At 35.6% G+C, this 144,179-nt stretch overlaps 6 protein-coding genes across 8 annotated transcripts; 2 read left to right on the top strand and 4 right to left on the bottom strand.

Annotated features, from left to right (window-relative positions):
* Positions 1-13,137: 13,137 nt before the first annotated feature.
* Positions 13,138-35,020, bottom strand: LOC128209338 (spastin-like). Of its 2 annotated transcripts, XM_052913333.1 has the most exons (14): positions 34,553-35,019; positions 29,036-29,119; positions 28,226-28,309; positions 25,594-25,935; positions 24,538-24,752; positions 23,653-23,779; positions 22,455-22,519; positions 21,780-21,926; positions 20,202-20,277; positions 18,829-18,920; positions 17,394-17,473; positions 16,991-17,113; positions 16,584-16,654; positions 13,138-15,359 (listed from the first exon to the last, which is right to left on the bottom strand). In XM_052913333.1, exons 1-14 carry the CDS (start codon positions 34,941-34,943, stop codon positions 15,196-15,198), a joined length of 2,061 nt encoding a protein of 686 aa, XP_052769293.1. In that variant the 5' UTR covers positions 34,944-35,019; the 3' UTR covers positions 13,138-15,195. The 2 variants fall into 2 exon arrangements, with proteins under 2 accessions (XP_052769293.1, XP_052769294.1); XM_052913334.1 differs by lacking the exon at positions 25,594-25,935 and having other exon boundaries at positions 34,553-35,020.
* Positions 35,021-42,153: 7,133 nt separating this feature from the next.
* Positions 42,154-121,620, bottom strand: LOC128209839 (autophagy-related protein 2 homolog B-like). Of its 2 annotated transcripts, none has more exons than XM_052914079.1 (41): positions 121,351-121,620; positions 120,550-120,718; positions 120,187-120,342; positions 119,725-119,827; positions 118,399-118,588; positions 117,846-118,055; positions 117,214-117,310; positions 115,742-115,891; positions 115,123-115,248; positions 113,979-114,017; positions 111,589-111,847; positions 110,907-111,057; positions 79,732-79,845; positions 78,767-78,940; positions 77,335-77,438; positions 76,498-76,667; positions 73,717-73,994; positions 72,897-73,039; positions 72,379-72,530; positions 71,843-72,151; positions 71,579-71,664; positions 71,058-71,219; positions 70,364-70,444; positions 69,494-69,600; positions 68,731-68,823; positions 67,685-67,823; positions 65,314-65,490; positions 64,748-64,871; positions 64,062-64,273; positions 63,378-63,607; positions 61,858-62,017; positions 61,200-61,367; positions 60,690-60,791; positions 59,897-60,106; positions 59,158-59,273; positions 58,495-58,561; positions 57,890-57,969; positions 53,193-53,314; positions 51,560-51,714; positions 50,659-50,778; positions 42,154-50,153 (listed from the first exon to the last, which is right to left on the bottom strand). In XM_052914079.1, exons 1-41 carry the CDS (start codon positions 121,528-121,530, stop codon positions 49,923-49,925), a joined length of 6,216 nt encoding a protein of 2,071 aa, XP_052770039.1. In that variant the 5' UTR covers positions 121,531-121,620; the 3' UTR covers positions 42,154-49,922. The 2 variants fall into 2 exon arrangements, with proteins under 2 accessions (XP_052770039.1, XP_052770040.1); XM_052914080.1 differs by having other exon boundaries at positions 78,767-78,910.
* On the top strand, positions 85,316-90,080 carry LOC128209840 (uncharacterized). Its single transcript, XM_052914082.1, has 2 exons — positions 85,316-85,474; positions 86,965-90,080. The coding sequence occupies exons 1-2, from the start codon at positions 85,470-85,472 to the stop codon at positions 89,948-89,950; spliced, it is 2,991 nt and encodes a 996-aa protein (XP_052770042.1). The 5' UTR covers positions 85,316-85,469; the 3' UTR covers positions 89,951-90,080.
* LOC128209841 (uncharacterized) lies at positions 93,774-99,600 on the top strand. Its single transcript, XM_052914083.1, has 2 exons — positions 93,774-94,088; positions 94,921-99,600. Exon 2 carries the CDS (start codon positions 94,922-94,924, stop codon positions 97,589-97,591), a length of 2,670 nt encoding a protein of 889 aa, XP_052770043.1. The 5' UTR covers positions 93,774-94,088; position 94,921; the 3' UTR covers positions 97,592-99,600.
* Positions 121,621-125,056: 3,436 nt separating the features above from the next.
* On the bottom strand, positions 125,057-127,151 carry LOC128207607 (uncharacterized). The gene is made up of 3 exons (XM_052910645.1): positions 126,732-127,151; positions 125,931-126,375; positions 125,057-125,723 (listed from the first exon to the last, which is right to left on the bottom strand). Exons 1-3 carry the CDS (start codon positions 127,049-127,051, stop codon positions 125,241-125,243), a joined length of 1,248 nt encoding a protein of 415 aa, XP_052766605.1. The 5' UTR covers positions 127,052-127,151; the 3' UTR covers positions 125,057-125,240.
* A 7,235-nt stretch (positions 127,152-134,386) lies between these two features.
* Positions 134,387-140,026, bottom strand: LOC128207608 (calmodulin-A-like). The gene is made up of 5 exons (XM_052910646.1): positions 139,911-140,026; positions 138,176-138,206; positions 136,807-136,950; positions 135,920-136,162; positions 134,387-135,322 (listed from the first exon to the last, which is right to left on the bottom strand). The coding sequence occupies exons 1-5, from the start codon at positions 139,911-139,913 to the stop codon at positions 135,294-135,296; spliced, it is 450 nt and encodes a 149-aa protein (XP_052766606.1). The 5' UTR covers positions 139,914-140,026; the 3' UTR covers positions 134,387-135,293.
* Positions 140,027-144,179: the final 4,153 nt, after the last annotated feature.

The raw sequence follows: 144,179 nt of genomic DNA, 5'->3' as shown, positions 1-144,179 counted from the left end.
ATAATGGTGATTCTATTGAAACGTTATCTTCTACATTGTTTCCAAATGAAGTAATCAAATGCATTTTGAAAAAAAAATAATGACCATTTCCAATCGGATCATCTCGTCTATTTTCTATCAAAAACAACCTCGGGTGTGTATATATGATCGTTTTACAATGTCAGAATTGTTCATATTTAACTATGCTTCACGTAGATCGCGTAGTAATTTCAATTAAACAGATAAACCTTAGGAATACTCATTATCTATACAACAATACCATCCTCTGAGAAACAATTTGAACTTAGTAACACAAAGTATACGTTTAAATACTACAATGATTAATTATATCATTATAATTATTAACCATATGAACTATTTCCATCAATGCATCGGTATACATCCGAGGTTGTTTTCGATGGAAAATGGCCGAGGTGCTCCGAATGTGACCGTTTCGAGGCGGAACAACTTATTTTGTGGTTCTTGTTTCTGGCGTCCTTTTGTGTTCATAAAATCCTAATACTGTGTTGATGAATGATTGGTCTAGAGTAAGGCTGGGTGCGCATAAACTTGTTGAAACCCATTATGAATTCTTACATGAATTTCAGTGAACATGCCAAGACAGTTTCAACATACCGTTTGTTGTCTAGTTGCGTTGTGTGTCTTATTCTTAGTATACAATTAGCCTTGATATGTGTGACTGTAACCATAATCAATCTGGGTTTAAGATAAAGTACTGGGCTTTTCCCAGTAGTTTTGATGACTTTGTGTATTTAATCCGGATTTTGGTTGAATATAAGGCTTCGTGGCTTGTTCTAGTAGTTTCCATGGCTTTGTGCGTTTAAGCCGGAGCTTGGTTGGGGATTAGGCTACTAGACTTGACCCGGTAGTTTTCATGACTTTGTGTATTCAATCCGGATTTTTATTGAAGATTAGGCTACTGGGCTTGTTCTAGAAGTATTCATGACTTTGTGCATTTAAGCCGGAGATTGGTTGGGGATAAGGCTACCTAACTTGTCCCGGTATATTTTATGACTTTGCGTATTTAATCCGGATCTTTGTTGAAGATTAGGCTACTGGACTTGTTCCTGTAGTTTTCATGACTGTGTGCATTTTAGCCTGAACTTGGTAGGGGAAAAGGCTAATGGGCTTGTTCCAGTAGTGATAATGACTGTGTGCATTTTAAGCCGGTTCTTGGTAGGAGATTAGGCTAATGGGCTTGTCTCGGTAGTTTCAAGGGTTTTGTGACTCTAGACAAGATCTTGGTTGTTGGTTAGGCTACTGGGCTTGTCCCAGTAGTGCCAATGCTTATATTAAACATTGAGGTGCAAACAATAATTATCTGAACATGTGAAGTCACCTCTGGGCGCTCGTAGATATTGGGTATTACTCAAGTATTTAAAATAAGATCAATACATAAATAATCGTGCTATCCAAGATGCTTTAAACACCAAACACCAATTTGAACGTCGTTGTGAGGCGTTGTGTAGGTATGGCATGTGTGCAAAGTAACAAAAGCACGGAGGCGTACTTTTAAGTGCTTGGCTGTTTCATTTTCTTTTTGTGTTTTAACCTTTCCCCTGTTTTAAATTCTTTGTTGTTTTTTCTTTACTGAAGATTGAGTTCATCAATTGTAATAGATTGCTAAATACTGAGATTTCACTGTTTCATATATTGTGTTTACTGTTGGCAGGTAAACAGCTAGGTGATGTACAAGCGGCTGATGAACTTCCGACCTCACACCTCGTGCTTGATGTTGGAAGAAAACGTAGGGGAAAAGCTAGTGCAACATTTAGGGCTACAAAATCATTGTCATTTATCTGAGGATTTTAGTTTGATAATTTGCGTTTAGTTTGTGCTTCAAAGAAATCCTATCTTCTAGAATTTATGTAGGTTAACAAATTGATATGGTATTTAAATACATTGTTCTTTACAGATTTAGTGTATCATTTATCGTACACTTCAACGTCTATTTTTTCTACACGACCAATAAATGAGTATCCTATATTTAAAAGAGATCACCATAGTTCAATCGACTGTTCTTATACTAAACCAGGTAGCCTCCATTCAGCTGTTGGAACAGAGGAATTAGCTGCCGCCCCCCTGTCAGGTAAACAGCTTGGTTTCATTTCGAACAAAAACTCCATAATGGTGATCCTATTGAAAAGTTATCTTCTACATTGTTTCCAAATGAAGTAATCAAATGCATTTTGAAAAATTTTTAATGACCATTTCCAATCGGATCATCTCGTCTATTTTCTATCAAAAACAACCTCGGGTGTGTATATATGATCGTTTTACAATGTCAGAATTGTTCATATTTAACTATGCTTCACGTAGATCGCGTAGTAATTTCAATTAAACAGATAAACCTTAGGAATACTCATTATCTATACAACAATACCCTCCTCTGAGAAACAATTTGAACTTAGTAACACAAAGTATACGTTTAAATACTACAATGATTAATTATATCATTATAATTATTAACCATATGAACTATTTCCATCAATGCATCGGTATACATCCGAGGTTGTTTTCGATGGAAAATGGCCGAGGTGCTCCGAATGTGACCGTTTCGAGGCGGAACAACTTATTTTGTGGTTCTTGTTTCTGACGTCCTTTTGTGTTCATAAAATCCTAATACTGTGTTGATGAATGTTTGGTCTAGAGTAAGGCTGGGTGCGCATAAACTTGTTGAAACCCATTATGAATTCTTACATGGTTTTCAGTGAACATGCCAAGGCAGTTTCAACATACCGTTTGTTGTCTAGTTGCGTTGTGTGTCTTATTGTTAGTATACAATTAGCCTTGATATGTGTGACTGTAACCATAATCAATCTGGGTTTAAGATAAGGCTACTGGGCTTTTCCCAGTAGTTTTGATGACTTTGTGTATTTAAGCCGGATTTTGGTTGAATATAAGGCTTCGTGGCTTGTTCTAGTAGTTTCCATGGCTTTGTGCGTTTAATCCGGAGCTTGGTTGGGGATAAGGCTACTAGACTTGACCCGGTAGTTTTCATGACTTTGTGTATTCAATCCGGATTTTTATTGAAGATTAGGCTACTGGGCTTGTTCTAGAAGTATTCATGACTTTGTGTATTTAAGCCGGATTTTGGTTGAATATAAGGCTTCGTGGCTTGTTCTAGTAGTTTCCATGGCTTTGTGCGTTTAAGCCGGAGCTTGGTTGGGGATTAGGCTACTAGACTTGACCCGGTAGTTTTCATATCTTTGTGTATTCAATCCGGATTTTTATTGAAGATTAGGCTACTGGGCTTGTTCTAGAAGTATTCATGACTTTGTGCATTTAAGCCGGAGATTGGTGTGGGATAAGGCTACCTAACTTGTCCCGGTATATTTTATGACTTTGCGTATTTAATCCAGATCTTTGTTGAAGATTAGGCTACTGGACTTGTTCCTGTAGTTTTCATGACTGTGTGCATTTTAGCCTGAACTTGGTAGGGGAAAAGACTAATGGGCTTGTTCCAGTAGTGATCATGACTGTGTGCATTTTAAGCCGGTTCTTGGTAGGGGATTAGGCTAATGGGCTTGTCTCGGTAGTTTCAAGGGTTTTGTGACTCTAGACAAGATCTTGGTTGTTGGTTAGGCTACTAGGCTTGTCCCAGTAGTGCCAATGCTTATAGTAAACATTGAGGTGCAAACAATAATTATCTGAACATGTGAAGTCACCTCTGGGCGCTCGTAGATATTGGGTATTACTCAAGTATTTAAAATAAGATCAATACATAAATAATCGTGCTATCCAAGATGCTTTAAACACCAAACACCAATTTGAACGTCGTTGTGAGGCGTTGTGTAGGTATGGCATGTGTGCAAAGTAACAAAAGCACGGAGGCGTACTTTTAAGTGCTTGGCTGTTTCATTTTCTTTTTGTGTTTTAACCTTTCCCCTGTTTTAAATTCTTTGTTGTTTTTTCTTTACTGAAGATTGAGTTCATCAATTGTAATAGATTGCTAAATACTGAGATTTCACTGTTTCATATATTGTGTTTACTGTTGGCAGGTAAACAGCTAGGTGATGTACAAGCGGCTGATGAACTTCCGACCTCACACCTCGTGCTTGATGTTGGAAGAAAACGTAGGGGAAAAGCTAGTGCAACATTTAGGGCTACAAAATCATTGTCATTTATCTGAGGATTTTAGTTTGATAATTTGCGTTTAGTTTGTGCTTCAAAGAAATCCTATCTTCTAGAATTTATGTATGTTAACAAATTGATATGGTATTTAAATACATTGTTCTTTACAAATTTAGTGTATCATTTATCGTACACTTCAACGTCTATTTTTTCTACACGACCAATAAATGAGTATCCTATATTTAAAAGAGATCACCATAGTTCAATCGACTGTTCTTATACTAAACCAGGTAGCCTCCATTCAGCTGTTGGAACAGAGGAATTAGCTGCCGCCCCCCTGTCAGGTAAACAGCTTGGTTTCATTTCGAACAAAAACTCCATAATGGTGATCCTATTGAAAAGTTATCTTCTACATTGTTTCCAAATGAAGTAATCAAATGCATTTTGAAAATATTTTAATGACCATTTCCAATCGGATCATCTCGTCTATTTTCTATCAAAAACAACCTCGGGTGTGTATATATGATCGTTTTACAATGTCAGAATTGTTCATATTTAACTATGCTTCACGTAGATCGCGTAGTAATTTCAATAAAACAGATAAACCTTAGGAATACTCATTATCTATACAACAATACCCTCCTCTGAGAAACAATTTGAACTTAGTAACACAAAGTATACGTTTAAATACTACAATGATTAATTTTATCATTATAATTATTAACCATATGAACTATTTCCATCAATGCACCGGTATACATCCGAGGTTGTTTTCGATGGAAAATGGCCGAGGTGCTCCGAATGTAACCGTTTCGAGGCGGAACAACTTATTTTGTGGTTCTTGTTTCTGGCGTCCTTTTGTGTTCATAAAATCCTAATACTGTGTTGATGAATGTTTGGTCTAGAGTAAGGCTTGGTGCGCATAAACTTGTTGAAACCCATTATGAGTTCTTACATGGTTTTCAGTGAACATGCCAAGGCATTTTCAACATACCGTTTGTTGTCTAGTTGCGTTGTGTGTCTTATTCTAAGTATACAATTAGCCTTGATATGTGTGACTGTAACCATTATCAATCTGGGTTTTAGATAAGGCTACTGGGCTTTCCCCAGTAGTTTTGATGACTTTGTGTTTTTAAGCCGGATTTTGGTTGAATATAAGGCTTGTTCTAGTAGTTTCCATGGCTTTGTGCGTTTAAGCCGGAGCTTGGTTGGGGATTAGGCTACTAGACTTGACCCGGTAGTTTTCATGACTTTGTGTATTTAATCCGGATTTTTATTGAAGATTAGGCTACTGGGCTTGTTCTAGAAGTTTCTAGTTGCGTTGTGTGTCTTATTCTTAGTATACAATTAGCCTTGATATGTGTGACTGTAACCATAATCAATCTGGGTTTTAGATAAGGCTACTGGGCTTTTCCCAGTAGTTTTGATGACTTTGTGTATTTAAGCCGGATTTTGGTTGAATATAAGGCTTGTTCTAGTAGTTTCCATGGCTTTGTGCGTTTAAGCCGGAGCTTGGTTGGGGATTAGGCTACTAGACTTGACCCGGTAGTTTTCATGACTTTGTGTATTTAATCCGGATTTTTATTGAAGATTATGCTACTGGGCTTGTTCTAGAAGTATCATGACTTTGTGCATTTAAGCCGGAGATTGGTTGGGGATAAGGCTACCTAACTTGTCCCGGTATATTTTATGATTTTGCGTATTTAATCCGGATCTTTGTTGAAGATTAGGCTACTGGACTTGTTCCTGTAGTTTTCATGACTGTGTGCATTTTAGCCTGAACTTGGTAGGGAAAAGGCTAATGGGCTTGTTCCAGTAGTGATCATGACTGTGTGCATTTTAAGCCGGTTCTTGGTAGGGGATTAGGCTAATGGGCTTGTCTCGGTAGTTTCAAGGGTTTTGTGACTCTGGACAAGATCTTGGTTGTTGGTTAGGCTACTAGGCTTGTCCCAGTAGTGCCAATGCTTATATTAAACATTGAGGTGCAAACAATAATTATCTGAACATGTGAAGTCACCTCTGGGCGCTCGTAGATATTGGGTATTACTCAAGTATTTAAAATAAGATCAATACATAAATAATAGTGCTATCCAAGATGCTTTAAACACCAAACACCAATTTGAACGTCGTTGTGAGGCGTTGTGTAGGTATGGCATGTGTGCAAAGTAACAAAAGCACGGAGGCGTACTTTTAAGTGCTTGGCTGTTTCATTTTCTTTTTGTGTTTTAACCTTTCCCCTGTTTTAAATTCTTTGTTGTTTTTTTCTTTACTGAAGATTGAGTTCATCAATTGTAATAGATTGCTAAATACTGAGATTTTACTGTTTCATATATTGTGTTTACTGTTGGCAGGTAAACAGCTAGGTGATGTACAAGCGGCTGATGAACTTCCGACCTCACACCTCGTGCTTGATGTTGGAAGAAAACGTAGGGGAAAAGCTAGTGCAACATTTAGGGCTACAAAATCATTGTCATTTATCTGAGGATTTTAGTTTGATAATTTGCGTTTAGTTTGTGCTTCAAAGAAATCCTATCTTCTAGAATTTATGTATGTTAACAAATTGATATGGTATTTAAATACATTGTTCTTTACAAATTTAGTGTATCATTTATCGTACACTTCAACGTCTATTTTTTCTACACGACCAATTAATGAGTATCTTATATTTAAAAGAGATCACCATAGTTCAATCGACTGTTTTTATACTAAACCAGGTAGCCTCCATTCAGCTGTTGGAACAGAGGAATTAGCTGCCGCCCCCCTGTCAGGTAAACAGCTTGGTTTCATTTCGAACAAAAACTCCATAATGGTGATCCTATTGAAACGTTATCTTCTACATTGTTTCCAAATGAAGTAATCAAATGCATTTTGAAAATATTTTAATGACCATTTCCAATCGGATCATCTCGTCTATTTTCTATCAAAAACAACCTCGGGTGTGTATATATGATCGTTTTACAATGTCAGAATTGTTCATATTTAACTATGCTTCACGCAGATCGCGTAATAATTTCAATTAAACAGATAAACCTTAGGAATACTCATTATCTATACAACAATACCCTCCTCTGAGAAACAATTTGAACTTAGTAACACAAAGTATACGTTTAAATATTACAATGATAAATTATATCATTATAATTATTAACCATATGAACTATTTCCATCAATGCACCGGTATACATCCGAGGTTGTTTTCGATGGAAAATGGCCGAGGTGCTCCGAATGTGACCGTTTCGAGGCGGAACAACTTATTTTGTGGTTCTTGTTTCTGGCGTCCTTTTGTGTTCATAAAATCCTAATACTGTGTTGATGAATGTTTGGTCTACAGTAAGGCTGGGTGCGCATAAACTTGTTGAAACCCATTATGAGTTCTTACATGGTTTTCAGTGAACATGCCAAGGCAGTTTCAACATACCGTTTGTTGTCTAGTTGCGTTGTGTGTCTTATTCTTAGTATACAATTAGCCTTGATATGTGTGACTGTAACAATAATCTGGGTTTTAGATAAGGCTACTGGGCTTTTCCCAGTAGTTTTGATGACTTTGTGTATTTAAGCCGGATTTTGGTTGAATATAAGGCTTCTTGGCTTGTTGTAGTAGTTTCCATGGCTTTGTGCGTTTAAGCCGGAGCTTGGTTGGGGATTAGGCTACTAGACTTGACCCGGTAGTTTTCATGACTTTGTGTATTTAATCCGGATTTTTATTGAAGATTAGGCTACTGGGCTTGTTCTAGAAGTATTCATGACTTTGTGTATTTAATCCGGATTTTTGTTGAATATTAGGCTACTGCACTTCTTTCAAAAGTTTTCATGCCTTTATATATATATAATACGTATGTGAAAAACTACAGAAAAAAGCTCAGTAGCAAAAAGTTTAAACAAAAACCCGTTTAGTTGAAGATAACTTTTGTTGAGGATTAGGCTACTGAGCTTCTTTCAGTAGTTTCCCTGACTTTGTGTATTTAATCCGGATTTTGGTTTGAGATTAGGCTACTGGGCTTGTTCTAGTAGATTTTCATGACTTTGTGTATTTAAGCCGGTTTCTGGTAGAAGATAAGGCTACTAGGCTTTTTCTGTTAGCTTTCATGACCTTGTGTATTTAAGCCGGAGCTTGGTTGGGTATAAGGCGATTGCGCTTGTTCTAGTAGTTTAATGACTTTGTGTATATAATCCGGATTTCGGTTGAAGATTAGGCTACTGGGCTTGTTCCAGTAGCTTTTATGACTTTGTGTATTTAAGCCGGAGCTTGGTTGGGTATAAGGCTACTGAGGTTTTTCTAGTAGTGTTCATTACTTTGTGTATTTAATCCGGATTTTTATTGAAGATAAGGATTTAATCCGAATTTTGATTGAAGATAAGGCTACTGGGCTTGTTCTAGTAGGTTTCATGACTGTGTGCATTTTAAGCCGGTTCTTGGTAGGGGATTAGGCTGATGGGCTTGTCTCGGTAGTTTCAAGGGTGATTTCAAGCTTGGTTTCATTTTTAACAAAAACTCAATAATGATGAATAAGTAATCAAATATATGTTAAAAATATTAAAACTCTACATTACACTGTCAGTCTTCTGACCACAAACCAATTAGTTCTCAAAATGCTTTAAACGTATGTCGTCTCCATAATACTATCAAAATAGATTCCAAAAATAAAACTGAACACTTCGATTTTCAGAATATGCTACTACATATTAATTACTGGAGATTAGAAAATTATAAGGTAGTTACTTTTTTGTATTTGTATACAAACCTTTTATTAAAACCATCCAAGTTTGCCATCCAAAATATAGGTAAAAGCTGGAACATATCTAAGTACATGGATAATTTGTGTTAAGCTGTCAAAAAAGTTTTAGATATGTTTTCCTGGACCTTGTTAATTCATGGAAAAGAATATGTTAGAAATCGAAAGTATGTGTATAAAAAATGCACACTGCACACAGGGGTAAACAATTTGTCACTCTTGATATGCAACTGCTGATACTAGTTTTTTTATATGTAATAATTATTTATTTAATATAATATTATAAATATAATATCTTTAAGCCACAAGCAAGGAATTTTCCGAAACAAAAACTCTGTTTTATAGAAACGTTGAAATTGAATTTGTCTTGTTTAAAATGGTTGCTTTATATTTTTGTTTCAGAAACACCCAAAAACACCTTGGCAGTTGAAAAAAGTGTTAATATTAAATAAAATAAATGAATTCGAAATTAATCATGTTCTTGTGTTTTTTTCTTTTGTTGAAAATTCACCTGCAAGATCATTTTGTATGCAATTTAAGACTTTATCAAATGCTGAATTTTATTGCGAATTTCACAAATGATATTTATCTCACGATACCATGATTGAGCACACGTATATAATTATATTCTGAAGACAGATTTTTATAATCAAAAGACAGATTTACCATAATGATTAAACAGTTCAGATGTATAACCTAACAGAAAAGTAAGAAAACATTTTTAAAATGCTACCTGAACAAAGTTGCGCTGCATTATAAGCAAGTTACAGTTCAGCGACAGGCCAAGTATTATATATACCCATAATTATGAAAAAAAACACTCAAAACATTACATCAAGTTTTTACAAGTACTAATTGGCAAAAAGAATAAATATTGATATAGCCAAGACACAAATGAATATAAATAATTATTACAAATACAGGCGCGTAGCTAGGGCCAATTTGAGATTACGCAAATCGATGTGCCTTGGGGGTAGGTGTGGGAGGGGGTATTTCAAATTCGTTCGTTTGTTTTTTGGTATTATTATTATTATTAAGGTAAAAATTAAGAAGCAGCCAAGATTTGAAGTGTTTCCTCGCAAAATTTCATAGCATCGTAAAGAAAATATAGAAACATTGTTGATAACCTTCACATTTTGACAAGATAATAAATTCTTAAATTGAACTAAGCTAGAACAGTTTGATTAAATTACATGTATGCTATGTATATCACTATAAGTGGACCGACATGATAGAAAATGAAATTCTGATTCAACAGTATCCTTTGCACAAAATTTACATGTACACACTAATAACATTGTTGAATCTACCTCATTCAGTTTTCAAACAACAAGGTAGGGAACACTTGAAAGCAAGCCATACGGAACCTGGTCAAATAGCCCCAAAGTCAAATAGCCCCCAAGTCAAAACGCCCCCATTTTGGTCAAATAGCCCCTAAACTTTTGGTCAAAACGCCCCCATTTTGGTCAAATAGCCCCCACTGTATTGAATTTGAAAATTATGTTAAACATACACCATGCCAATTTTAAATATGTGATTAGATTTAGAACAAGAAATAAGAATTGACAGTTGAAATTGGATCATCGTCTGTTAGTATATGAGGAATTTTATGATATACGAAACGCAGTATAAATAGTAAATACAGACTAGTCTCATTCTCAATATTGTGTAATATATATTATATCAAAACTCTTCTTGTCATAAAGTGTGGCATGAGATTTATTTAATAAAATTGAAACTTGATAATAAATACTATTCATAAACAAATAACCTAATGAAATTTTATCCAAATGACTTGAATTATTTATTTATATATAAAATGCATTTTCCTACTATGCTAATGTATATTTTATTGTACAATGCAAATATTTTTACCATACAGTATAAATGGGTATTTAAAAGATATGAAATAAATATGTGAAGAATACAATGTGCAAGTTATTTCAAAAAATAAAAAAGTTAAATAATATCTCCTTTATGTTCCTTTAATTTGTTATCAATATTAAAGAAAGAAAAACAATAAAAACATATGACTTAGAAACATTTAAAATGTAGATATGATATATATTATTTATAAGTAATATTTGAAAAAGTTTGTTATTCTTACTTGGATAAATTGTCAGATTTATCAATACTGTACAGTATGCAAATAATGTTGGTTGCACTTCATTTTGTAAAATTAAAGAGTTAAAAGTGTTTTGGAATAGCATAAGTATGCATACAGACATATAAAAAAATAAAAAAAACTGGGGGCGTTTTTTGGGGACTATTTGACCAATTTTAAAATGTGAATGGGGGCTATTTGACCAAAATGGGGGCTATTTGACTTGGGGGCTATTTGACTAGGCAGCCTACATACATGCATGGGACGTTTCCACTGAGTCATTTTCCGATAGCTTCCAATGTATTTCTAAGTTTTGTTATAAACACACAAGACTCTCTAGGATAATGGAGCATAAATTGATTTTTATATGCCCACTTAAATAGTTTCATCTAACAAATATGAAAATGACAGCTCACCAAAGACGATGATATATTTTTCCAGCAAGATTTAGCAGGCTTCAGGTGTGCGAAGTTTCAAAAACTTTGCATGTTTTCAAATAATTGTTTTGTTTTGTTACACTTCGTTTTGTGCATTTATTATATAATATAATTAAAAAGCACATCCTTTCTTATTTTTCGGCACCTGATCCTATTTTTTTCTGATCCTGACAGCTCAGAATCATAACATTTATGCAGAGTTTGTCAATGGTTGTCAGGCAGCGGTCTCTGAATGTGTGTGTTTTTTAGCACTTTGAACTCATGAGTCCGTCTAACTCCGTCATGTCAGTCTTTGAACGCAGATGCTGAGCTCATGGAGATATATAATTGGATGCATAATTGTTGTAGATGGATGCCACACACTTTTTTCAGAAAACTTGCCCTGGCAGACAAAAGTTAAATGAAAGGGCTTAAACTACTGCTTTCAAGTTTTTGAAGCACTGAATGATCATGGACGACCCATCTGTAATGTGAAGTTTAAAACAAATTCAACATCCATCATAGCATGTCGATACATTCTATATCAAAAAGCTAACTGCAGCTATCAGCGTTTTAGCATATACTTTGACGTATAACCAGGAACTAACTACTGAAAAGGCGGCCTCATACATGTCTCGTTTAATTTGATTTCACAAAAACGACCAATTAAATCATAGCTGTAGATTACACTTGTAAGAACAGCACGGTGACAACATACACTCTTAATGCAAAATATATTCATTTTTAAAGCTGTACTCTCGCAGATTCAACGATTTGACAACTTTGTCCTTTTTTTTGGAATTAACCAATATTTGCGTAAATATCTGCAAACCAGTGATATCAGAATGCTAACAAAAGATCAGATCGCAGATTTTCATATTTACGTCCAAAAATTAATGTTTAATGGCTAAAGGCCTTAAAAACAGTTTAAGAAAAATGCATGAAATATTAATGTTTAAACTATACAAATCTGCGATTTAATTTTTTGTCAGCAGTCTTATATGACTGGTTTAGATGCATAGTCAAATAAATTAACTGGTTCCAAGACAAAAAATATCAAAGTTGCCAAAATATTCAATCTGTGATAGTGCAGGTTTAAAGCCGCTTTTGGAAGGTAAATATATACCATTTCTTCGGGGAAAAAAAGAATTACGATCATGATTTTAACACTGATTGACAAGAAACTATTATTAAGTTTATTTGCTAAAAGTGTGAAGTCTCAATTTTAAGATTGTCAGCATACATTATCATAAGTACGAATTTGAAATTCTACAAGAAATTTCATCCAATGAGAGTACGGATATGACAAGTGTTTTTGGACTCTCCAGTAAAAATTTGACATAATGTGTCTCCATTTTGTAGAGTTGATGCAATTCAACATGTTTCACTCAGCACATTTAAGAAAAAACAGCATTTTCAAACAATGAAAACGTCTTCCTTGTGTAAAAATATCAGAATATTCACAGTTTACGTAAAAGTAGAGTCCTGCAATTTTTGTTTTTCTTAAATTAGTATTTAAAATTCAATTTTGTCTAATGGGATGGCATTTTATTCAAATATGTATTACAGTTTATCGGCATTAATTGTTCAATATGACTTTAACCTGATCAGTCAACTGTTTTAATCATTTTCATTCTTTAGTAATTTTGCCCATGCACAGGGGTGATATGGTGTGGAGATTTTAACATGTTTGGGTGTGTTTAAGTACCTGAAATTGTATCAACCAATGAAGTGACGCGCCTGCTCCATTTTTTTCGTTAAAAAGTTCTATTGACCTTATACAAATACTTAAAAAGCAAAACAAACTCCATTACATGTAAGGTTTACTTATAATACATAGTATTAAATATAAACATAATTCATAAACTCAACAATAGCAGTACTATTGGAAAAGTAGAAAAGACGAAACAGGCTACCACGATAACATTATTGACTATTGACAAATACAACGAAACAAAATAGTAATGCATGGCTCAAAATGTATGCTGCCTAAAAATCACCTGATCACCCATCCTGTAATATGCTGTAGTAAGTAATTGTCCGTATGGGTGAGAATTTTTTTACTTTTTCACGATAATGATGTTTTTAATATATATTTTTTGATATTATTTGTTTTATAATTACTATTATAAAACTTTATTTTTTGTTATGTTTTAAAGCAAGCTAAGGCTGACATACCATAAAGACAAGTGCGCTGCGGACGTACATCTGTTCATTATAGTCCATAAGGGGCATAGCTTGAGCCTTATTAAAGCTGCTCGCTCACAAATTGAGTTTTGATAAAAAATAGTTTTTGCTTCAGAATCAGCTGATTTTGGTATCAATGTCTTCAATTTAGTCATAAAATAACTCACAATAATAGAGATCTCTGTTGTTTGGGAAACTGTCAAAAAATCCTTTTTTCTTAAAACACTAGTATCAAATTTAGCCATTTAGTGTCAATTCTTAAATGTTAATATGAAAAACTGTGATCTGGGGAAATATTCAAAAAAAAATATCGAGTCATTTCCTAAATTAAGTCAATTTCTTCAATTCTTCATAGGCAAATTAAAAGAAATGAATTCTTGTTTTTAACATTAAAGTGTGTTTATTACAATAAGGTCAATGGAAATAATGTATCTTGGAAATTCTTTATATTTTATTTCATATGACTAAAGAGATACTAAAATTAGGAAAGTGACTTAAGATAGTTTATGAATATCATCCCTGATCTTTTGTCAGCAATCTTACATCACTTGTTTCCAAGACAAAACATTAAAAAGTTCTCAAAACAGTCAATCTGTGAGAGTGCAGCTTTAAAGGAATATTTATAAGCCTTGCTCCAAATCTAAACATTCTCACTGATAATATTTATACATTTTTTTTAAGAATATCATGAATTATTATAAAGTAATGGCAAACATAATATTTTGCACGACTTTTTCAAACTATCAAGGGGATAACTTGACAATTCTTGACTTAACTAACAAGTTTACCAAGTTTCATGGGAATGTCTTGGATGGTCATTAAGCTATGGCCAAGTTAAAGTTTTGGCAAAACTTTTTCAAACTATCAAGGGACATAACTCAACAATAATTAAAGCCAGAGTTATGGGCCATGCTGTACGTGTGTATATTGTCTACAAGTAGCAAGTAGTGTACCAAGTTTTAAATAAAATAAATTGAACGGTTTTGGAGTTCAGGCAAAGATTACAATTTGTGCACAATTACACTGACGAGGCTGAATACACCGAGGCTGGAATATAACTCAACTTGTTGTGTTTTAAAGAACAGACGAGCAAACAGTTATTACGGTCAAAGCAATCAAAACAAATCTTTGAAAACCACCAAATTCCATAAAAGCATAACAATGAATACTGGACAAAGTCATATTAAGTTAAAGATAGTAAATGAGAAAAAGTCATTCTATTTTCTGCCCTTTTTCTACGTTGAGTTTTTTTGAAATCTAGAATTGGTCATCATTCAACAATTCAAATACATGTTTGATCTCCCATTTTGAAAACAATAATCAATTAACAAATATTCTGAAACCCTAATTCATGTAAATTACTTGTGTGATGCACATATAATTTCATTATTTCTATTAGGCCAATAACTGACAGTACATGTAGGAGCATGTAACTGGCATATTAACAAATGTATCAGCTTCAAAATTTTCAAACTGCTATTTGTTCATGTAAGAAATACATTTCACAAAATATTAGTTCATTACAATTAATATTTGAATCCATTTAAATTTTTACCTGTACAAAAAAATGTAAAATTCAACATATTTTTGATAACTATTTTTTTTCTAATACATCATCAAAGTCTTAAATGTTTGCATGATTTGCTGGCACAATGTTACCCAATCTCTCTGATTTTGTCCTTCAAACATTCATATCTCCATAGTTGTTGTTCCATTCCACATATTTGTTCAACGACTCAATGTTCACACTTCTGCGTATTTTCTTCAATGAATCCAGGAAGTCGGCCATTTTGATTCCTCTGACTTGGTTTGCATGTACCTCTTTGACCTCCGTAAGGGAGAGCTCTGAAAATAGATGGTAGAGTTTTAAGGGTAAAACAGAACCACAAAATAAGACCTGGATTACATTGGCAGAGTGGTTTGTGGATCAGACTCTGCATCAGAGGTTCCCACTTATCACTTGAAACTCTGTTGTTGATTTGGACAGGGATTGGTTATCACCAAGAAATGGCAAACGGATTTAAATCAATGGCAGAGTGGTTAGCGGATCAGACTCTGGATCAGAGAGTCCCGCTCACCGCTTGAAACTCTGTTGTTGATTCGGACAGGGATTGATTATCACCAAGAAATGGCAAACGGATTTAAATCATATGATCATAGCAAAAGTAAAAGTTTACTTTTTATCGCTATAAAAGCTCTACAGAGCTCTACAGAGCTTATATCATTTGTTCATCATTGTGAAATAAAAATGATCATATCTTACGCTTCATTGAAGAAAGCGAGAAAATTACTCACTCTTTGTATGCAGACACATGTATAATAAGTAACTCATTTAAGCACAAAACCATGCAATCTTTTTTAAGATGGGTCTACACAGTGTTCGACACTAACGGGATCCCGGGATTTCAGATGTTGGTGTCCCTTCAGGATCCCTTGGGAAAATGGTTAGTGTCGACCCCTGGGTCTACATATAATTCACCTGATTCAAGACAAGCAGAATTAGAACTAAACTCCTTTTCGAAGTATGATTCTAGGCTTGGGCTCCAGACTAATCGTAATCATGGCCCTTTGCAGCTTAACGACTGAACCATTTCAAATCTGACTACTAAGAAGCCATTTTGAAGGCTTTCCTCATATCAAATTTGTAGCATACTGGATTGTCATTACTAACGGCAAATAATGCTGCACTCTCTCAGATTTACTATTACAGTATGACAACCTTTAATTTTTTGTCTTGGAATGAGCCTAATTTCGCATAATTATCTGAAAACCAGTGGTATCAGGCTGCGTATAAAAGATCAGATCACAGAACTTAATTTTACGCTCGTAAATTGATGTTTGATAACTTAAAGCATTACTTACAGTTTAAGAAAAATGAAAATTTGAGATCGGTTCTATTGTGTGTTATCCTGTATGACTGATATGAAAACACTGATGCGAAAAACAGCTGATTCTGAGACAAAAAATCAAAAAGTTATCAAATCGGTCAACCTGTGAGAGTGCAGCTTTAAAAGATCACCCAAAATCAACAAGAAATCTCCTGGACCAATCACATCCCTGTTACGTTACCTCTGATTGGTCCCAAGGCAGCATCTTTAGCAAGGCCATTTAAATCACTGCCAGAGTAGCCCTCGGTTAACCTGTAAAAGTGCAATTACAAGAAACATTTTTATTTTATTATAAGTAATATATTTATCTTATTTGTGAGGGTAGTGCATCTTCCAATGTATTGCCCCTACAGGAGACGTTAGTTTAAACTTATTTACAATTGTAAAACAAGTTTTTATTATAAAATTATATTTATCATTTTGGTGGCAGGATGTTACACGAGAGTGTGGTCTTAAGTTGTGGGGGGTAACCGGAGTACCCGGTGAAAACCCACTTGTCTGGCTTGTTGATCACAAACCAAACTTACATGTGCCAGGCCGGGAAATAGACAAGCGAAAAACTATAGTGTATTTAAACCAAGTTCATACTTAGCAAGGTGATCTAGCTCCCGCCCCGTGAGAGGGTTGTTGTGTTTGGCCAGTAGGTGGCGTAGCAGTAGCAGTCTTGTACCCTGATTCGGCATGCTCACGTACACTCGCTTGCTGAATCTCCTGTGGGGGAATATATGGCTTACATTATAAAAGTGTCAGGTTGTAAATACTTATTTCAGCTACATTGTAGTTCCTCTTTCACTTCTCATCAAGCTGTAATATCTATCACATTTTAAATTTGGCAACACTGTTATTCTCTTTCAGGCAGTTGCTTTATTTAACGAAAATGTTATTAAGTGCATCAGAATTATTGTTTAATACTTCCTTTGTATCACTATGTATTTGTAAATTAAGTCTAAAATGACTCTTAGCACCATCACATATTACAATGGACACTGACCTTAGTACGGCATCATCCAGCTCCTGTGGTCGGTTTGTGGCCCCCATGATCAGCACTTTGTCATCAGACGACCCAGCAACCTGCAGTAACACATACTTTAAGTCAGTAACATTGTAACAGGTTAATTGGTTTATATGTGATGTCACTATTTCTTTTATCAAATTTTCATAAAAACCTCTCAGTATTTGCTGGAAAAGCCTTTGCTGTGCAAGGGAGATAACCAGGTATTTTTCAAGGGATATTAAATCAATAGTGTTGCATGTACATGTATATGGATTTTAAATCCAGTACTTTATTGTTTAATAGGCTAGTTACATTGTTAGGTGATGTAGATTCATTTAAGTTAATTATGTTTTTTGGATATGATATTTCTGTGGAATGATTCAGAATTTCCTATTTATCCATGTATAGAAGTATAAGAATAAACAAAATTCTTATAAAATTTGAGAGAAAATTCCTGAGGATTCTTGTAGTATGTTCTTGAACAATCTTATTTGGTAAAATGGACAAACTTCCCCTACCATTTTGTCTTTTGGGTAAAACTAAAGTTTCTACAAAAGTTTCACCAGTGCTTGTACATTTTCAAAATCTTAGATTTAATTAAAATATTCTATAAGGATTACATTTTAACCTTTAGTGGCAATTATTCTTAACCAGTTGTTGGATTTTAAAAAGTGCTCATAAGGTGTGTTCAATTTTCATAAGTCAATACCAGTGACCAGTGAAGACATTCAGCATTTGACACTAACTCTCGGTATCCCAAGTCCACCAAATGTCATAGCGTGACGCCATAACCTCAAGGTCAGTTGTCCCGGTTTGACACCATAAATTGATGGCAGAAAATAATATAGGAACCAAAAATATATGTTTTCTTTTTAAGAAGACACTTATAGAACTGTTAGACACTAAAATAATAAAATAAAGAATTCAAAAGCTTTCTTAAACATACTTAATGATTGTGAAATTCTTGGTGATACAGGTATAGACTGCTTAAAAAAACTATAATCACATGAAAATTTAGTACTGCAACAAGGCGAAATTAGCAATTTTTCAGACAGCTAACTTTATGAAGATGTACGATTTTAATTCTTGCTTCAGGATCCTGGGAAATATCGTTATTGTCTAGCCCACTTTTACTTTTGGACTTAGGGCAAGATCTTTTATTCTACTTTTGTAAAACTATTAATAAACCAATTTTGTTGTCTTTAAAGTTTGACCCAGGTTTCTCTTTCTCTGTTGCGTTTGGTGGTCGTTACAATTGATTTAGTTAAATTACCAGTATAACTTTTAGATTCAGCTTTAAAATAAAAGCAAAATTGTAATTTTACTCAGATATTGCACACAAAACAACATAGCCGAAAATCTAACAGTTATCCAAGAATTAACGTGTGCAATTGTAAACATTAGTATGATAAAAGTACATGAAGGTACCTACCCCATCAAACTGAACAAGGAATTCAGTCTTGAGTCGACGGCTGGCATCATTTTCTCCCTCCTTCCGCTCACACAGCAGTGAGTCTACTTCATCTGTAATCAGAGCAATTCAATGTATAACGTAACTCTATCACACACACACACATGTACAGATCTGGGGCCATTTTCAATAACTAACTTGGAACCAAAGTTTAGTTTAAAAGTGGAATCTGAGTGTTTTGATTGAACCAGAAAATAAAACTGGCCAACAGAATAAATAAAATCACTAATGCATATCTAAGAATAAGTGTGTTTTGATTGGACTGTAAAAAATTATGGACAATAGACTGAATGGAATCCTTGAGGCATATCTAAGAATAAGTGTGTTTTGATTGGACTGTACAAATAACTGGCCAATAGTCTGAATGTAATCACTGAGGTATATGTAAGAATAAGTGTGTTTTGATTGGACTGTAAAAATAACTGGCCAATAGACTGAATGGAATCATTGAGGCGTGTTTAAGGATAAAAATTATATTGACTTTTGCCCCTTGCCCCAATTTCTAGAAACTTCTTGAGCTTTACAGGCTTGAGTAGCTCATTTCCATCAGCCAAAAAACACACTTAAATTTGATTTTGATAAATGAAAAATGGTTTAATGTGTTAATCATAAAGACAATTCCTATGTCAAGCCTAAAATCTCTTAAATCTCTGAAGAGGTTAATGTTATGCAAATTATACAATAAAAAAAAGTGGGCAGTATTTTAAAACATTTTTATCCATGTCCTCAGTGATGCCATTCAGTCCATTGGTCATTTATTTTTACAGTCCAATCAAAACACTTTGTTTCTAAACTTAAAACATGAAGACTTCATAACAAAATTGGGGAATATTTTTAGTCAATATCAGAGAATATGAAATTTCATTTTTATGTGCAAATCATCAAAATTCAGAGTATTCATTTATAAGAATTTTGTCATCGGGAAGAAGTCTCAATGTCTTTGCCCAGAACAATGACTGGCTAGAATAATTTGAACCAATCCACCAGGTCAATGTGTTTGTCAATTAAAATTAGTTTATTTTTCGGTCAAGTATTTGTACAACTTATGCTAGTATCTGTTACTCAATTCTAGGAATTTTAAATGTGTCTAATATGTTAAAAATGTTCCATCATGTTCATATCATTGAAATATTGCAAAATGGGATATTTTCACCTTTGATTTCAGTTGAAACATAAAGCAAATATGGAAACTAACATATTTATCTGAAAGCATTTTTGGCCCTTTGTATATGTGGTCTTACCGTAGATTACAATATAACATTACTGCCAATATTGCAATGAAATGATTTGCACATTGAATACCATAAAATATCTCAATGGCATCGATAACATACCCATGAAGACAACAGCTGGCTGTAACTCTTTGGCGACAGCAAACAAGGCTCTAACTAGTTTCTCCCCCTCACCGACCTGTAAAAAAAATTAACATGGCATCATTCCATCCAACTAAATATTATATTAAGTGCAGCGGCAACCGTTTTGAGGTTATATTTTCAAATATAATGTTAATATTAGGGCTATTCCAGTAAAAAATATATACCCATGGGGGGAAGGGAATTATTTAAATAATATATAGGTGGGTCTCTTTTTTCGCTAGTTTTGACCCCACAAGGGTAAATTTGCTTCTATAGGGGGATGGCATAATGTAAAAGTGCCTTCCCACCAGGGGTTATATGTTTAAATTAGGGATGGAAGCGAATATCCGAATATCTGGATATCCGGATATTAGATTGGTATTCGGATACTAATATTGGTATTCGGATATTCGTATAATTTTCTTAATATTTTTTGTATAAATTATGCGGTTAAAATGGTTGATTAATAAGTGTAGGTCTTAAACATCTTAGCGTTTAGACTGTTTCAGGTGCTGCACAGACTGATTGGCGAAGCGTGATGGGTGTCATAAACCGTCTGCTATTAATTGGTTGTTTGCACAAGGCGCGAGATTGCATCTTTTGAAGGGTCCATGGTCCTGTTTATGAAAACAAGTGTTGTTTATGGTCTCTGAAGTGGCTAATTGGGACTAATTGGCAGTAGTTGACATCAATGATGACGTATATGATATGTGCATTAATCCATAGGATTTAACTGTACAATCACAAAGTAACGTCATGCAATCAGTAGATTATTAACCAATCAATTATCTTAATGAATATGCATAAATCAAGTATTGATGTCTGAATAAAATTATTAGAAAAAAATCGTTTCATTTCTATTTTATTCCCAATCAGTTAACATCGTTTCAAAGTTTATCAATTGAGCAATCTTGTCAAAACTGGAACTATGCCTCCGAAAGTGACTTCTAGTGTTTGGAAGTATTTCACTAAAACTGAGGATGGTAAAAGTGTTGTGTGTAACTTGTGTAGTGTGAAACTTGTGTATTGTGGTGGGACTTCAAATCTAAGGAATCACATGAAGAAGCATCCTGTGTGCAGTCCGCCATCAACTCCGTCTAAGACCCCCCTGAAGCAGACGACACTTGACGTCACCGTTTCCACCCCTCCGAGGATGCAGGCTGCCACGACAGAGAGGATAACCTGAGCAGTGACGGACTGGGTCGTACATGACTGCCTTCCACATTCCTTTTGACACATTTGTATGACACACAATGGATGTAACGTATTTGTTTACGACTTAAAACAATAATGACGTAAAACAGATTAGTAAAAACACATCAAGCTTATGACGGATACCAACTGAAGTGTACTATTATTTCATATGATATGATAAAGGGTGTACATAGTAGAGGGTAAACGTTATATAACAAGGTGTACTCATTCTTAGACAACAATTTCATACGAGTATCCGGATAGTATTCGGATAGTTGATACGAATATCCGAATACCAATTTGCTATCCGGTTTTCATCCCTAGTTTAAATGGAATAGCCCTTATTCAAAACTGCAGTCTTACCCATTTGGAGGTGAGGCTCGAGGCACTGATGTTGAAGAAGGTGGCGTTGGACTCGTTGGCTACGGCCTTCGCAAGCATGGTTTTTCCGTTCCCTGGCGGACCAAACAGCAACAAGCCGCGCGCTGGTGCTCGCAGACCAGTAAACAACTGAAATACAATGGAATGAAATTGCTTATACCTATTTGTTACACAATTTTTATACAGCAAAACAAAATGTCAGCATATCATTGCGTTTAAAATGATTTGATTGGTTAGTATTTATTATTGGATGAATGCTGACCAATCATTATCGTAGAAACATATTTGGATAACTTTGACGAAACCAAAAACTTAACTGGTTATATTTGGCTGCTGAAAGCTGTGTGAAGCACTCTTTAGTCTGTTTTCTGGATATAAACCAGAACTTGTGTCCTTCTTGAGAGAGTGTTAGAAAGTACACCTAGTTTGGAATCAAACCTACAACCTCTTGAGCGAGAGGCAGCACCTAAATTGCTTAACAACTCTAACCCTGGTAGAGATCATAACCTACAACCTCTTGAGTGAGAGGCGGCAACTAAATTGCTAAACAACTCTCACCCTGGTAGAGATCACAACCTACAACCTCTTGAGTGAGAGGCGGACACCTATACCACTAGAGAACTCTGTCACATTTAGGTGATGTTTAGGTAGGTTTACCTCTGGTCTGAGAGCTGGTAGAATGACTATCTCTTGTAGGGCTTGCTTGGCTGTCTCCTGACCGGCTATAATTTACAAACATATATTAACATTATTTGGAACATTTATTCCCTATTTTCAATTTTAACGTTTTTTTTTATCATTCAAGAGCCATTTCTAATGCCCTTAAAATCATTGTTAATGTCACAAAAAATATTGGGTTAAAGAAAACCATTCTCATTCTTCAGAGGTTCGATCGTGATAAAATCTAACTCAGGTGAAAGGCACGTAACTCTGGTGAACAAGAATGTAGAAAACATATGTACGATTTCTTTTTTTCAGGTAAAAACTATGAAACTTGTTTTACCAAGAAATGTAGAAACATGGAAATCACACAATTGGACTTCTGTGAATAATAATGTGATTTCAAAACAGGAGTGCTGCAGAGTGAATGATAAAAATCATCTTTTCTTCCCAGGCATACAAGGGGCATAACTCGACAATTATTAAGCTAGAGTAAAAGTCCTTGCTACACATGTGCATATTTGGGCCATCTGATCAATGCAAGTTTTTGCATGATCGTTTTTTCGAATCAATATTTCTTAGTACCGGTAGTTTTAAAATCAATTTAGAACCCAAGATTTTATTTACAGGTTCAACTCAATATGGTATGGAAATTCCTGATCTTAAAACTGCAAAAAATGAACCAATCTTTGCGTTAATATCTGGAAACCAGTGATATAATGGTGGTGACAAAATATCAGATAGCATTTTTTAATATTAAAGTTCGAAATAGAGTTTTATGCCTAATCCAAAAATGAATTTATCAGCATAAAACATCAATTTTCTAACGTAAATATGAAGGCTAGGATCTGATTTTTTGTCAGCAGTCTTGTAGCACTGGTTTCCAGACATTCACGAAAAAATTTCCTCATTCCAAGGCAAATAAAAAAGTTTTCAAAACGGTCAATCTGTGAGAGTGCAGCTTTAACATATTTTGCTGTAGGTACATTGATAGGATTGACCCCAATGTCTCTGGAAACATGTGTAGCAAGATTTTTCACTCATGGCTAAGATTAAATATTTCGCTCATCAACGCCACTGACAACAGCACCATGACTATAACAATAGCGCCACTTTTTTTCTTAAAAAAACAGTCTGAGTTCAGCTAATGAAGGTAACACTCAAAAAAATAAGGATGACTGAAGTAGGACTGTACCTATATCCTGGAATGCTACAGCGGGTCCCGAGTCAATAATCTCATTTAGGATGGTCTCGGCTAGCTTCTTATCAACCCCTTTAAGCTTTAGTGATTTAGGGTCCCTTCCCCGTCGCTCAGCAGTACCCTGCAAGTTCAACAACATATATTATTTTATGCTTTCCAGAAAATTATAGAAATTTATCAGTAAAATAAAAATGATGTTTGAAACAGTGAAATAACAATTTGATATTCTTCAGATTTGAAATTTTAGCCCGGTTTCACTATCCAATAAAACATCATCCCATACGGGACTGGGACACAATTTCAACATTGTTTTTGTTCGCATACAATTTGACCATTTTTTTTTTGAAAAACTGCAATAAACGGTCATTTCAAATCCTTTTTAGGCATATAAATTATAAAAATAAGCAACATGTGACTCTACCCTTGTATTGAATATATTCTTACGATCAGATGTTACACTGTTTTATATCTCTTGTACTTTTACTTATATCATATTAATTCTATACATGTTATATCTTCTATATATAAGGTACTAGACAGCAGATGTTAGTTACGATGCAAGAAAAACAGAAAATAGTCAAAACTTTCATAAAATTGATATCATTGTGTACAACGCTGTGAATCAACTTACTAATGTATTACATCATTTGTATTATGTATCTTTTGCAGTTTTTGCTTATTTTTCCAATTTCAAATTTAATTGGTCTGTCTACCACGTAAATGACTGAAACAATTTTTTTCTTAAATGTAAGACTCCAATTGCATTGTCTTTTATATTGTACATGGAATTTAGAGAAAAGACAGTTAGTGTTGACTGGACTTAAATATTTAAAAATATGTATTCACATCGTCATTAACAATAAAAAGGGATCCTCCTACCTTCGTAGAGTTTTGCCTGTAAGGGCCCCTCCCAGGAGAGTTGTTGGCTGGTTGACCATCGAGGCCCCTCCTGTACGGGTGGGGTGAGCTGGAGGGGGAGCCCCTGGGGGAGGAATCACCGCTTCCCCGTCGGGGGGTAGTACCAAAGTTACGTGGAAGCGTGTTTGACTTGTGGACACCAATAGGTTGCTTCATTTTCAGAGGCTTGTTGGTAACTGAAAACAGGTTTTAGACACCATTAAGCAAATAAAGGAAGCAAACTTTTTTCTCGGTTATGCATCTAAAAAACCTTACATTCTAACTATTTCACCAAACCAAAATGCAGAAAAAAATACACTTTTAAGTATTAAAAAGATATTCTGGTTTTAGTGGGGACCAACCTATACCCTGTACAGTCAAGGAAAAATAGGAAAACTTACAACAAAACCATACGCTCACAAGAATTTATACACAAATATAAGGATAACTTAACCTTTAATTCTTTTGTTAAAAAGCATTACTAATGCTATTCAAAATAGTGGACAATATTTGAGAATATATTATCATTTGTTGAAGGGTTCCAGCCGTCAGTATCTTAGTTTTTTAATTCCCTACAATTTGCCATACTTTCATTTGGTCATACAATAAAAAGCATGAGCAAGTCCCTTTAAGGAAACATTATCTGACCATTTATGCTCTCAACAAAAGGTGACTGGAATAACCAGACAAACAGGAGCCAAGTGGAACAAACACCAATCCCTGTCTGGTTGTTCTGACAAAAAAAGTGGAAAAATCCAACAAATATAAAAAAATAATAATTATTGGATTGCTGCACATGTGCGTATTGTCTCCATGGCAACCAAGTTTTATTTGAATAGGTTGAGATATTTTTGAATTATGTCCAACGTTACAGCTTTTGCACGCCGTTATGGTGCCAACGACACCAAGGTTATAACAATACCAAGACATTTTTTCTTCAAATAAACAGACAAGCTAAAACTACAAAACCAACATGAGTAGAAAATAAAATATGGTTACATAGCAAGCGTATGGAGAGTCGATCAAAGCAGTACAAACCCATTGCATTTGGCTGCTGGCACCTCGGTGCATTTGGATTTGTTATCACATTTGGTTTGGGTATCACAGTTTGTCTGGAAGGTTTCACATGACGTGGGTTTTGTACTGCATGCTGTTTCACGCCATTGGGGCTTTGTACTGCCCCCTTATCCCCAATGCCAGTGGCCCCTCTTCGCTGTCTTACAGTTATATTAGGGGATACAGGGGAGGCCCCTGCTAATCTGGGGTCAGTGTGGGTTGCCCCTCTTAAGTCAATCCCTGAAGGACCGGGGCCATATAATCCACAGTCCGGACTTCCTTTTGCATCACTTGCAAATCTCTGTTCTTCTTGCAAAAGTTTGTCTATCAGAAAGAAAAGTGACAACACTGATGAAAATAAATAAGAGGCTACAGACACGAAACAAGCAACGAATACACATTTAAAACACAATTCAGTATTAAAAACACTGGAAGCAAAATAATGGGAAAAAACATTAAGCAATTTGCATACAAAAAACTGTAAACAATCGTGATGAAATGCAAATAATGAATCATGGAATTCTACAAAAGTTGTCAGGGATTTCACCAAATGTGGCGGTAGCGGCCAGACATAATTCCTGAAATATGGTGAAGATAGATTTTTAATTATTATAGGTTACTGAGTTAGAAGGTCATCCAATATGGGATATACGGGGCTAAGGAAACCATTTTGGGTGAGGGTGAACTTACCCCGTAACATATATATATCACATTGATAACCTATTTACATTGATCAATGTTGCATTTTTTAACCAGAATCAGAAAAGATATTCCATTTTGGCACGATAAAGATTAGTGACGCAGTATGGAAAATTATGGGGTCACCGCATGACCAGTTCTGGACCAACAGCATTGCGTCATTTAAATTTGAGGATTGCTATAAGTATATATATAATAATAATGCTGAACAAGCATAATTTTACATACAATCAATTGTTTTTATCTTTTTAAAAAATCCTTGGTTTGTAATACAGTATATTTTGAAACAAAAAGCTGGAAAGGTCAAAACAGACTTTTTATTACCGGTAATTTGCAATTTAAAATGTAAATCTGATTTCTGACACTTGCCCAGTATTCGTCAGAACTTATTGATCTCATGATATAGTTGAACCCTTCTTGATAAGATTGCGGCAATATTATGATTTTCACCTCGCAGGACTAATACCGTCATCCGTGGACCTTACACTCGTCATCCATGGACCTTACACTCGTCATCCATGGACCTTACACTCGTCATCCATGGACCTTACACTATTTTTGTCCTTATAAATTCCTTTTCATCATCCCATATAAAGTCAGGTCCGATAATGTTTTTAATTAAATGTAATCTCACTTACTACTAAAATTAGTGCTGACATTGTGTTTTTAAAAATTTACTTTTTATATACAATTTATGTTTTCTGAAATGATTATCTGACAGACCAAATCTTGAGCGACTTCTCATTTAAGAAATGTTAATGAATGCCACTACGTTGTGGGGATATACCACATGTAGTAAAACATCCCTTTTGTAAGAGATATTAAAACCCCCAATTCAGAATGTACTTAAAGCATGTACATGTATTTTGAGAGCCACACACTTGCGAACTGCATATAATCCTTCTTAAATGATGATTAAATGCTACTTACAGTGCACTGCTTGGCCATATTTAACATTTAAAGCTGTAGGCTTAAGGAAAACAATGACCCCTTTTAAAGGTCTAAAGCTGAATAAGGGTTAGGGTGAAGGGTGAGGATATCACAAAGCATTGCTCTTTTAACTAACCATTCCAATATGTGTGGACGTCTAAGCTCCCTTTTGGACAAAATGACCCTTAAAACATGAATACTTAAAAATTGAACAGGGAAAAATAAAGGCAATTATATAATAAAACTTTTTACAATTCGAAAATGAGAGTTTTTATTTTTTTATTATTCAAATCTTGTATTTGGAACAATATGGTACAACACACAAACCAGCCAATGGTTTTTTAGGAAAGGATTCCCTTAATAAAAAAAAGATTTTGTAAAACTATTACAGATGGTTTTATCAAAATTGTGTATTATTATTGGCATGTGTGTGCAAAATGCAGAAGAAAGACCTTACTGTACAGGAAACCAGGCCTCTTATTCAATGAATTATTAAGTGTTTGTCGACAGAAACATTTTTCATCTAATAACAATATCATACAGTATAATGAAGTTTTGCTGTCTTTTTTAAGTCTCAAAATCAGACTCAAGTCGTTATTGAATATTGAACCAGGGCTGAGGCGAAAACAGATTTCACATAGTGAACTTAGATTAAATTTGAATTTTTTTACGCTTCTGGGGCCATATTCATGATCGGACCAAGATTTAACTTAAATTTAAGATCAGTACAAGTGCTTTCATTGGGCAATGAAAATACTTGATTGATAAACTGAATGGAATCAATGAGGCATGTCTAAGGATAAGGATAATATATATATTTGAAATGGGTCCTGAGGTTGTATGTAACAAACAACATAGATTGAACTTAAGTTTTGGATTAGAATTTAGATTGGCCTGTATATTTAGCTGACCAATTGGCTGAATGGAATAAATAAGGCATGTAAGATCAATTTACTGAAAACTGGCCCTTGTATGGACAGCTTACCCAGCACTGAAAGCCTATCCTGGGCCATGGTCAGATTGGTCAACATCTTCCCCTGTAGTCGCTGAGCACGCTCCCACGCCTCACCTGTGGTCAAGAACACAACATGTTTACAACACGCCAATATATTGAGTGTGTTTTTACCGAAACAAACATGAAAAATTAAACTAAAAACAACAGTCCCTTTTATAAACAGATCTGATTTCAATTTTGAGAGACATAGTCAATCTGATGGTCATACATCTTAAACTTGTTAAATATTTTCCACTTTTAGGAGTTTTGGGACTTTCAAATGGAATTATTTCACATTTCACAAAATAACTCTGTCACTTGAGTCAACTCTGTTAATTGGTGCATTAGCCGAGGTCCAAAATGAGTGCCGAGGGTAGACAAGATGCACGGTTGCACTCAAGGGAGACAGTGTTTATTTTATAATACCCAACAAACTTTATTTATTTATTTTAAAATCAGTCATTTTCGGGAATTGATGTGAACCTCTCCGTTGCTTGTTGTCTGATACCAAAATATTAGCTAAGTGCCTAAACGGCACAGACCAAACAGAAGGAAAATCATGCCTAAAGCTATGATGTCAGCAGGTAACAATGCGGATTAAGAGTGAAATGTGTTGCCCACTGAGGTTTACTTAATGTTGTATAGGGAATAAGAGTGAGGTATACTTATACTAAATATCTCTTTAAGGTATGAAATTGTTCCAAAGATTCTTCAAGAGATGGCCCAAAGATTCGCTAGAAAAACAGGGAGAGGACACCAAGACCAACAACATTTATGCCTCATTCCGGTAAACAGCATTACCTTGTCCCTTCAGTTCCACTGCTATGCCTTTCTGCAGCTCAGCAATGCCTTTCTTGTACAACTCTACAGCTACATCCTTGCGACCTGAAGATTGGGAAGAGAAAATGTATACATATTCTTACAGACAGTAAATGGAAGAATAAGCCTGAATTGGTACACAAGTGCTTGGCATCTACATTTTAACAAGCCATCGACCAGAACTCATAAAGCATTTTGACCAGAACTCATAAAGCATTTCGACCAGAACTCATAAAGCATTTTGACCAGAACTCATAAAGCATTTCGACCAGAACAAAGCATTTCGACCAGAACTCATAAAGCATTTCGACCAGAACTGATAAAGCATTTCCTAACTTAAGTGTTTTTCCTTATTTAAGTATGTCACTTTAATCTCACTTTAATATCATATAATAAAGTTGATCATTTCTGATATAAAATGTACTGGGTACTTCATTTTCAATGACTTATTGAAAATTCATACTTTTAAGCTAAAAACATTAGTAAGTAAGTCTTACCCTTTTCTTTTGAATTAAGGTAATTAGCTTATGTTAGGAAATGACTTAAGATGTTTTATGAGTATTATGTGCTATTATAATGTACGACTTTAATGCAAGGAATTACTTATCTTCATAGAAATAATACATTTTTCAGATGGAGCTGCATAAAATTGACTAACTTTAAATAATTAATATCTGAACAACTAACCTTAAGGTACATGTATGATGCCAAGACTTGCATATAAATAAGTATGGAATTCACTAAAAAGTTTTATTTATTGTGTTACAGGGCTGCAACAATTTATGCTGGTATACCAACCATTAATAATACCAGTATAATGTCTGAAGTTAGCCACAGTATGATTTTCATCATACTTGTATAAATATGGAAATATGCTTCATAGAGAGAAAATTTCTTATAGAACAGTCCAAAATAAGAAAAATCATTGAAATTTATGCAAATTGCCTGCTTCATGTATTGTTTTACCTATGCCAACCTAAAACAAGGAAATATTAGACATCAGAAAGACACAATGGTGGCCAGCAACTCGTAAGATTACCGGTATAAGATTTCCAACACCATTCTGAACCAGATTTGTATTTCTAAATAATTATGTTCATTGGTCATTGTTGCAGCTCTCTTGTGTTAGAATTTAAGAGAGCAAGCAAAGATCAGGAAATAATGAAGAAACCAATACCAAGGATAAGACTATAACAGATCATAACAGCAGAACAAACATCATGGTCTTACTCAGCTGTAGGAAGAGAAATCAATGAGAAAATTGTGAGACAATTATGAAATATTAACCATACTCATATGGATAGATAGCTTGCCAATATCAGACTGAAATGCGCTGAGGTAGTTGATGATTATCTGACATGCTGCACATGGCAACAAAGAACATCAATGATAATAACCACAATACACCAGAATGACCTTGAATCTCGTTGTCAATCAGTGATTATCCGCAGGCTGTTCATAGCATCCAACACCGAAATGTTGTCACAACCAATTTGTGTGTATGTGTGTTTGTAACTGACACATCCTTGACAAAACATGCTGTTTTCCCCTTCTTTCTGGGCATGAGGGGTATAAATGACAAGTTCGAACATCAGATACTGGGTATATTACAACATTTAGCTCACTACATCCACGATATTTTCCTCGAGCCAAACTCAACTCTGACTGACATGTTTTCCTTCACTATTTAGCAATGAATAATACATTTTGGCAACTATTTTAAGATTTTCTAAAAAGAAAATAGTCTGATTAATTTATAAACAAACAAAAATTCTGCAAAGAAATAAACATAAATGTCTGTTTAAAGTGCTCCTTCCAAGTATTAATAAAACAAATTTCCTTAATTTTAGTATATCATTGGTCATAAATGTCTTAAAACTTGACAATAATATTTTTTTAACTTGACTAGGGTTAGGAAAAAACAATATTTTATGAATACTGACCCACATATTTAGCAGGTGTAAAATTGCACATAATGGCAGCTTGCCAGGCACACATTAATGATTTTCTGATATATGGAGATATTTTATCAACATTATAACATGCATGGCAGTAGTTCTGGTTATTCCTCATGATTGCTGGACGAATTCTGACTAAATTATCAAGAAAACATTCTTCTCTGCAAGTTTTTCAGCTGGTTGTATGTGCATTCACAATTGCTAGTCTAGTAAAGCAAAACTACTCATCAAATATTGCTTATTCTGTCCCCTGCCTTATAAGGGCTAACCCCCCTCCATGCCCCCCCCCCTGCCCCCATCCCTTGTCCTCAGAAGACCCACATGTGCACCCTTTTGCTTTTACAAAATCAAATGCTTCTGGTAAGCAAATATTCTGCTGTTTTATTACGAAGGTTTATTACAGGTTCATACAAACTTTCCATATTTAGCTGAAAAAACATAAAATCCAATGTTTTCAATCAAAATCAATACGATAATTGTTAAATTAAGACTGTACATGTGTAGCAACTGAGACTGAATATATTCCATATTAGGGAAACCCGAAAAAAAATCAGCAAGCTAACATAATCTTAAACTGCACCCAAGGGGCTGACTGTGCTGACATGACTGTATTCATTTTTCTCAAGGTACTGTTGAAACATGTATGTTAATTCCTAATATATTTTAGGTTAAGCCCCCCAAAAATGGTTTGGTTAGGGTAACATCCCTTTCAAAAACAGGTAAGGTAGGTAGGGTTTTTTTTATTAGGCTTTATGTAAAAACATTATTGTCATCATTGGAGAATGGTTTTAAAGTAAACTTCTGCATAAAGCTTTAAAGGTTTTAAGCTAAATATTAAAACACACACTTAAAAATATGTGTAAAAAAACAACATATGCATATTTTTACAAACTGACTATAAAAGCGGCAGTGTCAGCACCTATTCTGTAGGTAGGGTCAGGTAAACCAGACTAAATGTTGTTGTTTTTTAAGCCGTACCAAGTTAAACAAGAATACCTTTCATGGCCTCATCAATTTTGATGTTTGATTTAACTCTGACATAACAGTTCTAAAGTCACAGCTTCAAAGAGGGGCACTGATGCTAATGATGGTATTACCTAGTGATGTTCCAATGATCGATTATAATTGAAAATCAATTGGTTGGGCCTGAAATTGGCGATTTTTTTTTCTTCTTTCTTCTCATTATTTGCGTTCGTTAATTTCCGCCAATTTCCTCCTTTGTGTTTGTTTATTCATTTGGAAGTGTTCAGTTGTTAACAATATGGCCAAAAGCAACAACAACACTAAATAACTTCAAACATATGCATAACATAAATGAGCCTCAACTATACCTGGTTCTTATGTTATGCATATGTCAGAGGATTACATGTTATTGTACAAGAATAAAAATACGATTAAGGTATTGTCAAAAATCGATTGTACTATCGATAATCGGTTACTTGAGTGGAGCCGATTATTGATAGTCGATCTGGAACCAATTCCCAACACTAGTATTTCCACATTATATAGCATTACTGTTAACTATCTCATGTGTTTTTTTTAATATTGGTCTCCATGAGGGCAGAAGGGTGCTACTGAAAAGACAGGGTGCAACAACCTTCCATAATAACCCTTCAGCTAAAACCCTACTACCATGGCATATCAGGCAAGGCTTGGACCAGGGGTATAGCTAGATCATTTGAATGTTACACCGCATCTATGGAGTTAATGAATTACCCCCATCCCCTTTGCCCCCTACTTTGAACTGTTGTCCCAACCTTTGACCGTACTTATTTATTCCTCTATTCCAAGGGACGCCTGCAATGCCCTGCATCACCGCTAATGTAAGCCCCTGTAAACACCTATGTTCACAACTTAAGACCATTAAATAGAATATTGATTTGGTGGAATCCAAAACATTCCAATTACTGTCTCTTTCAGAATAATAGGGTGTAAAAAAATGTTTGTTTCAACTTAAACCTGACAGAACCTAATTTTTCCTTCCGACCCTGCACTTATTTATTGATATAGTGTGGATTCTTTTTCGTAATTTCGTAAAAAATATACATATATATATATATATATATATATATATATATTTGAGTGAACATTTAAAATTTTACCATTTCATATTTAAAACTTTCTACAATAGTGATATAGGCGACGGTTTGGTACAGAATGATGAATCCCAGCTCTAAAAATAAAGAATCGAACAAAAAAGGTTATGTCTACCGTAACAGTACCCTATTATTTTTGGAGACCAAGATTTATTCATTTTTGGCCTATATTAATGATATCATCAATTTCAACTGTTATCATGGTACATGTAACATAGTAGTCTAACCAATCCAACATAGTTTCAGGATTCTAATGACCGCTTTACATCTAAACAAAGGTACAATAGTTCAAAGTTTGAAGACTGTAAAACCACAATGTTTGTGTATAATTCTCTATTTCAAATAATACAGTAAATATTTTCAAACCTGATTGAATATTATATTTCTAGAATTAATGTGTTTCTGGATGTTATCTGATTAAAAATTGTATTTCTAGAATTAATGTGTTTCTGGATGTTATCTGATTAAAAATTGTGTCTGTTGCATGCATATCGACATAAAGTGTTGTCTGCAACCTCTCATTGCACTGAAACTGATGTACTTTTTGCTATGTTTGTTCGATAATAAAATATATGTTCGGCAAAATATTATTTTGGGGTGCAAATATCAGTGATTATAATCTCAAATCCCACCAAAAAGCCTCACAAGAAGTAGAGACTTTTCAAATGCTCACTACTAACATAAAAATAAATTAACCCAGAATTATAAGTATAGATTGTTTCTAAAAATTCATTTTCTTCCAGCATATCTTTAATTGTATAACCCAAACATCTAAACAAAAACACCTTCACACAGACCTGTCCATTCTTTCATTTCTAATATAAAATTTTCAACTTTCTTTTTCACTTTCTGAGAGTTTTTTTCTTAAGAAATATTTAGTCAAGGGGTCAATGAAGTGTTATTTCAATTTGAATATTTTGAAGCTACTCTTAATTGCAAATATTGAGACAAATAATAACTAAGCTGCAATCATCATGACTATGGACACAATAAGTCTGCCAGGGCGAGTGCTCTACCAACTGAGCTAAAACACCTGTAAAGTAAAGATACAGTGACAGACTCCCCTGCTAAGTTGGAATTCTTCCGTGAATTTTCAGGCAAAAGAACAAGGTTAACATGATCTTGAAGAAACCAAAAGTAGCTACAGTATACATTCATGTATCCCTATTGGGGGCCGTATATCTCGGGGTGACAAAAATGTACAGTCAGACGTAGGCTCGACCCCAGGGTGCCTCATTTACAGATAGTGCTCTACAGAGCTAAGTACTGTGTCGCTTACACACCTTCTCAGCACATTTATGCATGTAGGTAACCATCACATGACACAAAAATCATGAAGACTTGCGTCTTTTAATATATGGACTTCAGACATTCTGAGCTATAAGTATCTTACATGTTGAAATATCCCACTTAGATTATTCTACAATATCATTTGAATTACAAACCACTGTCTTCCTCGTCAATCTTTAGAGCTTTCGAGATGTATTCGAAAGCCTTTCTGTGGTGGTGTTTCTGCATAGCGAGTGCCGGATCTGCAGGACCCGGACTTCTTTGTGCACGGGAAGTCATTGTGACACCAGTCTCTGCATCCCTTTGGCAACGATAGCCAGTCCTCTGTGCTCTGTGAGTCAGAGCACTGGTTCTACATCCAAGATATTCAAAAACAACCCAAAGTTGAAACGCAATTGTTCTAAGCAAAGAGAAAATCAGCAGCAGTGGCCCCGCAAGAAATCGGAAATTTCGACGGTGAAAAGCAGTATGATCTGTTGGCTGAGGTTTGGATTTGTTTTCAGGTCTCCTACGCCCCCAAGTCCTCCCAAAACCTTTGCGATTCATTTTCTTGACGAGCCGCCATCTCTACATTTCATTTACATGGAACCCGTTTTAAGAAGATATATGAACTTTTTTCGCAGACAGACCGGGAACCACTCTGTTTGTATTAGTCATGCGGATTGTTGCGCCTTTTTTCGTTACACGAAAACATCCGAGAAATCCGCTTGCAAAGTGACGTCATGTGGAAAATCCCAAATATGATTGGCCGTGAAATCAAATATACATGTACAGTATACTTCATTCATTGTTGACAAATTCGTCGGAGTGAACAGGTGAAAATGGATAATATTAATGAAACAAATGGAAAGCGAAAAAGAGGACTCGAATTTCAAGACTTTGATGAGAATGGGGAAAGGGTGAAAAGTTTGCAACAGATATGCAGAGCAACAGTGCTTTCAACAGTCACTCTAAATCGGGTGAAAAATGTCAACAATCTTGGGTTGCCAAATTTATTGAAAAATTACCTGTCGTCTTTCAACATTCCAGAGGACTTCGATTTGGACGGATTTTACATTGATTATCACTGCAATTTTCCAAACCATGTACATCACCGAGTGCATCAGATTCATCCAGGAAAGTGCTTAATAGATGGTGCTAAAGTACTGATCAAATCTCAACTGCTGAACGAAACATGTCGCACTTGTGAGACCTCGGGGAGATGTGTTATGGATTCCAGCAAAGATCGCGCCGTGTGGCAACATATGAGACACACGAACCTCATGACATGTCTCATGTCCATCCACGACCCTATTTCAGACAGATTGTGTCTTGTGTTCGAATTCCCAGGGATTACTCTGCAGGATTTTATTTTCCGCATGTTTCTTGCCAAAAGTAGCGTTCCTGAGTTGATATCGTGGCAAGTCTTATCAAAACTAGCCTCAGTCTTAATATTTTTAGAGAACAATGGGATTATACCTTGGGAACTGTGTCACCCTCAGAATGTTCTGATAACACACAAAGGCGAAGTCAAGTTAGAAAACCTGCTGCTATATCTGCCCATGAAGTGTGGATCTCGTTATCAGACCAACACGGCCAAGCGCCTCTCCCCCGAGCAAATGAAGGGAGAGCCAGTCACTTCAAAGACACTTGTGTGGGGATTAGGGCGGATCCTCTACGAAATATGTGCTCGTCTTCCCATGAAAGATCCCTCTCTAAAGCTGAGCGGATTGTCGCCAGTGTGCTACCACCAGGCTGTCAACTGTACGCGCGATCTTGCACGTGTTATGTGTGAGTGTTTACGGAACAACCCCGCTTCCCGTCCGAGCCTCCAGTCGCTGCACGAGCGTTGCGAGAAGCACGTGGAAATGTTGTCAGCGGACCGTTGGGATTCTAGATTGGAGACAAACCTACTCGGTATTATGCACTCTCTGGATAGAATGCCGCTCTCTGGAGGATTCTTGCGATGACAAAAAACAACAACGAAAGACTGCGACTGACGGTGCTATGACACCATTCCAGATTACTTCTAAATTTTGTGTCAATGTGATAGTGTTTTGTTATTTTGTACATGTGCCTTATGTCTATTTTTATCAATCATGCTTTATTATAGATGTAGCATTTTAATTAATCTTCGGCAGGATATATATTACTCGTGATATTTATTTTTTTAGATTATTTAGTTTACGTTCTACGATTTTAATGCATAGTTTTACCTTCTTTTAATTATAACGGGCGCAGCTTTTCAGTTCTATTTGACATATCATGTCAACAATTTTCATGAATTTCGCTGATATTGCTTGTTCACACAGATTAAATCTGCAGATCTTTTCAATGCGACTGTTACTTGCGCAAAGTAAATACAGATTTGAAGTGTCAGGGATCGCCGCGACGCTTCGCCGTATCGATTTTGTCTCTATTTCTTCACATTCCTATACGAGCAACGACATATCGGTATTCAGTAAAATGAGTTTCATGAAATATGTATCTGGTTTCCTTGACGATGTTTTTACCTCTTGTTGTATCCCTCCGTCAGGGACGCGGCGTTATTCGCGGGTTACCTCTGACAATCGTGACACGAGCGACATTTTTGTACGCGATTATCGATGTTCAAATTAACGGTGTAGCCTGCCAATAAAACTAATTACTTTTGTTTGTAAGACGTTGATTACAAATTCAGGGTGTACAATTTTAATCAGGTATCTCGGCAGCACTCGTGGGAATCAATACATTTTCGCTCGTGTCTTTTTGTCAAACTTTGCAGGTAGCATTGTATTGAACCTTAACATCTTTCGTATATACTTTAAGAAAAATAGGATGCCAACGTATTTTAAATTGTTTTCAATAACTATTGTTCGAAGTACACTTTTTGATATCAGTACAGTATTTTCCCACCTTTGACAGGGCCCCTAGTATTGCGAAAATAGCGACAAAATACCTTAACTTGTTGATTCATCAAAGCAACGACCCCTTTTAGATCATCGATTTTAATAATTTTAAGAGAATAAGACAGCATTTAAACATATCTGTTTTAGTTTTGCTTTTAAAGTGTTGACAAATGTTGGACCCTTTTTCGGTCGAAAAAAACGCTGCAGTGTTACAGCGCAACGGATTAGCGCATTCTTACGTATCTCTTATATCGTTTACTAAGGTATTTTTATTATAGAATGTTCGTATACATATACTATTAAATATTAAATGTTTACTGCTAGACTTTTATTTATTTATTTTTTATTTCTGCATGCTCGTGCTTGTAACGACATTAGATGGCTTAATTTCCAGAAATAATATTTTTATCATAATTTGACAGGCGCCGTGATGCACCAGATACGGCCAGACGTGCACGTCATGACTCTTGATCAGATATCTGGCACTTTGTTATCATAATCTCGCCGTTGTCTTGTCATTTCTAATAAACAGACGAGAGTATTTCTTCCATACTTCACACTGTTACCGATTCTACGTGCAGGCACTTTCTCAATAAACCACACGACCTCTCTTTGTGTTTCTGTCTGGTTTGCGTATCCCAGTTCGCCCATTCCGGATTTTGAAATAACAGAGCATTAAACTCTCGTGCATTAATCACCCAATACCTAGAACAATGGTGTTCTGGTTAACAACGATGATAAATTGATCGCCGTCAAAACATATTTTAACGGGCGTTGATCGCGTTAAGTTTATTCAGGGAATGCCCCGTTATTCACCTGGTTCGAGAAGTACAAAATAGTTATTCTGTGATCTTGGGAAATAACACTTATTTTCTACGATAATAAAATACAAGAGAATACTTTTGTTGTATTTATGAGCGCTAGTTTCTGGTATTTTGAGTTGAATTTATCGATTTTTTTTACGATAATGAAACACAAGAGAATATTTTTTGTTGTATTATTGGGCACTTGTTTCTGGTATCTCGAGTTGAAATTACCGAGAGTTTGTGTTTACTTTCTCCAAAAGATTCACCGCGCACGAGAACAATGCTGAGTAATCGTAATATATTACCCCCCGTTTTTGAGGGCTTATGAACACAGAGAGTGCCACGGAACTCCACGTTTTTCGTGTTTTTGGTTTCTAAATATGAAATTGGCTGGCAGGTGGTTATTGTTCTGTTGTTTCTCCGTCAACGGGTCTATTATAGAACGCGTAAACACAACGCCCAACGTTCTGGTGAAAAGAAATTAATAATAGTAGTTTTGATTCTTACCTGGCGACTTCCACTGCCTCATACAATGCATTTTTGTGAATGATTCTAAGCTTCTTATTTATATTAATCTCTTTTTGTGGTTCCTCGTGTTTGATGTGTGAAATATTTATAAGTTAAAATGTTCCGTTTTTTTACTCTTCTTTTTATCAATATATATGATTTTATAAGCACTCGTGCACGTTTTCTGACAAAACTATATTGTATTATAACAGTTTTAATCCAGTGTCTTAAAAGATTGCAACTTTGTTGTTTTTATCTTATTTTCTTTGCATGTGTTTTAACTGGATTGATTACAAATTATAAATATTTTTTTTGCTGTGCCTTTTAGCTCATGTTTGAGCTTTTAGCATAAGTGATCCTCTAGATTTTGTGCCAATTTGATTGTGATTATTTTGATAACAAAAACATGTTGCTATTTAGGGGCGGATCTTAGGCATTTTTAAACAGTACACCCATACTTTAAAGGTCTGTAGTTTTTTCTCAGTAGTTTTTTATGGGGGCAGAGAGGAAGGGATGTCCCCTCCTGTACGAATATTATCAAAAAGACAGAACTGTATAAAGGAAATATTTGTCAAGCATTTACATTATTCTGAATGCCATCATTAAAGGAAATTACACAAGACTTTAACCTGTTCAGTAGAAAGTTACATATCTTACACAGTCGGTTTAGGAAAGTTAAGCAACCAGCCATGAGGCTTTTAATTCTTATTCCTTATGTCAAGACATAATATTGATTTGTATGACCGGACGTTCTGCAGTTATAATGCCTAGGTACGCCCCTGGCTTCATTCCATGTTTACACATTTTTCGCAAGTGAAATGTTTAATATTAAATATCTCACATACAGCTAAAAAAAATTGGTTTAGTCAATTAGTTAGCCAAGATATTTATTGATAGGTGAATAATAAGGCCACTATAAATAAATTGCTAGATTTTCATCCCCACCCGCTCAATCTTTTTTACGCTGCTCCTTAAAATTAATTTACTCAAATCAACAAATTGAACTAAGGTCTGTATTTCTGTATCTGTACAGTTCTGTCAGGGAACAGTGTTTGTTCATACTTATGGTGTCAATGTATAACATTCACATGTATAAAAGGTGAATTGTTATGATGGTGTAACTAAAGTTATCCTCGTTTGATGCACTTTGCTGCTGAAGACTTTGAAGTACTCATCGTGTGCCAACCATGGTTGTCGAACAAAACTTGGTCAAAATGGTTGTGTTTATGAGTATAAGGTAAATAAATCATCAAAATTCATCTTCATGGAATAAAAGGCCGTGATTCTCAACGCTTGCTTTCACATTGAAAGCTATAATTGAACTCAGGTAAGCGATAGAAGACTTTCATGGTCTCTTCGCCCTTTTTTTAAGCAAAATCTTTGTAACAAATTAGTAATTGAAATCAATTTACCAGCACATACATACTGATTTAAGTTTTGAAGTATTTCATTTTGTAACATTACCCATTTTGCTTCACATTAAAATTAATCACTCAATAATATTTTCGGTTATAAAATTCAAGTAAGGTATTTCCGCTGATTTTTACACTATTTCCCCTGATTTTTATAGTATTTTCTCCTCATTTGACAGTATTTTCCCCTTATTTTACAGTATTTTCCCCTCATTTTACAGTATTGCCGGTGTTTTTCCAGTATTTTCCCCGTATATAACAGTATTTTCCCCTCATTTTCCAGAATTTTGAAACCTTTCCTCATTTTAGGTTTGTTTTGTTTAATTTATTTAATATGATTTTGTTTGTAAGCAATATAAGTACATTTATATATTTTTTCATTATTAAAACATACATATTTACCTCTGCCCATTTTGTTATCATTTCATTTAAACTCCGATGGTATTGAGAATATTTGTTGAATGTCTGTGTAAGGTCGAAATTTATTCTATCCAGTGATGACTTTTATATTTACTTTTCAAAAGTCGTGTATCCACAAGTGAAAATGTCATTCTTTGTTATCAATTGTGAAATAAATTTTGATCTTACACTGAATTTTCGATAAATGTCAATTAAATTGACATTGTTTGGAAAATGTGTTAGATAAAGGGCTTGGTAGTTGACCCGATATGGGATATACGGGGCAAAGGAAATCATATAGGGTGATAGCAAAGCTCCAAACCAAATATGGTCACCTACTCACCCCTTAACATATGTATCACGTTCATAACCTGTATACATTGATCAAGACGCCCACATATCTGGGATTTTATTTATTTATTCATCGGAATCAGAAAATAGACGCCATTTTTGGTACGATATATAGATAGTGTCCCAAAATGGAAAAATATGGGGTCACCATGTGACCAGTCTTGGACTGGTAGTGTTGCGTCATTCATGTTGGAGGGGTGGTATTAAATTACCGTATGTTTTGATGTCATTTGCAATAGGGTCATGTTTCACCGACAACACAGCCAAAGGCACAAACAAGAAATAGTCTTTAACATGAAGACTATCAAATTTTTTGGGGTAGCCTACAAAGCATGTCAAACACACAGGGATAACATAGTCCATTGTGGCCTGCCTCGTCATCATCCCACTTATGTTTACGATCAATGAAATTTTAACAGCTAGGTACAGAGTTTTCAAACTTGGTATGCAAATGGTCATTGTCAGTAGGTGATCAATATTGGTCTGGTCAATAATTGGTCAAGGTCATGATAACACGTTTATAGAAAACAATTATGGCCCTTCCAATTTATGTTATTCTACCGTAGCTTCATTATTAATGAATGATCACCAAAGACACCTATAAGGACATAATGATAAATAAAAAAGTGAGGCAATGCAGTAGTATAGGCAGTTATGAATAATGGGGCCATTATCGAACGCACCTATCATACCATCACATTTTCATATCAATATTTCTAAGTTGTGAACTTGTGATAATATATATTTCGAACACAAGTGCTTTAATTGTAATTTAAGGCAGAGTTTATTTGATTTTGCAAGTAAAATGTTAAAATAAATTTGTGATATTCACTATACCATAGTGCTATAACTTATAAGTGAATATCACAAATATATTATCACTCCAGTGAACAAGAACATGTTACATCTCCAAAAGGACACCAGGCTACAATGTCACAAAAATACTTAGTCTTTTCTTAATCTCAACTCATTTTACCTTAAAACAGCATAAAATTATTCAAAATCTTATATTGTTTTTATATTTTTAAGGCATTGTTCTCGCATAGAATATGTTGATCAAACACTTTGGTCAATATTTCAAAGACAATCGACTGTACAGCAAAGAATGAAATTGAGTAAAAGTAAAACTCTTTGTTTTTTAACAATTTCTCTAGTAAATATTTTGCTCTAGAAGGTTTTTATCAACATAGTCTAGTTTATATTGTGGTTTGACTGAAGTATAGTTTATATTGTGGTTTGACTGAAGTCTAGTTTATATTGTGGTTTGACTGAAGTCTAGTTTATATTGTGGTTTGACTGAAGTCTAGTTTATATTGTGGTTTGACTGAAGTCTAGTTTATATTGTGGTTTGACTGAGGTATTTTTGTAATATTAGGCCCAGTACTTAGTTTCTACATAGAAAAGACAATCAAACCTCATTTGTACTAGTTTATAGCTGTTGTCGCAATCAAGCGAACACAAATAGTACATGAACATAATTATATCAACTAATCCAACAATAAAATAAAAGCTGTTTAAAGTAATATTTACTTCAATCATTTTTAATGTTATACAGTATACAAAACATGGGCTCAAAGAAAGGCAATATATAATGAAATCATACAATATAGATCACAAATATCTCACAAATATCTCACAAATATCTCACAAATATCTCACAAATATCTCACAAATATCTCACAAATATCTCATATTGATGAGAAAGAACATTAACAGTTTGAAAGACTTGCAAATTATGTACATATAAAGCCATAGTAATGGCTTAGGAATTTCACTAAACATAAATGTCAACCACTAAATACATGTAATTATCACATCAAGCAGCTCTTGGTTAACATTAATTATGATCCTCACATGGAAGCAATCCATAGGAGTTGTGTACTTGTAGTTAGAATACAACCTACATTTTCAGCCAATCATGCAGATAGGCAATCATTAAGTACTAGGCTTAATCATTAAGAATTTCAACTTTCACGAGTGTGTAAAAGTCCGCCAACTGCCACTCATCAAATACACACTCCCCGAGTCAGATTTTGCGTCAACACTGTTTCATCCAATAAGGTTGTATTCTAAGACAGTTAGACCACCTGAAGTAGCCATACATGCCATATCCCCCGGAGGGAGAAAAAATCACCCGGAATTTCGACCCATCCCCCGGTCTCCCGGAGGGGGATGAAAATCAAGTAACACTCACTCCACCCATTCTTAACCATTAAAATGTTACTTCATGTCATCTACCGTAACTATTACATATATTAAAATAAAGGGGGAATATAAGTTGATGCAAAAACTCTTTTTTTATTGAATGCATTATTATGTTTCACTCATTTAACTTTCATGATCAAAACAAAAAACACATGATTTGTGTACAGTTAAAGATACACTCTTACTCCCAAATAAGATTAACCACAATTGATACAATTGTTTTAATATACCAAAAAGGATGAAAATATTTCGAAAACAATGGTTTTTATGAAGGATAATGAGTTTAAATTTAAAGAAATTTGCACGATAGTTCTACCTTATAAGACGATAGTAAATCACAGTAAATCTTTAAGCATTCACCAATCATTTAATATTTTTGCGCTTTCACCTATTTAATAAACCGTTACAATCTTGTTATCAGTTATTATTTTCCATAAATGCATTATTTTGTAAGAAGTTAAAGGTTGATCACTCAAAATTTATGTTTATTAAACAGGTGTATGTATTGATTTTGAATAAGAGTGTCACTTTAAAAACAATATAAGCCTTTATAAATGTTGCTTTGTTTTATCAATAGCTACGTTGCCACAAATTTCCCAGTTAAAAAGCGCCAAAATATGTCATATGTTTCTTCTACTTGAACCAAAATCCTACACTTTTTTGTTATGATCATTCAAGTCCAACGAGTTAAACATGATAATAAATTAAAAGTTAAAAAAATATATATTTTTGCATCAGCCTATATTGTGCGCCTTTAAGCATCATTCAGTTAACATTACTCCACATGAAAACAATGCAAATGAGTAATTCAATAATTGCAGATGGATTAAATTTAGTGGGGTGCATCCCGTGCCAAAAAAGGTTCGCTAAAGCTAAGCTAAAAGCTGAGCTAAAAGCACAGCTAAAAACATAGCTAAAAGCATAGCTAAAAGCTTAGCGGTATTGGCCCGAAAAAGCGCAGCTTTTTTTTATAAAAAACGCAGCTTTTTGGGAAAAAAACAACACAGCTGCTGCGCTAAAGCTATGCTTTTTTGCCAAAATAGCTTAGCTAATTTTTTAAAAAAGCTCAGCTCTTGGTGATATTGGGCAAAATAGCTAAGCTATTTTTATGAAAAGCGCAGCTTTATGGCGGTATTGGCCCAAAAGCTAAGCTTTTTGATGGAGCTGCGCTTTTTCTTAAATAGCTAAGCTATTTTATGAAAAGCTCAGCTTTTTGGCGGTACTGGCCCAAAAGCTTAGCTTTTTCTAAAATAGCTTAGCTAATTATGAAAAGCGCAGCTTTATGGCGGTATTGGCCCAAAAGCTTAGCTTTTTCTAAAATAGCTTAGCTAATTATGAAAAGCGCAGCTTTTTGGCGGTATTGGCCCAAAAGCTTAGCTTTTTCTAAAATAGCTTAGCTAATTATGAAAAGCGCAGCTTTATGGCGGTATTGGCCCAAAAGCTTAGCTTTTTCTAAAATAGCTTAGCTAATTACGAAAAGCGCAGCTTTATGGCGGTATTGGCCCAAAAGCTTAGCTTTTTCTAAAATAGCTTAGCTAATTATGAAAAGCGCAGCTCTATGGCGGTATTGGCCCAAAAGCTTAGCTTTTTCTAAAATAGCTTAGCTAATTATGAAAAGCGCAGCTTTATGGCAGAATTGGCCCAAAAGCTTAGCTTTTGGATGGGACTTTGTTTTTTCTTCAAAATAGCTTAGCTAATTATGAAAAGCGCAGCTTTATGGCGGTGTTGGCCCAAAAGCTTAGCTTTATGATGAAGCTTTTCAAATAGCTTAGCTAATTTAGCGCAGCTTTTTAAAAAAAAAACGTAGCTCCTATTTTCATAAAAAAATACCACAGGTGAAGAAAAGATTTTACAAAAAAACGCACTAAATACACACTTGAGTGTATCTAAAGTGCATTGTTTATCAAAAATATAAGCTTTAAATGAAATTAAACAAAAAAAAAATGCACCAAGTGTGTTTAAACCGCGTTATATAAATATATTGAACCATCAAAAATAGAACGCATTTGAATAAATACATAGACATTTTGCTTTATTTAAATTTCCTAAACATGAGTTTGTGTTACATATATTGTTATTATTTCATATTTAATTTTACATGACACCTTGTAACTGGACATAATGTATTTACAGACAGACAAACAAGTACATATTTGTCAAATTTAGCAATAATAAAATAACCTTTTACTCAGTGGCAAAAATAATTGATAGAAAATCATGAAACTGTTAAAGCTACAAATTGGAAAATGACAGTCTCAAGGATCTTTAGTTATATTTTTGTCAAATCTAGAGATTCCTGACAGCTTTGGAATAAAACAGGGTATCATATTTTAAATATGTAATGACTTTATTAGTACTTAACTTAAATTGATTGACCCAATTTGGCCAGTTTCCAATAACTGGTAAGCCATGTGGCAGATGGCAGTTTTATGACCCCTCCAAAAACCAACACTGTAATCATTTGTATAGCATTAAAGGTGCTAGTGTGCATATGTATGGAAACATGGCAATTTCAGCTTAATATGTTAATATGATATTAACATATATATAAGGATGAAAACAAGTGCATCTTCATAGAGTTTTAAAACTACGTAAATCTACTATCTGGGACCAATAATCCTACATCCGGCTACTATCTACAACAGCATTGTTATTTATTAAAATATGTGCACTAGATTGAATGTTGACAAATAAAAGTCCCACATGTAGTCAAGTGTCATAACAGTGAAATTAACAACTGAAATAAAGAATACATACCATGACCTGAGTGCTTTCACATGTCAGTTTATCACAAATCATCCAATAGTGGTATGTCATGTTTCTAATCATAGTTCATATTTATCTGATCTAATGATCATTATTTTATTTCACTAATCCCTTTAATATCAATTTGTTTTAATTGGTGTAAATCCATTTATTAATTAAAACATCATCAAAATTCTTTTAATGAAATCCCAACAAAATGGCTACCAGTAGCTTTGATTTGAAATTGGCTCCCTAAATGCTGAGATTTAATTGGTCCTTGTTACAATCAGATAAGATCAGGCTTATCATGCATGTTGTAAAATTGGAAAGGAAATGACAAAGAATTTGGTAGTGGCATTACAAGAAATTTAAGGAATAATAATTCTATAAATGTTGTTATTACATGCAATTGATTATTGCCTATAAGTAAAATGTGTTCTTTTGATTTAAATAAAAAAATATAATATATTTTTGATTTTTAAAATAATCTTTCTTTTTATTTCATTATTTTATTTTATTTTAGTTTGAAGGTATATTGATCAATAATAAAATGCTTATTTACTGAAACTACAGAATAATGTGTTATAAATAAATAATAAAAAAATGAATTTCACAATATAAACCTTTGTTTTTCTCCAAAAGCTTAGTCTTTTGTTTGAAAAGCTTAGTCTTTTAAAGAAATACTAACCCAATTTTAATTTTGGAAAAGACGCAGCTAATATGAAAAAGACGCAGCTTTTCTAAGAGGCAATCTTTTACCTAGTCAAAAGACACAGCTTTAGCTAAGCTTTGATTTAAAAAATGCATCTTCATAAACAAAAAGCGCAGCTTAGAAGAAAAAAACTCAGCTTTTAGAGAAAAGAACATAGCTTTTGTGCAGCTCTTTTTTAAAAAGCACAGCTTTGAAGAAAAAGCGCAGCTTTTTAGAGAAAAAAACATAGCTTTAGCTAAGCTATTATTAAAAAGCACAGCTTTTGCTAACCTTCCTATAAAAACACAGCTTTTGCTAAGCTTTTTCAAAATAGCTTAGCTAAAAAAACGCAGCTTTTTGAAAAGCATAGCTTTAGCTAAGCTAAAGCTGCGCTTTTTAGAAAGCTGAGCTTTTTTTTGGCACGGGATATCAGGAATTTCAAGATATTTTTCATTTGACTACTTTTGCAGGGTTTTAATATTTGAGACATCATTATTTAATCATTTAAAGGCATTTTCAAATTAATACTTGACTAGGTTTTAAATTTTTTACATGATCGATTCATAATCAATTCATGAAAAATTGTAAAATATTGTGAAATTAAACTCTCCCAATTTTAAAGATTCTACAATACTTTACCTCTTTTTCAGGATACTTGCAGCATTATTCTAACAAGAGCATCGCAGAGTGAACAGTAATGTTCGTCTGTTGTTTTTCACACAATAAAGGTGCACAACTCAACAGTTATTAAAGTCAGAGTTACCTGCCTTGATATACATGTGTACCAAGTTTCATATGAATATCTTCAACTTTTTAATAGTTATGGCCTAGGTTAAAATTTTGCACGACAAAATGCCACAGGTGACACCAAGTCAATAACAATATCCAAACTTTTTTTCTACAAAATCAGACAATCCACATATAATGACAGATTAAGTCCAAAATAATTTGCTATTTTAAAAACACAAATTGTTATATACCTGGGTTTATTTACATATAATGTATATATAATGTATTTTTGCCTCAAATGCCTCTTACATGTATATTATGGGCATCACTCATCTAACAACCTAAAAACAAAAACAAAAAAACATTAACACTATTTAAAAAAGAACAACAGAAAATATCTGCTTAAATACAAGACACACAGCTTAAAAAAATAGTTATGATTGAAAAATGTGCAACACAAATTGATGAAAATATGAACTGGTCACAGATAGATAGTCACAAAAGATAATCTGACATTTAAGGACCTTGCTCTTATTTCTTTTTATGCAAGAATCTTTTTACAATTAAAGTAAATTCTATATAGTCTAAGCAACCTGTAAAACAACCAGACTACAGACTGAACATGTTTGTATACATTTCATACATGTATCTTATTAAATGTTTGTGCAACTTTTTTCTGGTTTGAAAACTGATTACCATCCTAGCAACCAAGGAATTACTTAACAGTATTTAATCAATATCATAAAAAAAATATCATGGTACCGTATTTACAATGCATGAAAAAAAAAATCAGCATTTTTAATGCTATGGATCTGGGAACAAGCTGTATAGCAACTGATAAAAATCCCTTTCCATACTCCTGGCTAATATAAAAACCCTAACATGAATTATTGTCCCTCATGATAATGGCTTTCAAGCACAGATTGCAGCAATGAAATTAACAATTAAAGGTCATGCTTTTTGGTTTTTGAGTAGAAAAAACAAACATGACATTTTGATGATCCAATTGGTCTTTTTCCAGCAGTTCATTTTAAGGTATAGAAGAAATCGCACAGGGCCCAGATGACAAAATGGCGGTGATTATCATCCAGTTAATGAGCACTGTGTTGGATATAAATGAGTGACACACACAAATGAAATATACCGTGAAAGTAGACCTGTAATTTATACACGCACATTAGCAAAAGTTCATTCACTTATTAATTGTCTTAAATATTTGTGCCGCATTTTTTTTCTAGATGAAAAAATGATGAACATTTTAGCAACCAATTAAAGGGACTGTACACCAGATTGGCACAAAAAAATAATAATTCTGTAACAAATCTCAGGACATTTATTTAATAAAATGGTTTACTCTTTGATATCATAATTGTGAAAAAAAAAAATGGTTCCGGGTTCAAACTGGGGTCGCCAAAATTGCAGTCCAGTGATGTATCCACTGTGGTACGAAGGCTTACTCTTAACGATTGGAATATTTTAGCTATATACCTTACTTGGTAATATCATGCGATAACATTGACTAGCCAATCATGCATACGGAATGAATTCTACTAGGTAGACATACCTAGTAATCTTTTTTAATGGGAAAATACAAAAAAACTGCGAAAAAATAAATCAATTGTAAACTATGTGGTACTTCAGTCAGTAAGTTTCAATGCATTGTACACATTGATACCAAGTTTATGTCAGTTTTCGACAATTTCTTCTTCTTTTTTTCGCTATTTCATCATACGGAGTACAGCCCCTTTAAGTACTCTTGGCTTTATATAAAGATCCTAAACTGAATTATTCTCCCTCGTGGTTATGATTATGGCTTTCATAAACAGATTGCAATAATGAAATTAATAATCTAAAGGTCATGCTTAGTGATATGGAGTTACAGAAAAAAACAGGACAATTTGATGGTCATTTGCTCATTTTTTCAGCAGTCCATTATAAGTTTTAGAAGAAATCACACCGGGATCAAATGACAAAATTGCGGCAATTGTCAGCCAAATATGCCCACTGGGCAGGTGATGCATGAATAACAAATACAAATGAAATATGAAGTGAAAGTAGTCCCTCAATTTTAACACACCCGTTATCAACAGCTACAACTCCCGATATAAAATGATACCCGATGCTTGGGAAAAATCGAAATATGTAGGGAATTAATGTTTAGTTTATAAAGGCTTACCAAGTATGTTGTCACTTGAATGAAGTGTAATTGCTAATAAAGACTTTTATATATTACCATCTCTATGACAACTAATTAGCACTGGTTTGAAAAGAAATCTGCAGTGATTTTCAGAGGACAATAGACTGGAAATGGCAACATAAGCTCTGTCTGACTGTAGTTATGTAAGTCTTAGTTAGTAAAACACAACACTAATATAAGTTTGCACCTACAGTATCACAAGTATTAGTGTTTAAGCCAGGTTTTAAAACTAGCAAAGTGCTGCAGAAAATGAACAGGGTACTAAGGGAGAGAAGGACTCATTTGATTGCGCTTCAAAAAACAGAAGTACAGGAATTATGATAAGCTAAAATAGTATTAGGTTTCAACGGTCAAATCAGTAAAGTTTGTATGTATTTTAAGTCAAAGTACACGTTTGTATCAATACAAACAAATATTTGACGCCCTTAAGCATTTAATTTTTTGAAGGCTGAAAGGTGCCCATGCTGAAATAAGGGCAGAAGGGTGCCCATGCTGAAATCAGGGCAGAAGGGTGCTTCCAAAAAAGGGCAGGGTGCAGAACCCTTCCATAACTCTTAAGCTTAAACCCTATAAATGATGGTAATAATGCTATCACAACAACGTCTGTAATTATGGCTCAATCTATGATCTCCTCCTTCCATTTATCCTCGTCTTCCTTCCTGGCATCCGGTTTGAGCTGGCTTTTGAGTCCGGCAATCACGTTTGACGCAGCCTCCGGAACGGTGATGAGAGGCTGTACCATGGTTGGTGGAATCTGCCGGAGCACGTGCCCAACTGTCCGCATAACCCCTCGTGACTCGTCCTGCTGTGCTGCACTGGCCATGTTACTAGCTGATTCCGAGAAACCCTGTGATATCAATAATAGGCTTAGTGTACTAGAACAGCATGTGACAAGTGTCTTGCACAAATACATTGTCACAAAAAAAACCTCCAATTAAAGTCCAAACTAACAATTTTTATTAACAAAAGTGAACCAATTTTGACCTGCTTAAAAAAACACCACTTAGTTTGTTTTTCAGGAAAATTTTGATAGCCCTTATGTTCTTGATGTCTTTATTGATTATGTGAGTAATATCAAATATCAATAATAAGAAATGAATGACAAGAAATTTATCCATTGGGCCAAATAGACAAATAACAAAATAGACAGAAGAAATAAAATAATGTTAAGGGTGGTTCCTTAAAAAAAAAAATTTCCCCACACAGTCTGTTTTTCTTGCTCAAATATTTTCTTCAAAAGAAACTTTGAGAATTTTCTTTGTTCTTTTGTAAAAAAGGATAAGGTTTGGCATTGGGAAAGAGGCTGAACTTTGGCCCCAAATTGGTTTAAAAAACCCCATAGCAGTTCATACCTCTCTGAGAACGATGTAAGCATTTGAGACCCCCTCCCTCAGATCAGCTGGTTGGCGGGGGTAATAGCCTCGTCGTCGGGGGCCGGGGGACACCATGTCAAACGTCAGCTCAGCACACCACTGTCAAAATACATAATGTGATGAAGATGAAAAATATTGAGTAAAATGGACTAAGAAAGCAGCAAATAAATGTTGGTCATCAGGATGCTGGAAAAACATATAGCTTCTGTACTGGTATCCCATTGATCCAACTGGTTAGCTCAATCGGTAGAGCGTTGGACTGTGAATCAGACAACCCGGGTTCGATTCCCTGGCCGACCAGGTCTCTTCTGTTGTGATTGGTTATGAAATCCTTTCTACGACCATTCGCACTGTACCACTGCCCCAGGCATGTACAGAAGTTGTCAGTTCCTTGCAGAGGTGAAGGCACCTAGTACTGGTTAACCTCCTGATTGTCTGCCCAGGATAGGTGTGCAGTGGTTGAACTGTCACTCTGGGGCCCTTCGATGTGCTAACACCGGGACCCAGAGTATAAACTACTAACACCATCCATTGATAGTAAGACAAGTATTTGCTACACAAGCTTCTGTTAAATATAATCTTGCATCCAATGTGAACATGGTTACTATTGTTGGATTCAATATATTTGGCAGACAATTGAAATTTATATTTAATCTATTACATGTACAAATCAAAATACAATCAACAAGGAGATGTCACAATGACAAATGCTCCAGGAGTGCCATCCTGTTTGATTGATTATGAAATTACGATCAAGACAAAGTTACATACGCCAAATAATTATCAAAAAAAACTTATATGCTTTATATGCTCTTCTTCAGAGGCATTTAAACAGTAATCTTCGAAATGACATCAAACTAATGTCACAGTTTCCTCATACCTGTATGCCCTGCACAAGTCGGTTAGTGAGTTCCAGCACAGACATCGCTGTAGACATGGAGAAAGATGAAGCCCCACGTTGGATCCCCCGCATAATCCGCCCATCCCTCCGGTATTGCTCCACCGGCAACCAGAATAGGTCCTTCACACCATACGCTATATTCAAAATACAACATACATTAATAAGTGTTTATATATTATCTTCATCAAGCAGAAAGGGGTCTCATAGACAGGTTCTGAAAATAAGTTTTCAGCATTATATGTATTATGTTTTACATAAATTAATGTACGGTAAATAATCTTGACTGTACCCATGGTCTTAAAAACAAAACACTCCCAGTACCAAGGAACTATAAATATAAATTCACATGTAAGAATGAAAAAAAAATGATGTTTGGATAGATATCTTATACAATATTTCCCCCAAAAAACTTGGTTTAGAATAATTTTGCATGATTGTAAATGAAAGGAATCACTCTTGAGTCGGTTTCCTTCGCAGAAACCAGTACTGTGTCTGTTACGAGAGGCCATGAGAAGTAGCCCTAACGGGGCTGGAACCCACAACATCTTGGGTGAGAGGTGAACACCTTTACAACTAGACCACTCTCACCCATTTAAGGGATTAAGGGATGTTGGTCATGTTCAGGGTAGATTTAGAAAGGATGTCAAAAATAAAAATGTTATTAAACTAACCAGTAGTTAAGTAAAATATTCATTATTAAATCTGAGCAAACTCAGGCAGTTACTTCCCTCCGCATAATTGAATCTAATTTAATGACATCAATAAACACTAATTGGGCTTGCACTCAAACTCTGGATAATTGATACCCTTTAATTGCTTTAATTGCTGCAATATGCCTAATAAGGCTAATAATGGCATGCAGCATGTCGTAAATGTCGTGACATTTTGAACACAGGCTGCAAGTGACAGGAATTAACAAATGTTTTATGACAAGACTTCAGCAAGGATTAATGATGTTGCACAGTTAAAGGGAATCGCTCATGCTTTTGGACCAAAAATTAGTTTTACCAAAAGTGCATCTGAAAACACTTATTATATAATTATTATACTCTTTGATACAGAAATTGTAGAACAAAATACAATTTAAGTAAAAAAAATATATTCTAGTTTTAGTAAGGAGTGGACCCACACCACACAAGTACAGACAAGAAAAAATACACAAAACCGCATCTTAACCACTTGGCCACAGGGACTCATACATAACTTGATGGATATTTTAACCTTTATTAAATACATTGAAAGCATTATGTGATAATTTCAATCAACCAATCACGCCAGAGCCTTTTTGCTGAATTGAAAGTGTACTATAAAGACAATATGTGAGCATAACTATATCGACATTTGTTCAAGGGTTCCAGCTGTCAGTATTTCAGTTTTAACACTCCTAATATTTGCCACTGTTTTCGTATTTACAAAAAAAATCTGTAAAAAGTACATTTTATAAACCATGAGCGGGTCCCTTTAAAGCATGTTGTATTGGTAGCTCAGCTTCTTTTGCTATCAACACTTCAGGCTATTCAACTTTTTCTGAATAGTTCATGATAGTATGTCAATACAGGATATATATATATGTACATTATCCCAAATCCTTAAGACAGATAATAAGGCTCACCAAGCTGTACAAATGCATGCACAGGTCCGAACCCTCCGAGAATTGTGGGTAGCTGGTTGAGGCGTATATCAGTCAGCCATTCATTCCCACAGTACATCAGCACCCGGTCTGACCCAAGCAACCTGCATAAACAATACATGAAATTAACAATCAATAGTAATTTTGTCGAAATCAATTCTTGAAAAAACATCATTTAAGACCCTCTTTCCAGGACTTCGGACCTATTCAACTCCCATTTATTTTCCCTTCAAAACAGAAACCTTCCCTCATAGTGTCACAAACATTAATACTTTACTTTTTAACTCTCATTACCTGACTTTGTTTTATCATATAAACAATCATTCTGATTAAAATCTGCATTTATCCGCCCTTCGTAACTCTCTATTCGCTAACAAATATTATTTTTTTACTCAGACACGGAAAAAAGTAGTTAGGGTTGGCGCATTTCATTAGGATCGGGTTACCCGAAACGGACATATTTTCTGTTTGGCCTTATTGATTTTATTAATAAATGCTTTATGACTATGAGTAACAAAACGGCCTGATAAGGTATTTCGTAGTTATAAAAAAATGACGCCAATTTGCAAAATTGTGTTTGTAGAGGCAAGAAAATATTTGAATATTCACTGATCATCGATTGTTTTTGATTTCCAATAATCAATAATCAGTCTTTCTCAAGAATCATTAATTAAAGGTTGATTGCATACTTCATGTGTTCATGCAATGCATTTGCACTTCTTGGGAAATTTCGTAAAATAGTTAAATATTTTGTTGTGTATTTATTGTTAAAAACAGGCTATAGGCAACATATATTTGTACAAGAGGGCCATGATGGCCCTAAATCGCTCACCTGAGTAAAAGAGTTTAACCTTTGTTATTAATATAGCTTGTTTCTCAAGAGCTGTCAAAGTATGCCCCCCAATGTTACATTGATCTATGAACAAGTACATAAAAAGTTGATCTTGCCTTTATGTGTTAAATACATATTGCAAGTTATATTAAATTGCCTCTGAGCATAGAAAAAAACAACAATCATACTAAATGACAGCCAACACTCTTTATGTCCTCATATTCAGCATTCCATTGTGAATAAACACTTAGTGTATCTTTCACCTTAGAGGTAGGGACTAGGGTCTTGCACACGACACGTTGTCTTGGTATGTCGAAAACATATGGCAAGTCATTTTAAAATCTGTCCATATAAGAGTAAGTCACAGCGCGGACACGACAGCCTATATTTTCCTTCAAGTTGCCATGGCAACCAGAGTTCTGCATGGAATTAATTTTTTTGAACAATTTTGAAAAAGCACCAACCAAGGATCATTCCTATGAGGTTTCATCAAAATTGTCCAAGCGGTTTAGGAGAAGAAGATGATTGTAACCAATTGTTGACACTTTTCCTTTAGGTTGCCATGTCAACCAGAGTTCTACATGGAATTAATTTCTTTGAACAATTTTGAAAAAACACCAACCAAGGATCATTCCTATGATGTTTCATCAAAATTGTCAAAGCGGTTTAGGAGAAGAAGATGATTATAACCAATTGTTGACATTTTCCTTTAGGTTGCCATGGCAACCGGGCCAAACAAAATTATGTGAACAAATTTAAGAGAGGTCCATGCAAGGACACTTCAAACCAAATTTGCTGAAGATCTATCAAGGGGTTCATGCGAAGAAAATGTTAAGTTTTTTTACTAATTTTAGCTCAGGTGGCCCTTAAAAGGGGCCAAACAAAATTATTTGAAAAGACCTGACAGAGGCCCATGCTAGGATGCTTCAGACTTGAAGATCCATCAAGCAGTTAATAAGATCAAGTTGTTTAAAGGTTTTTCTATTTTTTGCTCTGGTGACCCCTAAAAGGGGCCAAACAAAACCATTTGAACAAAGTTGAGAGAGGACCATGTAAGGATGCTACATATCAAGTATGGAGTCATTCTGACCTTTACTTTCAGAGGAAAAGATGTTTAAGTGACAAGACAATGTAAAAACAAATGACCCCTGAGCAAGGCCAATTTGACCCCGAGACAATAATTTGAATACCTTTGGTGTAGGTCCACTACGTAACACTATATACCAAATATGAAAGCTCTAGGTCTTATATTTTGGAGAAGAGGATTTTTAAAGTTTTATTATATAAGACTATATAAAAATATTGAAAACCTAAGCCTATGAACATGGGGCGTGGCCAATTTTGACCCCAGGGCTAAAGTTTGAACAATCTTAATAGTGGTCCGATAAACAATGCTTCATACCCAATATCTAAGGCCTTCGCCTTTTGGTTTCGGAGAAAAAGATTTTATAAGTTTTCATCATATACATATATAAGGAAACCCATGACCGCCCGGGTGGGGCCATTTTTTGACCCCAGGGCCAAAGATTGAACAATATTGGTACAAGTCAACTAGATGATATATCATGCCAAATATCTAAGCTCTTGTCACTACTTGATTTTACTTGTGTATCTATATATGTATATTTGTTATTAATTGTTGTATGTGGCCCATATTGAATATTGGTATGTGTACTAAATGTGACGTTACTTGTCTTTGTGAGTTCGGAGAAGATTTTTTAAGTTTTCACTATAACACATATAGAGAAAACCCATCAGCCCCGGGGTGTGGCCAATTTTGACCCCAGGGCCATAATTTGAACAAACTTTGTAGAGGTCCACTAGACGATGAATCATGCCAATTATCTAAGCTCTAAGCCACGTAAGTTCAGAGGAGATAATTTTTGAAGTTTTCACTATAAACATATAGAGAAAACCCATAACCCCCGAAGGGGGTGGGGCCAATTTTGACCCCAAGGCCATAATTTGAACAATCTTTGTAGAGGTCCACTAGACGATGAATCATGCCAAATATGTAAGCTCTAGTCCAAGTAAGTTCAGAGGAGAAGATTTTTGAAGTTTTCACTATAAACATATAGAGAATACCCTAACCCCCCTGGGCGGGGCCAATTTTGACCCCAAGGCCATAATTTGAACAATCTTTGTAGAGGTCCACTAGACGATGAATCAAGCCAAATATCTAAGCTCTAAGCAACGTAAGTTCAGAGGAGATTTTTGATTTTTTTTAATATAAACATAGAGAGAAAACCCATGACCACCCAGGGGCGGGGCCAATTTTGACCACAGGGCCATAATTTGAACAATCTTTGTAGAGGTCCACTAGACGATGAATCATGCCAAATATCTAAGCTCTAGTCCAAGTAAGTTAAGAGGAGAAGATTTTTGAAGTTTTAACTATAAACATATCAAGTATACCCATGACCCCCCGGGGCGGGGCCAATTTTGACCCCAAGGCCATAATTTGAACAATCTTTGTAAAGGTCCACTAGACGATGAATCATGCCAAATATCTAAGCTCTAGTCCAAGTAAGTTCAAAGGAGAAGATTTTTGAAGTTTTCACTACAAACATATAGAGAAAACCCATGACCCCCCGGGGCGGAGCCAATTTTGACCCCAAGGCCATAATTTGAACAATCTTTGTAAAGGTCCACTAGACGATGAATCATGCCAAATATCTAAGCTCTAGTCCAAGTAAGTTCAGAGGAGAAGATTTTTGAAGTTTTAACTATAAACATATAGATCATACCCATGACCCCCCGGGGCGGGGCCAATTTTGACCCCAGGGCCATAATTTGAACAATCTTTGTAGAGGTCCACTAGACAATGAATCCTGCCAAATATGTTAGCTCTAGTCCAAGTAAGTTCAGAGGAGAAGATTTTTGAAGTTTTCACTATAAACATATAGAGAAAACCCATGACCCCCCGGGGCGGGGCCAATTTTGACCCAAGGGCCATAGTTTGAACAATCTTGGTAGAGGACCATTTGGTGATCCTACCTACCACATATCAACGGCCTAAGCCTTGTGGTTTGGGAGAAGAAGATTTTTAAAGTTTTTCCTTTCCATTGCCATGGCAACCAGAGTTCTGCATGGAATTCAATTCTTTGAACAATTTTCAAAGGGGACCACCCAAGGAACATTCCTGTGAAGTTTGGATGAAATTGGCTAAGCGGTTTATGAGGAGATGTCGTTTAAAGTAAAAGTTTACGGACGGACGGACGCCGGACAAATTGTGATCACAAAAGCTCACCTTGTCACTATGTGACAGGTGAGCTAATAATAAAAAGGTGATAGTAATAATGTGTTATACCCTTGGCTTATTCAAGCATTTTGAAATAAACAATGAAGGCAAAAACTTCTTGCAGGTCTTTCAATATGAATGTCAATTGTTTTCTGTGCAGTTACAGACTGCCATATCCCTGACAAAATTAAGAGCAGTATCTATTTTGCCTTATGACAAAGGATTACAATTAAACAATGAACAATAACCCAACATCTGCACCCAGAGTTATGGTTCTTTAGCACTGCACTTACCCTTAATAAGATCTGTCTGTATATAAAAGTTTAAAGTCAATACCTCAAAGATTTTATAAGGTATGCTCCTGACAAAATGGCCTGGATGCGCGCACACACACACACATGACTGCATGTATCATTACTACGGTATATCCCCTTTGCCTTTCGGCACGGGACAACAAACTAGGTGAATGTAAATATATGACAATGGTTATTCTGGTTGTGTTGTTTACATGTAATTCAGTCATCAGGAAATCTTAGCGTACTTTCCACAGAGAAAACCATATACCCTAAGCCTTAATAACAGATATGAATCATTCCACAGACTTACCCTTGTTTATATGAGAGGCGTTTCAGCTTGAGCTCTGCTTTGTTCAGTGATACGAGCCCTCCTAGACCAGCTAGGGTACCCTGTAAAAGGACAAGTTCAAATCTTACAATGCTAAACACTACTCATTATCAGGTACTTGTCTCAGATTTTGACTGTTTTAATAGTTCAGCTAAATAATTCACTATCGGGCCAATTTACCAACAAGTGTATCATGCGATTCATGTTTCGAAACTTTTATTCTTGGTGGTTAAAAAAACAAATTGGATTGAAAGACTTCACTAGGTTTATTGCAACTAGCTTCATTCTTTTTAACAATGGGTATTTACTTGATCCAGTTGCATTTTTTTGTTTCAAATTCTACAACGGCTATGAAGATGCATGTCCTAAAAAATTATTTCTGTAGTGAAGTTTTAAATTTTAAAGCAATTTTAATTATTTGTTCATTTTTCCCAGCGTCCACTGTGTGGGGGTTTTTTCCCTGTTTTTTTTTTGTATTTTTTGGCCTGCCTTCTTTTCTATCCCAGCGTCCAATACACAGTACAATTCCAAAAGTAGTTTTTAGTAGGTTTTGTGTTGTTGTTTCTTAAACAAGTGTGTATACTTACATGTTCACTGTCAAATTTTCCCTGGTAGTCCAGCATAATAGGCACATCAGGGGAGAACACAAAAGACCTGGAATAATGTCAAGACAGCTACTTTCACAGAAAGATAACATAACAGCAGAACTGAAAACCCTGATTCATTGTCGATCTTCAGAACAAAACCTTTCCCATTATAACCTCTCTTAGGCCTAAAAAAAAAATGATTGTTTCAGTAACATCCCTACCAATTACTAGGTATGGTAGATAGGGAGTTTCTTTTATTATTATTTTTTTCAAATTTACTTCATGTCAAGATCATTTTCTTGCAAAAAGCACTTTGACTTGCAAATATCACTCATATATTGCTGTTTTAATTTATTTTGTAAAAAATTAATGACAGTTTATGTTTAGAAAAAAGTTGTGTTTTTGGTTGGACTCTTTCTTTTTGCTGAAAAAAATTTACTAGGGTCGCTGGATTTAGATAGGCCAAACCATTATTTTGTTAAGGCCTTACATGCAATTTACCAATAACTTTCCAGAAAATACTTAAGTATGATTCTGCAGTTTAAACAATGTAGCTAGCTTGCAATTTAGCTAAAATATTTTATATGCACCAAATATAAATTCAATTTTAACATGGTCTTCATCCTTTTCATGTATTTGTCCAAGTAAAGCAAAACCTCTTACTTAAAAAACACCGGCTGAGAAGTGTGGACAGTGTCAGAAGTGACCGTATCTGAGCTGGACACACTGGACTTCATGGCTGACTGACCACTAGACGACAGGCTACCCCGTAAACTTGCCTGTAAATAAACATACAGGAACTTTATTATGCATCTGGATAGCATTTCAGTGAAGGGTTTAGGGAAGCACAATGCGCAGTGGTAAAACTGGCTGTAAATAAGCTCTTTTGAAGGCTCTCCTTCCTTTTAACTAGGGTGTCAAAACTAGCAACAAATGAAATATAAACCAAAAGCATCCAGTTAACTTTTTTCATTAAAAAAAGCACTTTTTTTGGATGGGGTCCCTGGAGCAATCATATCCGAAGAAGTCTGCGAATCTGTGGTCAAATCACATCACTCTCTCTTCAGGGGACAGAGGACCAAATTGTTCACAAGTATACTTCTTTCCACTACAGTTGCTGAGTGCTATAATAAGGCATTGTTAATTTACTCTACAGCTCAAATATAGTTTGTTTTTTCTTAGAAAAATTACAGTACAGTCGAACCCGCTGGCTCTAACTTCCAGAAACCAGCGAAAATACCTTGAGCCCCGGGAAATTTCGAGCCATGCGGAAATTCTTTCCTTCATTAGTAAGAAAGTGGTCCTTTACATCCAGTTTGAACCAACAAGGATATCAAACCAAGCGAGTTCGAGCCAACCGGGCTCCAGTGTACATACATGTAGCTATGTGGATCCTATATACCTGAAGATCTTGAGTGAATTCGTCAAATTGCATTAGAAGATCTTGCTGGTCTTTGATGGCCTCAGGAGGAAGAGGTTTGTTGACTGTGATTACAGGAGGAGGGGTGCGGGGCATCTCCTGGTCAGGGGGTGGGGCACTGCCAGGGGAGGTACCTCCTGCATCCCCACCGGATAACTCTGTGAAGAACCTCTTCAGGAAGAAGAGTGTGTCCTAAAACATTGGTAACCAGACAATAATACTGTGAAGTAAATATTTCTGCCGACATTTGAGCATATGACACTGGTTCAATTATAATTTTCAATTGATCTTACATATAGTGCAATGCTCAGTAATATAGTGCAACGCTCAGTAAGTATAAAAACTTAAAAGTCATGGAAGTCCTGACCTCATGTATATATTAAACATCAAAATTCAAATTTTGTACACTTACATCATTTGCGTATGATATATTGAATCAGATTTCAATGAAAGCATAGATTATAAAGTTTCTCTCCATCGGAAATAAATAACAAGATTTGCAGTATTATGCATAGGTTAGATGTTCATATACATGTTGGTACTTGAAAAACTGTTATAACATGCAGACTATTGACTTGATAAAACTTGGGACAAACTAAAAATCAACGTGTCAGTTATGTATCGCAAGATTACTCTCTACACTCCTACGCACAGGGTATAGAAGGTAGAAAATTCAGCTCTCTATGAGCTTATCAAATAATCCTCACACTGAGCCAATTTCTGACCACTGTGCGCAAGAGTGTCTACATTGTCAGAACTGCAGATATCACATTACCTGGTCAATATTAAGCCTGAGAGGCTGTAGGGAAACTTTCAGGGCACACTCCTCCTCTGTCTGTTGAGGGTTTGGCCGCGTATGTATAGCTCGTATGTGGACCTGGGAAAATATAAAGATGTATAGAGGGCAATTGTTTGTGAAATTCATTGCTATCTTACAGTTAAACAAATATTTTTATTAAATGCCTTAAATTGGAATTAAAAGTCATTAAATTACAATTTAGAAAAAAACAAGGGCTGTCACAGAGAAAGCGTACTCGACTATTATGCCACTTTTTAGTGTAAAGATTAAAAAATTTGGGGAAACATGCATGGATCATTGTAAAATCAGCTTAGAATGATGCCTGCGAAGATTTGTGTAAAATTCAAAATATTCAGCCTTTAATGAAGTAATTAAGATGCAACGCATTACACACAACAATGTCTTTTTCTCTGGCAACTGTATCATCGGGTGTCTAAAAATTTATATGCATATTCAAAATTAACATACAGAGTGTGGTGCAAATACCATATTAGCGTATGTCTGTTTTGGCATGTCATTGGAGGAATACTGGTAAAGAAACTTGTTCATGCGCGACGTGGAGAGTTTGTCCCTGATCTCCAGGTCGCTAATCAGGAGCACCTGTCTTGACGCCGCCTCTGTATGGGTGGGGTACACCTCATGTTGCAAACGGACCTGAAATAAAAGGGTGGAATAATTATTGGCCCTGTAAACCCTTGACCTTAAGTTCACAAATCAGGAGCATCTGTTTTGATGCCATCTCTGCAAAAAATGCAAGGAAATATCACTCAAGGTTTATTTATAATTTGCAATTATTTTATCAAATTTCTAGCCTTAGTTTAAATTTCTAGGTTTTGCACTATTTCATTGATGCGATGACCCGTATCTTCATCTTACTTTATGCATTGACTCTAGCTTAAAATAAAAGTTCTTCAAATTATCTCTGAAAAATATTTCTGAAGCTTAGGCCAATATACATTAATTACTAGATTAGCATCAACACCATATGTTTGAATAAATGCCGTTCCCGGACAGTACCAGACATATGTTGTTCAGCATTTTTATCTGAGACATTAAAATTTAAGGGGGAAAAAAAGGGGGCCAGTAATCTTGCAATTAATATATTGTCGCCTTATAGTTGCATCAAACATATCTACATCCCTACCTTGGTAAGCTGGAACTCCATACACATGCCTGTATTCCTGGAGGGGCCTCCTCGAGTGTGCAGGGTCTCCCGTTGAATGAGAGGGGCCTCCCGACCTCCTGCCCGGCCCGACCACAGGTCCACCGGCGACCCGCGCTGGTACGACACTGTCATACTATCCCTGCAGGAAATAACAAAACAAATGTTGCATTTTGTTTGAATGATCCTTTTCAGTATACCGGTACATGTATGTTGAAATATTGTTTACTAAATGACAAATAATTTGTTATTGTACTTTTCATAAAATAATGTTATGCATGTTAAACAAAATGACAGCAAATACATGCATTCCTAACTTAGCACATGCAGTTTATATAAAACATGTTTAAATGACACTGAAAATACACTAAGTTAACTCAGTATCGTTTGATTTAAATCTTAAAGAATGATGTTATATCTTGCTGCACATCTTTGATCCCATTGATGTGTTTCCTTGTTTCATATCTGTACAGCATGTTAATGTAAGACTGCTCATTATCTGACATCCATGTTTGAAACATAGGCATTACACAACTGATAATTGCGCAATATAATCACCCCAGGCTGATGCATGCGTGATATTTCAGTATGGTGTGAAAACTGTGAGATGACCCAATTCAAAACAATAAGTGATAGATAGGTATGGAATACCGAATCAGGTCTGTTAATTTGACTTCAAAATGGCGATAAACTTGAAATACAATTTTTCTGTTTATTGATGTAAATTTCAATTAAACAACATAGAAAAGAAATGGTAACCAAAAACAAAATTTGAAACAACGATAAATTTGGATACACATATTTTGGATTAACAATGTTTAATGTACAAGTACAATGAGGTGAACAATACAGTAATCTCCCAGTCAGCCAAAGGCTTCAGTGTGTTCAATGTTTGTGAGGTGACTGGTTGGTAACTATAATGCACGGTGTACCTCAGTGGTCTGTACTAATTGTTCAGTTTTAGCAAACAAGGTTGGAATTATGTTGTAATAAACATCACTTTAAAACTGACCAGTGCTCCATCTAGGCCTAAACAGCAGGGTGGGGCACCCCACTGCTCTTTTTTGGCACCCCACTGCCCTTTTTTGGCACCCCACTGCCCTTTTCTGACACCCTGCTGCCCTTTTACTCCACCCATCAAGAGTCAATTTTCAGAAATAAGTATAAAAATAATAAAATACATAATTTTGACACTGAAATAAAGATAACAGTATAAAGGCATTTATAACAAACTATTAGTATTGTAAGTAGTTACCACACATACACAATAAGAATTGAAAATTAGTGCTTGCAACTGTCACATTCAAATCTTAACTTAAGTGCCTTTCTGGCCTACCAACCTGGGGCCGTATTCAAATCCTGGTTACAGCAATCCTTTACTATACATAAATTGTGACTAAACAAATACAATTCAACAAACCTTGACATTAATAAATGTGCATTGCTTCAAACACCTACATAGTTGACAAATATGCAAGTACAGGGTAGATAACTCTGCTCACCTGCTTGTAGACACACGGTCCTCTGAACCATCAGTCTGGGTAAGATCTGACCCCCCATAGATATGCCAGATCAGGGTAACTTCCTTGATTGTGTAGCGAATCTCCGGTAGAGGAAACGTCTCAGGAGACTTCAGAAAGTCTGTGCGTCCCACCGGTCTCTTGAAGAATTCATCCTTAATTTCTATTGGCTCCTCTGTGAGGACACGAATCAATGGCTCGCTGTCATTGGTCTGGGAGAAATAAAAGACAATAGAAAATTATCAATACTGGGCTGATGAAATGTATCCCCTTAAACATTGGTGCAATAAGTATACTCATTCAAATTTAAAGACAAACAAAGAATTACTTGTAGGATGAAAGATATTTTTCTACATTAGATTATGCTTTGGTGACAAATACACACAATTGGCAGATTGCTCAAAAACTTAAAAAGTCAACAAAGTTGTTAATGTCATTCTTGTTAACTTTCAACTCGTATCTGCTATGGAAGTATAATGGGTACACTTGTGATCTTCTGTACTTCTAATAAGATCTGAGGCAAATGTTTCAGCTGTACTTGTTTGTATTTGAATATGAGAGCACATTGTCAAATAATTCAAGTTTAAAAGATAATAACAATGTTATTAATGTTGTTAACTTAAACAAAGTTCTGAACAATCGGCCTATAATGTAGTTTCTACTCACAGCTTTTCCCCATGCAGCATCCTCGACCATACAGAAGTCGTCGCTGCCATCATCATCGCTGACATGACCCGACATAGTGCTGCTGGTGACACTATCGATGTTCTGGGTAATCACTATTGGATCGAGCGATACCGGAGACTCAGAGGCACCAGTCGCAGGGACGAAGAACACCTCTGTCTTCTTTCGAGCAATCTGGGAGACTTCAGGAGATACTGTCAGAAGAAAAGCAATTCTTTCAAACCTGACTAACAAAAAGGATTTCTAGGTTGTGGTTACCAAGCTGGACAAGAAGGTTTTTCTCCAGTTCACTGTTTTCCCCATCATCAACAGACTACACTCTCGCACATTGTGCCAACAAGAGTTACTCAGCATAAGTTAATATAACTTTCTTCACAGTCACTGTAAAATAAATAAATTTCAAACTAAAGAAAAGGACTTGTTTTTTTAAAAAACAGGATGGAAAATGAACATGTTTGGAAAATTATTTTTCCCAATGTGCAATTATTACAAAGAAACATTATTCATTCAATACAAAGTATGATTATGATCGGGAAGTTGAGCGATACTAGTAGTAAAAAAAAAGAGACCACCCGAGAGGCTATTTGTGCATATATTTTAGAAATCAGACAGGTAGTGCCAAACAAACTATTAATTGAGGCCTTAATCCCTCGGTGTTTTATGTGTACCATGGCCTGAAGACTGGTTACTGTCGGATGACTCTGCCATGGCCTCCGACATCAGGCAGTGTAAATGGTCCACACTGGAACTCGTTAATGGCTCGCTATCTTCAACGTCCGATTCCTCTTTACTCTGTTATAACAAGAGAAACAATGTAACTGATCACCAGGGCTTCCATTAAGAATTTAAAATTTAAAGAATTTAATACCATCAATATTGGAAGTTTTTTTACTGAAATGTGGAAGTTTGAAGTCTTGGCAATATTACAATTTGTTATACAAAAGTTAAAAATTAAATCATTGACAACTAAAACTTGCCAGCTTTATATTATAGTAGATCATGCTACTTCAAGACTGATTGTAAATATAACCATAACTTTAGGTGACATTGACACAAGGTTTTGATATTTTGAACTTCTGAGCCTTTAACTTTGGAAGTTTTCTCAACAGTTTTTGTACTTCCAAGGAATCAATTTTGAAAGTTTTAGCCAATTTCTTGTTGGCACAGAGCTGTCCTCACAACATATATACTGGTACATTATGTTATAGTAGTAGTTTATTTATTAAAAGCATACCAGTGATGGAGGGTCTGGCTGTAAATCTGGTGTCCCCAAATCCGCCCCCTGTGGTGGATGTAGGTCACCGTCTCCAGCCACATACTGCAGCAGGTTGATGATGGCTGTCAGGGAATCTGCACACGTACGGATGTTCACCAGGTTAGACGACACTGAGAGATCAGTCTTTGGGAAATGCTGCAAGATACAAAGCCAAAAAATGCTGCAAGATACAAAACCAAGAAATTCGAACAGTGCTTTCAAATCATTATATTTTACCAAGTAGTGAAGTAAAATACATGCACATGTATATGACTTAAATCAGTATCAGTTAGGGAGTAGATCTCAGACAGATGTAGATCTTTGACAGTCACAATTTTTTGTTTGTTTTATTTATCTTTACAACAAGTGCCTGTTAAGATATTTAAGATGTATCATTTATTCAGAAACAATAACACTTGTGTCTTATTTTCTTTCATTGTGGTCTATATAAAACAAACAGGGTCAGACTGAAAAGAGCTGAAGTTCACGGTTCTTTCTATACTTTAACAGGTCAGGAAGGTATCTTGATTTTCCTTTCAAATAGTGTCTGAAACCTACTCCCCAACTGGAATACAAGTCAATACTTGAGCAGGTGGATAGCTGTCTGTACGCAAATACGCAGTTGCGTAATGAAGTTTTGACAGGTCAAAGTTTTTGTCATAGTGAAAACCCAGAATTTGAAATAAAAACCGAAGGATTATATGGGGTGAAGGATTTAATATGCTGTCCGTCCGTCATCGATATGCGTAATCTTAAAATGGCCCTAGCTACGCGCCTGTTGAAAGAAGAAATAATACTTATTTTCATTCAATCTTACTTTATAATGCACAAAGTATAAATACATGTGTACAAACATGTTTTGCAGTCTATTAAATGAGTTAATCAAAAGAAAAAAAGAGTTAGAATACAAAGCATGGCCAGGAATATTCAATGTTGTCATGAACTGATGATATGCTAGAACATGTGTAACTATTTAAGGATGTTTTTCATGCAGTTTGATAGCTGGAAGGCAATCTTGTAAATTCCTATGAAGGGAGCTATCAATCCTGAATAAATTTACATTTTAATGGTTAATAATTGACGTTTATCAAACATTATGCCCCCCTGAGCACCGTAGTGTCAGGAATAGTTGGACAATTTCATAAAATATGCATGGACGGAAATGCCAGCTGATTTGTCACTTCACATTGGATGCCAAGAGGCAGTTTCAAGATTATGATCAATGTTCATTCAATGTTTACCAATAGTAGATACAGTTCTGACTGACTGATATTTGCAGATAAACATGAAACTTCTTGGCAGCAGTGATTACGTATGACTTAATATGACTGGCAATTAAAATGTATTAGTAATATGACAATAGTCAACTTCTTGCAACATATTAGCAATACATGTTAGTTAATAATCACTACATTTATAAAAAAAAACTTGTCTAGAAGGATGATCAAGACTGGACAGTTGAAGGTAAACTATATACACATCGAAACTAGAAATAATTGTGACCTTGACCTTTGGACCGAATGACCCCAAAATCAATAGGGGTCATCTACTGGTCACTCCCAACCTCCACATCAAGTTTGAGGACCATAGGTCTAGGCATTGTCTAGTTACCACAAAGATGAGCTTTTCACATTCAATGCCACTGTGACCTTGACCTTTAGGTCAATAGGAGTCATCTACTGGTCACATACACAACCTTAATGTCAAGTTTGAGGGCCATGGATGCAGGCATTGTCAAGTTATCGCTCAGACAAGCTTTTCACGATCAAGATCACTGTGACCTTTACCTTTGACCTGATGACCACAAAATCAATAGGGGTCATCTTATGGTCACACCAAATCTTCTTTTTAAGTTTGAGGGCCATGGGTGCAGGGATTGTCAAGTTATCACTCAAACAAGTTTTCGCCATATTGACCTTTGACCTGATGACCTCATTTTCAATATGGGTCATCTAGTGGTTACACCCAACCTCTAAGTCAAGTTTGAGGACCATAGGTCCAGGCATTGCTGAGTAATCACTTGTACAAGTTTTGGTCTACCCAACCAACTTACTGACTGACTGACCGACCGACCGACTGACATGTGCAAAACAATGTACCCACTCTTCTTCAAAGAAGGCCATAAAACTATGAAAGGTTATTGACATTATACATTTGTATAAACAAATAGCTGATAATTGAAACCTCATATATCATTGGTTAAATCAGAGCGCAATATTGAAATAAACGATGACATCATAACCCCATGCATGTCATATAATTTGAACGTCAAGTTTTTTTCTACAAAAAAGGCAAAAGTTAATATTCATACAACACACATGAAAGAAACTGTAAAGCTAAAATATCTCACTGGATTGTTTCCTGTGTTGGACCGCAGCAAAATCTCCAGCCGACTGATATCCGCCACACAGACGTAATCATGCCGAAGATCTACATTAGTCTTCCGCACATGACTCCCGATAAACAATGATCCTTCCTCCAGCACAAACCTGGGAAATATATGCACTGTATAGCAACATCTTATGTATTTAGTGCTGCAAATCATCAAATTATTTTAAGAAATAAAACAAATATCACATTCATGGTCATCCATACAAAAATAAACCTGTTTATTATAATCGTTCACTAGTAATGTGTCCATAGAATGCGCCCATATGCCGCGTTTGTCACAAAAGCAATGGCCATTTCTTTGTCTATTGTCTATAAATGTGCATCAAAATTAAAAATTATGAGTTCCACAACTTGATAACATACCTTCCTAAAAGATCTTATGAGAGTATGACTAATGATTCTGAAGTTATGAATGGCACAAGTTCAATAGTTCAAAAATGCCAATTTTTGCTAATTCAAGAGCCATTACTCTGGTTGTACTATGTGCAGCAGGAAACAAAACCCCAGGTGCACAACTTCATCCCCTGAACAACATTCCCCAAAGTTTCATGACTATAGGTGAAATAGTTTTTGAGGTTTGATCAACACACGCCCAGAAATGCTAATTTTTGCTAATACAAGGGCCATAACTCTTTTACTAAGCGCACCAGAGAACAAAACCCCAGATGCACAACTTCATCCTTCAATTTACCTTCCCCTAATGTTTCATGACTCTAGGTAATGTAGTTCCGGAGATTTGAGCGACACAAGATGCAAAATTATCAGACAGAATCACGGACGGCCGCACGCATGGACAGACAAGGGCAAATGTATGACTCCCCATTTTGCAGGGGCATAAAATATTGACGAGCCGTGCTTTCATAACTTTTTGAAAACTTATTTCATAAATTCTGTATTAAATGCACACTTATTTAATATCCTATCTATACATAGACATGTATATCAAAGGCTGAAAAATATTATTAAAATTAAACTTTTAAAATAGTAGCTTATTTTCACGTATACCTCAGCAGAGAGATGGCTGATTCCGCCACAATGTTGCTTGATATTGAGAAGGATTCAGCCAGTATCACAGATCGCAATGGTAAATATTCAGGTCTGAAATTGTTGTGAAAATACGGTAATGTAACACATGAAAATGATTTGTATAATGATTTGTTGGTATCATTTTGAACTAGTTAGTTCAACTGTAAAAATGATTGCTTATCTATTGTCTACATGAAATCTACAAATAAAAGCTAACCTATAGTTTATTGCACATGTTCCTACATGTACAAATGTTAGCTCACCTATAGTCTATACCTAATGTACAAATGATTGCGTACCTAACATCTATTGCACAGCACCATAAAAGTACAAATGTTAGCTCACCTATAGTCTATACCAAAGGTACAAATGATGGTTTACCTAAAGTCTATACTATTTATCTAAGTGTTAGCTCACCTATAGTCTATACCAAAGGTACAAATGATGGTTTACCTATAGTCTATACCATTTTTCCAAATGTTAGCTTACCTATAGTCAATAGCAAATATCCAAATATTAGCTTATCTATAATCTATACCAAATATCCAAATGTTAGCTTACCGATGGTATAAACCAAATATCCAAATGTCAGCTCACTTAGAGTCTATACCAAATATCCAAATGTTAGCTCACCTATAATCTTAACCAAATATCCAAATGTTAGCTCACCTATAGTCTATACCAAGTGTACAAATGATTGCTTACCTATAGTCTATACCAAGTGTACAAAACAAATGCGTACCTATAGTCTATTGCACAGGTCCATAAATGCACATGAAGCTCGGTTAGCACCTTGGGATCCACATATCCCAGTATTGGGTAATCCTTCACGTCAAGGAACTGCAACAACTGGGGAAAAAAGCATGTTAGTATGAAGTTGTGATTTATTGACTTAAATAGCTTTTTACATTGAGACTGGTCACCATGGTCTTGTCATGACACAAGACCCTATATAAACCTACACACAAGTCTGTTAAAATGGCTGCTTGAATTAGATGCATTGGGCTGAGACTGTCTTGTAAAACAATTTTTTGTTTCTCTTTCCAGTTTTCAAGGTGATTTTGTCGAAAAATTTAATGTACATTTTAATAAGCAGCGTGGCCGGCATCTGCCATGCATTCAGTAAATGCGTTTGTGGCGATCATTTGATGTTTGGTTCCCTGCTTATAGCGTTTGTGTTGGGTTGCAGCAGTGATACAAAAACAAATCAGTTGGCTTACAATAGGTAAACGCTCCCGCAACTAAAACCACTGCTGGCCACAAATGTGTGTTGTATTCCACAGAGCAACAATCTTAGAATCGACAAGAACAAAGAAAGAGTCAGAGAAGCTTAGAAGTATGTATTGCATCAAAGTTGGCTTGCATGCTCTTTTTTATTAAATCGGAATAACAAAATAAGAAAAGTTCATCTTTCGTTATTCAATTTTAACAATAATTGCGATTGGACCTTTTCAATCACAAACTTATTAAATATTGTTTTTATGACAGCAGTTCTTGTAAGTTTCTGCTACATGATCAAGCAGAATAGTGGTGAATACTTCTAAATATTTTCAGTAATTGATAAAGCAGCAACAACTAACAGCTGCTAGAGCACCAGTGTGTCACCATGTACCTGTGTGAAGATACTCTGGTAAGGCTGGAGCATCTTGTGTCTCATGGTGGCCCCACGCAACCCCACCGACACCTGGAACTCCTGGAAGATTACAAATATCCATATGCATCCTCAATTATAGCATATAGGGCTTTTACTTTGAATAAGGAAAATTTAAAACTTATCTAGTGACAATGACAACATGTAAATGTACTAACATTATAATTGAAGTTTATTCTTCTGCACTTCTGCGCTTCTTTGAAAGTAGAAAAAATGCATGTTCCTTTGAACTCAAAGGCTAAATTTATCTCTTATTGAAAATATAATTACAGGCCACAATCTCTCATAACATTTTAAGTACCTTATAACAGGTTCATTTTAAGAACAATATTTTTTGTAGTGATTTAAGTTATTTGATGTTCACCTTTAAAAAAGTTTTGAAACCTTTCAGGTAATCATTAAAAAAATAATATATCATGTTTGGCTTACTGAAATATTATACTTCAACCCGTTACTCAAAATATTTGGTGAAATGAGGTCAGGTGATTATATATTGGTAATGCTTGGTATATAGTATACTGTAGGAATGGAGGATATGACCAGATATATATTTAAACCCACATTTTTATGGAGCCTAGCATTACAGGTGATTACATACTAGTAGAACCCAGTATTGCGTTGCCAATATTCCACATGTATGTAAGCCAATACCAACCTTGACCGTCTCATCAGAGATGAGGTCATGTTTTGTAGTGTGTGTATCCAGCTTAATGCGTAGAGCCACATTGAGCATGTCCAGTGACCCCTGACCTGACCCCACAGGCTCCCGGGTATTCACTAGCACACCGGGCTCCGACAGGTAGATCACCTTGTTTGCCTGTGGGGGGTAATTATATGTTTTGAAACCTGCATGAGTAACATATCATACTTATAGTGTTTCAAACTTGAGAGTTATGAGAAAAGACAAACTAAGAAATTTATTTCTTCTATCAATATTGATACATGAAGCCTTTAATTTATATTTTAGTGTAAGAAAAAATGTGTATGATATACCGGTAGGTTCATATTTATATCTGTAAAGAATGAACATTTTTCGAATTGAAGTGGGTTCTTTATGCTTGCAATAATTGTCAACAATATGTGAGAACTAAAATACTACTGGACATGCTTTTGAAATCAACACCTCTGTATGAAACATTATATAATGTATAAACAGAAATAATAGTTGACTGTAACCTGAAGCTGTTCGGGCACAGGTTTTCCTAGCTCACTGATGTTAACAACAGGTGGATCAGGGCCCCTGCCAGACTCTGAGACACTACCTGGAAACATGTGTAGCTTGACAAATCTGAGCTCTTGCTAATACAAATTTTTTTTTTTTAAAGTTGTCAAAACAGTTAATCTGAGAGCAGATTTCAGAACAAAGAAAATGAATTTGAATCAATCATAGGGTTATAAACCAATCGCATGTTATGATAGAGTTATTTATCTAATACTTACCATTATGGTAGATGTCGACCCTGTTACCCAGTATATTGAGAAACGTAAGTCCTGGATCCCCATTATGAGCTGAGACCGTGAACAACAGGAAATCTGACAACTGCACCAACACTTCCCCATGTACCCCCTCTCTGGCCTTCCCGTCTGACCCTGGTGACCCTGTGTATCCCGTGAGGCGCCCCTGCTTAATGCTGAGTGATATGCACAGTTTGCTTTGTTGTTGCCGTGGGGATTTGGGTTTCCGTGACAACCCTCTGTCATGGATGCTGTAGTGGTTAATGCTCTCCGAGTCGCTGTCAGAATCAGAGTCTGTAGAAAAAGAGAAGCACTGTTTATTAAATAAATTAATTTTAAAAATAATTTAATTAAGGGGTGAATTAATTACTAATGTTGCTTTGACAAAGTAATGAACAATTGGCCTAATGGCAGGTACCTTTTACTTGTTAACTACAAACTGGAATGCGCTGAGACTTGTGTAAAACTATTCACAGATGGTAACTAAAACTTCATACGCTATGCAAGAAACACCCACACACCCATCTGTAAGCCAGACTTTGCCATCTCAAAGTGATCTATATGGAGGAGCTGGTTGTACACGTCTAGCCGGCCAGCGGTACAGTATGTGTCATGTGGTACCATGACGGGGGCAGGTGCACTGGGCTCCCATAGCAACATGTCATTGTTCAGTCTGAAACAATCATACAAATATCGTGCATGATTTGTATATGTGCATGACTAAGTATATAAGTTGTGTACAGTTAAAGAAAGATTAGCCTTTTCAATAAATAGCTATGTAGCCTCAACTTCCCCAGTAACAAAAGCCCAAAAATATCGTTAAAGACAAATGAGTTAAACCTTATCAGGCATAAAAGTTGATTTTTTTTTTAACAATTCTATACTACATGCACTTTTAATACTGCTCAACCTTCATAATGAGTGAAAATCTTTGCTCATGTACTGTTCTACGGATTAAAAGAATGGTTCTAACTGATACTTTATTCACAGAGCCCCTTTAAGTATGCTTCTGATGGAAATGTGTTTTAATCATCCATACCTGTTATACAAGACCTCGAAGAAGTGTTTGTCTGGTATGAAAAGACAGGCATTGGGCAGATTTATTTTCACCTCCATCCGGGTGTTATTCACGGACCGTTCTATGAACTCCTGAACTTCCTCACGGTCAGATGGTAACACCATCTGGAATGTACATGTATTTTATGTTAATTGTATAGTTTTAAAGCTGCACTCTCACAAATTGACAGTTTTGACATTGGTTTTTGTTTTGTCTAAGAATCAGCTGATTTTGCCATAAATGCTTTCAATTAAGTCAAATAAATTAACTCAATATAGAATATATCCCAATTGTTCGAAAAACAGCCAAAAATTTAAATTTTCATTAAGCATAAGTAACGCTTTTAACCATAAAAACATCCATTTTCAGGGTCTGGCCCTTTGTGAAGTAGCCAGGTATCACCTACAACAATGAAGGGTAAAAAGGCCCTGTGGCTTCAAGTAGATGTAAAAGTTGCACTTCATTTTGTAAGACCCTTGCTTAATTTCATTTCAAATGTGTAGGCTCTCTAATACTTGCATAAACTTTCCCTGTGCAATTGTATATGTCATTCTAAACTTGTACTATGTACACATACCTGGTTGACGCAGTGCACAAAAAGAAACCAAAGCATACATATACGCCTTAAAGAGGGATTTTGCAAGTGCTCTATTTTTTTAAACAGTATTCAACCTATTTTCACATGTAGTTCAACAACCAGACTGAATGTAGGTCAAAGCAGTCTTAACATTTATTTCCTGCCAATGGTAAAAAGGTATTAATGTTTTCCCATTAAGTATACATGTATTTGAGTTTGTTGTACCTGTTCAGTACGATCAGAAGTGGCCCCAGTGCCCGGAGTGGTATCATGCATGTTACGTTTTGACGAGAAAGCAGACGGCTCAGCTTTGGCAAATGCACACGCCCCGTTCAGGGAATCTGCAGGTGTTGTATCATCTGGGTACATGTTTTCATCGTTCAGCACGGAATGCGTGGTGTTACAGAAGCGGACCGTCACCATAGGGTTGTTAAACCCCTCCCCCTCCCCCATCACGTGAGCAAAATGGATGCCTTCATCATTTGGCTGGTATTTCAAATAACCTGCAATTCATACATATGCAAATCTCAAAGATTGAGTTAAAGAACATTTTCTCTTCTTCAGAAAAATCTCATTAAACCACAGTTGGTTAATTTTACAATGTAAATTCACTTGATGAAATCAAATCTTGTAAACAAAAAAAATTAAAGTTATCGCATCAAAGATGTAAATATTTGATCAGTACTTCACTATATTCCTTGAAAATGATAAGTCATTCACTTTTATTCCTTGAAAATGAAAATATTTATCAGTGACTCATTTAATTCATTGAAAATGAGTATAATACCACATGTATGAATTGAAGATCCTAAAACTACACTCTATCAAACAATAAAGAAAAAGAGAAATGAGTTTATACTAATTTTCATTTAGCATGATTGTGACCAAAGCTTATAGCTTATAGAATCATTATCGAGTCTGTATCCTGGGTAAAAACAAGAACTGATGTCCATTTTGAGAGGCCATGAAAAAGTACCCCTGGTGGGTTTTCAATCCACAACCTCTTTGGTGAGGGGCAATATATCACTCGCCCACTCTCACCCTGGTAAAGATCTAACACACAACCTCTAGGGTGAGATACAGACACCTATACCACTAGACCACTCTCACCCTGGTAAAGATCTAACACACAACCTCTTTGGTGAGTTACAGACACCTATACCACTAGACCACTCTCAACCTGGTAAAGATCTAACACACAACCTCCTGTGTGAGAGACAGGTACCTATACCACTCGCCCACTCTCACCCTGGTAAAGATCTAACACACAACCTCTAGGGTGAGATACAGACACCTATACCACTAGACCACTCTTACCCTGGTAAAGATCTAACACACAACCGCTTTGGGTGAGTTACAGACACCTATACCACTCGACCACTCTTACCCTGGTAAAGATCTAACACACAACCTCTTTGGGTGAGTAACAGACACCTATACCACTCGACCATTCTTACCCTGGTAAAGATCTAACACACAACCTCCTGTGTGAGAGACAGGTACCTATACCACTCGCCCACTCTCACCCTGGTAAAGATCTAACACACAACCTCTAGGGTGAGAGGCAGACACCTATACCACTAGATCACTCTCACCCTGGTAAAGATCTAACACACAACCTCTTGGGTGAGAGGCAGACACCTATACCACTAGACCACTCTCACCCTGGTAAAGATCTAACACACAACCTCTTTGGCTGAGTTACAGACACCTATACCACTAGACCACTCTTACCCTGGTAAAGATCTAACATACAACCTCTTTGGGTGAGTTACAGACACCTATACCACTAGACCACTCTCACCCTGGTAAAGATCTAACACACAACCTCTTTGGGTGAGTTACAGACACCTATACCACTCGACCACTCTTACCCTGGTAAAGATCTAACACACAACCTCTTGGGTGAGAGGCAGACACCTATACCACTAGATCACTCTCACCCTGGTAATGATCTAACACACAACCTCTTTGGGTGAGTTACAGACACCTATACCACTCGACCACTCTTACCCTGGTAAAGATCTAACACACAACCTCTTGGGTGAAAGGCAGACACCTATACCACTAGATCACTCTCACCCTGGTTAAGATCTAACACACAACCTCTTGGGTGAAAGGCAGACACCTATACCACTAGATCACTCTCACCCTGGTTAAGATCTAACACACAACCTCTTGGGTGAGAGGCAGACACCTATACCACTAGATCACTCTCACCCTGGTAAAGATCTAACACACAACCTCTTTGGGTGAGTTACAGACACCTATACCACTCGACCACTCTTACCCTGGTAAAGATCTAACACACAACCTCTTGGGTGAGTTACAGACACCTATACCACTCGACCACTCTCACCCTGGTAAAGATCTAACACACAACCTCTTTGGGTGAGTTACAGACACCTATACCACTCGACCACTTTCACCCTGGTAAAGATCTAACACACAACCTCTTTGGGTGAGTTACAGACACCTATACCACTAGATCACTCTCACCCTGGTAAAGATCTAACACACAACCTCTTGGGTGAGAGGCAGACACCTATACCACTAGATCACTCTCACCCTGGTTAAGATCTAACACACAACCTCTTGGGTGAGAGGCAGACACCTATACCACTAGACCACTCTCACCCTGGTAAAGATCTAACACACAACCTCTTTGGTGAGTTACAGACACCTATACCACTAGACAACTCTCACCCTGGTAAAGATCTAACACACAACCTCTTTGGTGAGTTACAGACACCTATACCACTAGACCACTCTTACCCTGGTAAAGATCTAACACACAACCTCTTTGGGTGAGTTACAGACACCTATACCACTAGACAACTCTCACCCTGGTAAAGATCTAACACACAACCTCTTTGGGTGAGAGGCAGTCACCTATACCACTCGACCACTCTTACCCTGGTAAAGATCTAACACACAACCTCTTTGGGTGAGAGACAGACACCTATACCACTAGACCACTGTAACCCTCTCAAACTGAAAACTTACCATCTACTTCCCCGCAGGACACATGAATCTCCTCAAGCTCCTGTGACGTCACATACGAGGTCCGTACAAGGGCATCCTTTAGTTTAAGGGTGAGTACATCATCTCGCAGCGTGCGCTTATACCAGGACTTGTTCACGTGCGGCTCCTTGCGAAGGTCAGGGATTGGGAACCTATAATGGGTTAATAATTATAAGATTGTGCATCCCCGCCCGTCCCATCTTTTTTCATCGCCCCCTTGAACTTTATAGACTCAAAAAAAAATGTTGAACTAGGGTCTGTATTAGTATTTGCCTATTGGCCTATTAATGTCCGGGAATGGCTTTTATTCATACCTATTGCGTCGAGGTATAACATTCCCATGTAAAAAAGGAGAATTGGTAAAATCATGTTCGTGGTTCATCTAGAAACACATGTATATGGTCCCTTATGCAATAAGAAAGAACATGAACACATTAAAAGGTGAAACAGTGATCTAAGAAAAATAAAAAAATAAAAAATGTCACTCCACACCCCATTTCAAAAAAACGTTGGATGAAAATCTAGCAATAAAAGTATATTGCTCGAACAAAACAGATGCTTTTTCTGTATTATGTCTAGTTAGGTGTATAAATATTAATTCATGTTTACAACTCCAAACTCAATGTGAGACACACTGTCTAATGTCAGAAAGGTTTCATATCACAATATTCCCTAAAATATGAACTTGTATTTCTACCAAAAGATCATTTTAGGTTCGTTATAAAACCATGTATAGAAAATGATTATATCATAATCATATTGTATTCATAATCTGCAGCACCCTGTACTTATTAAAAGTTGGCTAAAACCCTGCTATACCTGACGTTAACAGCCGCACATGGACTGGTAACCTCCACAATGACATGCTGGTCCGTGCTTGACGTCCCTTCATTCAGGGTCTCACTTATACTGTAAAACTGTTGCTGGAAAAAAATAATTCAACATTAATTTAAATTCTTCTAAAGTCCTCTCAATATTTAAGGTATCTAATGGATAAATAATCTTTCATTTTATCGTACCCTTTGCTATAATGTTAAATTTTGATGGATGCTGCCCCCTGTTTAATTTTGGTATTATTTAAAAGCATAAATGCAGCATCCCATAATAATAGACCACTACGTGTGACCTTGAACTTTGAGGTACGGTCATGGTTCTTGCATGCAACAGGTTGTCTATATGTACCAAACAATCCCTCTCTGCATGACAAAGTTCCAACCTGAACACGACCACCTATACTCTTTGTGCATATATGCAGCATTCAATAATGATAAAACACCAAATGTGGCCTTGAACTTTGAGGTCATGTCATTTTTATGTACCAAACACATGTTCCCTTTTATTTTGTTAATCCCTCTGTCCTTGACAAAGTTAAAGCCAGGACACAACCAACCATACTGTATATGCATATAAGCAGCATTTTATAATGATAAACCTGTAAGAGTGACCTTGACCTTTGGGAAAGGGACTTGAGTGTGACACGTCATCATTATGCACCAAACAAAAATTTGTGCAAAGTAATTTAAAAATCCCTCTTTGCATGACACAGTTAAAGCCCGGACATGAAAAAATGGACAGACAGTGCAATTTATATTTGTCCTTCTTTGGGGGCATATAAAATATAAACATACAAATGTGTCATAAAGGAAAATAAAGTCTTTTAAAAATTATCAAAATAATATCAAGTAACCAGTTAGATACTTAAAGTAAAAAATGGCTTCAATCAGAATCACATGTTGTTATAAAAGGTTCGGCAATCCTCATGTATTAGCTGTGTTTTCCCATCCACTCACTTTTACAGCTCAGAGTCCCTAAGAGTAACTTTATTTGGATTGCTTTTACTTCTCAATCAACAAATGAATCATTAGTTTGATTCTAAAATACATTTTTCAACAAAGAAATGACATTGGGGTTTGTGAAGTGTGATGCAATTATGATCATGGAACTTGTGCATCTCATACTGAAAACCATTCATACATCTTTTTTTTAATAGAGATAGAAGAAAACCAAATCTTAATGCATTTTGTCAAATAAGGATATGATTTCATATGTTTTATGAATACAGGGCCAATATTCAATAATGATCTTATCCATACCCTAAGACATGCCTCAGTGATTCATTCAGCCTATTGGCCAGCTAAATAACCAGCCAATCAAAACACTGCGTTTCTAATCTTAAGTTTAAGTTCAATGTAAGTTGCTTATTGAATAGTGCCCCTGGCCTGGATAGATTATAAGATATGGTAGCACTAACCCCAACAGTGTGGTACATTGACATGCCAGGTTTCATGTGGCTGGGGGTTGCGCCAGTGTCAGGGTTCAGCAGTCCATGTATGCGGTCCACGAGGGTAACATCTAACTCCATTTCCAACTCTCCAAGCTCCAGGCGTACGTCCATCTGTGGTAGACTACCCACACGGGAGTTCCTCTGTTAAAATGCCATCAGATTAACATTGATATGTACATGTATATTTCCACAGTGTGTCTTCCACACATATATACATTTACATCTACATTAATATACCATCAATCATTAGAAAATTTCTGTATCATAACCTTTTTAAAAATCCAAATACTCCCTACAGTCCACCTTTGTATGTCTTCTTAAAGAATGAGTCCAAAATGTACCTTTTCGGACTAGAAATTGTTAAAATTTTCATTGGGGAAACCCAAATCCCCCTGCCAAAACTTTAAACCAAATAAATTATGTTTCTGAGAGAGGGGCGCAAGTAAAAAGGGTACCTCCCTAAGGTACTCCCCTCTAACGGCGAAACCTGAATTCGCCCCTGCAAGTAGCTAGCGTATTTTGACCTACATTGTCACTAGTGTAGTATGACCTACTAGTGCAATATGACCTACCTTGCCACTAGTGCAAGGTGACCTACTAGAGTAACGTGACCTACCAAGTCACTAGTGTATTGATACCTTGTCACTAGTGTTAGGCCACTAACTAGTGTAATGTGACCTATCTTGTCCCTAGTGTAATGTGACCGACCTTGTAAATTGTGTAATGTGACCGACATGTGCAATATGACCTACCCTGCCATTAGTGTAATGTGACCTACTAGAGTAATGTAACCTACCTAGTCACTAATGTATTGTTACCTTGTCACTATTGTAATGTGACTAACTAGTGTAATGTGACCTACCTTGTCTATAGTGTATTGTGACAGACCTTGTCACTAGTGTAATGTGACCTACTAGTGTAGTGTGACCTACCTTGTTACTGGAGTGAGTGGTAATGTTCAGGCTGACACATGGCACCCCGCTGTGCATGCTGCTATACATGCCGCCCCTCCCTGCTTCCGCACTATCCCTCTTGAACACCAGGATCTGTAAAGGCCAGAGAAGATAGTTAGTTTTATTATACCTCATGTGACCTGTCCATGTTGAATTTTCCTATATATGGCATTAGCCAATCCTTAGTGTTACCCAGAGACAACGCTTTTCAAGGTGATACGTTACCTTGGCATGGGTCTAAAAATAGACACATGGAATTTCATAATAGATCGAGTCTCGGTTGACATAAACGTTCTCAGGTTAAAAAATATATGCTATCGCCCACGATGGCATTTGATATTTATATAATATAAAACTGGTAATTTCTTTGGTTTGGTTAAGTTATCCAAAACGGTTATTGATTGGGTAATATACAGCCGAAACACGTTGACTCAAACTCGTTCGGCTCAAACTCCTCGTTGGATCGAACTAGATGAAAGGTCAAATTTCTTTATACTGAAGGTAATCTTTCCCGCTTGGCTCGAATTTTCTGAGGTTCGAGGTATTTTCACCGGTCCCTGGGAGTTCGAGCGAACGAGGTTCGACTGTATAACCTATGATTACAATTAACCAATCAAATAATTTTAATGTGAAATCTAGCCAATAGATTTGTAGTGGAAAACTTATCAAATGTTTGTACAATCCACCACCAGTCTTATGACTTAAAAGACTTGACCTCTATGCAAGAAGGTTATTTCCCTTCTTTTTTCAAGAACAATTCACATTAGCATGACATAACTCTGGTGTACTGTTCTACAAATACTGAATTGTATCATGGAAATTCCTATATCAAAATATGTTCATACCCTATAACCTTAAGATGGGTAAGCATGAACTTAACTTCACCATATGTCATGTAATTACATGACCTATAAATAGACAGTTTCTCATTGGTCCATTACACCATCAGTGAAGCAAATACATCTCATATGAGGTTTGGTTTTTTTCCCACTCATAATTTTTGTCTAAAAATAGCACATTTATGATTCTTGTTTCAGAATTTACTAAGAAGGGCGTGAACAGATAAAACTTGGACAATGCAGTCACTGTCACCAGACATAATTTCTGACAATTTTTTGTGAGTTCATAGTGAATACCAACTTAGGCAAATAGAGTTTAAGAGTCATATACATGTAGGACCAAAAACTGACAAAACAATTTTGGATCAAAATCTTGTCAAAATTACGTATTGGCATAGGAAGGAAAACTTCGGACAGACCCTTAATCCTAGCAATATTAACATACTTGGAATTTTTGATGAGCACAGTAAATAAACATTACAATGATACAGATGCAATGGGTTTTTCCTTAATATTATATCGAGTCACAGCCAGTCAAACCAAACACTAATGGAATTTTGGATTTCATGAATGCCTGACTGGTAAATATGAGTAATGTTGTTGTTTTTTTCATAAATGCTGCATAAGGCTTTCATTTGTTTATTCATATTATATGTATTTAAGTTTCAGTGCGCGATTCCTATCTTTTACAAGTATGTCCGTATCCGTTAGCTGTTGATAATATTAATAATAATTATGTGCTATAAAGTGATTTGCTCTAAGAAAGGATCATATAACTTCCAGGATGCATTTGAGCATGATTTCTTCAAATTTTGGTAAAAAAATATTTTTGGAAATGAAACAAATGTTTCACTTCTTTATGAGAAAGAAGGAACTGTAACAAATCCGTCCATTTTCATAGAGTTTAAGTGTTCACAAATGCAATTGAAATTTAAATATTCATCACCAATGATACTAAGTGTTACAAGGGCATAAGTGTGTGCATGTAATGGATTATATGGCTATAAATGATGTACCTCTTAAATGTTTGAGAATAATATCTTTAAGTGGATGGTATGAATATTAAAGGGACTATTTCATGGTTTGTAAATTGCACTTTTTACGGAAAAAATAAGTTCTTACAAAATAAAGTGTCGCAAATCATAAAGAGTCTTAAAACTAAGATACTGACGGCTGGAAACCTTCAACAAATGATGATATATGCTCAAATATCGTCTTTGAAGTCCATGATTTTGAGTTAGAAATGTGATTCAGCAAAAAGGCTGTAGCATGATTGGTTGATTGACATTATCACTTGATGCTACCAATGTATTCAATAAAGGTTAAATTATCCATACTATGTTCTCTGAGTCCTTATAGGGCAGTGTATATTATGGTATCAGTTTTATGTTATTTCATTGACTGTGCCGGCAAGGGTTTGCTCCCCACGACAACCAGGTTGTTTATTTTGTATTTTCATCTACAATTTCGTTATCAAAGAGTAATTAAAATATAAGTCTTTTCAGATGCATTTCGAGAAAACTTTTTGGTGCCAAATTATAAGCAAGCTCCTTAAATGGCACAAACTGGCATCACCGTACAGATTTTTATTTCCAGGGTATTTTTTTGTCACTAAAATTCAAAAAAATGGTGTCACTTCACTCATACTTTAAAAACTGTATCATACATCACTTATACTTCAATATCTGGTGTCATACTTCACTAATACTTCAATTACTGGTGTCATACTTCACCAATACTTCAATAACTGGTGTCATACTTCACCAATACTTCAATAACTGGTGTCATACTTCACCAATACTTCAATAACTGGTGTCATACTTCACTAATACTTCAATTACTGGTGTCATACTTCACTAATACTTCAATTACTGGTGTCATACTTCACTGATACTTCAATTACTGGTGTCATACTTCACTAATACTTCAATAACTGGTGTCATACTTCACTAATACTTCAATAACTGGTGTCATACTTCACTAATTCTTCAATTACTGGTGTCATACTTCACTAATACTTCAACTACTGGTGTCATACTTCATTAATACTTCAATTACTGGTGTCATACTTCACTAATACTTCAATTAATGGTGTCATACTTCAATAACTGGTGTCATACTTCACTAATACTTCAATTACTGGTGTCATACTTCACTAATACTTCAATTACTGGTGTCATACTTCACTAATACTTCAATTACTGGTGTCATACTTCAATAACTGGTGTCATACTTCACTAATACTTCAATAACTGGTGTCATACTTCACTAATACTTCAATTACTGGTGTCATACTTCACTAATACTTCAATTACTGGTGTCATACTTCACTAATACTTCAACTACTGGTGTCATACTTCATTAATACTTCAATTACTGGTGTCATACTTCACTAATACTTCAATTACTGGTGTCATACTTCAATAACTGGTGTCATACTTCACTAATACTTCAATTACTGGTGTCATACTTCACTAATACTTCAATTACTGGTGTCATACTTCACTAATACTTCGATTACTGGTGTCATACTTTAATAACTGGTGTCATACTTCACTAATACTTCAATTACTGGTGTCATACTTCAATAACTTGTGTCATACTTCACTAATACTTCAATTACTGGTGTCATACTTCACTAATACTTTAATAACTGGTGTTGTGCCATACTTCACTTATACTTCAATAACTTGAGTCATACTTCACTAATATTTCAATGGTTTACTTTACTAATACTTCAATAACTACTGTTATACTTCACTAATACTTCAATAACTGGAACAAGGGTTATACTTCACTAATACTTCAATAATTGGTGGTATACTTCCCTTATTTGAGTTGTACTTCACTGATACGAATCTATGCGATAGTATTCCACTCAAGTGGATTTTGGAAATCAAAATTTCTGCAAAAATCCATGAGAGTAGAATAAAATCTTCAGGATCAAAATGCAAAACTAATGACACATTGATTATATACATTATTGGTTTAAATTACTTATAGGCCACAATGTATTGCATTTAAATGACATAATGGGCTGATTTTCAGAGTTGTTAAGGTTAACAATGTTGTTAACATCATTGTTGTTAACTTTCAAATGGCTCTGGAAGTTTTATGTCTACACTTGTGATCTGCAGTATTTTGAACAAGATCGGAGACACCTGTTTATCCTGTAATCGTTAATCTAAATATATGGGCGCATCATAAACTATTTCACCTTTTAAGTTGACAACCATGCCTTTAACAATGTTATTAATTTTAACAAAGTTCTAAACAATCAGCCCATTATTTTGTAACATGAGGTCATTTTTAACAATGTGCGCAATAATACTTGATGTGACATCAGAGGAGTGGAATACTGGAAAACATGTTTCATGATAATGAGTCACTTGCAGAATTCATATTACGTAATAAATAACAACAGATCATTTTGAATGCCTCACTAGCCAGTGTACACTTACAAAGTTATACTGCGTAGATATAATTTGACGAAACATATACTGCATAGATATAAATTGACGAAAGCTATACTGCATAGATATTAATTGACGAAACTTAAACTGCATAGATATAAATTGAAGAAACATATACTGCATAGATATAAATCGACGAAACCTATACTGCATAGGCATAAATGGACAAAACCTATACTGCATAGGCATAAATTGAAGAAACCTATACTGCATAGGCATAAATGGACAAAACCTATACTGCATAGATATAAACTGATGAAACCTATACTGCATAGGCATAAATGGACAAAACCTATACTGCATAGATATAAATTGATGAAACCTATACTGCATAGGCATAAATGGACAAAACCTATACTGCATAGATATAAATCGACGAAACCTATACTGCATAGGCATAAATGGACAAAACCTATACTGCATAGATATAAACTGATGAAACCTATACTGCATAGGCATAAATGGACAAAACCTATACTGCATAGATATAAACTGATGAAACCTATACTGCATAGGCATAAATGGACAAAACCTATACTGCATTGATATAAACTGATGAAACCTATACTGCATAGGCATAAATGGACAAAACCTATACTGCATAGATATAAACTGAAGAAACCTATGCTGCATAGGCATAAATGGACAAAACCTATACTGCATAGATATAAACTGATGAAACCTATACTGCATAGGCATAAATGGACAAAACCTATACTGCATAGATATAAACTGATGAAACCTATACTGCATAGGCATAAATGGACAAAACCTATACTGCATAGATATAAACTGATGAAACCTATACTGCATAGGCATAAATGGACAAAACCTATACTGCATAGGTATAAACTGATGAAACCTATACTGCATAGACATAAATTGACGAAACCAATACTGCATAGACATAAATTGACAAAACCTATACTGCATAGACATAAATTGACAAAACCTATACTGCATAGATATAAATTGACAAAAATTGATATGTCCTGTTAATCAAAACTACTTCTTGGTATTGGCTCTTCTAGGCGTTGTGCTGACCATTTAGAAACTAACTCATCCTCATAGAAAATACCAGGTCTTGTTGTAGGAATATTTCTATGAAAAACATGTTTTGATACTTATGATAGTCATACAATCCTATATATAAATATCACGTTTGAAGTGATTGTAACATTCTATTTGTTGTTGCTATTATTGATATCATCATTATACACTTAGCAGGAAACTGGTAAATCCTGAACTCAAACGATATTAAGTACATATAACTTATAATCGCTGAAGATATTGACAGTCCTCCGCTCAAGATTTGTTTTAAATTTTTCGTGATTTCCTCAGATGCAAACAACTGCGAATAATTTAAATCAGAACATTTCAACTGTTTGATACAGCTAGTTAGAAAATGAGGTAAGTTATTTATTTATTTATTATCAATCTCTTTTACTCTAAGATGAAGTATATCAAAGGCACACAAAATAAGTTCATGTAAGAATTTATTTTTTCCCTTGTTTTTTTTTTTAATTCATCATGTTTAACTCATTTGACTTTAAGATAAAAACAAAAAAAGCATTTGATTTAGGTACAGCTAAAAAAATATTAGCCTCAATAAATGTTGTTTTTAATGAATAGCTATGTGATCACATATTACCCAATTGCCATAATATCACTTTTATTTTTTATCTGTACCTATAAAATAATTCCGTTTTTTTTTTTTCATCATTAAAGATGCACTCTTACTCCCAAATAAGATTTACCACCATTAATATTGTTGTAATATTCCAAAAGGGATAAATAAATGTCGAAAACAATGGTTCTTATGAAGGATACAGAGTTTGATTTGAAAAAAAATGAACATAAAACACAATATTTCTACCGTATGAGACTGTAGTAGACAACAGAAAATCTTTTAGCATTCACCAATCATTTAATGTTTTTGCGCTTTCTGCTAAAAAATACACGGTTACAATCTTGTTATCAATAATTGATATTTTCCATAAATGCATTATTTAGTAAGTAGTTTAAGGTTTATCACTCAAAATTGATGTTTGTTATACATGTGCATGTATTGATTTTGAATAAGAGTGTCACTTTAATGTCAAATGAGTTAAACATGATAATGCATTTAAATTTTAAAAAAAGAAGATAATTTTTAGCATCACTGTATATTGTGCACCTTTAAAATTTTGAATGTCTCGATTACCCTGATTGTTTGACAAAAAATGATTTTTTATTTTGGTAAAGCCATGTAATTGAAAGGTTTGACCTGAGTTGACGACCATAATGGTATTATTTCCTCTTTTTTAATTTAATTTAGTGAACATAATTTCCACTATGTTAATGCAATAAGGTACCACGTGAATGTTTTTATGTTTTTGAGATAATCCCATTAAAATGTTTTAATTCGTAGAAAATAAATATGTTGTAAATAAAATCTTTCATGATTGTGTAGTTTTATATACCCAAAAGGTGTGACATGACTATCATCATAAATTATGCATATGCATATTTAATTAATTTTGTGTTATGGTACTCTTAGGCAATTATTTAGTATTTCTTGAAATTATACTGGGAAAAGGGTAGCATATGACATATGGTACCTTTATATTCGCAACATTTTTATCATTCCACAAACATATTGTTCCGTTTAAAAATGTGCCATATGACATGATGGAGCCTTTTTCCATTAATATTTTCATGGATTATCACCTGGTACTTTCTTGTTCTTGTATAATTTATAGGTATAAAATTTATATTTTTACGTCACACGTAGATATAATGTAACTGTATTAAAATATGCCAAAAAGGCATTTTGGTAAAAATGTAAGTTGGCACCTTTCTGCACTAAGGGGGCGAAATGATGATGGTATTTTGTATGTAACCATATTTATTTTTTTCAGATCTCCTAACATTGTCACACTCCTGCTGTTCCTGGCTGTTGTTGTAAATGGACGACAGATTGCCAGTCACCACCTGGCAACGAAACATGGGAACGATATCAGGGACAACATGCTGACGCAAAAAAGAATTTCTACCATGTTACTCGGACATAACCACATGTTACTAAGACATAGCCCCATGTTACTAAGACATAACCCCATGTTACTAGGACATAAACGATTAGAGCGAGGAATATTTCAGAGCACAACAGGCCCATACCACCAATACAGACCACCATTACTTTTAGCATCAAGCGAGTGTGCCGCCATCGATAAGTGCTCATGCACAAAGGACCTGACAATCAACAGACCGAAAATAGACTGCAAATCGCAGAAACTACAGGAAATCCCTAAGTTCAAACTGTTAAATACCGTATATTTTGCAATTGACTTGCAATGGAACCTCATAAAGTCAGTTCCAAATAACAGTTTTGCAAACTTGAAAGTAAATCGTATTGACCTCCTTGAAAACAAAATCCAGAACATTGATATAGATGCATTTAAAGGAGTTGAAGAACTGCTGGAGGAACTGCTGATTTCAGGAAACGACTTATTATCGATACCATTTAGTAGTATAATAAAACTGCGATACCTGAGAAGACTAGCACTGAAACATTTTACACAACAAACGCCCGTTGGCCTCAACTATCTGAGTTTTTTCCCTCGATTGGAAGCACTGGAGTTTAGCGACATTAACAAGCTCCAAGTAAATGTCTCTGCATCTGACGGTGTTTTACCAAAATTGCAGCACTTAGAACTACGAAATGTGTATATTCAAGAAATTCCACTCGCATCCTTGCAATTTCTAACAAGTTTGCGAGCCTTATACATACGTCACAATGATATTCCTACATTGTTAGGTCGCAGCTTTGAGAGGCTTACTAACCTGCGGGACCTCGATCTGTCGTATAACAATATCAATTTAATCAATCGAGACTGCTTTCTTCAAGTATCAAGAAGTCTGAATAAACTTAACCTAGGCACAAATAGCTTCACTTCGAGCTCTCTTGAGGCTCTCTCCAGTCAACAGTGGCCGAACCTGGAAACCCTCATTCTGTCCTACAACAATGGATTGCGAACCATGCCAGGCTCAGTGTTTCAAAACATGCCCGATCTGAGATACTTGTACATGACTGGAGTTGGAATAACCACAGTATCAGGCAGTCTTCTGTATGGCTTACAAAGTCTCACGTCATTGGACCTAAGTTATAACAATATCGAAACAATCCAGGATAATTCCTTTGCAGCAGTTGGGGAAAGCTTTGAACTGAAGCTTGACAATCAGTTCCACTTTGAAAGTGGAAGCAAAGCATTGACAGTTTCACCAAATTCTTTCTCTGGTTCACAAGAGAAGATTTACTTTTTAAATCTTGACAATACTCCACTTGCTGTTTCTCAATTTTGGAACACACTGAAAACCTTGACCACCATAAAAGAAGTACTGTTACAGAAAACTGGCCTCACTGATATTCCTGAACTTGCCTTCGAAAACAACAAAGATCTGAACAAGCTTGACATTCGAGAAAACAGCATTAAATCTCTGAAGCTGAAAACCTTCAAGGGTCTGGAAAACTCTCTGAGTGAAATAGATATATCAGTAAATAACCTTGACACCCTAAGTGAGTGCATTTTCCAGAATTTCACCAAGCTACAGGTAATAAATTTAAGAGCGAATCCACTGCATTGTGATTGCCGACTTGTTTGGCTTCATCAACACTTGAATAAAGAAGTCAATTTTGACAACATTTACAGGGAAGAAGTCATGTGTGCTAGCCCAGCTCATTTAGCTAACAAAGTTCTCTACCAAGTTCCATTAAACGACCTCAAATGTGAAAATCTGACCCCTGTTTCCTGTTCAGAAACTGGAAAACCAACCACTGCAAGTCCAACTACCATTGGTCCAGTAGACAACCAATTGAAACTTTCTATCCCTAACACTTCGCCCAACTCAATTACAGTTTACTGGAGTGTCAGGAGTATGTCTGGCATCACTGGATACAAGCTGGAGTATTTCGTACCATCAGATGTTCACCAGACCAACGAGGTAAATATACACAGAGATGTGACCCTGCATGTAATACACAAGCTGCGTTCTGGGACATTCTACACTGTTTGTGTAACAGGGGAAGTTAACCAGGCTGAAAATGCAAAGCTTCGAGATTGCCGCACAATAAAAACTGAAGATGACGCCAATAAATCTTCAGGTCAAAACGGAAACATCGATAATGATGAACTAGGGAAGAGCAGGCAGATAATGATTGGTGCAATCATCGCATCAGTAGCTATCATTGTTTTGATAGCTGTTGGTGTCTGTGCGGTGATCAAGTACAGATACAAGGCCAAGAGGATGACTGAGCTTCTTGCTCTCACATCTCCGGTAAGACAACAGCCCCATGTGTGTGGTTCGCGAGAGGACATGGCAAATTTTCCTTACCCTGCACAAAATGACTACACAGAGATCAACCCTGCCCAGCTTGCCCATTACCTTGCAGGAAGTCGGAGTCCAAGGAACCTGCAGCGCCAGTTTGGGTTTGAAAGCCTGCAGGATGACAGTCCCTACAATACAATGAACTCTTGCCAGCGGATGAGATTCCGGCGGAAAAACCCGTACGAAAATGATGACGAGGAGTATGTGGCAGAAACAGAAACACAAGAAGAATCAGATGAAGAAACTCCACAGATAGATGAAGGTGTATGCTTCAGCAACAGTGAGGAAATACTGTTCAAAACAGATCTAGCTGAGCGCCATTCAGCTCCGTCCAGACTGGATGGGAAATCAGACAGAAACTCTCGTCCCTTGCCTGCCACGCCAGCTGAACAAGGCAAAACTGTACCTGCTAAAGACAAGAGGAGAAGCAATACAATGCAACAAAAGAAGGGCAAGAAGAAGAGGAATGAAAAGACAAATGAAAATATTTCCACAGTGTCAAAGGACAACCAAAATTGAATTTGAACATTTGCTTTATTGTTATTGATAACATTCTGTGATGTACTGACATTATTAAAGTATTTAAGTCTCTACTACTGATGAAGTTCTTGATAAATAATGTGATATATATAATAAACCATTAATGTTCGGTGTGGTGTCCTTAAAATGTGTGTGTGTTGGAGGGGGAGTGCGGGGGAGGGGGAATTACTTGCCAATTATTTAAGCAAGTGTTAGGTCGTGATAAAAAAGTTTCTCTGGCAACATATGTACCAAGTTTCATTTGAATATCTTCAACAGTTTTTGAGATTCGCCAAAGCTTTTTCACAGTCACCAACATCATCCAAAATCTATATTTGTTCTCAGAATTAAATTTGTTCTGACATTTATATCGTCCTTTTCAATTTATTTCTGGTGCTGAATAAGAAGAACAAGCTTGATCAATTTTTGCATTTGCCATCTTTCTAAGACTGTGTTGAATGACCCAATATTATTACTGGCCCGAATTTCTCAAAACTTCTTAAGGTTAACAGGCTTAAGTAGCTTATTTCAATTTGATTTAGATAAATAAAAAATGGTTAAAATACATACTCAAATATGATTTTGATAAACAAAAAATGATTAATTGTAATTAAGATTATCCATATTCAAAGTCTAAAAAAATCTTAAAGAAGTAAATATATCACAAATAATAGAAAAACAAGTAGTGAGCTAAGCTTAAAACTGTTATGAGAAAATTAAAAAGTTTGGAAAAGTTGGGCTTTGGCGTCAAAAAAACACATACATGTAACTAAATGAGGGCGGAAAAAGGATAGCGTTTTCTTGGTAAATCTGAACATAACCTGTTTAATATTTCAAAAATCATATTTCGCAATATTTTGGATGCATCCTTTTTCTTAGTAATGTCTTCTTTTTTTGTTTAGATTAATTACCACTGACGAATGATATATATGGTTTTCAATGCAAAGACATGAATTTTTCTAATGGAAAAAAAAGAGTTTATTTAAATGGTGTTTAATACTGCACTCTCACAGATTTACAGATTTTTTTCCATTTTTTGTCTTGAAATGAGCCAATTCTTGCGTAATTATGTGCAAACCAGGATATAAGACTGCTGATAAAAGATCAGATTGCAGATTTTCATATTTCAGTTCAAAAATTAATAAAAATTTGCGATCTGATTTTTTGTCAGCAGTCTTATGACTAATTATAGCGTAAATATCTGCAAACTAGTGATAAAAATTGCTGACAATAGATCAAATCTCAGATTTTCATATTTCCGTTAGAAAATTAATGTTTTATTGCTTAAACCGTTACTAACCGTAGTCAAAAATGCATAAAACATGCATTTTTGACTGTAAATATAAAAATTTGCATTCTAATTTTTTGTCAGCAGTCTTAAATAACTGGTTTCCATGCATTTTCGCGTAAATTGGCTCATTTCAAGACAAAAAAAATAAAAAAAATTGTGAGATTGCAGGTTTAAAGGATCGTGTTATCATGAGATTCCATTCTGATGCTTCATGCAAGGCGCATCAAATGTGTTAAGAATGTAATGGCAAGACTAACTGAAAACTGGAAAAAATTATACATGTGTTTTGAAGCTCTGAAAAAGGTGACTTAATTTTTTTTTATATACATATAAACATTGTATAGGCTTGTAAGGCAATAGAACGCGCTGATAAATGTGTAATTACCAAATGGAAAAATTAAGGAAATGCCATACCCTGATATTTTGTCGAGAAAAAGTAGTGTTGAAAATTTACGTTCATGAAAACAGAATTAAATTAGGATTTTTCAAAGGAATAATAAAAATATAAAAAATACTTGGTCAATGTTCTAGATTTTTTTGAGATATAGACATTACATGTTTTTTAATGTAAAAAGATAATTTGGGATTGACAAACTCACATTCACATATGGGGGATATGCTTATAAACATCAGTTGTCTCCCTTGAATAGAAGCAATCACATATGGGAAAATACACACAAGCATCAGTTTTCCCCCTTGATTATAAGCGATTCACATATCAGAATATGCTTACAAGCATCAATTGTCTGCCTTGATTATAAGTGATTCACATATCGGAATATGCTTACAGGCATCAGTTGTCTCCCTTGATTACAAGCGATTCACATATCGGAATATGCTTACAGGCATCAGTTGTCTCCTTTGATGACAAGCGATTCACATATTGGAATTGGCTGTCTCCCTTAATTATAAGCAATTCACATTTGGGAATATTCTTACAAGCATCAGTTGTCTCCCTTGATTATAAGCAATTCACATATGGGAATATGCTTACAAGAATCAGTTGTCTCCCTTGTTATAAGCAATTCACATATGGGAATATTCTTACAAACATCAGTTGTCTCTCTTGATTACAAGCAATCCACAGGAATATGCTTATAAACATAAGTTGTCTCCCTTGATTACAGACAATCTTTATATTAGAATATGCTTACAAATATCAGTTGTCTCCCTTGATTACAGGCAATTCACACAAGATAGATGTGCAGAGTGTGGGGCTCGAACCATTTAATATGAGCTAGAAGTGTTACTTACTGAGCTATCTTGTCAACTTGTTAACCTTATTGCAAACTACAAGTGTTAAAATCAGTTTCAAAAGAAACATGATCAACTTGGATTTTTGTCTGTAAAACAATGGTACCTTAAGAACTGGTATAATTTATTATCTTATCTTATCTGTTCTATTTCTATTGAACAATAAAAGACACGTTTTGATATTATGCACCAGTCAATTGTAATCACAGCCCCCCAGGTCCGGGGGTTTACCGGGAATAGCCAGGGAAATGGGCCGTGTTTTTACCTTCGAGGTGGCCCCGCAGTGCCAGATGAATGTGATGGCTTTGTCTTCCCGCCAAATATGGCGGAGAATGGGACTTACCTGGAGTCCCTTGGGTGCAGGGGCATTTGGCGGGGGTTTCACGAGCAGGGGGCGTGGTTACAATTGACTGGTGCATAAGGTTGACATGTTATACTGAAATATATTATCAGCACCAATTTGTTTTGCACAGAACACCAGTTTTAATCAAGCGACCTCATTGCTTTCAGAATATAAAGAGCGCTTATGCCAAAATGGCAAACTATCTCATATGAAATAATAGGCAGTTTAAGTCTGAAGCCTTAGAAAGCAGACAGATGCCACTAAATGAAGGATTTAATCAAAACCATTAACTCTGCTTGAAATCCAAGGTGCTGAATTTGACATCCTAATCAACATTTGTCAATAGAGGCTGAACATCATTCTTAGAGGGTAAATTGATACCAAAAGTTCATAAACTAATTATTCTAGGTAAGAAAAATATACTTATATTATTAAAATAACAATTTACAAAGTATTAGGGATTTTAAGGATGCTTTTTCCTGTATTATATGCAAATGTCATGTACACATGTACATGTATTTTTATGTTTGAGCAGACTTGAATGTAGAGTAGTATTGACTACTTTTCAGGGCTAAATATGGAAAAGGAACTTGCATTTTTTAATGGTTGGATATTATATGAAGCAAAACACAACATGTTATGAATAGGCATAGTATGGTATTTGCATTGTTAATCCAAAGTTGAATACAAAATAAATCCCACTGTTTATAATAATAAACATTAATCCTTTGTTAAACGATTACAAGAAAAGCCCCTCCTGTCCAGCCTTGCCTTAATTTGTTCTTTACATTGGACAGGATACAAGTTATGCGCTTGTTTTCTTTTCAGATATTAAAATAGTAAATATTTGACAACATTCCCTGTGTGGTGCCTCTTTCCCCCAAATAAGGGCCCCTCAGGTGAAAGCAGGCGTTTTTAGTCAATACACACCTGAATGGACTGTCATCTCCAGTGATAAACAGGTCAATAATAAATGAGTCAGTCTATTAGATTACAGTATTGGGAAATTCCTTCATGATAAGAAAACAAATGTATTGTGACATAAAAAAAGCATTAAAGTTAGTTTTTAAAAGATAAATTTCAACCTTGGATACAAGACAAGAATTAGTTAACATAGAAGTGAATATTAAATTGGGACTATCTAAGTGTGACATAAGTTTAACCTTTCCTCTGCACATGACAGAATAATTGATAGTTTTGGACTGGATATATTCAGAGATTGTAACAATATGGCTGTTTAATGAGAACAGGTAAGCTTTAAAGTTATTCAATAAGGTAATATGTATATGTTGATCTCAAAAGGCATTCAAATGGTTTAAGAAAATATCGTGAACGATATTTACTCATTTTATAAATGGTACAAGATATCCCTGGTCATTGACACTGTGACAACCTTTACTTTATATGGTATCACTCAAAATAAATGGTTTACTTTTATATTTGAACTACAATGACTTAAATGAATATTCAATTTTAAATCTGGGCTTCAAATTTATTGTATAGGGGGACAGACAAAACTAATAGATCGGGATCAGAAACAGAATTAGCGGAAAGAGAAAATAAAGGAATCATGTGATCATAGTTCAATGACCCATTCATACTTTCATCCATTATAAAGCAATATTATTTGAATTCAGTGATGCTGAAACATTTTCAACGAAACTGAAGATAATATTATACCAGTGATGCCTGAATTTATTTAATATCACTGGTAGGCCAACATTTAGATACAATTTTTTTTTAGAATAAATAGGTTTCCTTTTTTCACCTTAAATCATATCTAAATATGAAAACTAACTGCCTTGAAAGATTTTTGTCCCATTTTAAACTTAAATGAACTAAATTCAATAAATTTGCAGGTATTATTTTGAAAGATGAGTTTGGGATTGATATGGATATTAAAGATTTATCCGAATTGTTCTTTGCCTGTCCTGTATATCTTACTATGTAATTGACCCTTCATAAATATGTCCTCTCCTCAATTTCTTACAACACAATTACCTTTCTATTTTTCTTATTCATTTTCAATTGTATATTGTAAGCATTGTGATTTTTTTTGAGATTTCAATTCTGTGTTTTCAGAATGAGGCTACAACCAAAGAGTGAAATCAGCATAATGTTGTTGGCGCTGCTTCTACAAGCAGTCCATGTCAGTGGGGAGATATGTGTGTCACCAACTGTACCATCCAACCTCTGTGAATGTAGGCTTGAAAATGGGGTGCGTAGGCTTAATTGCCAGGACAAGCGTCTCACAGACATTCCAACTTTCACACCAACCAATGACATCTTTGATGAAATAGACTTTACCTATTACATTCAAGAAAGTACAGCCAGCAATAAAATTTCAAACATTCCAGACTATGCATTTGAAAATATAACTACCAAAAAAGTAAATCTGCTGACAAATCCAGTTTCATCAGTGAGTTTTAACGCATTTAACAGCGTCAGCTCAAAAACATACCTAGAGGAACTACTTATAGAAGGGAATTTGACAAACTTACCACCAACAGATCCACTCGGGACCTTAACAAATCTAAAGTATTTGCATTTAAAAAGTTACCAAAAATTTGTCCTAATAGGTGCGGATTTTCCATTTCCAAATCTTGTAACACTAATACTTGATACTTTCATTGGATTAACAACAGTGAATCCCGCTGCTTTTGCCCCCCTGCAGAATGTTGAAGAGTTACATCTTGAAAACATGCCATCCATGACGACACTTCCAATACAGGCTTGGAATCAGCTACCAAAGATCAAAGACCTCCGCCTTAAGAACCTTGCAGTATCCACCATTGAAGCTCAAACCTTTCACAGCTTACAAAACCTAGAATTCTTGTATATACATTACATATCAACATTAAAGACTATACAAAATGGAGCGTTTGGTGCAGCAAGCAGCACACTAACGCACCTTTACCTCAAATACGATGATCTATCAGACCTTGGATTTTTGGCTTCAGAGACGTTTCCAAATCTTACCCATCTAGACCTGAGTTATAACACTAAACTGTACAATGGTCTCATCTCCCCAAACTTCACAACCCTGACTGCTTTGCGGACAATGAACTTGGGTGATGTAGGGCTATCTTCAGTGGGTAAAACAATGCTTTCTGGACTTGGTTTGCTTCATACACTTGATCTCTCGTACAATAACATTCAAACAGTAGAAAATCAGGCCTTTAGCTTAATGCCAAATCTGGTGGAATTACGGATGAGCAAACAGACACGTGTCATTAACTTTGCGCAGGATGCATTTCAAGGAATTGAATCTTCATTGGAACATTTGCTACTGGATCTAAACAGAATCAGTTATACACAATTTTGGCCCTTACTTGAAACACTGACAAATCTTGTTGAACTGAATTTAGAAGGAACAGGACTCACTGAAATACGTGACTATACATTTCAGAATAACCAAAAATTATCCAATTTGCACATTAAGTCAAACAGTATTTCATCCATAAACCAAAAGACATTTTTTGGCCCAAGAAATACTCTTCGAGTCCTTGACCTGTCCCTAAACCGTCTGACAACAATAAGTGCCTGTTTGTTCAGTGATTTTCAACCAAAGCCGACCTTCTACTTCACGGGCAATCCCCTCAACTGCACATGTGACCTGACTTGGCTGTTTGATTGGGTATTGACCCACCCTACGAGGCAGCAACAGATAGACGCAGCCCTTGCATATGTGGGAACGTGTGGATCCCCAGCTAATCTTGCAGGCAAGTATATGCTTGACGATTTTCAAAAGGTTGATATGTGTCCCACTGGTGGAGGGACCATACCCCAGTGTCCAGATCTGTATGCAACAACAACCCCAATACCGACTACAACAACCAGTGCTTCAACCATTGTCTCGACCACACCACCGCTAGCTCCAATACCAGACTTTGAGTTGCTTGTAGTCCTAGCAAGTGAAAACTTTATAGAACTAACATGGACAGTTTCAGACAAAACTGATGTTACAGGCTATCAAATTAACATGACTGCAAATTACATAAATGATCCTGTCATCAAGAATATTGTAAAAGAGGACAAAAATGTTAGATTTTATGAGCTAAAATCTGGGGAATACTTTTATTTCTGCTTAGCTTTAAGAATAAACAGTCAACTGAGGACTGAAACAAAAAAATGTGCCAGTGCTAATACACTACTTGTCCAGACAACAACAACTGAGGCTGTAACCCAAACCCCAGAGGCAAACATTGGACTTATAGCTGGCCTCAGTGCCGGAGGAGCAATTCTCATCATTCTTATCATTGTCATAGTTTACCTACTGCTGAAGTCAAATAAACAAAAGAAGGCACCACCAAGTACCTCGCCAATGACTTTTACCATGCATCCACATGCAAATGTTCCCCAAGCCGGTGGCACAGCAAAACGGTTTGCCAAGAAGCCAGACAAAGAGGGCGCCACACCTGATGATATAAATATCACAATGATATCAAATGGTGATATGAACAAAGGCCGCATATCCGCTGGTAGCTACCAAGAATTGCATACAAAAGGTTTGGACAATAATCCAATGCCTTCTTCGTCAAAAAATGGGGCATACGCAATTGGTCCTGATCATCGAGGAGGGGCATATCCAAGCAGTCCAAGCAGTCCAGATCATTATACTAACAGTTTTGACCAAAGACCTTTACCCCAAGCCCCGGGAGGAAGGCGTGGGTATGTTAATACAGGTTATAAGAAAAGCAACGAACACTTACCAGAGACCTCCAAAAATGAATATTCGGAAGCGAGGTATTAGTTTACACTGCATGGATGGCAATTGTTCTACTGTGTAGGATAAGTGATGGATGTAAGTCAAGTTTCCTTTATTCACTCATTCCATAACATACATGGATACTTGAGGTAACAAGAATAGTGTAGCACATAAGTTTGAACTATTCTAAGTGCATGTAAGTGTGACATATGGTAATGTTAATACCAGTTTAACATGACTTCTGTTTACATGCAGCTACTATGCAGAAAGTGTAATTGTATTCAAGAAACATATAGATCTGTGAACACAGCTTATTGTGGAATGAACAAAAGACAGTCTGTGTTTGCTGGAATGATTTGGCTCCATAAGCAGCCACAAATACAATGTGTTCTGAACCTTACAATGATATGGGTCAATTTTGACGGAGTTCATGAAAACTGGAGGTGCATAACTCTTGTTTCAAGCCATACTGACTTTGCTTAACAAATGTTTCACACACATACTAATTAATTCTGACACAATGGCTTTTAAAAGCAAGCACAACCAGCTGTGATATTATATATTATAATTTATGTACATATCAAAGAATTATATATGTACGTATATGTTGCTTTATTTAACTGGATTCATACATTCCTTTTTACTTGATACCATTATTTAACTATTATATATAATCATGCTCATTTATTTTATTAAATCTTTTCAATTTTTTGTATATAATTTGCATCATTGTCAACTGCGAGCGGGGCCTAACATATATGCATTTAATTTGTTCGCACACAGGAACTTCACAAGTGAACAAATAGCCTTGAAATCATTGAAGCATGGTACTTGAATACAATTTTCTCAAGTATTCGTGATCTTCTTTCTACTTAACATCTAAATAGGAATGGGATGTTTAAGTTGTTCTCCTTTAATCTGACCTTAGCTTTACAGATTTAAGAAAACATTTAACACAAACACATTTAGAACGAAGTTAAGCAGTTATTGCATTGAATTATATAACTGAATTTTTAGAAGAAGATTTTTACTCAATACACTTTATGTATAAGCAATTATTACCATCCAAGGTTGGTTAAATGGTCTATTTATTTATTTTAAACAGCTCATTTTTCTAAAAGGCTGCATGTGTATTGCCCTATATCAAAAGCTATTTACAAGTTTCATGTTAAATGATAATATTCCTTTGTTCATGGTAATGTTTAGCTTGTTTAGTTAGGATGTTTTGAACCAGTTGATCTTGTTCAAAAGCATTTGTCTAGTTAACATTAGTGCCAAGTTTGGTTCACATTTCAGCAACTACATTAAGCTTGTATTAGTTGAAACATGCATCACTTTTGGGAAAAAAACTTACAAGTTTCAAAATACAACTCCTAGATACAGATCTATATATCTTTTATATTAGGCAAAGTATTTGGCAATTATAGAACATAATATTTCTCAGCTGTTTTTGAATTTCTAAAAGCGCATAATATAAATGAAATCATTCATTTGTAAATGTATCACTGAACAGCTAAGAACGATTATATTTTACATTCCATAAAACAGAGGTGTAAATTTCATAAATAATACATATTGGGCTAATAGTTCAGAACTTTGTTAAAGTTAACAACACGATTAACAGCATCACTGTTAACTTTTAAACGTAAAATATTTGTTCATGTGCTCACAAATTCAATTATTTAATTATAAACAAGTACAGCTGAAACTGTTTTCTCATATGTTGCCTGAAATACAGCGGATCACAATTAATGTATCCATTAAACTTCCAGAGCAGCAAGGACTTAAAGTTAACAATGATGAAGTTAACATTTTTGTTAGCTTTAACAGAATTCTGAACAGTATCCTGTTTTATCTCAACGAATGTCAGATGTGCTACATGTATGTACCTTGTACTATTGTTATTTGTTGAAATATAACTCTATTAATGGTTGTGAAAATGATAATATATCCTGTTAAAGTAATTCTTTATATTGTCTTTGTTATTTTTTATATTGTTCATGAAATGTTTATAGATATAATGTTTACTATGAGAAATAAATATTTTGTATATTTTTCTTGTTATGAGTTATAAATAGTGACACCTTTTTAACATTGATTATATATAAACTAAGCAAAACGTGCCTGCCGATCTATTAAACAAAGCATGTTAACATCGCCATTATGCACTGATGTCAATGTTATGTTATACCACCGCCCAAACTAGAACTAGCCTTTTTTAAAACACGTTTACAGTCTCGTTTGATGTTACCGCACCGCAATTGTATTTGCGGCTGTGCCTGATGTGGACTGCTTATGATATCCGTGGCACACCCAAAAATATCTCCACTTTTTGTTCAAGCTAAGAGATTATATGTTACATGTACTTATACTGTATGTACACCCATTACTGACAATCTTTGCATGTGGTCGCAAATTAAAATCCTTCAGCAGATAATCATTGATAGGGGGCAGAATTAAAAGAGCTACTTTTCAATGCTTTAAAACCTTGAAATGCTCAGTCCATTTGCAAACAGAAGCAATGAACATTCTTCACAGCCAAAATAGCATAAAAAACATCCATGGTGGTCTGTTACCAAACTGTTCGAAGCAGGCAAACTTGAACATGGCTATTACCTGGGTCATATCTTTGCTTGACTTTCACTGTTTCATAATCGATACTTTCAATTCCATACACTATGTTAATTACTCAAATTACAAATCTCTATTTGATGTATTGCATGGTAAATAGTCTCGGGTTTACATCCATGAAAATACTTATTTATTACGTTTAAATTTGCACCTTCCATTGGGGCTAATTGGACATGTAAGGAACATATACCCAATGTATCAAGTAGGTATTACATTTCTTCACAAGGCCAAAAAATATATCCGAGTTTAAAGGTGCACAATATGGGTTGAAGCCAAAATGTTTTTTATGATTAACTCACTTTGACTTTAATGAGCAAATCAAAAACATATGATTGTGGTACAATGAAAAAAGTATTAATGATAGTTTGGCCCTGAGGAATTTATGGCCATGTTGCTATTAATTAAACAACAAGACGCCAATGCGGCAACGCCACATTAAAGCTGGATTTTTTATTTGACGATGCAACTTGCAGACCTAGGATTTGAGCTAGTGACCTAATATTTTTAACCAAACAGACCCATTTTATACTTATCAGAGATATTGTTCATACTAATAATCTGATCAACAGAAACTATTCCATTTGTGTGAGGAAAAATGAATATTTTTCCTTAGATTTGACCTAGCCCACCCGCTCAAACTCCGGCGGGGGGGGGGGGGGGGGGGGATCATTTAAGTTTAATGAGTTATGATAATGGATTAAAATTGGCATTAACATTTATTGGTTGCTATTAAGGCAAGGGTTCTTTTGTTTTTGTTTGAAGTCAAGTCGACACTGGAAAACAAGTCGCGAATGCTTAGCATGACATTTGGGTTGTTGAGAATGAAAAAAATTGATAATGTATGTTTTTAACTGTAATCAACATAAATAGTCAATAAACTACAAAAAATCATCTACGGTCAAAAAAAAATCCAGGGCCAAGGTAAGGCTTGAGTTGCCCTAAACATAGGGATTTTTCTTAAGGCCTAACTGAAAATGTGTTAATGCAATAAAAAGTTAACCAAAAAATCAAAACATTTCAAAAAAGCTATTCTCCAATGAAACAAATTGTCATCTGATCATCAAATAGTTTGAAATATATCTTAGGCTGTATTAATAAAAGCTTTTTATTGAATGTAATCATATGCCTTTATCACTTGGATCATGTTTTTTCTTATGTTCATATTTTTTGGTAAAAACAGTGTTAGTTTTGTTTTTATAAACTTAGAAAAAAATAGTTTTTCACTAAGTTGAAAATTTCGAATAATATGCTTAATGAATATTAGGCACCTAAGGTATTTATTATTTTCTGCATAACTACAAATGTTATCTGAGTCATGTACATGAATTTCATTGAATCCCCCCCCCCCCAAGTATTTATATTTCATTACATGCAATGCCATTCATTTATATGTAACCATCATGCATTTCAAGATATCTAAAAAAATGGTAAAAAACCCCCTAAAACTGAATTTAAAGCAAACGACAACCATGTATTAACACACTGTGACAATATTCATGTTATTTGTTGATGTAAGGATTGTAAACATCTGACAATGTCTGATTAATCGAAATGGTATCTGTTGAGGATATGATTACAGTACGGATATATGCCCTCACACGCACAAGTTAGCCACACGAGCGGGCCGGACTTACCACCACCACAAAAGGATGAACTTGCAATCAAATCTGGGAAGATCTTTACAAATAATTATGCATGTAATTAACATATTGTAATTGAAATATCTTTGGAAATCTATTATCTATCACAAATATTTGTTGGTTTTAATGTTAAAAGATCACCTGCAGAACATTTATCTTTCTTATGAAAGCAATTATTATACTGTTTGTCTTTTTTACAAAAAATACAACATTGATATTACCATAAAAATGAAAACAACTTCAACATTTCAAGAGAATATGACTATGGAAATGAAAACAGAAATGCTTGCAATTAGATCCTTTAGGGTTCATTATTAAAGTTACCAGTAAATTTCTGTGTTTATTTAACATACCGAGTGCTGTTTTAATAAAGAATTTTAAGCATAACTTCAATTCTCTGATATTTGTTTTGACATAACATATGGCAGTTAATTTTATTTCCACAACTTTGAGTACAGTTTTAATACTGGCTTCAAGTAATAAAACTTTGATGCTAAGATGATTTCAATTCACGACTTAAATCGACTCTGATCATTATTCATACAGCCCCGTGATTTTTACGAAACTAAATTTCTCTCTGTTAATATCAGTGTCACCAAGAAGACTTATTTCAGTATTGTGCACTTGGAAAATGAGACTCACTATCCATAAATTATAGAAAGGTTCGCTGTTGACAACCTATTGTATATGTTCAGTACACTAGTATAAAATACACTGAATAATTCATTAACGTTGACATCATACACTTTTTTTGGCAAATTTACTTAGTAAAACAGCTTAAGATATTTGCCCAAGGCTGCATTTTGTAATTAAGCCTATGCATTAGTTTAAAGCTGCACTCTCACAGATTGACAATTTTTATCTTTTAAAAAAAAATGGTCACAAAACCTGCTGATTTTGTCATCAATGCCTTCAATTCAGTCATATAAGATAACTCACAACAGAACATATGTCAATTGTTTGGAAAAAGTGGCGAAGATTTCATTTTTCTTAAATGGTTAGAAACACTTTTAACCATTTTTTAACATCAATTTTCGAAATAAAGACATAAATACTGTGATCTGCTCTTTTGTCAGCAGTCTTATATCACTGGTTTTCAGACATTTACGCAAGAAATGGCTCGTTCCAATACAAAAAATAAAAAAGTTGTCAAAACAAACAATCTGTGCGAGTGCAGCTTTAACCTGTAGCAAAAAACAGAACAGTCTCGACTGTCGCACAACTTAGTATTACATGATACGGCAATTACATGATACATGATACGGCAATTACCTATACAGACAGATGTAAAGATCACTACTTTGGAAGTAAATCGAAATAAGAACACAAATATCTTTTACATAATAATGTGTAACAAAGGCTGGGCGCACAATGGATGTTATACTTAATACAAATGGAAATGATAAAGTCCTTGTTGATCGAGCCAAGTGCTCCATTCAACTACAAACACATTTAAACAATGTTGTTGTTTTTTTATCTTGATACAAAATTTCAAACATCATATATGCAGGGCAAGCATTCTTAAAATTTCAAACATCATATATGCAGGGCAAGCATTCTTAAAATTTCAAACATCATATATGCAGGGCAAGCATTCTTAAAATTTCAAACATCATATATGCAGGGCAAGCATTCTTAAAATTTCAAACATCATATATGCAGGGCAAGCATTCTTAAAATTTCAAACATCATATATGCAGGGCAAGCATTCTTAAAGATCTTAAGTCAGTTCCTAACTACCTTAAGTTGTTTCCTAAATTAAGTATCTCGCTGGTCATTCGATATAATAACTTAATAAAATCTGAATTACTTTATTTTCAATGATTTTATTGAACATTCATACTATTATTCTAAAATCACTTGTACTTTTCCTTTAATTTGGCTATGAAATTTTAAAGAACTCGACTTAATGCACCAGACAATTGTAACCACGCCCCCCCCCCAGGTCCGGGGGGATAGCGGGGTAAATGGGCTGTGTTTTTACCTTTCAGGTGGTTTTGTCTTCCTGCCAAAAATAGCGGGGTATGGTCCTTACCTAGGGTCCCTGGGGTGCAGGGGCATTTTACCAGCAGTTCATCTCTGCAGGGCGGGAATTTTACCCGGGCTTGGTTGGACCAAAAGTCAAAGGGGGGGGGGGGGCGTGGTTACAATTGACTGGTGCATAAGATAAGAAATGACTTCAGGCCCCAATTTCTCGAAACTTCTTAAGTCCCTTATAACAGGATTAAGCTAATCTCACTATTTTTGTTATTCTATTAAATGTGTTTTATTCACTTCTTTTAGAAATTATGTAAGAATAATCTGTATGATTATCAGAATAAACCATTTTTAATTTATCAAAATCCATTTTCAGTATGTATTTTGGCTAATTGAAATAAGCGACTTAAGCCTATTAAGCTTAAGAAGTTTAGAGAAATTGGGGCCAGATGTTTATGAACACCTGCTGACATTTTGCTTTGTTTTCTCTTTAGCCAGTTTTTTACTATTTTTCATTTAGAAATATCAACTTTCATATGTGTAGATGTAGGGAAGACAGTTTCATAACAATTACAATAACAAAGCTATATGTCACGGCCGTATTAAAGGGACACATTATAAGTTAAAGCATTTTTATTGTTTTCTATTTTATAACATTATTATGTTAAACTCATTTGACACTCAGATCAAGGGAAGATAGAGCATTTGGTGAACAGATGAAAAAAATAAATATCTTTTGTAAATGATTTTTTAGGCTTCATGGCCTCAAATCAACCAGTTAAAACCAAATAAACATGAGCCGTTGTAAGACAGCGCGCTCGACTACGCCGCTTTGACTTAGAATACAATAACAATGTAATAATACCAAGTTTGGTCTCTTTATGTCAAACCTAACTAAAATTATTTGATACATAAGGTGACTTTGATGCTGCCCTCCCACCAGCCCGCCCAAAGAATGATGCAAGTCATTCAAATAACTTGATTTCCCATTATGAAAATGTGGTAATGAATATACAAATATGCCTTTCAAAGGAAATTTCAAAAAAAAAAAATTAAAAAAATCAAGGGCCATAACTTGTATTTAGGCTTAAAAAGGAGTTATGTTTCTTGTTGTAAGATGGTCATAAATAATTTTGAATTTTATTAAGTGCATTTAAAGAACAGTTTAGTAGTTATTTTTATTAAAATCCCAACTCACCCTTAACTTTTACTTGCCTAAAACTTTAACCTAAGTCAATCAGGGGCCATAACTTGTATTAAGGATATGGAGTTATGTAACCTCATTGAGTGATGGTCCTGAACAATTGTGTGAAGTATTAAGTCAATTGAATGAAGGGTATAGAAGTTATTAAACAATATCCCAATCTGCCCTAAAACTTTAACCTAAGTTCCATAGTCAATCAGGGGCCATAATTTGTATAAAAGATAATATGGACTTATCTAACCTCATTATGGGATGGCTCTGAACATCTGTGTGAAGTATTAAGTCAATTGAATGTAGGGTATTGGATTATAAGTGAAAATCCCAACTTGCCCTAAAACTTTAACCGGACGCCGACGCTGGGGCGAGTAGTATAGCCCACCTATTCTTCAAATAGTCGAGCTAAAAAGGCACCAAAATATCACTTACATCTGTAAAATGTTGTTTTTTTCTGTTTGATCATTAAAGTGAAACAAGTTAAACATAATAATGCATTAAAATTTAAATATAAAAAAATGGCACCAACCTATAATGTGCCCCTTTAAAAGATTAAATGATTTGAAGCTTAACTTAAAAGTTATATCCTTTAACCAGAGCAAATACTGCTAACAGGATATTAAATAAGAATACATACAGTAATACGTGCATAAACTGTTTTTCAATATTCAAAAGCAAATAAAACACAAGAGGTATTGTAACAATTGGGATATTTTGATGACTAAGAAGGGTGACATCAGATTTAAATTAAGGCGGGGCTGGTTTTTATTCAACCATTCAATTGACCACTAAAGGGATTATGCATCCGCAATAAATAACAGGATTTGGTTGTATAATCAAATAGATTACTTTGACCACCTTTGACAAACAGTGTCTGAAAAGTGACCAAGTTGAGAGCTGGGCTCCCATATGCATCATGTTTTATTTGAGAAAGAACGTTAAGTCAAAACGTAAAATATTAAACCTCGCTATTTCAATAGTATTGTAGTTTGAATCGTTTCGCTATGACTTAAAGATATTGGTATCAGTAATTTCAATGTTCAGAAAGTTCTATATTTTAACTTGATATCATCTCACTTAACAAACAAAATGTCTTTTTTTTTACGCATAAGATTCAGAAAGTTCTCAATTTAAACGTGATATCATCAAAATAAACAAACAGAAAGCCTTCTATTTTTATGATGTTTGATTTATACCAAATCACGAGCCTACATTGTTATAAACATGTATTAATAATCCATAAATTTGACCATATACTTGAATAAACATTTTCAACAATTTTACAGTTTTAAAGTCATGTTTGTTAGAAGACCAAAAGTATGAAATGCATTTCCATTATATATGGTAAAATTCAATAAAAAAACAAAATAGCTGATAAATGATTGCTTCAATAAGTTATATATCTTTAGTCTAGACATTTCGGTTTTGAACACCAAAATTATGATATAGAACATATCGTGTAAAATCTAAATCATTAAGGAAGTTTTTTGGGTTTTTTCTTGCAAGTGTATCATCTGGTGTCTAGTCCCTTTAAATTAGAATTTAGGCTTGTACATTTGACAGCTGTATTTCAATGAATGCTTTGATCCATCCTTGAAAGAAAACTAAAGATAGCAATATGGTTTGTTTGGAACATGAACTGGATGTCAGAACTAAATATTTGTAGCCTTTTGATGTTTAGCAAGTAAACATTTAAACATTTGGCTGATTGTTCAGAACTTGGTTCAAGTTTACAACATTGATAACGTCATCGTCATCGTTGTTAACTTTCAAATCTTATCTGCTCTGGAAGTTTGATTGATACATTTGTGATCTGCTGTATTTCTAACAATATTGGAGACAACTGTTTCATCCGAGCTAGTTGATTTTTTTTTAAATGCTAGCACATCATCAAATTTTTCACAATTAAAAGTTAATCAAGAATCACGTTGTTAACTTTAACAAAATTCTTAACAATCGGCCCAGTGTTTGTTAAAATAAGTGCATATGAAATTTGGTTATAACCTACATTTTCAGCCAATGAAAGCGTGTATCAGCATCAAATAAGTACACCTCTTCATTGTTGAGAAGTGTGGTTTTACAACTCTCAATCGTGACGTCTTTACTAAGTGTTCTGCCTGGTTATAACACATTATGATTTAAGTCAGGAAGAAAATAATGTGTAAAATCTTAATGAGTAAGAAATTTTTCCATATCACTCGCTCGGCCTGCTCTTCCCTTAAAATTAATATCGTTGTTTTCCATGAATTGAAACTTACTTACTGATATATAACATTGCTTCCAACTCATGCATCTTTTTGTAGCTTTTTAAGCGCATTTTCCCAATTGGAAATTCACTGGGGTTTTCTATTACGGAAATCCCAGTAAGTTTAAAAATAGGTCAGTATTTTTATCTGTATCTCAGTTAATAGAAAAATAGGAAAGAAGTAGCTGTTTTGACAAAATATTAGATATAAAACAGGATCAAATTTTGTTTTACGAGAAAAGTAGGAAAATACAGAATTTTTCCCATCAATTTAAAATTGTGTTTCCTCACAATTTTCAATATCAAATCAATTTTCATTTCTTTAATCTACTTCAGTAAAAGTTTGATGAAACTTAGCTTAAAAAAATGTTGAGAATTTTATGCCACTGGACAGCTCAAGACTGTTTTTGTTAATTGAAACATAACAATAAAATTATCACTGACTTATATACCGTAAATGACTGGGTATAAGACGATAGGGGGTGTTAGACGCAGGGAAAAAAATCTGTGAAAAGTCCAAGAAAAAAACTTTTAATCTATGTTATTGGTTAAAAGACGCATAGAAAAGATGTCAAATCGTCTGACATTCTCGGCCACCATGTTTGTTGACAGTGACAAAAAAACTTTTTTTGTGAAAATGGCGATGGTTATCTTTAAAACCATACAATGATAAACTGTCAAGAATGAAAAGTTAAGTTATGCAAAAACCTTATATTGTACGGGTTTGTTCTCAAAATGTCAACACCTACAGAAAAGAATAAAGAATGTGACAAAGTGTGAAAAAAACAAGACCATTATTGCAACAGTTTTGGTATGTTAAACAGGTTAAAGGCAGTCAAGTTTTTCACACCTTCTCGTACAACTGACAAAAAATATTTTGACAGTGCCCTTTTATATGCAAGTTTAATTTTGTTCAATTCAATTTATTATTCAAAATAATATTGAATAATTTTAATCGAAAAATATTTGTGTTTAAATTAAAAATGTCTTACGATATACCGTATCCCGATCTTCAACTGCTGTTTTAACTCGTATATACTCGACCAATATGACACGAGTAACATCCCTTTCTACATAAATCTAAACAAACTCTCGGCTTGAAATCGACCTCAGAAAAAAAGTTAAAAAAATTGGCATTTTTTTGCATCAAAATCTGAGGGGAAAAAGGGCGTCTAATATCCAGTCATTTACGGTATCAGCTTTTTTGATTAAAAAGTAGGAATAATAGGTTGTGACAAAAAATTGAAGAAAGAAGGAAGTCTTTAAGAAAAGTAGGAACAAGACGAAATGCTGCAAAGCCTGAGTCATTGTAACAGAATGCCTGCCTATGTGAAATTCGAATTTAAAGCAAGCTCAGCCAACAATTCATCAGTGCAGAAATTGCAAGTGTTTTTGTGTTCATTTTGCCAACTATTAAATTATGAGCCTGTTAAGATTATCACTGTTTTAAACTCCCTTGGGCTGAACTTCAAGAATATTTATTTAGTTTTTATCCAAATTAACCCCTGGTTTTTCTTTAGAACTGTTTTTGTGTTTAACGGTGTATATAGATTACATTGAGATTGGTCTAAGTGTTTTAGTTTTTTTAGCTTTTTTATGTTAAACAGTCTATCACCATTCGCCCGAACTCCCAGGGACTGGCGAAAATACCTTGAGCCCTGGAAAATTCGAGCCAAGCAGAAACCTTTACCTTCAGTTTTAAGAAATCATTCCTGTACATCTAGTTCGAGCCAATGAGGATTTTGAGCCAAACGATTTTGAACCAACAGGTTTCGACTGTACATGAACATATTTATATAATTATGCTTAGTCACACTCATTGGCGTGTTGCGTGAAAGTGTGTTCTTATGTTTTGGGGACCAGCACAGTCTGCCTGGAGAAACCCAATCCAGCTTGATGACAACAAATCAAACTCGGATAAGACATGGCATGGAATGGAACCCGGAGAGCCTTGGTGAGAAGTGAATGGGCCAACCCAACAACTGGTAAATGTTTTATTGACGACTTCAAATTGATATGCCCATGGTACAAGAGTACTTAATCAATACTTGCCCATGGTACAAGAGTACTTAATCAATACTTGCTCATGGTACCAGGGTACTTAATCAATACTCACCAAATACTTCTATTATCAAATGAACTTAGCATTTGAAGGTTTTGGAGCATTGAATGAGCCCAAATACACACAGTGAATCTGAATCAAGTGTAACATCTTTAGCCTGTCAATCATCTGCAATCATTAAAGATAGCTGACTACCACCCGTCAACGTATGAGAGTATTCTTTTACGTATAAGGTTAACATGGAATTTATTACTAAGGGGCTGACTCATACACCCGCAAAAGATCCATACATGTACAGTTAGCATTCGTTTCATATCAACCAGCCAATCAAATCAGAGCCTTAAATTACACCCTTTGAAGAGCCAAAAATTGATCAAAATCACCTTTTGGGTGGAACAACTTGACTGTCCGTATGTTGCACAAAAGGCAATTATGATCAGGCTTTTATTAGCTGATTGACAAGTATGCTTTGAAAAGTTTATTTTCAAATGGAAGTATCTTAATACCCGAACTTTGTGGTCAAGCATGAAGCTATTTCCGTTCATTTCAACTCTTACTAATAAACAAGTTCGTAAAAGACTGAATAAGAAATGATCCAATATGGGATTGGACAAGATTTATTTAGTCAACACTCACAATTAAAGGGACACAACTCTACAGTTTAAAGTGCAAAGGACTGGTTATCCAGTGGCTTCCAATAAAAAGTTTTGGTTTGTCAAAGTTTTTCAGTGATTGGTCAATATTCATCTTATAGAAACTACAAACCAATCAAATCGCTTTGGTGAGTCATCTAGCTAGATAACCTGTGGAAAACTTGTTGAAGTGTTATACAACCAGCCAATATGTGGCTAAAATTCAGCCCAATTCATAATGCTAAAACATATAACTTTTTATTTATTTTTTTAAATGAAAATAATTGGATCCTCAAACTGTTTCTGTATGGACAAGTTAAAGTGATTTTAAAGTAACAAACTTAATAACTTATTCCTTTTTTGTCTAATCTTTAAAGCATTCTTGTTCATTTCTATTTTAGTTAAAATGGCACACTATTCCCAATCTGAAAGGCTTAGGCTCAATTACAAAATATACAACAACTTAATAATCAAACTTATCTGAGATAAATATGCCCATAGAATATGTGGCCATAAACGTTGTAACAAACTATAAACTAGATAAAAAACATTAAAGCTGCACCCTCACAGATTGATTGTTATGACAACTTTTTTCTGTGTTTGAATGAGCCAATTTGTGCAAAAATGTTGGTTAACCAGTGATATATGATAGCTGACAAAATATCAGCTTGCAGTTGATCAGATTTACATTCAAAAAATGATGTTTTATGGCTAAAAGCATCACTAATCATTTACAAAAAAATATTTTTTTTGGCAGTTAACCAAACAATTGAGATTTGTTCTGTTGTGAGTTATCTTATTATGTCTGAATTGAAGGCATTGATGCCCAAATCAGTTGATTCTGAGACAACAAATTTAAAAAGGGTAAAAACTGACAATCTGTGAGAGTGTAGCTTTCAAATTTAGTGACAACAAGAGAATGGAGAATGAACATTATTTCATCCACACAAGACCAGAGTTTGAAATTGGACTCACCTCACTGTGTTGGTGCGCAGGCTTCTGGTCACGCGGGCCATACAGGGTCTCCACGACCTCAGCAACTCCGAGTGACACATGCACGCTCGTGCTAACCTGGCGAAGGGCAGACTTCTGCGTACACTCCACAGTTAACGGGCGACCCAGCAGTCTGTCACATTAGATATGTGTATGATAAGAGAAGAGACTTTTATATAATGTACTGGAACTAATAGTATTTGCAAATATCTCTGGATGGTATGAGGGTATGTATTCTTGACAAATTTGACCTTAATAGACTTAACACCATTTTGAGTTATGGTCAACTGGACCAAAGTTATAGCATTATTTTGTACCTCTTTAATTTATTTGAAAATTAACAAGCTTTGAATAGACTGATGAATGATTTAAAAAAATAACTCAGTATATGAACAAGTTATAAGAATATTGTTTGAATGCCTTATGATGGCTGTCAGGTAAGCGCAGTGGTAATCAAACTCACTGCTCACCCAGGCGACCCAGGTTCCATTCCCAGCTTTGGAGTTTGGTTTATGGTCATCAACCTGGACACGTGGGATTCCTCCAGATACTCCAGTTTCCTCAACAACAAAAGACCTCACTCTCACTCTCACTTATGTTTTAATAACTTGTTCCACAATCGTTGTAAAAAAATAAATAAGTTTAAACTTAATATCAAGCAAACCTGAGATGATCAAAGTGCAGCAGAGCAGTCATTTGTTCCCGTATCTCCTTCAGATCAGACATGCCTGCTGCAGTTACCCCGGCAACCCGCTGGAAGAATGTTGTGGCGACCTCCTTCATTCCGTCGAGGGCAGGTTGGTCAGTGGGCGGGCCCGGGGTGGTGTGAAGAAGGGTCAGGGAAATGAAACCCACCCTCACATGGTAGTGGCTGAGATCAGCATTTGGATCCTCATGATATCTTGCCCCTCCTGCCATCCCATCTTCATAATTATATAAACCATCATAAGACATACATGCAACTTTGTTTTGGGGAAAGATAGCAACATATTTCACTGAGTGAGCATTAAAAGCTATTTTGCGCAAGTGGCATTGAATACTGGCATACATTAAGGTTGTTATGGACTGAAATTGCCAAGGTGTTTCACTCTATACACGACAAAGATGGTGTGTAACCTAAATTATACAATAGGGTATTGGTTTATATGCATGTCAGTTGCACACTATAAACAACGAAGATGGTGTGTTATTATACAACAGGGTATTGGTTTATATGCATGTCGGTTTCTCTCTGTGAACAACGAAGATGGTGTGTAACCTAAATTATACAACAGGGTATTGGTTTATATGCATGTCAGTTTCTCTCTACAAACAACGAAGATGGTGTGTTACCTAAATTATACAATAGGGAATTGGTGTATATGCATGTCAGTTTCTCTCTACAAACAACGAAGATGGTGTGTAACCTAAATTATACAATAGGGAATTGGTGTATATGCATGTCAGTTTCTCTCTACAAACAACGAAGATGGTGTGTTACCTAAATTATACAATAGGGAATTGGTGTATATGCATGTCAGTTTCTCTCTACAAACAACGAAGATGGTGTGTAACCTAAATTATACAATAGGGAATTGGTGTATATGCATGTCAGTTTCTCTCTACAAACAACGAAGATGGTGTGTAACCTAAATTATACAATAGGGTATTGGTTTATATGCATGTCAGTTTCTCTCTGTAAACAACGAAGATGGTGTGTAACCTAAATTATACAACAGGGTATTGGTTTATATGCATGTCAGTTTCTCTCTACAAACAACGAAGATGGTGTGTAACCTAAATTATACAATAGGGTATTGGTTTATATGCATGTCAGTTTCTCTCTACAAACAACAAAGATGGTGTGTTACCTAAATTATACAATAGGGTATGGTGTATATGCATGTCAGTTTCTCCCTACAAACAATGAAGCTGGTGTGTTTACCTAAATTATACAATAGGGTATTGGTTTATATGCATGATGTCAGCAGTCTGAGCAAGAGCACTATAGTCAAATGGTATTGATGTAAAGTGTTTCATCAAAACATGTTGCCTTTTACATGAATTTCAATAGCTCGAAATTCACCTTTTATTTGTATTGGCATGGGAAAACCCAGTTATGTTAATTCCGGGCTATATATATATATGCGCTGCGTCACTATATAGTCATCAATCTGTGAAAGTTTGGTAGAAATCGCATGAAAAACGTAAGAGGAGTTGCGAAGAAACCAATTTTAAATGTAAAATAAGCAGAGGGCAATAACTTTTTCAAAAATGGTCTAATCGGGAAAGCCTGACAATATGCGCTGCTTCACTATATGATTATCAATCTGTTTAAGTTTGGTAGAAATCGCATGAAAAACATAAGAGGAGTTGCGAAGAAACCAATTTTAAATGTAAAATAAGCAAAGGGCAATAACTCTTTCAAAAAGGGTCAAATAAGGAAAGCCCGAAAATATGCGCTGTTTCACTTTATGATCATCAATCTGTGAAAGTTTGGTAGAAATCGCAAGAAAAACGTAAGAGGAGTTGCGAAGAAACCAATTTTAAAAGTAAAATAAACAAAGGGCTATAACTCTTTCAAAAATGGTCAAATCAGGAAAGCCTGACAATATGCCCTGCTTCACTTTATGATCATCAATCTGTGATAGTTTGATAGAAATTGCATGAAAAATGTAAGAGGAGTTGCGAAGAAACCAATTTTAAAAGTAAAATAAACAAAGGGCTATAACTCTTTCAAAAATGGTCAAATCCTAAAAGCTGGAGAATATTCGCTGCTTCACTTTATGATTATCAATCTGTGAAAGATTGGTAGAAATCGCATGAGAAATGTAAGAGGAGATGCAAAAAATGAATGTGGGACGCACAGACGGACACACGAACACACGCACACACGCACGAACGGAATCGCGCCTACCATTACTATATCCACCCGCCTTTTCAAGGCGTGGGATAAAAAAAAAGTTTGGTTGCCGAAGCTTGATCAAAAATTACATTTTTTGGAACATATACCCACTTATATTGTAAATCTTTCTATAGATTCTGTGTCAACACTAAATAGATAATGTTCTTTACCTTTACTAATTTTTCCACCAGACTTTGGTTGGCTTGTCCCTGAAAAATTATACAAAGATAATTATTATTTTAATCTATTTATTCTGATGATCTAAAAGCTGAAACAAACCTCTCTGAATGCTGCACTCTCACAGATGTACCATTTTAACAACTTTTTTATTATTTGTCTTGGAACAAGCTAATTTATGCCAAAATTCATGTAAACCAGTCATATAAGACTGCTGACAAAATATTAGATTGCAGATTTTTATATGAAAGTTCAAAAATTGATGTTTTATGCATTTTTTCTTAAACCATTAGTAACGGTTTAAACCATAAAACATTTATTTTGGAACGGAAATATGAAAAACTTCGATCTGATCTATTGTCAGCAGTCTTTTACTGGTTTGCAGATATTTACGCAAAAATTTGCTCATTCCAAGACAAAAAATAAAAAAGTTGTCAAAACGGTAAATCAGTGAGAGTGCAGCTTTCAGTCCATTTCCTAGGCAGAAACCAATAACAATCTACCTACCATAGTATGTTAATTTCTTTTTTACAATTTCTGAAAACAAGTTAAATCAATTCCATGTCAGATCCTCTATATAATGTACAAAGTGTTACAAAAAAAAGTTCAATACAATTTTTTGACACAAAACAAAAGGAATTTTGCAAATCATCTGAAAATAGAGCTGCTGATGGAAACTCCAAATACTAAAGATTACTCAAATTAGTATTTACTGTTTAAAGAGTTAAACCTAAGAAGAGGGAGCAGCTGAGCAGTATAGCAATATTCATAATAAATATATTATAGTATAGATATAGAAACCAACATAACTAACCCATTTCATTAAAATGACACTTTCATTGAATAACACAATCATCGGAAAAGTCCTTAAATTTTGATGTTTTGATTTTAATATTTTTAAATTCATTTGTCACATTCATTATAACTTACAGGTATTAATTTGTTTTTTTAACCAGATTATGAATATGTTGTTGCTTAAATGGGTGGTACAGCTGTTGTTACCTTAGTGGGAGGTGTAGGTGCTATAACCCTGTGTGGTTGTTGCTGGTTTCATGAATTACGTGAGTGATGTTGATGCTGTTACCTCAGTGGTTAGTGCTGGTTTAATTAACTTAATGGGTGATGTTGGTTCCTGACCTGAGAATGCAGTGCTGGTGGTCCTGGCACTGCTGGTGCTGTAGTTGCTGGTGAAGGAAGAGTCCATGTCACTACCCGGCCCCTGACAACGCCCCATCATGGACTGAAACTGGTCATCATCTTCACCTGCACAATTCAATTAGTTATTATTTTAATTAGTAATGGTCTAACATAGTTTTTCCCTCGGCCAAAAATACTGGAAAGGTGGGATGTAAATAGTCTACTAACAATAGTTTAAGTTTTTCAAAACAAGAAAATATCTAAAGGATGTCAAGTCAAAAACATGAAGCCAAATGCATAACACAATAATAAAACAATGAAATCTCCAGGGATAAGCCCATAAGTATAAATCCTAGAAATTAGCTGGAAAGCCGGAGGGATGATTTCAAAAAAGAATAAGGTGCAACACCCTTCTATAAATCATTTGCTGAAGCCCTAGCAGAAGTGCTACCAAAATGGACTTGGTCCCCAAACCTTATAAAACCCTACAAAAGCTCTGTAATTGGCGTAGACTGGGCTGTGTTTCAATTAAAATAGTGAAGAAATGGTTGTGACCCAAATTGTCAAGTGGTTATCACACTGGTAATGCTGAATGTAAAGACTTTCATTGTAAGTTTACCATGTAGGGAGTACTCCTGTAGACTGGCGAGATTGTTGCTGGTCACTCTGCCCGACTGCAGCTGGTATTGGAGCTCCCTTTCTACCCGCGCCTGGTCCACAACATCCATGGGTCGACTCGATGCCCCCTGCCTCAATCCAGTGGAATTATCTGAACAATACATACCACACACACATTTATATATATATATACACTATGCATTAGGAAACAAAAGTTATATCAAAAACATAATATAATCAAATAATGACATGTTTAGACAAAACTGGCAATCTTAATGCCTTAATTGTATAAAACGTAATAAAGCAATTATACATGAAATATCTAGCTCATTAACAAAGTTATTTTGTGAAGTTTGATGATCATAGGCTAAACAATGCTTATGTTAGACTTCAGACAAGGTCAATCATTCAAGGGTAACTACTGTTGGTTATCTCTTTTTCAGGTATTATGGCCATTAACATTGTAACCAAGTTTGGAAAAGATTGCAAAAAAAAAAATGTTTTATTAGAATTTCAAAATTCATCAATGAAACCTCCTGTCCTTCATCCTATATTATGTCCATCTGATGACAGAGGTATAAGTTAGTGTTTGAAAATCGGACTCCATTTGCTATCGATAATCGAATCAAATCGGACCAAGCATTTCGATTTACTATCGGACAATAATCGAAAGTTCATAATATCAGTAAGGAATACATTCTTTATACGTAGTATCATCATGATCATATGAATGGTTAAACCTGGAATCAGTAAGATTGATTTGCAACAGTTAATTTCCATAACCTTTTCTGTCTTTAATAACTTAACGAAAAAACATAACAACAACGCATGATTAATAATTGCACATAAATTGCAAAATGATGCACACCGCATTTAGTAAGTTATCTTAGCATGTTATCCATGTAAAACATATTAAAAATTGTGAACCAGCTTAACATTCAATTAACTGTTATATTGAACATCTTATTAGAAAATATTAATTTCATAAAACGTTCACAAAAAAAGTAAATTAGTTAATTACAAATGATCCCCAAAAAGGTTTTAAAACCAGAATGTATCGAGCCAAGATCACCGGTATTTGCAGGTAAGACCGGACCCACTACATCATAGAAATAAGTCATTGAAGAAGGTTTATGGATATATAAACAGATAAAACAATTTGTAATTTTGGGTGAGTTTGTAAGTTTTTAAGCAAAAGTATTTACATTCACCGCATTTGTGTAAGAGAGTGACGTCTCATGTTAAAATAACTTCAATGAGAATTTACCGGAAACAAAAATTGACATTAACTCAACTTTTACCACAGCAAAAAAACCTGTAGTTACCGGAAGTAACATTAGCGACATTGATTTTGGACAACCACTATCGATTGTTGCCAACAAAGCATTGTCAGCGACGATTTAACGATTGTACTCGATTATCGTTTTATCACTAGTATAAGTCATTACAACATTTAGCTTTTGGTCTGTTTACCTGAAGTGTTGAGAGCGGAGAGCAGCTGTGTGATTCCATGCAGCTGCCTGGGACACACGAGCACATGGATCCCTCCAAACTGGCACATTATCTCCAACTGGTCACAAAGGAAATAACACAAGTTTGTAAACTTTGAAAATTTAGCATATGAACATGTAAATTTCAGGGTTTTTAAGAATCACTATTTTTATTTTATTTTATTTTATTTTATTATAGTTCCATGTCTTGCATACAATATCTACATTCAACAACAACAACAACAACAACTCCTTTATGCCACACCAGAGACTTGTCTACCAGCTAAAGCTACCTATTACAGAGTGACTGAAACTTATTACAGGGTATTTTAAAGTTTTAGTAACAAAAGCCAACACCAAATGGTATGATAAAGTCGAAGAAGGGACATAACTCTTCACTCATTAAAGCCAGAGTTATGAGCCTTTTTATACATGTGCATCTTGTGTCTGGCAACATAAGTACATGTTTCAGTTTCAGTTTCATTTAAATATAATGGTTTTGAGGTGTGGCCTAGGTTAAAGCTTTGGAATAACAATTAGACGGACACCAAAGCTATGACATAACCTCCACTTTTTTCCTTGAAATGCAGGCAAGCTTATACACCAGTCACTGACCTTGGGGCCAGATATGTTGTCCCTCTGTTTGATCTTTACTTTGATCTCCTGTCTGCCTGTGATAGTGGCCAGATGTACCGGCTCAGACAGGGGAGTGGTGCCCAGTCCAGACTGGGTGCTTTTATGCAGGTTAGACTGGTTTGGTGACTGGATTGTGGACTTGTAAACACTGGCGCCTGAGGCTAGACTTGTCATGGCTGACTGGAACATCTGGTAAGGTAGAAAAAACGGAGCTCAACATATCTCTAACAAGAGAAAAGACTGGACGTCACTCTAAGAGGAAAGACTGGTTTGGTTTCGATTGTTGACTGGTGCACACTGGTGCCGAATGCTAATCTCTCAGCCGACAGTTTCTATATAGTTATTAGCTACCTTTCTTATATCTGTCTTACAACATAAAGCAATGAAAACTGCGAAAAACTCTTCTTCATTACTTTGAAACAATTGCATGACTTTTCAAATTCACTGATTTTATGCTTAAATTTAAGAAAATCTTATTCTTGAAATTTAAGATGGCAAAAAATATCATTATTGGCATTCATGGTTTATGTACTTGTGGAGGTGACCCATCAGAGCTGGTGGGAGAGCGTGCAGGAGATTTCCTCTCCCCGGTCTCGTCATAAAACAGCTGTATCCCCTCTATATGTAGATTCTTGAGGGCCATGGCTGCAGGCTCATGTGTCGTGTTACTGTCCACAGATGAGCCTTCACTTGTAGTTGCCATGTCATCAAAATACTCAATTCTGGATGAATAAAAAATACAACATATAATATATATATAAATGCACTAGGTCTTTTCTTGCATACCAGACGTGTGTCTCCAGTCATGTGACCAATGCTAGAAAAACGTTTCTTCCATACCGGATATGTCTTACACCCCCATGTAAGATGAGTCACGCGCAACATTATTTCTTTTATTGTATGGTTTATGAAAAACATATGCCATTTTAATGAAGCACAATCAAATATTTAAGCATTCAAGACTTTTAATTAAAATTAAAAATAAATAATCATAAAAAAGCGTTTTTTAGAGGAACCATTTGACATCAATAGTGATTTAAAATTGATTTATAATTACTGCGCATTATGATGTCAGTAAACGTCGCACACACTTTTTGGTGCAACGTTTTCTATATCAATTCTTCCATAAATTTATCATTTTAGATATGCAAGACAGAATACCAATCATGTTTTTGTGGTCCGGATAAAAAATCCGCCCCTCAGGCATGTTTCATGGCCTGTAACACAGCAAGCCTCGTTACAGCCTTATGCACGTGCCCTAGGGTCAGATCTTTCTATCTGTACCGGAAACACACAATAGATACTTAATAATCTTAGTCATTAAAGACATATGTACAAATATTAAAAAAACAAGCAATCTAGCATGATGCTAGTGATAGTAGTTTTCATGGTTATACAGTACTTTATTGCAGTATAACATAAGGTACTTTGTGTGAAAATTTCTAAATTAACAGTAGTAAGGATGGCTGAAAGTGAAAATCCCTGAAGTTCGGCCTCTTGGCAGAGGTCACAGGGCTCCTGGATTTATGTACCTTTTTTACTTTTTAATCCATATGTCCAGTGCTATACTCTGCACCGCATACCATGCTTTACCTTTTATTCCATTATTTAAGGCTCATCTGAACAGGCAACTTCAGTGACTATGTCACAGAAACTGCAGCGTCTTCCTTATTTTCAAAAATCAAAGCCTAGTCAGAATCGCCGAAATTTACTATGATGAGCAGCAAGCCATATGCTGAATGATTGTTTGGCGTAATTTTTCAGTCAGTGTGCAGTTCACTCCTGCTCCCTAAAATTGCAACCTTGGATGAGCCCTGTTATTCATGCACTGTACCCTACACAGCTTTCTGTTCTTTACCTTTTAATCCTAATTTCCAGTGCTGTACCCTGCACAGTGCCCCCTGGCTGATGCTCTAGTCGGATCACTGTATTTAGCAACTTCACTCGAATTTTAGACAATACTGAAAGATCATATACAATAAATATACATTGTACATCTACAGGAACTTCATCAAGCAAAAGCTAAGTACCTCAATGAATTTTTGTAAACTGATAAGTACTGATGTTAAATTTTATAAAAAGAAATATCAGTACAATACAAATAATGTAATGATGAAATTATGCATTTTATTTTCAGTTTTTATTCAACTTTTATCAGAACCACAGTTCCCGCTTGATTAGAATCTCTTTGGCTAGCTCAAGCTTGAATCTGTGTTGTTGTATAAGTATAAAAACATCTTTAATTGTTCTTGACAGTCTTAAATTCACATCAGAAAACCAAGAATGAAATATCAATATCAGAGACAAAAAATCACAAGACCTGAGTCAATCATAAGGGCAAACTTCTGTACGCCTTCTATTGGCTGTTGTGGCTGCTGGGAGGTACCCGAGTCAGACTCGAGACATTCCCGCGCCAGCTGAAGGCTCGTTGTCATGCTTGAGTGCATGCTGCTTAACATATCACCTGCCATCATACCTGAAACATACATGTATATGCCAGGTAACTGGGTGACAGGTTTGTTGCGTTAAGTTTCATCGTCACCAACCAGGGTACTTTTTTCTGTACACTCCATGATATATATACGGCAGAAATTGATGATGGCAAACTACAGGTATTTATTATAGCAAAAAAGCTTTTCAAATCAATAGGACTTATATCAAGCAGTTTCACCACTGATTGTACCATTATCTTCCCGCTGTTTTGGTTGTAAGGTCAGCTCCAGGCCGGTGACCTCAAGGCAGGTGTTGTCATTGATAAGTGATGACCAGGGTATAGAGACTGCTATACACTCAACAAACCCATCCACTAGCTCCACCGGCACTGCCAGGCTACCCAAATCTTCATTTATAGCCTGCAGGAAAGGATTTGAAAGTATACTCATAGTAATTGATATTGAATATCGAATGTGATTTCTTTTTCTACACAGAATATCTTTTACTGTTAACCAAAATACACCATAATTTTAAGCAAAACCGCAAATTTAGCAAGAGAACACTACATCACTGTGCATTTTGTTTACAATTTTTTTTTTATCTTGCCAATTATATTTGCAACAGACTGCACAAATCGCTATGTGCATCTGGTGAGGATTAAACCTGTGACCTCTTGGTCTGCATACAGACACTCTACTGCATTGCTTATTTCGCTATATAAACTAGCTCATCAGGGAGACATTTGCAAATGCCAACATATACATATTGATTACCAGGTCAGATCTATATTTGCTATCGTAATTCTTATTTCGCATCATTTCAGTCCTTCTCAAAGTTGAAATATATTCCAAATTGGGAAGACACATTCAAATAAATACCCCAAAATCTTTGATATTACATCAAGATTTAAAACATTTATTAAAATTAAAGGTGTTTGAAACGTCCCCTACCAACTTTGTTTACAAACACAGTTGACATTTTGTAAACAATAAATGTGACATACGGTACTTTTTTTATTTACTGAAGTTGGGACACAATACAAATATTATACCTGGACATCTAGATTCAAGTCCGTGATTTTCCCTTGTCCATTATACAAATCTAAACTCAACTGATCCAGTGACAGTTTCTGCTTCAGAAACTGGCCTAAATAATGTTGTAAAAGGTAACGACATGCTTTCTTCTTCAGGAAATCTTGCATGCCACCCAAATTTCCGAAATTCCAAGGCATTCTTCTCGATTTCGTTAATATTTATTTATAACTCAGGTGTAATTCTCTCCAAAATAAAGAAAATAACTTTCACAATGTTGATACGCCATTTATTTTTCGGATTACTTGGAACTTTACGTTGTATTGAACCTTTAAAGAAGGGAGATAGCTCTGAACGAATCATTATGATTGGGGACTTTCTCAAAACTAAACGTAACATTCCTCTACCGTATTGTCAATGTGCAATTCTATTTCACCCCGTGGCGAAGGTAACGACAATTGCCTTTAAAGGGACAAGTTCACGTTTGAGTTTTGTTACTGTTGAGTTAAACTTGATGATTCTTTCCCTAATTCCCAGTTTGTAGTGGACAACTATCATATGTGGCGAGCTGACAGGACCTCGAATGGAGGAGGCATCATAGCCTACTTCCGCTCAGACATTGCTGGTGAAAGGAAACCAGGACTATAGTTTAAAGACAGAGAATCTTTATGTGTTGAGGTAAAATTAAATAATTCTAAATGGATCTATGGAACTTATAAACCACCATCTTTGAACAAGGATATTTTTCAAGAAAACTGTGATATAACCCTAGACAAGTCTTTATAAATAAACAAATATGACAATTTGTTAATCATTGGAGATCTTAATTTTAACATGCTTATTGATGACAAATGTGTACCACTTAGAAATTGCTGTGATATTTTTGACCTTGGAAATATTGTTAAAGATCCTACTTTTTAACAGTAGCCCTACATTTATTATTAGATGTCATTTTAACCACAAGCAAGAACCTACTCGACAACATTGTTAATTTTGATTGTGGACTAAATGATTGTCACAATTTTATTAGTGTACAGTTCAAACAGGAAATTGATAAGATGAAGAATAGGTTCTGCATTTATATAAGTTTTAAGCATTTCAATATTGAAAGTTTAACCAGGATTTATCTAAAAATCTTTTAACTGTAGATAGTTGTCAGACAGATGTAAACACAATGTATAATGAATTTAGCAAAACTTTCACTGAAACTGCAAACAAACATGCCCCCTTAAAAAAAGAAGGTCCTCCAGAGACCGGCCCCATTTATGAATAAAGCTTTAAAAATTGCCATTTATAAAAAAAAGAATGCTTTTTAATAAATTTAATATGAATAAATCAACCAAAAACTGGGAAAATTTCAGGAAACAAAGAAACCTTTTAACTCGTTTGAGTAGAAAATACTTAAATAAATATTTCATTGACATATGTGTGGGGAGTTGCAAATCAGCTGACTTTTGGCCTACTGTTCAACCTTTTCTGACAAATAATCAATAAATCAAGCACAAAGATACCATCTTACTTGAAAACACAAAACTAGTAACTGATCAACAAGGGGTATGAAATGTCTTTAATGATTTATTTGTCAAATAATTATCTCGATGTAAATGAAAATCATCCAAGTATTGTATCAATTAAAGAAAACAGCCCAACATAAACCGAACTTCATTTTAAACCTGTAGATTCTAACTTTATTGATAAATTATGTATCAAAAAAGCAACAGGCGCTGATGGTATCTCATCTAAACTGGTAAAATTAGCTAAACCTGTCATCGCCAATCACATCACTTCTATTGTAAACAAGTCATCTTCAACATCAACTTTTCCTGATAGTTTAAAATTGGCATAAGTTACTCCTTTACATAAAAAGAAAAGTAATCACGAGAAGGGCAACTATCGTCCACTCAGTATTCTTCCAGTTCTGTCAAAAAAATGAACGCGCCATGAACACTCAAAAAGTTGATTTTTTTAACAACATTTTAATATATTCTTGTCTGCTTTTAGACCAAAATTCGGATGCCAAAACAACACTCCTAAAAATCATTGAAGACTGGAAGCAGGCACTAGATGAAAACAAATACGTAGCATCAGTATTGATGGACCTTTCTAAAGCATTTGACTGCCTTCATCATGACTTGCTTATCCCCAAATTAAAATACTATGGTGTAAGTGAAAATGCACTTAACTTAATCGAATGCTACTTAAGCAATATGAATCAATGCGTTAAACTAGGTGAAATTAGAAGTGCCTTTAAACATATTTATAAGGGAGTGCCACAGGGCTCTATCCTGGGGCCTGTCTTGTTTAATATTTTCATAAATGATTTTTTCAACAAAAGTAAATTATATAATTATGCTGATGATAACAAATTTGAATACTCATGTTTCAAACACTTGTAAGTAAGCATCAAGGCAATTAAATGTATTAAAACGCCATGGGAAAAATCTCTGCAAATTAGGTAAACTTAATATCTGCTACTTTTTTATTATGTCAAACTTTAATTTCTGTCCCTTAACCTGGCATTTTTGTGGAGAAGTAAATACTAATAAGATTGAAAAAATACAAGAAAGAGCATTACGGTTTATCTACAATGACCATACATTAAATTCTTCTTCTTTATTAATTAAGTTACATCTTCCACCACTAAAAATAGAAGACTAAGAACTATTGCCTCAGAAACCTTTAAGATAATAAACAAGCATACACAAGTTTATCTTCACGATTTAGTTAAAATAAAACACAACTCTTATCATTTTAGGTATAGAAACACTGCAGAGGTACCCCAGGTAAGGACCTCAAAGTATGGCCTCAACTTTTTCCGATCGGCGGCGCCCAAACTCTGGAACTCACTCCCTCAACACTTTCGTGACGAAAGAAACCTGAGTCAGTTTCGGAGTTTGGTCAACGCATGGAACGGACAAGTCGAGTTGTAGGTGTTCTTGTTGCGCTTCCCATAGTTAAACCTTCTCTTCTTTTGTTTAATTCCTGACTGTTTGTTGTCATTTTGTCATGCTTTGCTTTTGCTATGCTTTGCTTTTGCCATGCTTTTTAGTTTAGTTATGCTTAGTGCTTACCTAGTCTGTATTGCATCATACAAGGAAAAAAAACGACGTTCAGAAAATATACATGTATGAGGTCCCTTCTGCACCAATAGGAAGCTGTATGAACGAACCGACTCAACCAAAACCTGCATTGTAAGTCTGTTGAAGTTGTCCACTCATAAACTTGTCTCTTTATATTTCAGTCTTTACCAAACACATTTGCCATGCTTATGGCAAACAGTACCAACCTGCATGCCTTTTAACTTGTTTTCATTTCTCTTATTCTTTATTTCACAGTCTTGTTCATACGTGAATTTACCCAAATATGTTTAAACTAACCTGCCATTTAATTGTTTTATTTTGACCAAATTTACTGTCCGCTCTGTAAAATGACCATACATGTATCTCATATAATCTGTTCAAAACTTGGCCACAATTTTAATGGTTATGGTCATGATACATTGGACTAGTTCAGTTATCGCTTTAGTAACTTCTGAGTTATGACCCTTAAGTTGTAAAGTCTGTCCCTTGACCTGATTAGTTTTCATCCACTCTTAAACAATCTGCATCACAGGGTATCGGCATAGTATTTTGGAGATGTTAACTTAAAGCATTCTTCAATTTTACATTTATTAATAACAATATGTACGAACGTAACAATAATCTCTAATGCGTCCGCGTTGTTCATTTCCTTAAATTGTCTCTATAGTATATCCCATTGGCTCCAGTGACGGCATGTAATGCTCCGACCCCGGTATTTGTATGTGAATCGTATTTATTTATTCTACTTTACTGTATTCCATTTACTTTATATATTCCTAAGTTTATTTGTATGTGATCATACGTGAATATGTTATTGAATAGTGCATCAGTTATTTCAATTTTAACACCACAATATGACAACTATACGCTTGCCCCACTATAAGGCATGATGTCCTGCTGTCATAGCATACTGATTGTGGACGACACACTCCATCCGTTTCGGTAGCCAGTGTGGTCAGTTTGTGTTTGCCCTCACTAGCCACCTGCTGTATAGTATTTGAAATGTACCCACACACAAACACCTGTCCACTATTGGAAACACAAACACCTCTGGTGCGGTCCATGTCCCTATCATCTATTGTAGCCACCACTCGGCCTTGCAAGTCCACAGTGACAAGTTGGTTATCTAAACCGTTAGTGAGGTAGATTCGGTCCCCGTCTGAGCTCATTGCGATCCCCCACAAATACCCTCCACATGTTGTATATAACTTTCGCACCCTCTGACCACTGAGTGTGTACTGGTAAACAGTGTCAGGAGATGACACATACAGGTAACCTTCCCGGTATGCCACCCACCTGCATTCATGGTCCATCTAAATAGTTAACAATAAGCATTGTAGAAATAGTAATGGTAAAAGTATAAGTACATGTATCAATATTGGCCCCTGGTGGTAAAGAATAATAATTAAGGGACCAATTATAAAAATACATAATCAATTACTCATTTTAATGTATGCTTAAATGATAGAGATATGAGTAAAACTAGTACATGATAAAATGGTAAAATACAATTGTGTTACTTTGAGTTTCCTGTCAATCCCTAGTTTGCTGTTTCTGACGTGGAAGAACTGTATTTCGAAGTCTCCAGTGCAGACAGCCACCTGGTTGTCAGAGACGACGCAGATGCCTAATTGCTTCTTTGAAACTCTGACATGATCCACCACGATGTAATCTGTCGAAAGCAATTTAAGCTTTCTGTTCGAATAGTCAGTTATGATGATTTCACCACCTGGCAGAGCTGCCATACCTTGTATTGAGCATCGATGGTTGTCATTCGCTAATCTGACTCCGAAGCATTTGCTTTTTATCACTGTGTATGGTTTGTCGGGAATCATGTAAGTAACCACAAGCGTTTTTGCATGCTCATTTGTCCTAGCACGATATTTACCTTCGGGCTGAGTGGAAGCTTTAGCAGTTTTTGATGATCTAACCATGTGTTGTAGACGAATAACTCGTTTGCATTTTCTGCAAAAAAATGTTAATTCAGTTTTTCAAGTGCCTTTTACATCATTATCTTATTTAGCATATCATTTTATCATACACATAATATATATCTTACTCTTATCGATTATCGAGTGAAACATTTATTATATTGTCATGGCATGGCAACATGTTGGATTGCAAGCATGTCGTGTCATTATTGTCTTGTTCTTTTCTTTATATTCAATATTAATGCTGGGCAAATATTTATGATAGGACAGTAAGGTTTGGCAAGACGACCTGCCCTACTTGGTTCTACGTGAGTTTATCCATGACGCTCATTGGTTTGCTTTCTTTAATACAAATATTGCATTACAAATACCTCATTTAGTCATTCTTACCTGTGTAGCTCATTTCGACATGTGACGCAACAGGTTTGCCAATGGTCTCTACAAAATACCACCATTTCATCACCAGGGTGTATTTTGCACGTGTTTTTCACCTTTCCCCATGAATTCATCTTTTCTGGACCAAGAACGGTATGTCTCCGGTAAAATCGGTCATGTCGCTTTAAACACAGGCCGCACAATTGACGGCTGCAGTGTTGACAGAAATAGACGGCCTCCGAGTTTAGTCCGTGCTCCTGACACTCTGTGCACGGCAAGTCGTATTTTAAGTCCCCAGCGTTAAGCACTTCTGATACACTCAGTCCTGTGGCCATTCTGACACATGCTTATTTCTATCATTTTTTCACCATATCGAATATATACGAATCGATTTTTAATATTTATATAGTCATTATTGCATTTTCTAACTGGTATGAGATATTATCCAATTAGCTGACACTATGGATTGCATTGGGAATCTATATACTGTGTAGCGATTAACGATTTCTGCGTCGATAGCGTACACAATTTTTCAGGATGGAATTTGGCGGTTCTATTGGTTATGAACAGGTGGTAAAGCCATTTTACCTACACCCTTGTAAATATACGTGCACTAGCTGGCACAAATTGCATTCCGTTGCACCATAAAATAATAATAAGTGGTTTCCTTGAATATTGATTTTAATTGGTGTGTTGTGGTTGGTAGGTAAAATGTAATAAATCTTGATACATTTTTATACCTTGGAAAGAGAGGCATGCCCGTCCCTGCACGCTCCACCTGTAGATACTGTTCACAATTAAGTCTGGACAGTGTTCTTAATGCATTCCTTTAAACGCTGGAAAGTATTCCTATATAATTGTTGCATATCACTTGTTTTGTCAATCAGTCAGATATAACCCTACATTACTTCAATAAAAGATCAATCATTAAAGATATATATTGGTTGACATATCAAATGAAACATGATTAGATCCTGAAAAACTACACAGCAACAACAAAAATACAGCAAACAATATTAATATACACCTCTAACATTTGAAACAGACAATGTCCGATTTGGGCAATTGTAAGGTCCTTCATCTATGGACGAATACTTTGAACGCAATATCAATGTCACATATCATAATCCGAGTGCCAGGCGGGTTTGGATATTGCACGGATGGAACGTCTCGATACTTCAAAATGGCCTGGCTGGTCGGTTGTCGTCGGGGCATCTATCATTGCAGTGGGAACACAAACCTTAGGTGTGATCGTCACGAGTTTGGCCGTGCGAGTGAGTATCCGAGTCAGTGCTTGGCTTGACATCATGGGAGTTAGGTGTACAAGACTGACTCTCTACCACTTTCTGGATACCTATATCAGTGTCAATGGTCAGCTCGCTGAAGTGATCCTCACGAAACTGGAAGTACTTGCGAAATGCGTCAGGCTACTCATTACGAAGCTCTGGGAAATTTTGTTCGACTATCACAGTCACTGGCTGCTGCTGATCTCAGTCCTTCGCAGGTATAATATTTCTAGTTCAAGGCGTTCAGAGAGGCCACCGCTGACAACAATCAATGGTATCTAAATAAGGTAAATTGTAGGGCTGTAGAACTGGTAGCGTTGGTAGATGTAGCCGAGATGTGACAAGAGCAGCTATGTCGTTTGGTAGAGACATCAGATTTGGAGGAACCGTAGGGTTTTGTGATACACAATCTGCAGCACGGTTGCGAATGTCCTGCAGGGAACGATCACCAACATTCTTGAGCAGAGACTTGTGATTCGCAGCTACTACAAGATATTTTCAGCCCAACACAAAGTATCTATCCTTGTCAATTGCATCCGTAACTGCAAGTGCTTTACCTTCAATAGGGGCGACTCTTATGCATGCTTGAATCTACTGCCTACAATAGTCACTTGCCAACCATTGCGGCAATATAAGGAGTATGAGTCAGGGCAGGAGCAATGTTTCTGAAGTAACCAAAATCTAATGCCCGACGTGGACCGATCCGTAACAAGACAGTATGGTTTGTCTGGATCAAATACCCTAATCCCGTGTTATATTTTACTGGTTGTAGCTCCCTTGAACTCATTAAAACAAAGCCTGAAGTTCATCGTCCCATCTGAACGGTGTTTCTGGCTTCAGCAGTTGTCGGAAAGGTTGCATCCTGCGGCCATGATAAATACGTAAGAGAATTGGTTCACAAGTCCAAACAAGGAGCGAACATCTATGATATTTTTGGGAACGGGAAAATCCCAGATGGCACGCAAGTACTTTATGTAGAGGCGAAAACTGCCAGGGGTTATTTCAAAGCCAGCAAAATCCACAGTGTCCTTCCGAACATGATTATTTATCTGGATTTAGGGTGATTCCTTGTGTCCTACAGATGCGAGACATAGTGTAAGCTTTAAGGCTTTCTTCTCAATTCTGTTTACACTATTGTTTTGTGCATAATTAACATGTTCGTTGTTTATATGCATTACATATTTGGCCTTTGTTAACGTTGATTATGCTCGAATTTGTTAAACTAAACTAATTGTAAATACCAAATCTAACATCCTGGTCAATCCCATCTTTGACTGCTTCCTTACAGTGAAGTGGAACAGGCACCAATGTATGGTACACCACAAGCTCAGCGTTGGAGTTTTAAAGGTGGAACAGATACATTGGTGTACTTGTAGTATTCAAGAGGATACGCCTGGTGTTTTTGACGCTGATGCTCTGTTGCAGGAAGGGGTAGCTTATTGGGTGGTGGAGGTGGTCATTGATGAACAGGGCACGAACACATGTGTATTGTTGCCTAGTTGGTTGACCCGTTCACTTGTTATGCTAGTCAGGGAACCAATTAGGAATGATTCCTAGGTCACTGCAAGCCTCTCTGCTAAGGCCAAATTTGTCAGTAGAATCCGTGACCTACATCATTTGCCTTGTCTTTGTCATCTCACCTTACTTGCCTGTATATGTTGCGAAGAATGATAGCACCGATGATATTGATCCCTTCATTTTTAGTTGTGTGCATATTCATGGTGACTGGTACAAATTAAGACTGACCCAAGCCAAGGTGATGTTGAACATTTATGCCAGCTAGGCAACTTTGTCAACCCGTATCTGTCATAGCCACCATGGTGATAGCTGGTATTGCACAAGAAAGTTAAAATCCAAGCGCTTTATAATCTGAAGGCAAGGCTTGTAACTTGGCGTTCACAAACGGCTGGGGTTTTGAGGGCTTTTTTTCTCAACCATTTGTCACTCAATTCGTTGTACTTGTGATGATCTAAGGATATATATTTGCTAGCACGTCCTGCATTAGAAGTGTGAAAAGTATACAAGGGGTTAATGTACATAATGTTTCACCATTGCCAATGCTCTCCATATAGGTACTTGTAGGTAAGACGGTATATTCAGATGCAACCAGGAGCTGAAATGGTTGAGGCCGCCCAGATTTACATTACACAGGGAGTGGAACACTGTGCCTTCACAGTCACCAGTAGACATGGAGGTATTTTCTGAACGTTTAGAATTTTCTTTGCTTCAACACATTAGCTCCATATGATGTTGTTCTCGATTACATCCACTGTTCTTGTGACCATCAGCAGAGCACACATTCGTATGGTGCAGCTTTGCCATGACCCCGTTTGTCACACTAGGAGCACACTTCCTGTTTGTTTTTGATGCTTAAATGTTAAGAAGTCTTATATGAACTGTTGATAGCTGACACAGTGTGTGAATCAATTAAACGAGAAGTTGATCGCTTACCAGCCTCCTAAGGTTCTACAAAACGAAACACTACCTCTTAGGCCATATTCTTTGTCGCCAAGCAGGTCCAACTGTATTTCTGGGTCACAGAGGCCGCAAGTGAGCACGTCACGCAAGACAGTTTGTATAGTTCACATGTGTCAGCATCACAACCATTGCACTTAATAATATACTTGTAGATTCCCACCTGGCCACGTAATCGAGCTTCAAAGCTGCGCATAGGCTCAACATGGTCCTGTCTCATGTTATGGAGTGTGACTCTTGCGACCGTATTGTTCTCTTTTACGACCAGCAAGTTTCTTGATGGCGGCAGGAACATCATCCTCAGTCTTGTTAGTAAGGACACCATACTCCTTGAAGAGTTGATATGTCTCGGGTACCCTCGTCAGTAATGACTAATGACATATTCATACGTTTGCCTTGTCTCACGCGTCAGAAAGCATTTTTCTAGTTTCTTTAACCTGGGCGGCCTAAAATTTTACATGTTTTTGATCTTCACGGAGTTACATGTAGTTACATAATATAAGACCATTCATTACTCTGTTCACTATCTCTTTGTTCTATAAAACACAGCACATGTACGTACTTTTAGCGTTTTTGTGCTTTTTGAATTTGGGCCTTGGGTTTTATCCAATCATTTATTGGAAAAGCTTTTCTTATGCATGTTTGTGTTTTAGCGGTGTTTGTACGCTTTGTGTTTCTCGTTTTGTGCTGTGTGGGCCTAAGCATTGTACCTCTGAACCAGGGTTTATAAGGGTTCTCCTATTGTTTTATTATAAAAATGAAGGATGCACCCCTCTCTTGCCCACCCCGTTCAGCCCGACGGCCCTTAATTAAAACCTAGGGAAACACTGGTTTCATTGTATTCTTGAGGAAATCGCTTCCACTTGACTGTTTTGTCTATCCATGGTTTCCATTCCTTGGCTGTGAAATGTACTGGTCTAAAAGAGTGATGAGGGTCCTTTTAAATACGTCCAGGATTCTTCGTTGATACCACGTTCAGTTTGATTAAGTATGATGCTTCATGCTGGTAAAATGTTCTTCGAACATTTCTTCAAATATTCCCAGAGTACCTCTTTAATGCTACAGTGCATACAGACCTAATACATTGCATTTTAATGTAGTATGCGCATTCGTTGTCGGATTTTTTTTTATTTTGGTCATTGAAAAAGCTGACTGATTACTTTAAATTATAGGACCACTCGATCAAAGGATACAACGCAGTTATAATTCTTTCTAAAGTGGTCTGTCGATCTGATGAAAAGCGCCTGTGTCGCATTTTAAACATCACCAGGAAGTGTAAGGTTGCAAGTTCCGGAGCGGTAATGCCATCATTAATTAAACGGTAAAGCAATGTTCGAAGATTGTGTCATCTGTTTGTGCGCATGTGTCTCTGGTTAAGTTTCATTTTGGCGCTTACCTTGTACATGTAACTTTACACAGGGTTTATATTTGAGTTTTGACAACTGGTCTTGTTCCTAAAGTTGTCATAGTATTATTGCTAAATGATATGCTGTTTTAAAACGTTGGGCAATCTAATTTCCTTGTTTTTAATTATTTAAATATCAAGATTAGCATCGGTTTTGGGTTGTAAAAGTATTGTGTTGTAACTAGGGATGCAAACGAATATTCGAATATTCGATCGAACGTTTGGTATTCGAATGTCAAAATAGGTATTCGAATATTCGATGATTTTGTTGAAATAATAAATTAATACACTTTTTGCCTACAACTGTCATCTTCGTCTGTCTTGTTTTTACAACGACCCCTAATGCCATAGGTGTGAACTTGATGACACTATACACGCGTCATATCGGATATATCGCCGGGAACTATAAACAGTCCCCGTAATTTTGCATTTACTGGCTGTTAGACAAGTGACATAAAACACATTCCAATTATTTTGGGTACATTTAAATGACCATGCCAATTAAGGGTTTAAGAGATCGGCCTTTATACCAATGTTTTGTCTTCACTGCTAATCAAGCTTGGCGATATTGCTCAAATCGCCTTGATGATACGAAGGACATGTGCTAGTTACTGTTTCCATGTTTTCAATATAACGCTCTTGCGTACAAAAATTAGCTGAAAGTGTATGGTTTAACGTTTAAGGATATATGTCCTGTATTGTGTACAATACCTAAGACAAAAGCGACGTTTAGACATGGTTTCGTTTTCTATAAATATTTTTCGTAAACATCAATCCCAGAACGAGGCTGCAAGTCCCACGTTGGCGCATATCGTCATTTAACCGGGACAAACGCAATTCCCTGATCTTATTTTGCATTTTTTACAAAAATGAACGCAGAGGTTTGTTTTTTTTTGTTAAAGATATATTGCTTTTTCTTGGGATATATTTTGTAAATGGGAAATTCAGAGGCTAATTTTTGGAACAATAAGGGTCCGTCGCGTGTACCGAATACGACCAGGAAGGGTAACAGGGCCCCCTCTATTACTTCAGTGAATAATAATAGTTTACTACAATTCTTAAAGGTTCATTTTGGTGTTCGAATATTCGAATATTCGATCGAAAGAATTACCGAATATTCGAATATCACTTTTGCCATTCGTTTGCATCCCTAGTTGTAACTATAGTCTCCTATAACTCACAGTTTTATTGGCAGTGTTTATATGCTGTATTGATGGGACTTTATTAAAAATCAATCTCTATGTTATGTTTTCCCTTTTACGACAGCTGGCAAGAAGTGCTGTGTGGCGGCTGTACAAATACATCCACAGTATAGTGATATAATTATGTCATCACTCATTTATCACCCGATGCTCTCGGAGCAATGCCTACAGCATCAGCTTTAAACAATATCTTCAATAATGTTCATTTTATAATGATAGAGGTAACTAATATACGTGCACATCGGAGCACCTCGGCCAATGTCTATCGAAAACAAACTCGGATGTATATGGACGATTTACAATGTTAGTACTACGTACAATTGACTGAACTGCAAGTTGACCCGTAGTTATTTCAATTAAGCAGTAAAGCCTAAGGATTTTAATTACTATTAGGAATCTTAATTATTTATACAACAATACACTTCACTCAGGGAATCAGTTAGAACTCAGTATGACAAATTACACGTTAAAACACTACACTTAATTAGTAGTAGTGGTTTTAACGAACTACTTTCACTTACGTATCGCCATACATACGAGATTGTTTTCGATGAAAAATGGTCGAGGTATTCCGGTCGGTTTTTGATAAAAAATGGCCGATGTGTTCCGATTGACCCAGGACTATACAAGATTTGGGTTGAACATACCTGACTGATACGACCACCTACGTTTTACTCTAAAATTCGTTTGTTGCAAATTAAGAATGTTTAGCACCCGTGCGCACACCCCCACCCCGTCCCCCTAAAATCGTCCAAGTTTACATTTGATGTCAATATCGGAGAAACAAAAATAAATTAAATACGCTCCAATTGCAACATTTTGGACAAGAAATTGTTAAAACTTTCCGTTTGGGGGAATAACCCCAGCCCCCCTTGCAAGCATATTACGTAATATACATTTCGATTTTGAGGGAATGTCACACGTCCTGGTGTCAGTTTGATTCCAAACAGTATGTGTGTTAATCTTTGGAAATAGGGTTAGGGTTAACCCTAAGGAAAGGGTTAGGGTTAGGGTTAGGGTTAACCCTAAGGATAATATTGGGCAGCTTATCAGCACTTTGTTAACGCTAACAATATGCTTTACGAAATCATTGTTAACTTTTAAACGTGAACTATTTGATGTTTTTATATTTTCAAATTAAACACAGTTGCCTAAAAGCGTACAAGACAACTTGCAAATCATAAGCTTATCCATTAATTTTCCAGGGCAGTAAGCGTTGAAAGTTTACAACGATGATGTAAACAACGTTGTTAACTATAACCAAGTTCTGAACACCGGACCACTGTATGAAGACAAAAACGGTCCATTTTTCGTAACAAATTTATTACCAACGGTTATATTTACAAAATGAAAATGACGCCATAAACTTGGCATGAAATAAATGTTGTATTTTCTTTTATAATGCAGGATATAAAGTAACAGGTTAATCCGTTTGTTAGAATTTGCCGGAGTTCAGTTGAGGCTGAATTTAAGGTTGTTTGTGGTGGATAAGTGGTAAAAAATCTATCAACTAACCACAGCGACCCTATTTTTCCTCTGTTCCCTACACGTTTTTGCTGTAGTGTGGATTTTTTTCATTATTTTCTAAAAAAAAGTGCATTATTTGAGTGAACATATTAAAATCTGACCATTTTATATTTAAAAATTCATAAAATAGTGATACACCCTGCTATACGTCGGTTTGGTACAGAATCCCGGTTCTCGAAAAAAAAAGAAAATCGAAAAAAGTATGCCTACCTTCACTATTTTTTGGAGATGTTCGTGGAAACATTTTTTTTTGGTCTAACGTAAGCGTTTTTGGTTCCCTGCTTGCATTGTATGCGCTGCGTTACAGCAGAGAGTCAGTTAATGTGAGCGAATGACAACCTTAAATGAAGTCGGGTAAACTTACATCAGCCTTCACAAACACTGTTACCTCATCCAATTCATAATTACATTACTATCTTAAAATGATGGAAAAACAAAAAGAGAATATAATCTATAGTCTAAGAACTAAACTGCTTGTTACAAAGTCAAATACTCTCCCTTTAGCAATATCTTATATGTGTACGAAAACAAGTGCACAGTGCTGCAACCTTAAAATGATTCCAACTGCTGCTGATAAGCCCTGGATGATTCCTTCTTTTTCGCATAGCTGTTTGGCTTCTGAATCGATCCGATGTATGATTTACACAGAGTCAGTAGAAATGTGGAAATGAGTGAGATGAAATTATTTTGACGTCATCATCTTGACAAACTCTGAAAAAGTAAAAGAAAACAATTAATGATATTGAGTTATATCAAATCGGATTGCTTTCACATGCTAAATATATAAATATATTTGTTTACAATAGTTCCTTTTTGTAGCTTCGGGATTTAAAAAGTTTTGTTGAGTATATTCAAACAAGAACAAACCAACACAAGACCCAGCGAGTATTCGAGTATATTCCACGCCCGGCAGAAGAAATGCCCCTGCGGCCTTGTTTTTTGAATATCTACCGTTTTAATCGACTTGTTAGTCACTGTCAATACCCGCCTCCCTGTCATCCACAAAAATAACGTACCTACCGTTTTAATTGACTTAAATGACACATGCAAAGTCTGCCGATCCGTCCATATGCACCCAACCCACTTACAACCCCTAACGTGAGTACGGTCCATCCACAAGACACATACCTTCATAATTGACCTGCCCGTCCCCGTCCAAATGCACCCGACCCACTTACAACCCCTAACGTGAGTACGGTCAATCCACAAGACACATACCTTCATAAGTGACCTGCCCGTCCCCGTCCATATGCACCCAACCCACTTACAACCCCTAACGTGAGTACGGTCCATCCACAAGATACCTACCATCATAATTCACCTGCCCGTCCCCGTCCACATCAGCCTCTCTTATCATCTCGTCCACCTCCTCATCCGTGAGTTTCTCTCCTAGGTTCGTCATTACATGGCGGAGCTCGGCGGCCGAGATGTAGCCATTCCCGTCCTTGTCAAAGACCTTGAATGCCTCCCGTATCTCCTCGTCGCTGTCACCCTCCTTCATCTTCCGCGCCATCATCTGCAGGAACTCGGGGAAGTCGATCGTTCCATTTCCTGAATCATAGAAGAGGCGGGCGATTATTTTACCTGATCTTGATTGAGTACATTAACATGTCTCTTGTGAGTAAATCAACAACTGGTGAATATTTGAAGGATTCATGTGTATACACAACAAAATTAAACCTTCATAAGATTGTCTATGTAAGCCTGGATTAACGTAACTGATTTACTGAAAATGTAATACTGTTGAGGTCATCAAAGAAAGTGCTTTAAAGCTGCACTCTCACAGACATACAATTTTTACAAAAAAAAAATGTCTTGAAAAGAGCAACTTTTTGCGTAAATATCTGCAAACCAATGATATAAGATTGCTGACAAAAAATCAGATCGTAGATTTTCATATTTCCGTTCGAAAATTAATGTTTTGTGGCTTAAACCATTAATAACATATACATATGCTTTTTTTATTTTAAATTTAGTGATATTTACGTGGTAGACCGACCCGGTAAATTTCGAAGGGAACCCACACACCCCGCAAAATCTGCGAGAGATACATGTGACGTTAGCGATACACCAGTAAGTAAGATCCAATGCGTTATACAATGATACCAATTTTATGCAAGTTAACGAAGTTAACTTTACTACCACCACCACCACACCAGCCGGACATATACACGCAATAGCACAGCGTGACTTACCGTCAGCGTCCACCTCGTTGATCATGTCCTGAAGCTCGGCCTCGGTCGGGTTCTGGCCCAGGGACCTCATGACGGTTCCCAGCTCCTTGGTGGTGATGGTTCCATCTCCATCCTTGTCAAACAGGCTGAACGCCTCCTTGAATTCTATGGAGAAGAACAGGGCAATCTATATATTTATGCTCATAGATATTACTGATTTCACAGTATGGTGAACATGTAAAGAAAAGATAGTTGATGGTTTCTGTTTCATCAGAGCGTTAAAACTGGTGTTAAACTATGACTGGACGACAGTAGTGTGCGTGAATATGATGAGACTGAAAACTGAACCACTTTAACAAAAATGTAGACATCCACATTCCGCACATGTGCAAGAGTGAATACTAGTATTTCTGATTTACCACTAGTCACTTTCACTCTCATGAGCATGTTAAGAGTATGTACACTGTAAGTGTTTAAGCAAAGGGCTATTACCATGTTCTTTAAACAGGTTGACAATTTACAACTGTGTACTGATACATACTCTATGTGAAAAATAAATTAGAAAAAATATTATACAGGTATTTAGATATTCATTATGCTAGAATGATGGTAGTTTAGTACAGTGTCGGAGCCCCGGGGCTATCTTTACTAATGCATCGGTCTGACGGAAATAACTTGTTACTGCTAGTATTTAAACATTCTTGAAACCAGAACAAGGAAACTAGATCCTGTTGCAATGCGTCACAAAATTGGGTTTTGACGTTTTTCCTTGTGACGTTCATTTTTACAAGACCAGATAACGCGTCTGCATGGCTGCTAGGTTTGCTCCATTGCATTATTGAAAAGAAATGAAATGATACAAAGGAAAATAGGAATAGAAAAGCAGGAAAGGAAAAAAGGAACGGAAAGAAAAAAAAAGAAAATTGGAGAAAATGAAAAATAGGAAAGGAAAAGAAGGGAAGGAAGAGAAGGAAAGGATTAGAAGGAAATGAAAAAAGGAAAGAAAAGAGGAAATAAAAGGAAAGAAAGGAAAAGAAGGAAAGGTAAAAGAGGAAAAAGGAAAAATAGGTAAAAAAGGGCAAAAAGAAAGATTACGAAAGGAAAAAAGGAAAGGAAAGGAAAGGCAAGAAAGGGGAAAACAGGAAAATTAGGAAAGGAAAATTAGGAAAAATTTGTAAAATTAAAAAAAAAAGATATTAGGAAAGAAGGAAATTAGGAAAGAAAAAGAAGGAAATGATAAATAGGAAAAATGAAATATAGGAAAAAGAAAAATAGGTAAAAATGGTAGATTACGAAATGGAAAAAAGGAAAGAAAAGATAGGAAAAGAAGGAAAGGAAATATAGGAAAGGAAAGGCAGGGAAGGGGAAAACAGGAAATAGAAATTATTACCTGCGATCTGTTCTTCAGTTAGTTGGTCAGTCTGAAAAGGGGAGAATAGAAACATCACCTAATGGAAATCAAAGTATAAACCAAAAATTAAACACTATCTCGAAAACTGAAGGATTTGGACAAAAATTATATACTTTTAATGGTTTGTCATATAATTATCAGTTTGTTGAATTAAGGCTTTAAATGTCAACAGAAGTTAGCAGAAATATAAATCTGTATCTTCGGAAACATTTTATGATTATTATCAGTCGCGACAGGAAACTAAGTAACGTGACTGTTCCGATCACATCAGTTACAGAAAACCAAAAGGTCATGTACATACATGTATGAATAACCATGTTGGGTAATAACAGCGGAAACTAGAACACCAACGAAACTTAAATGAAAGATCGAGTGCGTTCGAGCATGGCTTGTTAGGTTTTATTCAGATTCTCAACTATAATGGGTCGGATGGTTTTAAAAGCCAAATCTTGAAATTCTATACTACTCTATACTACGATGACTGTTGAACACAGTACGCTCTACATTGAGGTTAACTTCATTTTATAGCTGCACTCTCACAGATTGTCCGTTTTGACAACTCTTATTTTTTGTTTTGGATTGAGCCCCACTTTGCGTAAATCGGTGATGTAGGACTGCTGATATTTCATATTTACGCTCAAAATTTGTTGTTTTATGGCTAAAAACGTTAATAACGATTTAGAAAAAATGAAATTTTCGGCAGTTTTCCGATCCGGGGCGGACCAGGATTTGACGTTAGAGGTAACTTTGGGGGCGTTACCTTTTGACTTTCGCCCCTCCCTCAGAACCAGAATATATTTGGTTTTAAATGGTGAGAGGGTGGGTGGGGATGGGAGGTCTCCCCAAAGAAAATTTTAACAATATCTAGTCCGAGATGATGAACTTTGAGCGTATGTTATTACCTTTTTTTCTCCGATATTAACATAAAAAGTAAACTTGGACGATTAAAGGGGGTGGGAGGGGTGGGTGCCCCCCCCCCCCATGAACCACTATTGGTTATATTGTGAGTTATCTAATGTGACTGCATTGAAAGCATTGGTGCCAAAATCAGCTGATTCTGAGACAATTAATGAAAAAGTTGTCAAAACTGTCAATCTATGAGAATGCAGCTTTAATTACACTCCTAACTTCCTACTCATTAATTACATACATAAAAACTTGTATGTAAAGTGTAGCATGGGACAATGTGGTTTAGTTGTATATAATATCAAGGCTTAAGTCAATGTCAGTCCGCATAGCAGTTTACGTTATACATGTAACCATGTATTACTATAAACAATAGTGATGACTGGTATTTAATCAATTCAGGATCATAGTTCCGGACATGTACATATATTCAATTTAGAATAATTGGTGCTTTAAGACCAGCATAAACTACAAGTTGTGAACTGCCACGACTCCCACGAGTATTATAAACTTACTTGATATTAACAAAGAATATATTCACTCCGACAGAACATTACAACATTATCTAAATATAGTATTTATCAACCGCCATTTCACCATGCACATTTCAACATTAATTGTCGGTTTTAATACAATACAGTATTGTGTTAATTCTGAACATTAATAACACTAATTACTTCTACAACAAAACATATTTTATGAATAAATTTAATAAATCAAAATGCATGATTTACAGTTGAAAATCATGTAGAAGTAAATAAATAATGAATAAGATATACGAAAAAGGTAAAGAAATGAAAAGTCTTACCATCTTCAACCATTAGCCAGAGTTTAAATGTGTCCTCCGCGCGTAAATTGTCGTCTGCTTCGCGCACACCGGTACTTTACCGCATTGCGACATTTTATTCATGTTTACGCTACAAATGAGTTTGTTGTAGTTTGATCTTAAAGTGATTTAAACCTTCCCTACCGCTTATTCATTTTTGCATGTAAAATGAATCACCTGATTTTAGTGTTTTGTAACATGTGCGTCATCGAATAAAAATTGACAATATATTTTATATTTGCGCTGTAACGTCCAGAGTTTATTTATGCGACAAAAATACTAAGAGCCAATAAAATTGTAAAGGGCTCATTTTGTATGAGCCGGAATCTATTTTGAAAAGGACTGGTGCATTTGCACCCCAGTTAGAATTTATTGTGTGATTACATTAAAATGTAAATAATAGGTAAAAGTCCCATAATGTTGGGCGTAAAAGAAAGTCTCATACCAAGTCCAACCAATATTTTCTAAAGAATATTAAAGTTAATTTGCCCTATAATAATCTAGACTGAAATACCTGATTTTTTTTTCAATGTACCAAAATGCGCGAAATACCATTAGCATATCAATACTGTTAAACGATAAACACCAAACGAATGAAGACCCATAAGAATAAAACACCTGCCCAAACAAAGTGTCAACCGCATCTTGCATGTTCCCGACTGAAAGATCAATGACATCTCACAATTGACCGACTGAGAGAACATAAGCATATAACATGTCGCAGACTGAACACCCATAAATATCAGACATGTCCATGACTGAACGCCCATAAGCGTCTGGCATGTCCCAGACCGAACTCCCATAAACGTCTGACATGTCCCAGACCGAACTCCCATAAATGTCTGACATGTCCCAGACTAAACTCCCATAAATATCTGACATGTCCCAGACCGAACTCCCATAAACGCCATGTCCCAGAATGAACGCCCATAAAAGTCTGACATGTCCCCGACTGAACGCCCATAAACGTTTGACATTCCCCGACCGAACTCCCATAAACGCCTGATATGTCCCAGACCGAACGCCCATAACCATCTGACATGTCCCAGACCGAACCCCCATAAATGTCTGACATGTCCCAGACCGAACCTCCATAAATGTCTGACATGTCCCAGACCGAACTTCCATAAATATCTGACATGTCCCAGACCGAACTCCCATAAATATCTGACATGACCCAGACCGAACGCCCATAAATATCTGACATGTCCCAGACCGAACGCCCATAAATATCTGACATGTCCCAGACCGAACTCCCATAAATGTCTGACATGTCCCAGATCGAACGCCCATAAACATCTGACATGTCCCAGACCGAACGCCCATAAACATATGACATGTCCCAGACCGAACTCCCATAAACGTCATGTCCCAGACCGAACTCCCATAAACATCGGACGTGTCACAGACCGAGCTCCCATACACATCTGACATGTCCTAGACTGAACGCCAATAAATATCTGACATGTCACAGAGTGAACGCCAATAAACATCGGACATGTCACAGACTGAACGCCCATACACATCTAAGATGTCCTAGACTGAACGCCCATAAATATCTGACATGTCCCCGACTAAACGCCCGTAAGCATCTGGAATGTCCCCGACTGAACGCCCGTAAATATCTGACATGTTCCAGACTAAACGCTCATAAGCATCTGACATGTCCCAGACTGAACGCCCATAAGCATCTGACATGTTCCAGACTGAAAGTCCATAAGCATCTGACATGTCCCAGACTGAACGACCATAAGCATCTGACATGTCCCAGACCGAACGCCCATAAGTATCTGACATGTTCCAGACTAAACGCTCATAAGCATCTGGCATGTTCCAGACAAAACGCTCATAAGCATCTGACATGTCTCAGACTGAATGTCGATAAGCATTTAACATGGCCCAGACTGATCGGTTATAATAATCTTGCATATCCCCGACTGAACGCCCATAAGCATCTGACATGTCCCCGACTGAAAGTCCATACGCATCTGACATGTCCCCGACTGAACGACCATAAACATCTGACATGTCTCAGACTGGAAGTCGATAAACATCTGACATGTCCCAAACTGAACGCCCGTAAATATATGACATGTCCCAGACAGAAAGTCGATAAGCATCGGATATGTCCCAGACTGAACGCCCGTAAACATCTGACATGACCCAGACTGAACTTCCGTAAGAATCTGACATGTCCCAGACTGAACGTCCATAAGCATCTGACTTGTACCTAAACTTAAAGACCATAAACATCTGGCATGTCCAATAAGCATGTGACATGTCGTAACTTAGAGACCATAGGCATCTGGCATGCCCAAACTTACAGACTAAAAGCATCTGGCATGTCCTAACCTAGAGACCAAAAGCATCTGGCATGCCCAAACTTAGAGACCATAGCATTTGACATGTCCTTACTTAGAGACCATAAGCATCTGACATGCCCAAACTTAGAGACCATTAGCATCTGGCATGTCCTAACTTAGAGTCCATAAGCAGCTGATACGTCCCATTAAGCATCTGACATGTACACGACTAAAGCACCATAAGCATCTGGCATGGCCAAACTAACGAGACCATAAGCATCTGACATTTACACGACTAAAGCACCATAAGCATCTGGCATGGCCAAACTAACGAGACCATAAGCATCTGAAATGTTCACGACTAAAGGACTATAAAAATCTGGCATGTCCGAACTTACGAGACTATAATCATCTGGCATGCCCGAACTTACGAGACCATAAGCATCTGGCATGCCCGAACTTACGAGCCCATAAGCATCTGGCATGCCCGAACTTACGCGACCATAAGCATCTGGCATGCCCGAACTTACGAAACCATAAGCATCTGGCATGACCGAACTTACGAGACCATAAGCATCTGGCATGCCCGAACGTACGCGACCATAAGCATGTGGCATGACCGAACTGCAATTGCTAGTAATTGCATACCGAATAAGTGTTTCCCATCATGTGTTAGGAAAACACACACCATTCTTCCATTCCCGATGGAAGATGATTCAGGCGGAACAACTCGTCAATGTAAATTAGTTTAATGTTTGATCGTTTTATCACATTTTCAAAAGGCAAATTAACAATTGATTTAAATAGATAAAAAGCGATGTTCTTTGGAACTGTTTAACACCAAATATGATTATAAATTAGTGCGCGTCATGACATTAGTTATAAATGACGCACGCCCTATTTGTGAAATTTACCAAAATATTTGGTTAACGACTGTTACAAAATTTAATTTAAATGATAAAGGTATGAAACCGATGAAATATATTTGTCAGAAACTTCCCTGTTTTAATAGAGAAAAATAAGTGAAATAAAAGTGATATTTCAATGTTTCAAACAGTAAAAAATATCAGTTTTATATTTTCATTGTTTTGAAATTTTAGCCCACTCTCAGTTCCAAATCAAACGTCAGCGCGCACAGGGCTGGAGCACAATTTCAACGACTACATTTCCGAAATGACATTACGTGTGCGTACAAATTGGTGCGTTTTTCTAGAAAGTGTAATTAAATTACTTTTAACTCCAATTTTTGGTGCTCACTCGGTGAAATATAATACGATCTTACACTGAAACAAACAATTATCCTCTATATTATTTCTATGCACAAGACTAAAATATAAGTAGTTGTTAGAACATGCTATGTAAAATACTAAATTAAATTATTAAAAAGGGCGAAGTGAACGAAGCGGTCTTCCTTGTGCAATATGCAGATTTATTAGTAAAAACATGTCCTGTGCCCTGGTAATGTACTTTGTCTTGTGGGGGTTCGGTTGAAACCTATTTCTTTTCATATCTAAATCAAAGACCGAGCACTCGAAATTGTATCTTCGTAAATCATGCATCTCGTTGATTTTTAAATAGTTTGCCATATCACTTTTGTTTGCAGTGTAAACATTTAGGTAAAAGAAATGGTTTAATGTCAATACAAGCTTCTGTATTCAGTAGGACTGTATACAAAAAAAGACTTTTATTTAAAACATGGCCGGAGTAGCAATCGGAAACTGGTGTTATTCCTTAGTTGTGTAAATAAAGCTTTTACAGGAATGGTATGCAGTGTCCTCTCTTAATATAACTTTATATATACTTTAAGGGACTTTTTAAAGTTACTACGACAAAAAGTTCATTAAAAATAATGAAACATACATGGAAAATTAAAACGGCAACATAAGAGTTCTGTGAGTATCATATATAGGGCCACTACTCATAAAATATCTTAAGTATTTTCTTAACT

Source organism: Mya arenaria, chromosome 11 (assembly GCF_026914265.1).
Source record: "Mya arenaria isolate MELC-2E11 chromosome 11, ASM2691426v1".
NCBI lineage: Eukaryota > Metazoa > Mollusca > Bivalvia > Myida > Myidae > Mya > Mya arenaria.
Note: the sequence above shows the minus strand (reverse complement) of the source record. Positions and strands in the feature narration are given on the sequence as shown.

Excerpts from the sequence above, each read along its gene's own strand:
- LOC128209841 (XM_052914083.1), top strand. The coding sequence starts at position 94,922 with ATGAGGCTACAACCAAAGAGTGAAATCAGCATAATGTTGTTGGCGCTG.
- LOC128207607 (XM_052910645.1), bottom strand. The coding sequence starts at position 127,051 with ATGGCCACAGGACTGAGTGTATCAGAAGTGCTTAACGCTGGGGACTTA. Across the intron at positions 126,376-126,731 it reads TGTCGAAATGAGCTACACAG|AAAATGCAAACGAGTTATTC; the intron begins GTAAGAATGACT and ends ATTTTTTTGCAG. Across the intron at positions 125,724-125,930 it reads GGATTGACAGGAAACTCAAA|ATGGACCATGAATGCAGGTG; the intron begins GTAACACAATTG and ends TTAACTATTTAG.
- LOC128209839 (XM_052914079.1), bottom strand. The coding sequence starts at position 121,530 with ATGCCTTGGAATTTCGGAAATTTGGGTGGCATGCAAGATTTCCTGAAG. Across the intron at positions 63,608-64,061 it reads ATGCTGCATGGGGAAAAGCT|ACCAATGACAGCGAGCCATT; the intron begins GTGAGTAGAAAC and ends TATTTCTCCCAG. Across the intron at positions 50,779-51,559 it reads GACTTGTGCAGGGCATACAG|TGGTGTGCTGAGCTGACGTT; the intron begins GTATGAGGAAAC and ends GTATTTTGACAG.
- LOC128207608 (XM_052910646.1), bottom strand. Across the intron at positions 136,163-136,806 it reads CAACGAGGTGGACGCTGACG|GAAATGGAACGATCGACTTC; the intron begins GTAAGTCACGCT and ends TCTATGATTCAG. Across the intron at positions 135,323-135,919 it reads CGGGCAGGTGAATTATGATG|AGTTTGTCAAGATGATGACG; the intron begins GTAGGTATCTTG and ends TTACTTTTTCAG.
- LOC128209338 (XM_052913333.1), bottom strand. The coding sequence starts at position 34,943 with ATGAATCGCAAAGGTTTTGGGAGGACTTGGGGGCGTAGGAGACCTGAA. Across the intron at positions 23,780-24,537 it reads ACAGGCAAAACTCTACGAAG|GGTACTGCTGAGCGACGGGG; the intron begins GTAGGAGGATCC and ends TTGAACTTGCAG. Across the intron at positions 20,278-21,779 it reads CGAGCCTCACCTCCAAATGG|GTCGGTGAGGGGGAGAAACT; the intron begins GTAAGACTGCAG and ends TTTTTTTTACAG.